The sequence below is a fragment of the Zymoseptoria tritici genome, chromosome 9, assembly GCF_000219625.1.
Source record: "Zymoseptoria tritici IPO323 chromosome 9, whole genome shotgun sequence".
Lineage (NCBI taxonomy): Eukaryota > Fungi > Ascomycota > Dothideomycetes > Mycosphaerellales > Mycosphaerellaceae > Zymoseptoria > Zymoseptoria tritici.
Genome location: NC_018210.1, coordinates 1,075,208 through 1,195,367, shown reverse-complemented (window position 1 = coordinate 1,195,367; position 120,160 = coordinate 1,075,208). Strand labels below are relative to the sequence as shown.

General features: G+C 50.5%; 36 protein-coding genes across 36 annotated transcripts; 17 read left to right on the top strand and 19 right to left on the bottom strand.

The window, feature by feature from the left end:
• Window positions 1-2,996: 2,996 nt before the first annotated feature.
• On the bottom strand, window positions 2,997-3,446 carry MYCGRDRAFT_18969 (uncharacterized protein; the record flags this gene model as incomplete). Its single annotated transcript, XM_003849373.1, has 1 exon — window positions 2,997-3,446. A coding segment is annotated over one exon (450 nt), but the record flags the coding sequence as incomplete, so codon positions are not given.
• Window positions 3,447-25,629: 22,183 nt separating this feature from the next.
• Window positions 25,630-27,362, bottom strand: HAM2402 (histone acetyltransferase, MYST family; the record flags this gene model as incomplete). The annotated part of the gene is made up of 3 exons (XM_003849372.1): window positions 25,630-27,078; window positions 27,155-27,182; window positions 27,240-27,362. The coding sequence occupies 3 exons, from the start codon at window positions 27,326-27,328 to the stop codon at window positions 25,630-25,632; spliced, it is 1,566 nt and encodes a 521-aa protein (XP_003849420.1).
• Window positions 27,363-27,556: 194 nt separating this feature from the next.
• MYCGRDRAFT_75621 (uncharacterized protein) lies at window positions 27,557-28,753 on the top strand (the record flags this gene model as incomplete). The annotated part of the gene is made up of 1 exon (XM_003849633.1): window positions 27,557-28,753. The coding sequence occupies one exon, from the start codon at window positions 27,569-27,571 to the stop codon at window positions 28,751-28,753; it is 1,185 nt and encodes a 394-aa protein (XP_003849681.1).
• A 310-nt stretch (window positions 28,754-29,063) lies between these two features.
• MYCGRDRAFT_101230 (uncharacterized protein) lies at window positions 29,064-30,678 on the bottom strand (the record flags this gene model as incomplete). The annotated part of the gene is made up of 1 exon (XM_003849371.1): window positions 29,064-30,678. The coding sequence occupies one exon, from the start codon at window positions 30,486-30,488 to the stop codon at window positions 29,064-29,066; it is 1,425 nt and encodes a 474-aa protein (XP_003849419.1).
• Window positions 30,679-31,322: 644 nt separating this feature from the next.
• Window positions 31,323-33,183, bottom strand: CYP-1 (putative P450 monooxygenase; the record flags this gene model as incomplete). The annotated part of the gene is made up of 2 exons (XM_003849370.1): window positions 31,323-31,503; window positions 31,562-33,183. 2 exons carry the CDS (start codon window positions 32,950-32,952, stop codon window positions 31,323-31,325), a joined length of 1,572 nt encoding a protein of 523 aa, XP_003849418.1.
• Window positions 33,184-33,681: 498 nt separating this feature from the next.
• Window positions 33,682-34,456, top strand: MYCGRDRAFT_47462 (uncharacterized protein; the record flags this gene model as incomplete). The annotated part of the gene is made up of 2 exons (XM_003849634.1): window positions 33,682-33,973; window positions 34,038-34,456. Coding segments are annotated over 2 exons (711 nt in total), but the record flags the coding sequence as incomplete, so codon positions are not given.
• Window positions 34,457-35,155: 699 nt separating this feature from the next.
• MYCGRDRAFT_23786 (uncharacterized protein) lies at window positions 35,156-36,019 on the top strand (the record flags this gene model as incomplete). The annotated part of the gene is given in 2 exon segments (XM_003849635.1): window positions 35,156-35,802; window positions 35,815-36,019. Coding segments are annotated over 2 exon segments (852 nt in total), but the record flags the coding sequence as incomplete, so codon positions are not given.
• Window positions 36,020-37,335: 1,316 nt separating this feature from the next.
• On the bottom strand, window positions 37,336-40,116 carry MgPP2Ac (MgPP2Ac, protein phosphatase 2A catalytic sub-unit; the record flags this gene model as incomplete). Its single annotated transcript, XM_003849369.1, has 3 exons — window positions 37,336-37,375; window positions 38,876-38,948; window positions 39,005-40,116. 3 exons carry the CDS (start codon window positions 39,867-39,869, stop codon window positions 37,336-37,338), a joined length of 978 nt encoding a protein of 325 aa, XP_003849417.1.
• Window positions 40,117-40,344: 228 nt separating this feature from the next.
• MYCGRDRAFT_75608 (uncharacterized protein) lies at window positions 40,345-43,843 on the bottom strand (the record flags this gene model as incomplete). The annotated part of the gene is made up of 2 exons (XM_003849368.1): window positions 40,345-43,382; window positions 43,435-43,843. 2 exons carry the CDS (start codon window positions 43,841-43,843, stop codon window positions 40,345-40,347), a joined length of 3,447 nt encoding a protein of 1,148 aa, XP_003849416.1.
• A 1,175-nt stretch (window positions 43,844-45,018) lies between these two features.
• MYCGRDRAFT_95765 (uncharacterized protein) lies at window positions 45,019-46,201 on the top strand (the record flags this gene model as incomplete). Its single annotated transcript, XM_003849636.1, has 2 exons — window positions 45,019-45,222; window positions 45,365-46,201. 2 exons carry the CDS (start codon window positions 45,019-45,021, stop codon window positions 46,199-46,201), a joined length of 1,041 nt encoding a protein of 346 aa, XP_003849684.1.
• Window positions 46,202-46,575: 374 nt separating this feature from the next.
• MYCGRDRAFT_75604 (uncharacterized protein) lies at window positions 46,576-48,309 on the top strand (the record flags this gene model as incomplete). The annotated part of the gene is made up of 3 exons (XM_003849637.1): window positions 46,576-46,839; window positions 46,897-47,343; window positions 47,407-48,309. The coding sequence occupies 3 exons, from the start codon at window positions 46,717-46,719 to the stop codon at window positions 48,127-48,129; spliced, it is 1,293 nt and encodes a 430-aa protein (XP_003849685.1).
• A 2,478-nt stretch (window positions 48,310-50,787) lies between these two features.
• IDI1 (IDI1, isopentenyl diphosphate:dimethylallyl diphosphate isomerase) lies at window positions 50,788-51,779 on the bottom strand (the record flags this gene model as incomplete). The annotated part of the gene is made up of 1 exon (XM_003849367.1): window positions 50,788-51,779. One exon carries the CDS (start codon window positions 51,741-51,743, stop codon window positions 50,949-50,951), a length of 795 nt encoding a protein of 264 aa, XP_003849415.1.
• A 255-nt stretch (window positions 51,780-52,034) lies between these two features.
• MYCGRDRAFT_47838 (DNA replication licensing factor MCM6) lies at window positions 52,035-54,999 on the top strand (the record flags this gene model as incomplete). The annotated part of the gene is made up of 3 exons (XM_003849638.1): window positions 52,035-52,300; window positions 52,353-54,822; window positions 54,880-54,999. 3 exons carry the CDS (start codon window positions 52,035-52,037, stop codon window positions 54,997-54,999), a joined length of 2,856 nt encoding a protein of 951 aa, XP_003849686.1.
• A 1,255-nt stretch (window positions 55,000-56,254) lies between these two features.
• On the bottom strand, window positions 56,255-57,223 carry MYCGRDRAFT_95761 (uncharacterized protein; the record flags this gene model as incomplete). Its single annotated transcript, XM_003849366.1, has 1 exon — window positions 56,255-57,223. The coding sequence occupies one exon, from the start codon at window positions 57,221-57,223 to the stop codon at window positions 56,255-56,257; it is 969 nt and encodes a 322-aa protein (XP_003849414.1).
• A 3,013-nt stretch (window positions 57,224-60,236) lies between these two features.
• MYCGRDRAFT_75599 (uncharacterized protein) lies at window positions 60,237-61,666 on the bottom strand (the record flags this gene model as incomplete). The annotated part of the gene is made up of 4 exons (XM_003849365.1): window positions 60,237-60,383; window positions 60,434-60,540; window positions 60,603-61,150; window positions 61,200-61,666. The coding sequence occupies 4 exons, from the start codon at window positions 61,385-61,387 to the stop codon at window positions 60,237-60,239; spliced, it is 990 nt and encodes a 329-aa protein (XP_003849413.1).
• Window positions 61,667-63,191: 1,525 nt separating this feature from the next.
• MYCGRDRAFT_95759 (uncharacterized protein) lies at window positions 63,192-63,815 on the top strand (the record flags this gene model as incomplete). The annotated part of the gene is made up of 1 exon (XM_003849639.1): window positions 63,192-63,815. The coding sequence occupies one exon, from the start codon at window positions 63,192-63,194 to the stop codon at window positions 63,813-63,815; it is 624 nt and encodes a 207-aa protein (XP_003849687.1).
• Window positions 63,816-64,572: 757 nt separating this feature from the next.
• MYCGRDRAFT_95758 (uncharacterized protein) lies at window positions 64,573-65,292 on the top strand (the record flags this gene model as incomplete). Its single annotated transcript, XM_003849640.1, has 1 exon — window positions 64,573-65,292. The coding sequence occupies one exon, from the start codon at window positions 64,573-64,575 to the stop codon at window positions 65,290-65,292; it is 720 nt and encodes a 239-aa protein (XP_003849688.1).
• A 1,202-nt stretch (window positions 65,293-66,494) lies between these two features.
• Window positions 66,495-67,100, bottom strand: MgCUT5 (cutinase; the record flags this gene model as incomplete). Its single annotated transcript, XM_003849364.1, has 1 exon — window positions 66,495-67,100. A coding segment is annotated over one exon (606 nt), but the record flags the coding sequence as incomplete, so codon positions are not given.
• Window positions 67,101-67,473: 373 nt separating this feature from the next.
• MYCGRDRAFT_95756 (uncharacterized protein) lies at window positions 67,474-68,270 on the top strand (the record flags this gene model as incomplete). Its single annotated transcript, XM_003849641.1, has 2 exons — window positions 67,474-67,511; window positions 67,964-68,270. 2 exons carry the CDS (start codon window positions 67,474-67,476, stop codon window positions 68,268-68,270), a joined length of 345 nt encoding a protein of 114 aa, XP_003849689.1.
• Window positions 68,271-72,490: 4,220 nt separating this feature from the next.
• On the top strand, window positions 72,491-73,300 carry MYCGRDRAFT_95755 (uncharacterized protein; the record flags this gene model as incomplete). Its single annotated transcript, XM_003849642.1, has 3 exons — window positions 72,491-72,743; window positions 72,956-73,057; window positions 73,170-73,300. The coding sequence occupies 3 exons, from the start codon at window positions 72,491-72,493 to the stop codon at window positions 73,298-73,300; spliced, it is 486 nt and encodes a 161-aa protein (XP_003849690.1).
• Window positions 73,301-73,881: 581 nt separating this feature from the next.
• MYCGRDRAFT_95754 (uncharacterized protein) lies at window positions 73,882-75,378 on the top strand (the record flags this gene model as incomplete). The annotated part of the gene is made up of 1 exon (XM_003849643.1): window positions 73,882-75,378. One exon carries the CDS (start codon window positions 73,882-73,884, stop codon window positions 75,376-75,378), a length of 1,497 nt encoding a protein of 498 aa, XP_003849691.1.
• Window positions 75,379-75,860: 482 nt separating this feature from the next.
• On the top strand, window positions 75,861-77,366 carry MYCGRDRAFT_95753 (uncharacterized protein; the record flags this gene model as incomplete). Its single annotated transcript, XM_003849644.1, has 1 exon — window positions 75,861-77,366. The coding sequence occupies one exon, from the start codon at window positions 75,861-75,863 to the stop codon at window positions 77,364-77,366; it is 1,506 nt and encodes a 501-aa protein (XP_003849692.1).
• Window positions 77,367-77,944: 578 nt separating this feature from the next.
• Window positions 77,945-80,728, top strand: MYCGRDRAFT_95752 (uncharacterized protein; the record flags this gene model as incomplete). Its single annotated transcript, XM_003849645.1, has 3 exons — window positions 77,945-79,415; window positions 80,098-80,443; window positions 80,593-80,728. The coding sequence occupies 3 exons, from the start codon at window positions 77,945-77,947 to the stop codon at window positions 80,726-80,728; spliced, it is 1,953 nt and encodes a 650-aa protein (XP_003849693.1).
• Window positions 80,729-81,454: 726 nt separating this feature from the next.
• On the bottom strand, window positions 81,455-82,007 carry MYCGRDRAFT_18895 (uncharacterized protein; the record flags this gene model as incomplete). The annotated part of the gene is made up of 2 exons (XM_003849363.1): window positions 81,455-81,538; window positions 81,603-82,007. Coding segments are annotated over 2 exons (489 nt in total), but the record flags the coding sequence as incomplete, so codon positions are not given.
• Window positions 82,008-82,269: 262 nt separating this feature from the next.
• MYCGRDRAFT_75597 (uncharacterized protein) lies at window positions 82,270-84,491 on the top strand (the record flags this gene model as incomplete). The annotated part of the gene is made up of 1 exon (XM_003849646.1): window positions 82,270-84,491. The coding sequence occupies one exon, from the start codon at window positions 82,323-82,325 to the stop codon at window positions 84,489-84,491; it is 2,169 nt and encodes a 722-aa protein (XP_003849694.1).
• Window positions 84,492-84,582: 91 nt separating this feature from the next.
• On the bottom strand, window positions 84,583-85,662 carry MYCGRDRAFT_47736 (uncharacterized protein; the record flags this gene model as incomplete). The annotated part of the gene is made up of 1 exon (XM_003849362.1): window positions 84,583-85,662. One exon carries the CDS (start codon window positions 85,660-85,662, stop codon window positions 84,583-84,585), a length of 1,080 nt encoding a protein of 359 aa, XP_003849410.1.
• Window positions 85,663-86,601: 939 nt separating this feature from the next.
• Window positions 86,602-87,733, bottom strand: MYCGRDRAFT_47934 (uncharacterized protein; the record flags this gene model as incomplete). Its single annotated transcript, XM_003849361.1, has 4 exons — window positions 86,602-87,037; window positions 87,095-87,257; window positions 87,312-87,371; window positions 87,436-87,733. 4 exons carry the CDS (start codon window positions 87,731-87,733, stop codon window positions 86,602-86,604), a joined length of 957 nt encoding a protein of 318 aa, XP_003849409.1.
• Window positions 87,734-89,010: 1,277 nt separating this feature from the next.
• MYCGRDRAFT_105735 (uncharacterized protein) lies at window positions 89,011-90,392 on the top strand (the record flags this gene model as incomplete). The annotated part of the gene is made up of 4 exons (XM_003849647.1): window positions 89,011-89,195; window positions 89,248-89,602; window positions 89,731-90,247; window positions 90,304-90,392. 4 exons carry the CDS (start codon window positions 89,090-89,092, stop codon window positions 90,352-90,354), a joined length of 1,029 nt encoding a protein of 342 aa, XP_003849695.1.
• Window positions 90,393-98,609: 8,217 nt separating this feature from the next.
• MYCGRDRAFT_110767 (uncharacterized protein) lies at window positions 98,610-99,930 on the top strand (the record flags this gene model as incomplete). The annotated part of the gene is made up of 1 exon (XM_003849648.1): window positions 98,610-99,930. The coding sequence occupies one exon, from the start codon at window positions 98,626-98,628 to the stop codon at window positions 99,928-99,930; it is 1,305 nt and encodes a 434-aa protein (XP_003849696.1).
• Window positions 99,931-101,805: 1,875 nt separating this feature from the next.
• On the bottom strand, window positions 101,806-102,380 carry MYCGRDRAFT_82148 (uncharacterized protein; the record flags this gene model as incomplete). Its single annotated transcript, XM_003849360.1, has 2 exons — window positions 101,806-102,311; window positions 102,363-102,380. One exon carries the CDS (start codon window positions 102,230-102,232, stop codon window positions 102,005-102,007), a length of 228 nt encoding a protein of 75 aa, XP_003849408.1.
• Window positions 102,381-102,730: 350 nt separating this feature from the next.
• MYCGRDRAFT_101221 (uncharacterized protein) lies at window positions 102,731-103,762 on the top strand (the record flags this gene model as incomplete). Its single annotated transcript, XM_003849649.1, has 1 exon — window positions 102,731-103,762. One exon carries the CDS (start codon window positions 102,731-102,733, stop codon window positions 103,760-103,762), a length of 1,032 nt encoding a protein of 343 aa, XP_003849697.1.
• Window positions 103,763-104,870: 1,108 nt separating this feature from the next.
• Window positions 104,871-105,377, bottom strand: MYCGRDRAFT_95745 (uncharacterized protein; the record flags this gene model as incomplete). The annotated part of the gene is made up of 1 exon (XM_003849359.1): window positions 104,871-105,377. The coding sequence occupies one exon, from the start codon at window positions 105,375-105,377 to the stop codon at window positions 104,871-104,873; it is 507 nt and encodes a 168-aa protein (XP_003849407.1).
• A 602-nt stretch (window positions 105,378-105,979) lies between these two features.
• On the bottom strand, window positions 105,980-107,996 carry MYCGRDRAFT_95744 (uncharacterized protein; the record flags this gene model as incomplete). The annotated part of the gene is made up of 4 exons (XM_003849358.1): window positions 105,980-106,009; window positions 106,067-106,512; window positions 107,319-107,394; window positions 107,445-107,996. 4 exons carry the CDS (start codon window positions 107,994-107,996, stop codon window positions 105,980-105,982), a joined length of 1,104 nt encoding a protein of 367 aa, XP_003849406.1.
• An 825-nt stretch (window positions 107,997-108,821) lies between these two features.
• Window positions 108,822-109,517, bottom strand: MYCGRDRAFT_95743 (uncharacterized protein; the record flags this gene model as incomplete). The annotated part of the gene is made up of 1 exon (XM_003849357.1): window positions 108,822-109,517. The coding sequence occupies one exon, from the start codon at window positions 109,515-109,517 to the stop codon at window positions 108,822-108,824; it is 696 nt and encodes a 231-aa protein (XP_003849405.1).
• Window positions 109,518-110,105: 588 nt separating this feature from the next.
• Window positions 110,106-112,029, bottom strand: MYCGRDRAFT_95742 (uncharacterized protein; the record flags this gene model as incomplete). The annotated part of the gene is made up of 3 exons (XM_003849356.1): window positions 110,106-110,710; window positions 111,207-111,223; window positions 111,509-112,029. 3 exons carry the CDS (start codon window positions 112,027-112,029, stop codon window positions 110,106-110,108), a joined length of 1,143 nt encoding a protein of 380 aa, XP_003849404.1.
• A 1,725-nt stretch (window positions 112,030-113,754) lies between these two features.
• Window positions 113,755-116,081, bottom strand: BXL (beta-xylosidase/Xylanase; the record flags this gene model as incomplete). Its single annotated transcript, XM_003849355.1, has 5 exons — window positions 113,755-114,641; window positions 114,766-114,845; window positions 114,890-115,549; window positions 115,605-115,707; window positions 115,763-116,081. 5 exons carry the CDS (start codon window positions 116,052-116,054, stop codon window positions 113,755-113,757), a joined length of 2,022 nt encoding a protein of 673 aa, XP_003849403.1.
• Between the last annotated feature and the right edge of the window lie 4,079 nt (window positions 116,082-120,160).

Here is a 120,160-nt window from a genome sequence, read left to right as displayed (position 1 = left end):
CTCGAAAACGTCCCCAAATTAACTAAGAAGTCGAGAAAACACTCGAAAACCACCTCCACGATAGGCGACAACCAGTCTAGTATCGACGCTAACGACCCGAACGCGCGCGTCGACACTCCTACTAATCTAATTACTCTAGAACAGCTACGTCAAGTTACCGCTAAGGACGCAACCGCTCGTACGCAAGATAAAGTTTAGGACAAGTAGTAGGATGCACAACCTTATCTAAGGGAAGAAGACGCAATCGACGCAGTAGCTAAAGCTGTAGTTAACCGCGAGTTGTTAGAGGCCGAAGATCTACTAAGCGATAAGGACGACATGTTCCGACACCGCCACCTTAATTAGCGCGCAGTAAGCAATGCGCAGATACCGGATTAAAGCGCACAAGTCCTAAACGACGGGAACATATAGGAGGATACTATAGCAGCTGGAGCTAAAGTCCCAAATAAGGACAACGCTCCTCCTTAAGAAACAGTTATCCTCGACAAAAAGGAGTTCAAAAATTACGCTGCAACACTTTATTAAGCTAATCTAGTTACCGGACAATCGGATAAGGCCTTTTAGGCCTAGCAAGCTAGGGACCTTAAAGCTATTTAGTTATACGAAATAAAGTTAAGAACGAATAGTTATACAACCGAAGAGGACCTGACAGCATACTAGGACGCAAAGGCAAGAGAAGCGGCTATCCTAAAAGCAGAGAAGAAGGCAGAGAAACAACGCAAAGCTGCTAAAGAGGCCGAGTCCGAAGCCGCTAACGTTAAGAAGGAGTTGTAGGATGGATCCGAAGTCGACCCTATCCCTAAGAAGAAGACTAGAAAGGGTAACTTCAACTAGGGCCCCTTGCGTGGAACCTTTGTAACAGAGACTTTACGTCGTTAGAACCAACCTTAGTAGACCCTAACGAAGAAATCAACTCGCGCTCCTAAGACCCTACGTACAACTAGTAGGCAGTAGAGTGCTAAGAGGCCTACAACTCTTCTAGACAAACAACCCAAAATCACCGATTAGGTCGTTAAGACTTACCAAAATGCATTTAACGACTTCTCTAGAGAATTTGGGCGGTTTACCAACTTCAGCGCAACGAAGGAGTAGGCGTTCCGGTGGAATAAAGGAGAAGACGGAGTACTTTAACGCGACGCTGCGGAAAACAAGTCAAAGCCTAAGAGGTAGTTGAAGTCCATCCTGCTCACCCTCCTTAACTCTATCGACCGCATAAAGGAGTTCAAGGCGCCAATTTCAGCAAAGCTTCACCCGTTAGCTCCCTTTATCATTAACGTCCCGTATATCGATATTCTTACTTAGCTTGAACGCATCTATAACGATATTAAGAGCGGAGTTACTGTCTACTACCCTGGACTTCTTTAGATTCTTAAGGACCTAGAGGCCCTCTATACCTTTAAGGGCGAAGGAAAGGATCGAATTATTAAAAGCATCGACCCTATCGCTGCGTCTACGATGTTAAAAAACTATACTCGCGCCTACGCTACGCCGACCTAGGACGACCAAACCCTGAATAAGCCTAAAGCCGATGCTAGAAACAACCGGATCCTAGATATTAAGACTATGCGCCAAATAGTAAAAGAACATAATTGCAAGTCTAAGGCCTCTAAGGAACGTAAAAAGAGGAGATAGGTCGCTTAGGCTACCCTAGACGCCCTCGACGAAGAGTCTGAAGGAGATAACGATCTAGAAAACTTCCTTACTCCGTATAGTAGCTACTCCGGACTACTAGCTCGCCTACGACGCAATTAGCTTGTTGACGACTCTTCCGACGAAGAGGAGAAGGAGCTCACACCTGTGCCTAAGCCGACCAAGAGAAAGGCACTAGCAAAGAAGTAACCTACTAAGGGCGTTGCCGTTAAGGCCGAGAAGCCCGCGAAACGCAAACGCTAAGATAAGGACGAAGACGAAAACGTAACAGGCGTTAACACTAAGTCTAAGCAATCGAAGACTAGAAAGATTAACTGTAACGCTAGGAAGGTCGCTCCCTTGCCTCTACCTAAAGGACCTTAATCGAGCAACGTTACTACTCCCGACCGGATAATAAGAGACGCCTACGCCGAGGAGGACGCTATAACCGCGATAGCGGGGAACTAACGTAGAGGAGCCGCCGTCTTCAACGCTATGGCCAGCGGATCCGGCGAGTTCGAGCTAGAATCTCTCAAACTTTAACGCCGTCGTCAAGCCGCCGCCCTAGCGCTTATCAACATTCTACCACCGCCAAAGAAGGACCCCGAAATCGAAGATTCGGACGACGACTCTAACAGCGAGGAGAGCGAGGGTTAAGATCGTTCAGTATAACATAAACGGATCTCGGGGGTGTGTCGATCTGTTAGCGTTAATTCATAAAACAGGGTAAGACTAGGGATATTAACTCTAACAGCCTAATTACGTAGTTAGTGTCCTATATAATATTATAGGATATTAGCGATAAGACCCTAACCCCTTTTGGGTATTTGGAATCACGGCGTCTATATAGTCTTTAGGTCGATAACCTTAAGAAACACATGGTTTTTCTCAATCTTGAAGTTCACCCCTGCATTGCACTACTCAATTGACAGGATGCATTCGTTGTCGGAAGTGTCGTCGACAATGAAAGTCGAAACGCATCTAGACCTCGCGATTGTTGGTTGTTTGCAGAGACACGAGCAGTGGGTGGACCCGAGTCATGGATCGAGCGAATGCCGGTTGAGCAGCGGGCAAAAGAGGCACCGCATTATCTCAGCACGAGCTCGCCATGGCATGCGTGTTGATGTTACAGGAGGTAAGATTGCTGTAGACATGCCGTTTGATCAGCAATTGTTCAAAATGAGTCTGCGAGCAGTTACATACCACTCAAGGATCAAGGCAACTCATCAATCATCATCGTCTTCTTCCACCTTGATACCATCCTTCGTCTCCCTCTCCTCCGCCTTCTTAACTCTGCCCTCACTCTCCTCCTCCACCTTCTTAACTCTGCCCTCACTCTCCTCCTCCACCTTCCCACCACCCTTCTCCCACTCCTTCTTCTCCTTCTTCCACACCTCCTTCAACCTAACATACCCCTCATCCTCAATACACTCTCTCCAAACCTCCTTGAAAACCTCACTAGCAGCCGCCTTCTCCTCCCTCCCATCATGCCCAGCACTCTTCTCCTTCCTCACCCGATCAGCCTTGACCTTTCCCTCCGCCTCGAGTTCCTTCTCGGACTTCTCGTACTTCCTCCCGCCCTTGTAGTTCGCGTACCGCCGAGCCCGCGTCATGCCCATTTGGATGAATTTGCGGGCCATGTCGGCTCCGACGAGATCCTCTGAGCGGACATAGTGGTCGAAAGCGGACTTGAGGGTTTGGGATGATTTCTTGGCGATTGGGACTGTTCGGAAACGCCAGTGCGGGAGCAGGATTGATTTGTAGGGTTCGAAGGAGAGGACTCCGACTTCACCGCGGGCTATGGCGTAGGACATGCGGAGGGAGGTGGATGTGAGGGCGGGAGTTGGGAAGAGTGGCGGTGAAGAGGCATTGGATGGGGAGGGGGAGGCTTCTTGTTTTGGGCTGGGCGAATCATTTTTGGAAGGCTCTGGAGACGATGAGGTTGTTCGAGCAGTTGATTGACCCTTAAATCCACGTGTTCGTGGAGGCATTGTAGTTGTTGTTCGATGTGGCAAGTGGTGGGACCAACGTTTCCAGATCCAATGTGCAATTTTGCCCCCGAACATGTGCTAGACAATAGTCATATTTACATTCGCTATGGTCATGCTATGAAGCTGCCGATAAGTTGAACGCACCTTCTGAACCTTGCGAACACGATGGGATAGGTGTCAGAGCGTCATCATCGCCGCCGGAGGCACAATAGCCCCGATTACGTAATTACCATCAACTTTCGTGGTTTGGGCTATATAATGGCCTAAACGTCTCCCCGCATCATCCAATCGCTTCACAGCACCCTACCCCGCCTTGTTACTTTGTACTAACATAATAATAGCTAATTTTGAATTAATCGATCTACCGGATCGATAAATAATTAATATTTAGGATAAAACTAAAGGGCGGAAGGCCTCCTAAACGTACATGTCTCGGAATTAAATTACTATTTTAGAATACTATATTAGAGTATAGCCCTACTCTTTTTACGGGGCGATCTATAGTATTTTGCGGAGTACTTTATAGGGAAATATATAACCCTACCCTTTTAGCTTCGCGATTTGATCTACGAGAAGTATAAGCTAATATTAAATATTCTATTATCGTAGCCGCATTATCTATAGTATCTATCCGATAAAGCCTAACCTTTACCTTTCTATATCGGAGACTTCGCGCTTCCGATTATACCTTCTTATCTTTCTCGTAGACCGTTACGCGTAGAGGATTAAGAATAAAATTATATACTTCTTCCGTATATAAGTACTCTATCTACTACTTATACCCTAGCTATTATACTACCGTACTTCCGTCCGTATAATTCGTCTACTCGTCTATTCGCTCGTCTATTACGACTTTAGAATTATCGTAGTCGTAATTAGTATCCTTACGGGTACGTAGTTGTTCGTAGCGATTTAATCCTCTAATAAGCTTTAGGTATAGACCGAGTCCGTCGCGCGAGGTTATTCGGACGAACGTAGTAAGACTTACTCTATATATATATCCTCGAGAAAAGATAGGTCGCTAGAGAATAGCGTAGCGACTTTACCTTTAACTTTCTCGCTAGTACTATCGGGTCCTAGCGGAAGGCCGTAGGACCTAGAAGGAGTCGGTCTATTATCTCCTCGTTAGTCTTATCTAGGAAGTTATTAATCGCCTCCGGTGCTACTCGCTTTCGTATATTCTACTAAGTAAGTTAAGCTTCCTTCGAGTATAAGTCGATCCTTATCGATGTCTTAGCTTCGTATTCGGAGCCTTAGTAGCGCCGACTCCTCGCTACTATATATAGAGGAGCGTTAGTATAACGTACGTAGTAGGTTTAGGCGTCTTTACTACCGCTGTCGGAGTTATCGGTTCCCTCGTCCTTACCTAGAAGAGGAGCCGGCGCCTATAGTAGAGGGGTAATATTATAGGGGTCTATAGTCCCGCTAGCGCTACGAGGTATAGGGAGGAAGCGAAGAGGTCTATTAGCTAGGAGAGGTAGGCCGGCTAACCCCGCTTCGAGGACGGTAATCTACTACGGTACGCGGTTGTAGTCGCGTATAGAAGGTTCGTTAGGTTAAGAGCCTATCTACTTAGTACTAGGTAAAGGAAGCCTCTATACGTATAGGATACGTAACGTAGGGCTAGACGATCGCGTTGTAGATAGCGATATATCGGAGATAGGTAGGAAAGGTATTACTAACCCGATACTCGCGGTAGACCTATCGAATATATTAGTATAGACACTCTATATACGCGATCTATTATACTTAAGCTAGACATACCTTAAGAAGGACAAGACGCTCCGTATCGGTTAACCCGGATACTTACTTATACGCATCCTAGCTAGACGTAGTATCCGTAGGTACTTTATCCGCGGTATAGACTTAAGGCTGTCTATATACTCTAGCCTCTAACGCGAAGTAATATAGTCTAGTACCCTCGATTTGTACTTGTACGTACCGAGCTCTAGAATCTATAGGTTCGAATATACCCTAAGAAAGCGTGTTCCTTAAACTTTTCTAGCGAAGGTAGAGGAAGATACGCTTCGTTCGTTAAATAGCGTATATCCGTACGTAACTAGTACTAAGCGAGCTCTAGGACTTATAGACAAGCTAGCAATAGTATATATATATATAGTAGTATAGTAGTATTATATATAGGCTAAAATAGTAGTGTTATATATAGGCGAAAACGGTAGTGTTATATATAGGTAAAACTAGTATTATCGTTCGTATATAGGCGAAATTAGTAGTATTATATATAGGTAGGATCTCGTTCGACGCGTTATAGTAGAAAGCGGAGTTAAGAGGTCGGCGTTATAGGGGATTATATAAAGGGTTGTCGCTAATAGTCTTAGGCTACGGTAAAGGTATAGTACGAGAGCGGTATCGTAGAGGAAGCGGAGGAAGAGCGGTCGATATGTTCGCCGGTAGGCGACTTATACGACGTAGTCGGAGGTAGTCTAGGCTTTAAGGAGAGTCGATAGTAAATGCGGTAAAAGTGTCGTAGCGGACGGCGGTAAGGAATCTATTTAGGTTAGCGTAGTCCGCTCGAGACACTTATAATGTTTAATACTAATAGGACTAGAGGCCTATCCGCTTATTATACCTAGTCGCTTAGTCGATAGACGGACACTACTAATTAAAGGCGTATATCGCTATTATCGAGATAGGTTCTAGGTAAGGAATGCTAACGCTATTTCGCGTAATCTAGCTTAGTCTATAATGTAATATATATACCGCAAAGAGTAATAATATAAAGAGACGGAAGGGAGTTATAGTATTAATAAGGGAAGTAGGAGAAACGGTAGTATACTTTAATAAAGGACGGGATTTAGCGCGACGATAAGACCTATAGCTTACCTATATAAAGGACAATCCTTATACTTACCTCGGAATTGTCCCTCCTACGTTTTATACTATAGACATAATAAATTTAAAGTTGTACCGCTTAAAGCATTATATTACTTATAAACATATACGGACTATAGGCGGTAAAGATTCCCGAATTTCTCGGCGTATCTAAAATTTCTTCTATTTTAGGCTAAGGAGTTATATAATCGACTTAATGTCGAAGTAGTAATTAGCGAAAACAACTATCTAGACGGCTCTATATAAGCCTTAAATAACTAAATTAGTTTCTATTATTACAAATTTATATATATATAGTAAGTAGCTATACCGTCTTTAATACTCGGTCTTATAAATCGCTTTATGTCGTACTTAATTGTTCGTAATTAGCAAACTCTCTACCTCGCATTCCGCCCTATATTACCTAGTATACTATAGACTAACGATCTTATCCGGGTAGCGATAAGCGGGAATAGGTCTAGTCTCGGAAGGCTACTTAAAGAAGGCGGAGTATAGGTATACGAGGCGGATCTTACTATCGTCGAGTAGACTATTTATACGACGTAGGATACGCTAGCGACGCTCGTTAGCTAGAAGATCCCGTATCGCCTTAGTCGGCTACGAGATTATAATTATCTCGCTATAGTACTCTATCTAGGTAAGAGTACGGAGGAAGTATTAACGAGCCGTATATAACTCGGGCGACATCGATAGTAGTAGATAGTCGAATAGTATAAGCTTACTCCGCGATAGCGTATTAAAGATACGAGGGTATAAATTAAGCTATTAAACCCTTATCGTATAGCTATAGCCGACGGCTACGTCGAAGGTATACCCTCGATACCTATACTTTACTATAGCCGCTACTACGCTCTTCTAGTGCTAAGTGTTAAAGGGCTAGTATAGAGTACGGCGACCTATTCCGGAGTAGAGGTATATAGTACCGAAGCCGGTAATAGCCGCTTAGATATAGGTCGCGTAAAAGTCGAAGATATAAGAGAGGGTCGACTTACCTAGGGCAAAGATAAGCTAAACCTTAAGAGGGCGGCGGCTATTCGTAGTCGTTATCTGTCCTATAATAATTTAAAGAGAAGTAGAGTAGCCGTAGTCGATCGCTACTCGGCCCTAAACTAAATATACGTAGATACCGTTTCGAAGTATATAGCCCCTACCGAACTTATCTCTATCGTTAAGGAAAGTAAGCATCTCCTAGAGCACCGAGCTTATAGCTTCTCTAAGTAAACGCGTAGACCCGGTATACCGGATCGTAGGAGTGCTAAACGACGGCGGAGCGATTTAATATAGTACTAGCCGCTTTATCGTAATCTCGGCTCGTACCCTTGTCTTAATCCTATTCGTCCGTACGATCCCGAAATAGGTATATAGAGGCTATTATGCTCGGAGCTAGAGCTAATACCGTAAAGTACTCTCGCGGCGAATGTCCTATATTTAACGTAGACAAAGGGCAACCGTCGCATATTAGAACGTATAAAGATAAGTAGGAGGGCGAGTAATAAGTAACGATAAATAGATAAGATAGACGTAATACTATACTATAAATAAAATCTACGCGCTCGTAGCGACATTCTATCCTTATACGACGTCTAACCTAAAATATCGTTCGGCAAATAAGTAGCACTGTTAATAGGTCGACTCTATAGCATCTAGGTTTAGGAAGATCGCGGCGTACTAGCGAGAGCGAACGCCCTTAATGTCGCTCTTTCCTTTATACTCCTTACTCGGTAGACGCCGATCGAATCGATCCGGAACCTAGACTATATCGATGTCCGGTATAAAGCCTAGATACGCTAGACGAAATTCCTAGATCTACTTAGCGGTCGGCGCGCGGTTAGAGGCGAGACTAAGATCGCTATCGCCCGTATAATTAAATAAGGTAAGCTCCTTAGCGGCGGAGGATAGGTATTACTACGTACCGCTGCCCGGAGGCTATACGCTAGGGTTAAGTAAGTCTTTACGCGGGGTAAAGAGTATAATCGGCCCTCCCGCGGCGATAGTATCCTTTATAAGTGCTTACTTAAATAAGCTCCCCTTTAACGCTTCCTCCTACGTATAGTATCCGTAGCGTAGAGTATAGTCCTCGTCTAACAACTCGAGCTAGTCCTACCTACCCTTACCGTTAATAGGAAGTAATAGGTTAACGAGCGAGCCTTTTGCCTTAGTAAATCTTACTATAGCCCTCCGTCTCTTTCCTATCTCCTTAAGAGCTTCGGAATCCGTAGTATCCGGAGTATCGATAGTATATAATCTACGCTCTTTTTTAAGTAACATCCTCTCTTTTATAGCGAAGTAGCTAGTATCGAAGACGCCTCGGTAGTATAAGTAGCGGCTCGGAGCGCTATAGGCGAAGCGCGGATCGTATAGTCGTAAGAACCGAGCCGATGTCTCTAGTTAGCTATCGAAACTAACGTCGCTAAGATCGATAGTAGGCGTATATACCTAGAGGCGCTTATAGTCGACGCGGCGGAAGGCTAGGACCGGCGATCTATAGCTATCGGGATCGCGTAGTCGTTAAGCGGTAGTAATTGTTCTCGAGGCGCTATTAAACGCGACTATAACTACGGAGTAGGGACCCGGGAGGCGCGTATGTCGCTACTATCGGTCGAGGTAGTATAATATCGCTACGTCGTAGAGACGACTACTATTTTTAAAGTCGGTAAAATCTTACGCGAAACCCGCGGTAGTTAATATAAGTAGAGTATCTCTAATAAGTGCTTTAAACTCCTTATCCTCCGACTACTCCTATAAGGTATTAAAGATCTCTCCTTCGACTTTCTTCCTCTTAAAAGTATACTTAAATACGTAGGTCCTAGCGATTCCTATAGCTAAAGCCCGCAAAGCGCCTAAAACTCCTACTTCGAAGTCCTTATATATAAGATAGAATATAGGTACGAAGTCTAGTACCCGCCGTATACCCGAGGCTTCGTTCCTAGTCTTTATACGAATACTATAGTCCTATCGGACAAATGCTCTTATTACTATATATTAATAGCCGACGCCGTATACCGCCTAGTACTTCTTAACATTCTCCTACTAGTACGTACTCGGATAGATCTCGCGGAAGTTATCGTAATCGAACCTACGATAGTCGGGAGTAGGCGTTACTAGACTACTAAGTAGAGGCGTTAGGAGAGGTGTTACTATAGTAGTGCACTTCTTAAGTAGTTATAATAGAGGACGGTAGTAGAAGTAGCACCTTAACTAAGCGAGTCGTTGTTAGACGGAACGAGTAGTATTTATAATATACGGTCTCCTATAGGTCCTATATTTTAACGCGTCCTTATACTATCTTTACGAATGCCGCGTCTAGATCTCGCGAGTAGCTTTACTAAAGGGCGGTAAGCGACGATGAGCGCGGACTTAATTAATATAGCCCGGGAGTAAACCGGAGATAGTAGGTTAAGGTAGAGAAGGGAGCGCGTTACGTAAGCTTAGACATAACCTAGAATTAAAAAGTTGTCTAGAAATAGTAGTAGTTACTCGACCTTATACATTGCAATACCTTACTCTATAGTCCTTTTATCCTAATCCTAATAGCCTTCTTCGTCTAATCTTCCCTATTTTAACCCTCCTCGTTAGACGCCTATCCTAGCTCGCGCTATAGAGATTTATCTTCTACATTACTATCCCCCGGCCTAGCATCTTCGTCGTTATTAGCGTCGTCTATCTTATCTCGGTCGCTAGTACTATCTTTACTACTATCTAAATTAGTCCTACGCGACGGCTAGGTCGGTAGCGACTACGGTACGTCGAATATAGACGCCGCTATAGTCTCGTATATAAATATAGGCCTCGGCGAGAGTTGTATCTAATCTATAGCCGCCTCTACTAAATTCTTAAAGCTACGATCCTAGCGTTCGGCGTTGTCGCCGCCTCGAAAATAGAGCTTAATAACGAAACAGACCTCGACAGACTCTAGATTTAAGAAGCTAAGCTTACTTAGGTTAGCGAGAGGCTAGAGGAAATCGCCGGAATTACGCTTATACTATACCTTATTCTAGCTCTAGTCGAAGTCTATGTCGCGCTCGGTACTAGGTAGGAGTAGACGTAGCTTTAGTCTCTTAATCTCGTTACGGGCTGTCGTACTAGGCATTCTTAGGCAGAATTCTTGCGTGCTAAGACTTCTGTACTTCCTATGCCTACCGTATACTACTATCGTACCCGAGTCGAGCGTAGGTAAGTGCGAGCTATCCGAGCTATAGCGGTGCGGAACATCGACTTCTATTAACTTTAGACTAAACTCGTACTAACCGTAGAATATCGGCTAAATCTTACGCTAAACCTACCTTAAGACTCGATAAGCATTAACAAAGTCCTAGGCATACCTCTAAAAGGCGCTATAATCGATAAGAATAGACTAGTAAGCGGAGTCGTAATACCTAAAGGCGTATTCGAAGATCCTAATACGAAGCTCTATAGGGAGCTTAAGTAGGTATAAAATGTTAACTAAGGGTACGGTTACGTACGGTAGGCCGGGAGCGTTAGTAGAGGCTATCGCGTCCGATCGCGTAATATGCCGTATACTTTAGATTTTAGATTTTAGGAGAGCGAGGTAAAGAAGGCCCTACGGTAGGCGATTACTAGAGCGGGACAGTTATTAATAGGCACATACGGAAACAACCTCCGGTTATCTATACGTATACATTCTCGTACATTCTAGCGCGAGGTTTATCGCGCCTATACCTAGAGAATACAATAAAGGTCTTTAAGGAACATTCCCGAAGTATAGGGAAAGATGTACAAACCGTAAGTAGCTTAGCCTCCTTAACTATTTTTCGGCTCCGAAAAGTAGGGAAACTTTTAAAGTCGGAGGAGTTAAACAGCTTAATAGCATTATCGTCCGCCTATAGAATCTTAGTATCGTAAATAGTAGCTATGCCGTCGCCGCCTAGTAACGATTATACGCCGGATAACGACTCGGAGTCGTTAGCTACTAACGCGTCTTTAAACACGAGTAGACCTATCGATCCGCGGTATAGAGTACTCTTCGGAACTACGACTACGAATCTACCGTCTAACGGGCCTAAGCTATTACCGTTATTTAACCCCGACTTCGGATAGCGCCCTTCTCCTAGCCGCGATCCTATCGTTTTTAGCTATAGTAGTCGGTTAGTAACTAGCTTCTAGTATAGTTATAGAACGCCCGAGGAGAGGCGCTACGGACTAAACATCGATAGCTCGGTGCTCTAAAGTAGATTAAGAGACGGAAGAGGGGAGGTAAGTTTTAGTCGATAATCGTAACGCTCGAACATCTACTAACCGATTCGGTTCTTATAATATAGCATATTACTCCTTTAGGTAGAAGCACTAAGCGATCTAGTAGTACGCCGCTAAACTTTAGTATATACCCGAGATTTAATCCTAACGATCCTTTACTATATAGCATTATATTATGCGTTAGTAGATATCTATTAACTACGAACTTAAACGTATTTAAGAATATACTTCGTTAGAGCCCTTAATAGGTAGCCGAAAGATTAACGAGAGCGCGTAAGTCTAAACGAATACATTATATTAATCGCATCGCGACGTTAGGGAGCTAGAGAGATCGTTCGCGTAGAAATAAGTAGGAGGAGGTTATTAACGCGACTGTCAGAGGCTGGTGCCTGAGGCTGCATCGGCTGTGCCAATGCCTGGGCCAACGCCCAACGGCCAACGCCTAACGGACGAACGCCGGTTTAGAAATCCACTAGGCCGAATCGGGAATAAGCTTCCTTTCGGCCGACTGGAAGGCCACGTATGCGCCAAGCGACGCTACGCGCACACACAGCTTATACTCGACGTTCCGTTGTTCTAGATAGATCTTCTTTTCGGTAGCTTTAGAATTTCATACATTCGGATCTGGACCTTTGTGCGCAACTTCGGTTCAGACCCTTACAGCGACTCGCGACTTTAGATATAGCATCTAGCTCGGCTTAGACGTAGGAGGGGACGAGGGCTATAGTAACTCCGAGCGAAGTAGCTCGATAGGATTTGTTAAGGAGACCGGGGTTAGGTTAGAAACTATCGAGCCTAGGGAAGAACTTACCGACGATCTAGAAGAAGAGGATTCTAATAGTAACAACGATAGGGCAGGCTGTAAAAGGTGCAGTTAAGAATAGAGTAGCAGTATGAATTACTTTAGAACAGACTCGATTCGATACTCTCTCGGAAGGAGGAGATTCTACGTATCCTTATAATACAGGCGTAATCTAGCTTAAACGAGCTTAAAAGGCCTTAGTAGGGGTGCATATGCCGCTAAGGTAGGGGATTAGATGCCGATTGTCAGTATTCGGCGGAGGCAGATATAATATAGCCCCCCTCCTTACGTAGAGCGTCGCGCTCTAAACGGTTTTACCTCGAGTAAATTCTTTTTAGTGTTTGCTAAGTTTAATAGCTTAAGGCCTTAATCGGGGTCTACCGCGGCTTTAAAACCTAGGCTCGGATCCCTCGAATTCTTCTCTTCTTTAACAACCTTGTGCAAACTTAGTAAGTGTAACTTAACCCTATCCGATGGCTAAACAGGTCTAAAAGTGCCCCCCTAAGGGGCATTTGTAGCCTGTATAGTGCTAATATAGCGTTTAGTTCCCTTTTAGCCCTATCTTCTACCGGACGACCTCGAATTTTATCGAAAAACCGCTATTCCTACTAAACGACCCTATCCGCGACCGAACGAGCCTATTATAACGCAACCCGCCTTTATCGCGACCTAACGCAAGCAATTCGCTGCTAACGGCATCTTTAAGGGCAATCCGTGCGTTAATTGCCTTAACAAGCCCTTAAACAAGGCCGATTTGGCCTAGTTCTGCCTCTTTGCGCGCGAATCGCCGGATAAGTAGGCAACTAATAATAAGGACGAATATTACCTAAAGTGTTACAATTGCTCTAACCGCGATTGTTTCTAGGTATATATACATAGGGTTAAAAGGAGGCTTTCGGGGGCTAATATAGTTAAAAGATGCCGGAACTAGTTAAAGGCGACATTATAAGGGCTAATGCGCTCCGTAAGGCCGCTATTGCCGCCGATAGTACCGAAGCGATAGCTGCAGCGGCTTGTTTAGCCTATAAGGCGATCTACGTGCGTATTTAGGGGTATGTATAGTTAGTTTGGGTCTATTTGGCTCTGTTAACCCCCTTTTAGGCGCTTTAACTCCTTTACTAGTATTAACGGCCTCTATCTGCACTAAGGTAAGGACGAATTCGACTAGAAGGGACCGCTTGTACTTAGAAAGCGCGAGAAGTTGCTCGCTAAGGAGGCTATAAAGCGGAAGAGGGAGCTTGTAAGTATTTAGGTCCCTTCTTGCCTAAAAGTGCCCTACTAACCCTAGCAAGGTAAAGAAGTGCCCGACACCCCCTATAAGCGACTTATTCTAGCCTAAGGAAGTACCGAGGACTACCTAAGGCGTCGCGTTTGGGCCCTTTCGGCCGCTCTAGACACTATCTATACCCGTACGGGCGCTAAGAAGGGCTCGAAGGCCTCTATTATAGAGGGAGTGCTCCGTCCGACCGAGTACGACCTCTCTAGGGACCTCGAGCCTAAGGAATAAGCATATAAGCGCTTTTTCGTGTTTCTTTTGTCTCTTTTAGCCTTTTTTAGGCCTATTTTATAGCTAATAGGCGCGGTAACGCCCGGGTTGTTTCTTTTTACTACGACTTAGCGACTTATAGATTAGATAGAATTAAAATAACTTTACTATACTCGATTATCTCTCGTTATGTAATAATGTCGTCCTTAGGGGCCCGTTTAGCCCCTAATTTCCCCCCCTAGGATTTTACTAGGTTCGTAAAATTCTTCTAAAGTAGAGAAAATATTTAGGTAACTAGGAACCGGACTAAGGAGTCTATGTAGTATTAACTAGTGTCTTTTAGGCCTTAATAGTAACTAGTAACGCGTTCGTGTATCTATCGTGCTAGTCTACCGTCCTTAGTACCTCCTATGCTTCTATTAAATGCTCTTATCGCAGCAGGGCTAATATAAGTCGTAGGTTCCTAAGTGTTTTTAGACGCGGGCTAACCCTTCTACGCGATCCTGTATATCTATCTGCCGTGTTATTTCTTACGCTTTAGGATCTTGTCTACTACGTAAACGTCGGGGTCCTTTAATCGGATCTCCTTTAGGCTCTTTTAGGCCCGTTCGGTAATTTTAGTAGGTTTTTCCTCCTCTAGTAGGGAGATATAGAACGTAGGATAGATATTTATCGTTTCCGGCAGTTCTAGCGTATACGCGATATTATTTACGACTCGCTTAATCCTATATAGGCCGACATACTTATAATCGAGCTTTTCCGACGGCCGGATAGACTTTAAATATCGAGTAGAGAGGTATATACAGTTGCTAACCTTATATGTTTTCGTAGTTTTGCGAGCATTGTAGTATTATACGTATCTCTCCTATAACGTAGCTAGTCTTTTATGTAGCGTTTTCTGTAGGCTAATTACTCTGTGCGCTATCTCCGCTGTACTAGGAGCTTTGCCCTCTAATTAGGGCAGGTCGGGCTATCTAGCGGCAATTAGATCGCGAACGTTATATACTTAGAATAGTGTTACCCCTATTATCGTATAAACGCTATCGTTATAAGAGAATTCGGCTACCGACAGCATCTGTGCCTAGTCGTCCTGTTCGTAGTTGTAGTATACTCGTAGGTATTGCTCTAGCGTTTAGTTCTAACGCTCCGTCTAACTATCCGTTTAGGGGTAATATGCGGTACTTAGGCCCCTTCGGACCCTAAGGTAGTAGTAGAGCGTGCTCTAGAACTTAGATATAAGGATTAGTCCTCTGTCGGACGTAATTAACTTAGGGGTTCCGTAAAGGCGGAAGATTTCTCTTAGGAAGACCTCCGCGAGGGTTTCGGTATTAATGTCTTTCCGTACGGGAATATAGTAGGTTATTTTAGACTACCTGTCTATAACGACGAGGATTAAGTCGTATATATGCCCTATAAACGTACTTAGGGGCAGATCGGTAATAAAATCTAATATTAGGTCCTCCTAGGGCCCGTTTAGTAGAGTTTCCGTATAGAGTTCTCTATATAGGCTATATCGCTATAGCTTCGCCCTATCGCATATCTAGCAGCTGTTTACGTAGTCCTTAACATATTTTCTTATGTCTAGCTAGTAGAACGACTGTTGTAACAGCTCTAGGGTCCGTTTAAAACTAAAGTAGCTAGCTAGGGGATCGTTATAGCACTAATAGAGAGCTGCTAGGCGTACTAGGCCCGCAGGTACGTACAGTTTCTGTTCGTAGAAGAGGAATTCGCCTTATATAGCCTACCTTTAGGTCTATTCCGGCGGATCCGGGTTATTTATAGCTAGTTCGACTGTCGATGCTATAGGGTTATGTTTTAGGCTTTCGCGTATTATATTAATTAGCGGGGAGTCTAATAATTCTTTTATTAGAGTACTCGCTATTATATACGTTTTGCTGTAGTAGGTCCTAGCGAGCTGCAGATAGTAGGTTATAACTGCTATTATAGACCGAACAGGGCTAGATTCGGCCGTTATTCCCTCGGACAGACCTAGTTAGTACCGAAGGGTATCTAATACAAGGGCACTATCGCTTTCGTTAATCTACTGTCCTAAGTAGTCCCTATCTTCTAGGTCTAGGCGTTTACTTACTCCGTCCGCGGCGGTATTAAGCAACCCCGGGTTGTACGTTATGTGGAAGTCGACGTTTAACAGCTACTCTGCCTATCTTGCCTATCTTCGGCTTAGTTGCTTAGTTGTTATAAACTATTTTAGGTTGTAATAGTCTATTAAGACCTTAATTTAGTGCGAAGCGCCCTTAACGTAGTATCTCTAGTGCTTAAAGGCCTCGACTATAGCGAGAAGCTCTTAATCGTGTATGTTATAGTTCCTTTCGGCCGCGTTTATCTTGCTAGAGAAGAAGGCTACTAGGTACTAGTGCATTTTGCCCTCCGTTTTATGCGGTTAGGATAGTACTGCCCCGACGGCGAACCCGGAGGTATCTATTGCGACGCGGATAGGCAGTTTTAGGTCGAAATGCCGTAAGATAGGCGCTTTAATAAACCTAGTCTTTAACTGCTAGAATGCTTATACTACGTTAGGAAGGAGTTCGAGGGGAACTAATTCCTCCTTTCTCTGTCGGTGTCCGCCTTTAGCACTATTTAGGCCTCTCTCTATTAAGTAGTTTAGTAGGCTAGCTATGCGGGAGAATTACTTAATAAACTAGCGGTAGTAGTTCGCAAATCCGATAAAGATACGAATATCCCTAACTAAGGCCGGAAGGGGCTAGTTAGCGATAGCTTAGATCCTTTCTACCTCTATTTCGACCCCTTTTAGGGTTACTATAAACCTAAGGTAGCTAACTTGCTGCTTAAAGAACTTATACTTTAACAATTTAGCAAAGAGTCGGTATCTTCTAAGTCTCTCGAGGACTATCCTAACGTGTTTCTTGTAGCTTTCGGCGTCTTGTAAGTATATTAAGATATCGTCGAGGTATACTATAACATAGTAGTCTAGTAGGCCCCGGAGGGCGTAGTTTATATATCCTTAGAACACTACTAGGGCGTTAGTTAGCCTAAATAGGACTATAGTGTACTTAAAGTAGCTATACCTTGTCCGAAAGGCAGTTTTCTACTAGTCGCTCTCCTTAATTCGGATGCGATAGTACGCGTCTCGTATATCTAGCTTTATAAAGAACTTTGCCGGCGCTAACTAGTCTAGCGATTCCTAGACGAGGGGCAGGGCGTGTCTATTCTTAATAGTAACGGCATTAAGGGCCCTATAGTCGACGTATAGATATAGGCTACTGTCCTTTTTCTTTACAAAGAGGATGCCTACCCCCGCTAGGGAGGTCGAGGGGCAGATCTACCCCTTCTCTAGGCTATTAGCAAGGTAGTTGCGCAGAGTCTCTAGTTCTATTATAGAAAGGTTGTATAATAGGCCGTATAGGGCCTCCTTGCCTTCTTCGAGGTCGATACTAAGCTTATTCGGCCCTATCTTAGGGAGAAGGGACTCGTTTCCTTCTACGAAAACGTCTGCGAAATCCGAGAATTCGCTTAGAAATTCCGGTTCTTTTAGCGCGTTATCTGTGTATTAAGCGGCAAGGGCCTAAACGCGCCCCGAAGGGATGCCGGAGGCGTCCTTCTAGAACTCTTCGGGTAAGACGAGCCTAACCGGCCTCTATTATCTACCTTTCGTCCCCTTCTAAGTAATGCTTTTACAGATAAAGTTTACCCTTAGGTTCTATCGTTCTAGCTAGGGTATGCCGAGGACTAGTTAGAACCTATAGATTCTTCCGACTACGAAGGTTTTTATATATCCTCTCGTGTGTCCTTAAGTGTCCGTTACTTTAAACAGGACGCGGCATTCTCCCTAAATAGCTATCCTCTAGCTGTTTAGTGCTACGTATTAGGCCGTTTGCCCTAACTCGGGGCTTAGGCCTAGCTCTTTAGCTGCTATATTATCTATAAAGTTGCTTTGCGCTCTATAATCGAGTAGTGCTCGGAGTATCTTAGTCCTATTAGGACCCTATATCTCTACTTTAAGGCGTATTAGCCCTTCCCCTATAGTTCGGGTAATTCCTCCTAGCTCGGCAGCCTTTCTTTAGGCCTCTAAGTACTAGACTTAACCCGTAGCGGTTAGAGGAGATCTACTACAGGCTCTCCCTTTTCCCGACTAGTCCTTATCGGGGCATTCCTAGCGCCGGTAGCCCTCTTTGCTATATATTTAGTAGGCGGTAGCCGACTTCTCCTTATTAGCCGCCTTCGGGGGGGTTTTAGCCCTTCTTAGCCTACTCGGGGGCTTATTGTTTTTGTTTAGGCGCCTTCTGTTAGTTTCGTCGACGGAAGTCTTCGCTAAGCGCTTTTTGTTAAATTCCTGTATCTGTCGGTACGATATATTAGCTCGTTCCTCCGCATCTACGAGGGTTATAAGGGTAACTTAGCCTTATTCGAGCCTGTTTCTAACCGCCGGGGTAAGAGCTCCCTTAAATTTATAGATTATCCTAGGAATGTCGGTGCAACCGATCTTATCCTACTATTCTTTTAGGTAGTTTATTAGCCCGGTTAGGGTCTTGTCGCCCTATTTAGCCTCTTTAATATTGTCTATAGCTCTTTAGGTATGTTCGTCTTTTATACCTATAGAATCTAGTATTACGAGCTATATGTCGCTCTATATTAGCCGAACGGGTGCCTTATTAAGAAGGTAGCGCTTCTAGTGCTGCTTTTAGGGTCTCGCTATCTATTCTTTAGCGAATTCTATCTTTTCTTCGTCGGTAGCTATACTAGCCCGGTTAATTGCTCGGTTAATATCTTCCTACTACTATTCCTAGTTAGCGCGGTTCTTTCCCTCGAAGATATAGGGATTCCGGGCCTTTAGGAGCGTATTCTTAGGGATAGATAGCCGAACTAGGGCATCGGGTAGGACAGTAGGGATAGATCCGTTCTATACCTAGGCGATACGGTCCCTTATAGCCTTGTTGCGTGCCTAGAGAAGGCTAAGCTAGAGGAGGCGCTCCTATCTAGCGGTAGCGGCCTCTTCCTTACGGATTTGTTTATTAATATTGTCTTCTTCTCCCCCGGGTAGAGTGTTCTCCAGTTCTTCTTCGCCCTCGTTAGCGGCATCCTAGTGTCCGATAGGTTCTTCCGGGGTTTTAGGCCCGCCTTCGGCGTCTTCGTCGTCGCTAACGGCAGTCTAAGTAGAGGTTTCTATAGTCTTCGGGTCGTTAGCGGGTTCGTTCGTATAGCGACGGGTGCTCTTGCTCCCTAATAGGCCGGGACGAGACGAAGCTATCTCGGAAGTAATTCGTTATACTATAGGGAGGATCGAATCGTATATAAAAGGTGCAGTTAAGAATAGAGTAGCAGTATAAATTACTTTAGAACAGACTCGATTCGATACTCTCTCGGAAGGAGGAGATTCTATATATCCTTATAATACAGGCGCAATCTGGCTTAAACGAGCTTAAAAGGCCTTAGTAGGGGTGCATATGCCGCTAAGGTAGGGGATTAGATGCCGATTGTCGGTATTCGGCGGAGGCAGATGTGACACAGGCGGTTACGGCGAAGCGTAGAGTAGAGAGTCTTAGCTAGGTTTTAGAGCGGAAGGACGTACATCTACCGCTAGGTAGAGCGGATTAGATAGAATTATACGAGAGTCGACTACTATACTAAACAGCTTTAAGGAAGAGTCCCGTTAGCGCTCGCTTAAATCGACCGCTCGCGCTATAAGCCTTTTCCGCCGAGTCGACTCTATCTATTTCCCCGGAGGGCCTTCGAGAAAGCCTAGCCCGGCTATAGGGAGACCGTCTAGAACCGCGTAAAGTAAGAATAACGACCTAATACTAGCTATACGCTCTAGACGCGCCCGGAGCGGTAGACGGATAGTAGTTACTTCCGATAGCGAGGAGGATAAGGAAATCGTACTAAACATCCGCTCTATAGTAATAAAATAGCGCTAAGTACCTATCGTACTACTCGACTCCGACGATAAAGTCGAGGAGCTTTCGCTAATAGCGGACCCTCTAGTAGAGGTGCCGAAAGTCTCTAGCCTTAAAGGGAAGCCCTTATCTAACTTTATACCTATATTATCGGTAACGACCGTACGAGACGATAGTACTCCTTCTAACTCCGAAGACGACGGAGATAAAGAAGACGTAGTGCCCGCCCCTCCGCCTATCTTAGTACCGCCTATCTTAGCACCGCCTATCTCGGCACCGCCTATCTCGGTACCGCCTATCTCGGTACCGCCTATCTCGGTACCGCCTATCTCGGTACCGCCTATCTCGGTACCGCCTATCTCGGTACCGCCTATCCCGACGCCGCTTATATCCTCGGCGACTACTCGTAACCGCGATATAACGATCCCTAATTCGGAAGACGATAGAGATAAAGAAGAGATAGTCCCCGCGCCTCCTATCGTCCCGGTACCGCCTATCCTATTACCGCCTATCCTTCCCCTAATATCCTTAGCTCCTACTCGTAACCGTAATATAACGGTTCCTAACTCTAACGATAACTCTAACCTCGAAGTCTAGTACGTAGAAGTGCTACGCGTAAGGACACTATTAATAGTAGCTCGTCTAGATAGGAATGCGAAACAATTACGTACGAATCGCTTAGCGCTACGGCTAGATTATCTTCGAGACAGTACTAGCTTATCTATCGAGGGCTCGGTTAGTAAAGGAGCGAGTAGTATTACGACGGATGTCGATAATCGATCCGTAGAGATAGCCGCGCGAGACTCTAGTAGGCCGGGACGAGACTCCGATAACGGTAGAGATAACGGAGAGGATAGACCGGAAGACTAGGTAGATAAGTAAGAAGAAGAGGCTAGTACAACTAATTTAGAAATTATTAAGAGGATAAGGAGGCTATACTACACTATACGCTAGCTCCGGTTAGACATTCTCGTAGTCTATAAGTCTAATGCGAAGATAGCCGGAAAGACCCGTAGATTAACTATCGGTACTCTAAGGCACGTTATAAGGACCGAGAGCGACAAGCCTAGTCGGTAGGACGAGTTTGTAAAGCTATTAAGTAAATATACCGGCTATGTAGATGTGCTTAGAGGTAGCGGCGTAGGCGAGGAATAGCGTAGGACCAGTACTAGTTTAAGATTCGACTACCGCGTAAAAGCGCTAACTCGTCTTACGACGTAGTTACGACTAGCGTTAAGGGAACTAGAGGACAACGGGGAGTCTAAAGACGATAATAGTAAAGATAGAGATAATAGGCATGTTAAAGGAAATAGAGGTAATAGAGACAATAGAGATAATAAAGTAGAAGAATAATGTAGAGATTAAACATAGTGCTCTTTATAGTATAGTTAGCTTAGTTCCTAGTAGTAGTTTATACGGTTACTAGTTAGTATAGTCTTTAGGGTTAGGGTTGTTAGTTAGTAGTAGTAAGGGTTTACGTATATACCGGTAACTAGCGGAAATAGCTCCGAACTAATAGGATTAATAGATATACTACCGCACCTCCTTTTATCGCGTTGTTATTATATATCGCGTACATTCCTTACTCTTACTATTGCCCTTATTGCCCTTATTTATTAGCCTCTTAATGCACTATTGCTATAGCCTTCTAATAGCTATTAACCTCCGGTAGATTAACCGATAAGCTTATCCTTAATCCCTTTAATGCTAGATACGACAAGCCCTTACTACCTAACTATATTAGCATTAATAGTATAAGATATATACGTTAGCTAGACTTCGTAAGCCTTAAGAGCCTCCGTAAGAGAAGGAGTAAGATATAGAAGTATAGTAAGTAGCTAGTGTATCTAGACACCGGTAAATGCTACTATTACTACTACCTCTATAAGGACGAGAGAAGGAAGTAGGTGCTGCCGGTAGTTAATAGCAACATAGGCCCTTTAACTTATATACTAAAGGTCTATAGCATCGATAAGGACGGTAACGTAGTAAGGAAGGAGGCTTAGAAGGGCATAGTTAGCTCTATAATCTCGGTCGTAACTACTAATAGTATAGATCGCTTTAAGCACCTTCTTATACGCTAGATTATATATTGTTATATTACCTTCTATATACTCGAGAACGAGTACTTCCGAGCTCTTATATCCTTTATAAATAAGGGCCTCGTAGGCTATCTTCCTCGCGCTTCTTCGACGATTTAGAGGTAGGTAATAGCTAAGTATTAGGCTCGGAAGGAGGCGTTAAGGGCGGAGTTAAAGGAGGCACTAAGTAATATATATATCTCGTTCGACGGCTAGACGAGTCCGAATTCGTATACGATATTTAGTATATCTACTTACTTCGTCGATAAGAGCGGTAAAAGGAGGACCGAGAGGCTAGCGTTTAGAAGGCTCCGCGGTAAGTATACTAGTATTAATATCTCTATACTACTATTAGAGGTTATTAAGGAATATAGTATTAAGAAACGTACCGGATACTTTATAGCCGATAATAGCTCTAATAACGACCCTACTATCGACGTAGTCCTAAAGGTACTATATCCCTACCGTATAGCTAAATAGCGTAAGGGTAGACGCCTCCGCTACCTTAGCTATATTAACAACCTTATTACTAAGGCTATATTACTCGGTAAGGGGAGTAGTAAAGCGATAAAGGAATTAGAGTAGTAGGTCGAGAAGGGTGCTCTCGAGGCGGTAGATACGTTCTAGCGTAACCGCGGAGCTATCGGAAAGCTATATAATATTATCCGGTAGATTAGGGCGTCGACGTAGAGGATAGAGGCGTTTATAGAGGTTTATTATACTAGCGCGGCGGTAATATTTAACAATTTAAAGGTAAGTAAATCTAAGTTTTAAGAATCTCGAGATTTAACGCTAGTAGAGCTTAAGTAGTACGGGAATAGCTAAAATTCGTTAGCGGCTACTCTAATTAGCTCCCCTATACGCTAGGGAGCTACCGTTAGAATTTCGGCCGCTACTATAGAGCCGCAACCCCTTACCCCCCGCTAAGAATACTAACTTTAAAATATATACCTTCTTCCTTTAACTAATAACAATACCCTTATAGCTTATTTAAGACAACTCTATACGCTAGAACTCCTTCTACTATATACTCGGCCGAGCGTAGAGTATAAGGGAACGCCTTATAAAGTTCTATAGGCTCTTCCGATCCGACCGCACCGTCCGAGACAACACTCTTACCGCGAACAATTAGTAGTAGATTAAGCGACTTTATAACGCCCTCTACGTCTTCGAACTTATAATAATAACTACTTAGGGCAATAGGAAGCACTTCTTTAAGTAGTATCTAACGCTTTAGTTTACGCTAGACTATACCTCTAAGTTCTTAGCTAAATTTAAGGAGGAAGCCCTAGTTAATAAGTAGTTTAGCTACCTCTTAGCTTATTATAACTACGTATAGCTAAAGGCTAAGAAGTATTAGAAACTCGCTAATAAGATGCTAATAGTATATGCTACCGTCGTCCTTAATCTAATACTAAAAATAGGCTAGTTCGAGGACCTTTAGCTTTATAGTACCGCTAAATAATAGGGCTATATTAAGTAGGTTCGAGAGCTTATTATTAACCTTTAGAATAGTAACTACCGACCTTCTACCCCTTATACCGCTCCTTCTACCGCCCCTTCTACTATACGCGCTCTCGAGAGCGACGACCTTTACGAACACCTCCGAGACTTTAAACGACGTAAACTTAATAGCCCCTTCGTACGCGTCGATCCCCTTAATAACTATATCGCTACCGACTATATATAAGATACGCTAACCGAGCCCCTTAACCTCCTTTAATACTAGTTCGAACGCCGCTATACGGAGCTAGAGCTCGCTCTTATAGCATTTAATATACTAGCTATTCTAATTATAAGTAATAAGGATAAACGAGCCTTCTTAGCTAGTAGGGACTTAATCGGATACCGTCGTTCTTACCTATAAGAGGACATTATTAAGGCCTGTAACTATTTAAGAAGCTAGTATAGACTACTAACACATAGAATAATAGTATTTAATAAGGAGTAAGAGCCGGTAGTATAATACGAATATACGAAGAAGGGTAATATTAGCTTATTAAGAGCGGTTAAAACGCTAGAGTTTAAAGAGATATCGACTATTATAACACTAGTAGATACACTAGCAATATAAGCTTTATTTTACGACCTCCTTCCTAATCTAGTAATAGTTACTACTAGTGCTATTAGTAAGGAATAGTAAACATCTAGTTAGTAGTAGTAAGCGGCTAATTTTACCGGTAACCATACTATAAAGAGCACTAATTAAACACGAGGGAGCGCGCGAATATAACATACGTCCGCGTAGACACACGCGTGTAGCATTGCTTCTGTATGGTCTGTATGGTCTGTTGCTGGTTGGTATTAAAGAAAGTTAACTCGAACACGTCATAGGCTCGGCACTGTCGCAACTGACTAGAACTATTATAAACGCACCGGCTTTGCAGAAGTTATATCAGAAGCCAATCAGCTGTCAATGCGGTTGTATAGTGTAGTGGGCAAGTCACACCCTTGGTGTCATTGACCATCGTTCAGTCTCTAACTCTGCCACAGTGAGCACATGTAAGCTAAAGTCATCCTCCGTTCGACGTTACTCCGCTAACATCTGGAACAGCTGATTTTGAGTACATCTTGATCTTCAGGGAACCCAGGTTCGAGCCCTGGTACGACCTTTTTTGCCACATTGGCGCTCTCCCTCTTTACTGCCTTGCTCTCCTCTTCGTCTGCTCTTACCTCAGGAAATTTCAGCGTGTTCGGTCGACGTTGAGGTCTTATTTTTGCACTTCGAAATTTGGACTTCGCCATGCATATGTGCCAAGGCGAGTGAATTTCTGTGCCTATCAGCTGTCCTTGCACATGATAAAAAGATCAAATTCTTCTCATGCCTTGTCTTGCATGATCGATCGTAGTAGATACTGGTTGGAAGTGAGACTTCAGACATTGATATCGAACAACTCCTGTCGGCCGATATTGAAAGACTCCTTCGGACGATCGTGCATTACCATTTTCGCACGTCTAATAAGATGGCGTTCGGCGTTGCTGCCTTGGCCTATGCGTGCCCTTCTCAATGGGTCTGATTCAAGGAGGTTCAAGTCTTCTTCAATGATCTTCTTGATCGGCCTACAGAGCATCAGCATGCAGGTGCACATAACATACGGAAGCCGTCACAGTTCGCTCATACCAAGGACAGAGAGGCTCTCAGTATCAAGCTTGGATATCTTAAGGGGGGGTCGAAGTCGTAACGAAGTCTGAAGTGGATACTGCTACTTCCGTACGTGTGCTTCACATTGGCAGAGGCAAAGAGGCCATAAGATACACAAGAAACGGCCGATGAAATGTAGTTCCAAGCTCCGAAGAAGCATAGGCGTATACGCAGAGGAGAGTAACGGACTCATTGAAGGTGCTACATACACATGCATTGAGGATAGGGGAACAGTCTTCCGGCGCCAGTTCAGGAGGTGAGGTCGAAGTTGACATTGAAGTCAAGATAAGGTGCGGGAGCGGGATGGCCAGGTGAATGTGAATGTGAGGAATGTCCGGATGCGGCATAAACAAGGCCAAGGCCACCTCGCCCCTGCGGCATGGCACCCATGCGCAAAGCGGTGTCTCACTGGGCAAAGTACCAGGCATCGATATCGCGCATCACGATCACGGTCGCGCATCTCCGCATATCTCAAATCTTAGCTTCATCCATATCACCCGGGTATCAATCCCACCAAACGCCTTTCCCAAGCAACCCATCCCACCTCCCAATTCCACCCTACCAATTCCACGTCCTCGCACTCGCCGCAAAAACAGGCGGTTTCCAAATCAACTTCTCCGGCTCAATCAACCTCTTCCCCTTAATCTTCTCCTTCTCCTTCCTCCTCTCCCTCGCCGCGACCACCGCATCCGTCAACACAATCACATGGTTCTTCTGGCTATACCTCAGCATATTCAAATTCTGCAACGTATGCAGCACATCATTCGTCGTCATCGCCAGCGTGGCGCCCAGCTCTTCCACCGCGATACCACCCGTGCTGCCGGGGTTCTCCGCTTCCCGCTCGAGGAGGACGTCGACGATCATTTCCTGCCAGTAAGCCCTGTACCCGAGCAGACCGAGATCGGACAGGGGTTTCTCTGGGGATCCAAGTTTGCCTTCGATTTTGGAGAGTTCGTAGGAGAATTGGATGAGGAGGGCGCCGTAGCCTTTTCGCTGATGTTGTGGGAGGGTGAGAATACAGGCCACGTTGTAGCCTTCTGCGGACTCCTTTTCTTTGGAGAAGTATCCGATAAGGTGGTGGCCGTGCTCGGAACGGGTGGTCATGCAGTAGAAGAGGAAGGGGTCGACGTCGTAGTAGAGGGTCTTGTGGTCGAGGAAGAGTTTGGACAGTAAGCAGAGGTTGCGACACCATGTCCTTTGCCTCCGACCGTCGATTTCGAAGAAGGAGACGTTGTCGTCGCGGTAGATCTCATTGCCAGGAGGATGGAACAGCTGGCACTTTCCGCGATGGCGTTTGAACTGAAAATTGCTGCCAAAGTAGCAGAGGCAGAACTCGCAAATATAGACCATGTCGCAGTCGGTGAATTCGGCTGGATAGGGGGAGAAGTACCACGGCTCAATCTCATGATTGCCCATTTGAACTCGCTCCAAGTTGCGGACGCGGCTGATTTCGGTTTGATTCTGGGTCATACTACCTCCGGTCCGGAGCTTTTCTATTTCTTCTTCACGGGAGTAGGGGACTGTGTCGGGAATAGCTTTCGCGGACGCCGCGGCTTCTTGCATGTCAACGAGATCGACGGCAGACTCATCATCGGGCTGCGGAGTGCCGGCATCGACATCTTCTACAGCAACCGTAGGGAGAGGATCACGATTCTCCTTTCCGCCTGCCTTTGAAGGATGTCGTGATAGTTTCGCGGGGACGTCTGGCGTAGCGGAGGCTTCTCGCGTGGCTGTCCCGCTTCTCGACCGTTTCTGTCCAGCTTTCGTTTGTGATTTCGAGTCGGTCTTGGATTGTTGTTGGGACTTGGACTGCTGAGCAGTCTTCTGCTTGGTCTTGTTGTCAGGCTTCTCCGGGATGGGCCACTCGACTTCTTGTGTGAGGTCAAGCCGATCTGCAGAGACCCATTCGTCGAGACGTTTGTTGAAGTCTTCGTAGTGGACGTAGAAGGTTGGGAGACCTTTTCTTGTCTGCATGGAAAGGATCTCTGCTTTGCGTGTCTCGTCGCTCTGGTGGAGTGTCAGCATGACTGTTAGAAGCAAGATAATTGTATTCGCTCTCGACAGCGACTTGACATTCGCTGACCTTCTTGACCATGGCCTTGGTCCCGATTCTGTGCGATGTGTTAGTCGCATGCCCCGGCATATTTGCATGTGATCCCAGCACTCACCTTAATGTCGAAAGCGTGGCCATGCCTCGCTCTGGTTTGACATCATCTCCTCCACTTCCGCCATGCTTGTTATCACCGTGAGGCGCCATGATGTCCAGCAAGATGGTCTTCCAAATGTGATGAGTATTCGGATGATTGTGTAATTCTGGCGATGAATCGAAGTGGAATCGAACCTGGTCGTCGCAGTTCGAGATGCGACCGAAAGCGACGGAGCTGTCTCCGGTGTGATCGGCTGTTGAACCTGCAAAAAGTTCCCCCAAAGTCCGACATCTTCTAGACCTCTTCCACTTCGACATCAACTGGACATGACCTCCCTCTAACACAACGACATGGCGGGCCCCGATCTCAGCCAAATCTCGAGCAACTGGAAGATCCTACAGGAAAGACTGAAAGCCGGCAAAAGACAAGACCAAAAAGTCGCATCGATCAAAGCAGCAACAAATGGCGCCGGCATAAAACGAAAGAGACCTTCGACAACAGACACCAAACCTCCTTCCGCGATCAAAAAGTCCCGCTTCACAATCTCCGACGCCAACACCACCTCCCTCCCCCGCAAGAAACGCCCCTCCTCCACCTCTAAAATGGGCGCCCTCACCTCCACCCCAACATCAACCACAACCGCCCAAAAAGCCTCCCGCCTAATCCACGACCACGACATCCCCGCCGCCGACATCTCCGCCGCCTACGGCACCACAACAACCTCCCTCACCCAACCCACCGACCAAATCAACATCGGCCACCACCCGACCCACGTCCCCGGAAAATTCCTCGCCCTCGACTGCGAAATGGTCGGAACCGGTCCCCCGCCCCACGTCGACAACCTCCTCGCCCGAGCTTCCCTCGTCAACTTCCACGGCCAACAAGTCTACGACTCCTACGTCCTCCCCCCAGCGGGGATGAAAGTCCAAGACTACCGCACCCACGTCTCGGGTATACAACCGCACCACATGCGAGCCCCCTTCGCGCGGCCGTTTGAGGTGGTGCAGAGGGACATAGCGGACTTGTTAGAGGGGAAAGTGCTGGTTGGACACGCGGTGCGGAATGACTTGAATGTGTTGATGATTACACATCCGAAGAGGGATATACGGGATACATCGCGGTATGCGAAGTATCGAGTCGAAAGTCGAGGGAAACCGCCCGCGTTGAGAAAGTTGGCAAAGTCGGAATTGGGACTGGTGATACAGACGGGAGAGCATAGTTCGATTGAAGACGCGAGGGCTACGATGGCGTTGTTTCGGAAAGAGAAGGTGGGGTTTGAGGTGGAGAATCGGAAGGTTTTTGGGCAGCCGCGGAAAGTGGGGAAGGGAGGGAAGGCGAGGGAGGAGAGTGTGGAGGATGAGAGTGAGGAGGAGGATGATGTGGTGGAGAGCGATGGGGACTTGGATCTGATTGATGGGGAGGAGGACGATGAGTTTGCGGACGAGCTGCCGGTTACGGAGAGGGTTGGTGCTGGAGGTGGAGCAGGGGGTGGGACGAAGAAGAAGAAGAAAAAGAAGAGGACGAAGAGGAAGTAGAGGGATTTGTATGAGTTTTGACAGCGCGGACAATATTACCAGCAACTTGCTGCCGCACAACACGACCAGTACTTTTGCGTCTGCTTCAAGTGTGGAACGACTCCTGTGCAGGGTCGAGTCGATTCGATTCAGGTCATCTATCTGTAATGGTCCACTCGCCGCCAACATCGCCTACTCAACTTCATCGCCTGAGAAGGGTATCACCGTTCATCTACAATGGGAAACCAGATCTCCAACCAGCAGCACCTCACCAAGATGGGTACCAGCCCACACATCCTCCTCTTTACGGCCCACCCCTTGACCATCCACCTCACAAAGGCACGTCCTCCATCATCTCCACCGCCCCTTCTCTCCCGACAGTCAATATCACATCTCCCAACGTCTTTGTCGCAAACCCAGCTTCACAGTACGCAAAATAGTATTCCCACTTCCTCTTGAACACCTCCACATCTTCCTCATTCATCTTCTTCCCTCCTCTCTCACCCGCCGCGTGTTCCGCTAGCAACGCTGGTCGAATCTTCGTGCTAAACTGCTGCATGAACGATTGCCTCCATAGTCGCAACGTTTTCGCGTAATGCGGGCCGATATTCTCTATACTTTCCGGAATGAGACGTGGTTCAATGCCAGTCTTCGCATTGGAGGAGCCAGTGCGGATCGCATCGAGGAGTTGCGTTATAGTCGGTAAGTGGCCGCCAGGGAAAATGTACCGTCGGATGAAGTCGTCAGATGCGGAGTATGTTTTGTATCGAGATTCGGGCATGGTGATGCATTGGAACACAGCGACGCCGCCTTCGGTCTTGAGCAGCTGGTCGATGCATCGGAAGTAGGTGGTCAGGAACTCTGCGCCCACGGCTTCGAGCATCTCGATCGAGACAACTTTGTCGTACTTTTCGGATTCCGCGGGAACGGGAAGGCTGCGGTAGTCGCAGAGGAGGACGGTAATTTTGTCGGAGAGACCTGCTTCACGAATGCGGGCTTCGGCGAGGTCTTTTTGTTCGGAGCTGAGGGTGAGAGATGTCACACGGCAGCCGGTCTTTTGGGATGCTAGGATCGCGAAGCTGCCCCAGCCTGTGCCGATCTCAAGAACGTGGTCGCTGGACTTGATCTTCGCATTGGTGATGAAGCGAGTGAGCTTGCGGTATTGTGCATCCTCGAGCGTCTCTTGCGTTGACTGTGGATCGGATCGTGGTAGCCAGACGGGACAGCTGTAGGTCATGTCCGGGGAGAGGAATGCGGCGAACATGTCATTCGAGATATCGTAGTGCGCGGAGATGTGCAGGCGGGCATTGGTGAGGGTGTTGGTCTTGCGGATGATCGCAGACAGGCGGCCGGCCAGGTTGGAGGAAAAGGTCGTGCCATTGGAGAGGTGGGCTTTGTTGACGATGAACAGTTTGAAGAAAGCCGTCAAGTCGGGACAGCTCACTTCGCCCAGCATGTAGGACTCGGCGAAACCCATGTCGGCGAGGAGAGCCAGTCGCACCCAGAAGAGGTCGTTCGTGACTTTCAGCTCAGCGTGTGGGATTGTATATACAGTCTTCTCGTCTTCAACCTCGCCGGCACGGCGAGGCGTTCCGCAGATCGTGATGCTGCCATCGGAGTCGGTCACTTGGAGAGAGCCGACCTGGATGTTGCGGAGGAGGGAGAGGATGGCGCCGCGGGAGAGCGAGAGGAGAGGAGGGAACGCGAAGGAACTGGCGTAGCTGACGAGCGCCGCCGCGCTGTCGGTGAGGGTCATGCTGGTGGGGTGTTTCGAGATGAGGTCCAATGTTGATGAGGCGGGGGAATTCCGGACTTGGCCCAATGGCTCGGAAAGTGCGAGATGGTCGAGGACGAGGTCGGGGTGTATTACTACAAGTCAATGTACGCGCGCATAACGACCAGAAAACAAACAATAAAACGAGACTCGCTGGGCGAAGGCTGTCGGTGGTGGGAAAACAAAGAGAGGAAGCGGATGAGTCTGGAAGAGGAGATGGACTATCGTGACGTTAACTTTTTTGGTAGCGCTGAGACGGCACAATTCCACCGGATCGGATGTCGGCGCGAAAAGAAACGCTCACTAAGGTATCATCACTCCATTTGATGGAGGAGGGATGCGATGTGGGCGAAGTGATGGCCCAATGCCAGTGATGCTGGTCCAAATATTGACACGGTAGCGTCATCGATCTGCCGTGAACGGATTGGCCCCGGGTTTTCGAATGTGCCATTACTCCGGCACGGCGGGAGTCGGTGGATATGACCGTTCCGTTGTCCTTTACACACATTGGTGGCTGGGTACCTAGCGACGAAGGAATTTCGTCTGTCGTCTGTTGCAGTTTTTGTCGAGATGATCGCCTCGACGAGCTTGAATAGCTCCACTCAAGCAATCGACAAGAGATCTGATCCGATCTGACGAAGTGGGGCCGACTCCGCCTCGAATGAGGCTCTCAACAAATCATGCGACTTGAATGGATCGTCGTGTCGTGGTATGAATGACGAGATGTGGAACAGTTCACAAACAATTCAGCACCGCATGGACATAACGCGAGCTTCTACAAGTAGCGTATACTTCCTCGACCAGCGAGGGCTTCAATCAATGCCGCTCGAACGTAATCATGCACTCATGCTCCGCAATCTCCGGCACCGTCACATCATAGAACATCTCGAACCTCGACGTGATCGCAGGAGTCTTGTTCTCAAAACCTGGTGCGATCGAAGTCGTGTACTCGCGATACACAGCAGCCACCAAAGCTGTCATTTCAGCCATGGCGAGGCTGGGAGGTGTGTTAGCAAGGCTCATGAAATTTCCGCCTGCCCCAAGACCGAACTTACTGCAGTCCAATGCACATCCTCCCGCCCGACGAAAATGCCCAGAACCAGCGATTCATCTCGGCCACTTCCTCAAGCGAGCTGTTCAACCAGCGATCAGGGTTGAATGTCAATGGATCTTTGAACACCTCCTCGTTGCGATGCAGCGAGTATGGTGACATGCTGATGGTCGTTCCGGCTGGGATATCGTAGCCGTCTACAGTACGATCCACACCCAGCGAGCGAGGTTCTGAAGCAGGCAGTGGAGAATAAAGCCGTAGAGTCTCCTTGATGACCGCGTTCAAGACCGGCAACGTATCGAGGGTCTCTAGCTTGGGCACGCCGTCTTCCAGCTCGTCTTCTGGCAGCGATCGAAGTTCGTCGATCAAGCGACGCTGAAGTGCTTCATGCTGTGGCCTTGAGACTGCCCATACAAGAAACATCAGAGAATCAGCGGTGGTGTCGATGCCAGCGAGTAGATGATCTGCACACTCGGAGGCGATGTCGAGCGAGTCTAAAGCACCTGCACCAGATGCTTTGACCCTCTCGTGTGACTTCCAGAGCTGCGTGATGATCGTTGGGTCCGCAAGAGTGGCCGAAGGCTCCGCGGTAGCTGCTTTCTCAAATCCCCAGTATGCGTCCAGCGCATGTTTCCGGATGCCGCTGTACGTGGCAGGTTTTTGCATAGGTAGCAGCGGCTTCACGAGCCTCTCCATGGACCCGGTCCGTGTATATAGCCACTTAGTCAGAGCGGGCAGGTGGACAGCGAACCAGCTCAAGCGGCGACGAGTAGGATCGAGAATGTCCTGGAGAAGTTTGCGGTCCGCTGTACTCCCTGTCAAAGCTGATGTCCCCCCAAACTTGGAACCATAGAGGAAGTGCGTAATGCTATCAATGGAGTAGTAGTGGAGACTGCTGAAGATCTCATGAGGCTTAGTACCGCCCTCTTCGATCAGAGACATGTACTGCGAGACCTTCTCCCGCACCAAGCTGGCCGTGGGCCCTTTGAGAATGACAGACTTGGAGTAAGCATTGGCGACCAACTTCTTGCGGTCTCCGTGCGCCTTGTTCGAGTAGAAAGTGAAGAGATTCTGCTTTCCATAGGCATCGAACATCCGATAGAAAGAAGTCCGTCCATATCCACTGCCGGCTCCGTAGATGGTTCGCAGAGCTGCCAAGCTGTTGCAATGGATCTCATTCGGTCCTATGCGGATCACAGGTCCGTACTGATTGTGTAGAGCGTCGATAGTCCGGGTTCGAGCGCCTCGCCATTCCTCGAGGGCCAGTCGCCATTTAGTCAGGGCGTATAGTTTGGGTCCCGGGATCTTGCTCAGTCTGTCCAGGTACAGCGGCTGGACGATGAACTGGTAAAAAGCCGCCGCCAGCGATGCCGCAAAAATGATCAGAGTCAGCATGGTACAATAGATTAGCAGTCCTCGAAGGTCAACGGGCAAGCAGCCTCGTGGCTTCTCAAGTGCCAGCTTGGCAAAGTGAGGTCGGTCTGGCCGATGCAATGGCGCTTTTAGTCTTCAGCAGGGCGTGTCCAGTTCGTGCATCGCTTTACCAGATCGAGGCAGAATTGCCTTATCTTCCAGCGGTGAATCTGCGCTTGGAAGAGAAGCTTACATCGGAACAGAATCCGCATAACGGACGACATCCGAGGTACAATGGACCCGTAGCATGGATGTTTGGTGAACGCCTCATCATCGTTGAGGTCGGTATTGGTTCACAGGGGGAGCGGACAAGTGCCCGCCTGGTCAGAGGACATTTACTAGCGCGAACCTCCGCAGAGCCAATGATAGAACTGCGCCCCCTTGCCCGCTCGGCCCACGTCCTCTTCCCCTCTATCAAGATAGAGATGTCGTCGCCTATCGCTGCCTTCATCCCGTATGTCCATCCTTGGTGAGATATGTCGCGCCCGCCGATGGAGAGGCGGCGTCGGCAGTGCCGATTGGACCTCTATCGTGTTCGGACAGGCCGATAGCAAGACAGGCCAGACCACACCTCTTTGGTACGCTGCACATCCGTGACTTCGCGAGTGTCGATGATACTAAATACGATCTGGATATCGACACCATGGTCTCTGAAAACAACTCCAGGCAGACGACGGCAAACATCGAAAACCTCCCGAAGCCCAAGCATGTTCTATCGCCGCTGGAAGCCATGGGGGAGTGGCAGTCGATGCGATCCCGAAATTCGAATCTTACGCCACTCAGCGGCAGTGGACGCTGGAGCATCTCGCGGGTGCTTGCCGTGTGTTTGGTCGCGAAGGCTACGCGAAAGGCATTGCAGGCCACATCAGTGTACGAGATCCGGAGTTTCACGACCGCTTTTGGATCAATCCTCTTGCTGTACATTTCTCGATGATGACTATCAGCGACTTGATCTGTCTGGACATGCAGGGCAATGTTGTAGGTGGCAATCGGGTGAGTACTGGTCTCGCAGGTGTTTCCAGACGAACCGCTTCTGACTCCAACGGGTGCGTCTCCGTCAGCGCCAGCCAACGCAGCTGGTGTAGCGATCCACACAGCTTGCCACTTGGCTCGATCCGATGCTCATGCCGTCTGCCACGCGCACTCCCTGTACGGCAAGGCTTGGGCGGCTTTCGGGCGAAACCTTGATATGATCAGCCAAGATGTCTGCTACTTCTACAAAGCACATTCGGTCTACGACAATAACGGGGGCATTGCCTTCGCAGCAGACGAAGGTAGCAACATCGCTCAGGCACTGGGCAAGAACAAAGCTGCAATTCTGGTCAACCACGGCTTGATTACAGTAGGCCAAACAGTAGACGAAGCGGCATACCTGTATACTCTTTTGGAGAAGAGCTGTCGGATTCAACTCATGGTTGAAGCGACTGGGCTCCCCAAAAGCATAGCCGGACGAAGAGGCGGCGAGTACATTTCGCATGGCGGGTGATCCAGTAGGTGCCTGAAGAATAGTCCTTCTTACAGCATGTTCATCAACCTTTCATCGCAGGAAACACTCTTTGTCGAGTGTCAGCCGAGCTACAAACTTGAGGAATACGTCACCGCAGACTTCAAGATATAGCGACATTCCCAGAGACATAGAAGCATCCATAGGGTGGCGAACTTCGGTTGCAAACATGTCTTACCAGCCAGAACAGCAGTGCTTGTCCTTTCTACAACAACCAGGACCTCTCCTCGCATGCCTTACTCCGCCTCAAGGGACGGATGAATCCCATCGGGGCTCTGCTGACTGCCCATAGGAGAGTATCGGATATGGGGCCAGATCTCTACAGACAACTCTTATCAAGCTCCCCACATCGGGCACTCCGACTGTGTAATCTGCCGCGTTTCCCGGCAGAGCTGCGGCAGAGGTATGCCGGGGAATCGGGCTCACGAAGAACGCCATATATCGATGCTGGTCTACGAAAGAGTCGCAGCCTCATCAGGTTCGTTACTCGTCAAACAGCACCTGCGTCTCTACAATGTTGGCCGGGCTCAATATACTCGTTGACATTGTCCGCGATCATGGACTCCACGCAGTGGTAGGATTTACTCTTGGAATGTTAGTCCTGATCTACTGGGTACGTGCTATGGTCCATTGGTCGCTCAAAGCCATGCTGACAACACATTGTCTTAGTTGGCCACATTTACGGACATCAAACGCATCAACGGCATTCCCGAAATCCCTGGGGCGGTGCCCATCTGCGTGCATCTGCTCAAGCTCGGCGAGGATCATGCGTCCACGTGCGAGAGATGGTGGCGTCAGTACAACCATCCTGTATTCCAAATCAGGTTCGGCAACACTCGAGCCGTGGTGTTCAACTCCTTCGATGCCTGCCGCGACATCCTGGTGAAACACCACAGCGCCGTCATTGATCGTCCAAAGCTATACACTTTTCACGGTGTGATCAATAGCACACAAGGCTTCACGATCGGGAGCAGCCCGTGGGTTGCCAGCAGCAAGAACAAGCGAAAAGCCGCTGGTACCGCTCTGGCCCGTCCGGCCTTGCGTGACTACCATCCAATGTTCGATCTGGAGAGTTTCTGCATCGTCCGCGACATGCACGCCGACAGCGATTGTTCAAACCCACAGAAAGAAGTCAGCATACGGCCTTACATCCAGCGGTACGCTCTCAACACGACCTTGACGCTCTGCTACGGCATTCGGATGAACGACATCTACGATGAATTGCTTCGAGAGATTCTGCACGTTGGCTCAGCGATCTTTCTGCTCCGCAGTGCATCTGAGAATCTGCAGGACTACATCCCGGCACTGTGCTATCTTCCCAACAACGAGTAAACAGCAAGGTCCAAGGAGCTCAGAGATCGTCGCGACGCTTATCTCGACTTGCTGCTGAACGAAGTCTGTGAGATGATCAAGCAGGGCGTGGACAAGCCTTGCATCAGTGCAGCAATCTTGAAGGATGAAGAAACCAAGTTGGCTGGGGTTGAAGTATCTTCAATCTGCCTTTCTCTGGTCAGCGGCGGATTTGAAACCATTCCCGGTACTCTCACTTCTTGTAGCGATTCGCTCTCAACGCCAGCATTCACAGTGGCTAGCGAACGTATCTCGCTTTTAGCACCACTCATCGTGTCCAACAGACACCCATGAGCGCCAAGATTGAATCGTGGAGCATCCATCCTACATCATGATAAGAACTGATAAGCGCCTTGAACCTGGAGGCAAGAACATCGCGGATACTCTCGATCCTCTAAGGGTTTCCGGTCCAATTCTTCATGATGCCGTGCGAAGGTGGCATCGCCGGGCGGGCTAAGATCTCTTGCACACGATGTCAATGGCGCAAGAAGAAGTGCGATCGAGGACTCCCCGAATGTGGCAATTGTACCACGGCAAAACACTCGTGTAGCTTCTTAGACGAGGAACAAGATACGGCATCATATGCCGTTGAGTATGTCTTGAAAGCGCTTTTCCAATTGCTTTGCCATCGCTGACAGCACTTGCAAAGATACGTCAGCAGTCTCGAAAAGCGTGTGAAAGAGCTCGAAGGCCAGCTTGTGCAACATCACTGCCATGGCGAACACTCATCTGCACCGTCATTGCCACGACGGTATATACTTGCTTCACCGGACTGTAGTATGCGAAGCAACCCTGTCGGCGCTCCAGCTCCGAATCCGGAGGTGCTCGAGAACAATTTGAAGTCCGTATCAATGGCAGCCGTGGCGGAGCCATTCTTGGGACCTACTGCTGGTTTGAGCTTCGCTAGGTTGACGCAGGCTGTCCTTCGTCGACCGGCCCTCGACGGGTCGGACTTTGTGTTCAATGCACAGCTCGAGGACATAACATTCCTGAACGACGGGCCGACAACGACGCATCTCGACTTCATGAATATGATGAGTATCGATCCTCAGAGCTTCAATCTGCCATTACTTAACGACGACAATGCCGCAAACCCCTTCTGCGAGCAGTCCTCGCCGCTGGACGATGTTCCGGACGAGGCGGAGATACAACAGCTCGTCATGTTCTATTTCGAGCACTTCCACACTCTCTGCCCCATCATCAACCAACGAGAGTTCATGGCAGATCTGAAGCAGCTTCTTATCGACACAAAGCATGAGCTACAGCTCCCTTCAACATTGTTCCGTACATGGATGGTGTTTGCCATTGGATCGACCGCCTACTCTTCCATCACTCTGTCGGAAGAGGGTAGATCACGACGATACTACGACAAGGCAATGACCTACTTCGATCAATCGATGGACTATGGAGACATCGTACGTACCGCATCGCTTGCGTTCAAATTGTTCTGTATGCTGACCTTAACGAGGTTGCACTAGAGGTAGTCATGCTCCAGGTGTCGTACTCATTCTTTAACCAGCTCGGACCAAGTGAGTACACATGATCGCTCGCCTTTTGTTCATATATTTCCTATCTTAGAAAAGCACCACCCAGTCAGATCCAGGCGACGTTGAGTTTCACATCGCTGCCCGACCAAGGATTGTGGAGTTCGTCATCACCGCAATCGAATGTAAGGTTTCCAGGTTCCAAGGTTGTCAAAGTCGTTCGAAGGATGTAGAGTGTAGTGGTTAGCTCAGATACATGAACTAGGGCCGGACCAATCCGAGCCAATGACAGAGCAGTACTCGGTTCACGTCCACCGCGACCAGGTGCGCGTCCGCCAGCTCGATATCAATCTCGAACATAAACGCACATCTTGACACATATACACAGTATACACAACGAAGCATTCCAATACATTCAACAATGCTCGCCATAGTACCCTCCTCGTCCTCCTCGCAACCCAAGCTTCTCCACCCAAACATCCTCCCATGCAGCATTAAACACTCCGGTCCCATGCGAATCAGCAAACGATACTGGACTCCACGACAACAAGTCCTGTCAAAGCACCTTTCAAAGTCCAACGACGAGACCACCGACGGAAAATTCCCTACAGATCCAGCGACCAGCACGACAAAAGTCCCAACAGTCTACCTCCGCGGCCGCAAACTCCTCGCGAAACGCCTGCCCTTACCAGCAGGCTACACAGGACACTTATTGCAGAAGACAAACACGATCCTGCCGGTAAAACCGAAAATGCGCGTTCCTCGACACAGACAGGACATGGAGGATGATGAAGAGGACGAAGAGGAGGAAGAGGAGCTACCTGCAGAAGTCAAAGTGGTTGAGGAGAAGGGGAGGTTTGAGGAGATTCTGGTCTGGGGACATGAGAGCGTGCCGAGTGAGGATGGGGAGGATGTGTTTGTCAGAGGTTTGGGCGAGTGGGTTGGGTGGGCGAATAGGGTGAGTTCAGACTGCACACAGACCTCGCTCCAAATAACGATATGGACTGACACTTGGTGACTGCAGATACATGCATTTGATATGCCAACGTGAATGATGTGGATGATAAGTCGAGCTTCAGGACTGTGATCAGGAGGGCGCGAATCGAAGGCCTCGAGCAAGAGAACACCCCGAACCATTTCGACTGCGCGCTCCGAGCGGTCTTCGAGCCCATGCCGGTGACCTTCATCTGGCAGCCACACGTCTTCCATCCAGGGCTTGGTATTCGAGAGAAGTACGAAAATAGGACTTCTTTCAGATCTGTATGGTGCTACCTGCTCGGCATGCAATAAAGTTGCCATCTACGCGAGCCATTGCCCGTGCCCGTCCATCATCGCCTGACACCCACGCAAGGACGGATTTTCGATTGATCAAGCAGTTCCGTCGTACTTTTAACCTCCTCTGGTCGTCTCGTTCGGTCCTGGCATTGCGGCATTGGCTCATTACAAGAAGTAGTCCGGTGTGCGACGTGAGACCATCGGCTCTCCGGCACGAGGGCAGGGGTCGAATTGTAGGCTGGAGTGGCTGTGTTAGTGGAGAACTGAGACATTTTGGAGCCTGGAGACTTACAAGGTGTACTTGAGATGCTCATCAATTTCCATGATGGCAGCTTGGTTTCCACAGCGGTAGCAGTAGTTGGGTGCTGGGAGTATAGTCAGAAAATGGCATGGCATCCTCAGCCCACAACACAAGTCTCACCTGAGAATATCGTAACCACGTTCCTATCCTGACTCCAATTGTATCCTTCCATCACCAACTGATGCGCGCGAGCCACCAGCGTCAGACCGTTGTTGTGGTTGAACGCCTCACTGATGTCCTGCCCGAAAGTGTACCCAGCTCCTCTTGGGCTTATTCCCCATCCACATCTGTCATCCGGATCAGACCAGAGAAGATCGCACATCGGTCCCTCATGCGGCACTTCCTGAATACGGTCAAGCGCGCGGATGTTGTCAAGTGTGTCGATACTCGGCGACAGACCTCCGTGCAAGCAGAAGATCTGGTTATCGATGAGCGCGGTCAATGGCAGGTAGTCGAACAAATCGGTGAAGAATTTCCAGACGTTGGCGTTGCCGTATTTGCGGAGACACTCGTCGTAGAAGCCGTACACTTGCGTGATTTGTCTGCTCTCGTGGTTACCGCGCAGAATGGTGATGCGTGATGGGTAGCGGATCTTCAGCGCCACGAGCAAGGTCACCGTCTCGACCGAGAAGTATCCTCGATCGACATAGTCTCCCATGAAAAGATAGTTGGTATCCGGATTCGGCCCTCCAATCTTGAACAGCTCCATCAAATCGTGAAACTGGCCGTGGATGTCACCGCAGACGGTCACCGGGCATTTCACAGGCTGCACGTTCGACTCGTCCTGTAGCACCTCGCGAGCCTTTTCACACAGTCTTCGCACATCCTCCTCGGCGAGCTGCTTGCATGTCATGAGCGATTCGATCCAGCCGTCCAGACAATTTATTGATGGCGGGTCCACGCTTGCGCCCAAGCTGTGTTCCACCTTTCCTGCATCTTCCATGGTCGTGTCGACCGGCTGCGCCTTCAGCGCCGCAGCCTCCATGACTGCGAGATCGATGTGAGGAGGTGATCGGTTTCGTTGGTCGGAAGGCGAGAGTGTCGCGTGTGCGTATGCGGTGGTGAGGAGACTTGGCCGGGCTCAAGAGATGTGTTTCAGTGGTTGGCCTTCGGTATCAACGGCGGGTATCAACAGAAGAGGGATTTACACGTGCTCCAAGTGTAATAGAGGCGATGTTGCAATGCCCTCGGACGTAACGTGGAGTGTGTGTATGGAGGGACAAGGTGTTGTTGGAGGCGCGGTTTGTTGTCTTCGTCACAGCTTGAGATGCTCCTTCCTGCGGGATGTACCGCAAGCAGCATCTCGACAGAAGAAATGCTTGGCACGGGCATATGAAACGAAATGAATACGAGAAACGGTTTGTGAAGCATAGTATTGCAGAATTGCTTCAGTAGGGCATCTACTCAATGCGCCAATTAGCCTATCAAGAATTGACAAGCAGTCTGACTGCTACCGTCTGCTACGCCCTCTCCCTGCCCTTTCCTTTGCCCCGACCAGACGCAACCGGCAGACCTGGAAACGGCTCGCTCTCTTCTAAAGACCGCCGACTCTGCTCCTCGGCCAGACTCAATTGCAAAGCAAAGTCCAGATCACTCATCTCAGCCTCTTTGCTCTTGCCAGCCAATCGCGGCGACGACTTTGCAGATGGAGCCTTCTTGTTCCTGGGCTTAGCATGACGGATGGGAATGTCGTAGCCAGCTCCAGGAGATGCAGCCAAGCTTTGACGGATCGCCTCAGCAATATCAGCATCCAGCTCATCGTCCGTTCTGGGAGCGACCTCGCGAGGAGAGGGAGATGCTGGCGTTGCATCAGCTGTTGACCAGTTGCTTTGACCGATACTGCTGGCCGCAGTGCTAAAGGCGGTGCTAGCATCTGATACCCGTCGTCTGCTCTCTTGCTCCAGCGTTTCTTGACTAAGCATGGCCGCATACGCAAGCATCTCCTCTTCGCTGCCATCAAGGAGCTCTGTACCGAACCTACCCGCGAAGCGCTGAGCGTCCTTCTGTCGCAGCTGCTTCTCGCGGTCCAGCTCGAATTTCTCATTGGCTATGTAATCCTTGAGGTTGGTTCGTGTCGCGCCAGAGAAGCGCTCGCCACCATTGTTGCTGCCTCGCTCAGATCGACGGAGCCGACGCTTGTGCGACTTGTACTGATCGGCGGCAGACGAGCTGTACGACCAGTACCGAAGCTGATTGCCAAGCGAGACCATTCCTCGCAGCACTGTAGGGTCTGGATCCAAGCTCAACGCTCCAGCAGCGTACATGTTGATGCCAACGCCCTGGGCTGATGCCTGGGCTTGGACCAGTCGACGACGAGCGCGGGACGAGAATCGCGAGTTGAGCGTTCTGATCGGCTGCGTGTCTGATGCTAGAGGATCCCACGCCTGGACAAGACCATCGTTGCCGCCGTGAACAAGATACAAAGACGACAGAGCCAAGCAAGAGATCTGCGGAGAATCCGTGTAGACGATCCGAACAGGTTCCAGCATATTCGTCGCCTCGACTGATCGCGACACTGGGCCACGCATGTTCCATAGCAAGACTGTACCAAGCTTCGTGCCGACGGCGCAAAGGCGTGCACGTTGACCTGGTACGTCCGCGGCATTGACTCCAGGCTCCGTGGCCGATATTGGGGTGAGCGAGGGCGAGGATGCTGTGGACATGCCAGAAAAGCCCAGCAGAGGATCTTCGGACATGGTCTGGGTTGCAAATGTGGAGTTATCGACAGCAGTGGTCAGCATCTGGACATTCTTCAGCCCACCGAGAAGAAACTCCGATGTGCGCCACTCTTCGGTCATCTGACGAGGTGTGGCAGATCCGTCGAAGCCATCTTGCGAAAGATTATCCTCGAGGCGGTCGAAGGACAGGCTCGAGGTAGGTGCTAGCGCAGGAGATGTAGTACCACCAAAAAGTGACGGCGGAGTAGATGGTTCAGTGCTGCCGGCAGTCAGTGGAGGGGTGGATGCAGTGTCCGTTGATGCTTTTTGCAGGATTCTGCATCGCGTGTAGCGCTTCACGAGTGGAGTGCTCTCCTCTTCAAGCCCACACTCAAACACAACCACATTCTCGCCTGCGTTATTGCCGTCGTCTCCCGCGAAGTCCACTTCGAGCCTTCTGCGCATATCCCAGCCAACGCATGTTCTTTGGAAGTCTTTAGGTTTCCGAGAAGCGAAGTCCTCAATCTCGTGCGTCTCAGCCTTAGTCTGCTCCTTGCTGAGGCACATGCCATTCCAGGATGATCGCGGAGAATAGCTACCATCGACGCCAGAATCGGCGTATGGGTCCAGCTTTGCAACGCGCCGACTTGGCTCGATCGCATTCCAGTATACGGTCCGGCCAGAGGACCAAGCGGTGCGCTCAATCATCTCGTCGTCCATACGAATACTACGATCAATATGTGGCCGCTTCGGAAATTTGGTCAGGTAGAATGCTTCGCCTAGAGCATTGAGCACCACAGCCCATATGCGATTCTGAGCGTATCGTTTCAGGCTGTATTCGTTATCAACCACAATCGCAATGATGGGCACGCCGGGACTCAAAACCCATCGAGCGGTCATTTCGCCGCGTCCGAAGCGCTGGTCGCGGTGATTGCCTGCATTGATGGACCCAAGGCTGTAGGCAGTAAGTACACCCAAGGATGATCCGCACATGATGCCGATCAAGCCTTCGGACAAGGCAGGTATCGCAGGAGACTTGGCCAGCCAAACAGAGGTGATGGCCTCGTTGGACGACAAGAATTTTGGGATTCCAAGATCCGGCTTCGACATTGCGGAGGAGAATGTCAAGAAACGCCCACGCATCTCTTCGGTAGAACGGTAATATGTCATGCCTCCGGGTGATCCTTCACCAAAGACCATACCGTACGGCTGACTCACGTCCATGACGTTGGGCACACCGATGACTTCTCCCGGCCCGAGTCCGTACTGCGAGTCTCCTGGAAAACGCTCCGCAAACTGGAGAAAAGTATTGGGATCCGAAAGTCCCCATGGGTCGACTTTGGCGGCACTTGGGTCGCTGCTAGTCGCGGTGCCGTAATCATCTGCACCGTGAACGAATCTCGGGAAGCGTTTGTTCAGCCCGCTCCCATAGGTTGCGTGCAAGTGATTAATCGATGTCAGCAGCTGGGAGCTGTACATTGTAATTGGTGCTGAAATAGCAGCATGACCCGAGCGTGGAGTATGGGTAGACGCAGGAGCAGGCACTGGCTTGCCGCGAGACAAAGACCTCAAAAGCCGTGTTCGCATGATGTACTCGCTTCTCCAAGATGCGAGCGCTGTGAGACGCGTGAAGGCGCGTTTCTCTGATCGCACAACGGCTTGGTCATCGTCGGAATCATCCTGCAGCATCGCATTGATAGAGTCTGGGCCAGGAAAGTAGTGCGCGAAAGCTGTTCGCCACGCATGGGGTCCCGTCACTAAGTCGTGAAATCGCTTGGAAACAAGAGACATGGACGCCAGATCGGAAGGAGTCAGATGCGCCAAAGAGTGCGTCAAGATCTCTGCCTTACGTTAGCGACGGTCTATTGTCCGTCCTAGGCACACCGAGCTTACCATTCGGCAAGTCCTGAATTGGCGAGCGTTTGTCGTTTGGACTTCGCGCCTTCTTGACCACTTCAAACACAGGCCCTTCATCTTTCTTTCGAGCAGACGGTGTCGCAGCTTGCTCATACTCTACAATGCGATTGTATGCTGGTGGCGAGGGCGTGTCCCGTATGTTCAATCCTCGGTTCTCAGAAGATGCCGCGGCGCCGATATCTTGCAACGAAGCTGCAAGTGCTGCGTCGAGGGCAAGCTGCTCGGCAGATATTGGCGACTCTGCACCAACATCGTCTGTCGGAGACGGGTTGCCCTCTGGGCTGCCATCGTAGTCGTGGATGCCATGCTGGGAGGTTGATGTCGGGGTTCGGGGCGTGTTTTCGGTGACTGCTGTTGTGGAAAGCGCCTGGGACTCGGATTGCATGTAACGGTTGTTGGAAGTTTGGAAGATTCGTTCACTGAGCCAGATGTTCCTGGATCAGTCAATGCGCGCGAGAGGGCTTGCGAAGGCGTGTAGCGTGGTGTTGATGTGCAGAAGGGGAAGCAATCTGACGCGGAGGAGGATAAAGATCGGAGTATGTCGGAGCCAACGCCGCTTCGAAGATCTTGCTCAGGTAAGCGGATTGGAAAGAGGAACGAACCTCACCTTCATCCGACCTGGCTTCCTTCATCAACATTTTGAGTACACAAACTCTGCCAAACGGTGATTCTGGACTGGAATTGAATGTGGCTACGATTTGTACCCACTCGTCTCACTGTAGAAGCCGCGAACAGATCTTACAACAAGAGATGCCATCGTGAAGGAGAGATGGCAACACAACCACGATGGCTGTCTTTGCAGCCACGCACAACCGGATGAGGCTCGAAATGTGAGACCGCACACATATCCAAGCAGTACAGCCGTAGGGCCTCTGAACAGGGGTAGCATCAAGTCTTACCCACGACATGACCTATGTGTCTTCAGAACGACTTCCACTGTGCGAAAGGTGAGCCTCAAAAGCTCGCTACGACAGGTGAGCGACGTAAAATGGAGACATCGCAATGCTTTCGCAAGTGGCTCTTGCTCGCATTGGGTTTGAGTACAGGCGCAGCACTTCGGCCTCTCGCCGGTCTCGCGTCCGATCATCTTCCTTCGGTCACACTCTGCTCAGAGCTGACAATAGACATCACGTTCCCGCTCGACAGCGCCCAGCTGGCGAGGACGGTGACTTCACATGCCCAATAACAATTGAGACGGTCAACCACCAAATCAAAGCCCAAGGCATATTGTTGCCTACAGGACCTCTCCGCATTGAGTCACTAATTCACGAATCCCCATGTCAGGTGCTGCGAATTAATTCGTGCCACGAGCCATCTATAGCTACGATTGTCGCAAGTATCTCAGCCTCCCTTGAGACATCAACCTTCCACGTTGCGACACCACCGCCACCACCACAGCACCATCGCCGCCCTCAGCGCACGACACCGGATGAGGACATTTTCGCGCATTTTCGGCATCGCGCAAATTACTACCCTTGAACTTTACCGAGCGTGCCGCGGAAAGATATGGCTCGGGGTATTATGAAAGCTCTCAATCTTGATAGTAGCATCATCGAAGCCATGGATCGCCTCAAACAGCAGGAGCGCACAGTGCTAGAGGAGGAAGAACGCGCGGAGGAGTACTTTGTGGCCGCGAAAGAAGCGCTGGAGAAGGCGGAGAGGTGGAAGGAACGGGTTGCCGGACAAGCAGAAAGGAACCTCGAGTTGATATTTCAAAGGCGCAGAAGTCTGGAGCTCGCAACGAGTGCCGAAGATCCTGCGAATGTCGGCAGACTGTTAATTCCGCTTGGCGAGTAGCGAAAGACAGTATGCTAGGAGAACAGGTTGCTAATTTCTTACAGATCTTGAATTTGCCGGGAATCCTGAGATAATCCCGAGAGCCGTATCGCCACTTCCCACGACACAGATATCCTTGAAGGAACGCGCACGTAAAGACAATCGCAAAGGCATGGCCAGGCCGATCAATGTAATGAGTGCACTCAGGGGCGGGCAAACATCCCGAATGTTCGATACACGCGATATGCTTCCTGCGAAGGCTAGGGAACGCAACAAGGCAGACAGCGTTGCAAGCGTTGACACAGAATCGTTGGAGTCTATCGATGGGAACGATGAACGCGAGAAACAGACATCGGTCAACCCTGACGACGGCCAAGCTGAAGCTACGGACATGGTCAGCCCACAGATCTTAAGAGCCAGGTCCGAATCGCTGCTCAGTGAAATTGCGGTCTTCCGGCCCAGCACTCCCACCGAAGTCGAAAAACGGGATAACAAGGATGCCACCATACCAGCACCCAGCGTTGGTGCACCGTCTGTACTCGACGAGAATGAGGCGTTTCCACCGTCGATTGAAGCGGAATCCGCGGATGATAATTCGGACAGCCAAAGTGAAATGGACCCACCTTCAAATAGAAGAGATGCTTCTCTCGAATCAACATGGGCAACATCAGAAGGCGAAGGGCTCTTCGTGAGCGAGGCTAGAAGGCCGAGAGTAGTCTTAGCGGAAGGCACCATTGTTGGCCATGGTAAGGAGACCTCACTGCCGACTCCACGGTCCCAGTCGCCAGTTCTGAAGGTCCAGCCAGGTCCAGTAAAACGACCATCCGGAAAGCCTCATACGCCGGGACGAAAGCGTAAGCGCAATGTCGAAGATACTTCGTCATTACCACCACCACCAACACCAACACCACGACCGAAGAAGAAGAGAAAGGCCAATCAGACAAAGGCTAGCAAATGGCCAAGATGAAGCCGCCACATCGATCGGTTCAGGCAATCGAGCTACTCTGCGAGCTGCGGACATACATGCGTGACTGTCAAGCTCTCGGGAGTTCGTCCACCACCGAAGTCGCGCAGGTCAGATTTCAACACACTCATCGCTTTGAGAGGATAGATCGCCAGGAAAGGGAGTTGTTGTACTTGCGCGAGAGGCCTTTCTGCAGAGTGAAGGTAGTGATAGACACTTATTTAGTAGGATGATTCTGTTTGAGATACACCTTCGACCGCGATTCTGTTGCGTATACCTTGTCACGATCATGCTGTGAAATGCCATGACGATTGGTGTAGTTGACTCAGTCGAATAAAATGTGCATAACTTCTCGAAAACATACACCTCCGACAACCGCCAAACTGAAGACTATACGTCCCTTGAGACTGCTTGCAGGAGCTTGCAGACCCGTTCAAAGGAAATCAAAGTTCAATACAATCCGACTTTCAACCCTCTTCGAACCCGTCCGAACCTTTCAAAGCACTCGACCATACAACATGGCTGCCACACAGCTCGACGACAAGGCGAAGAGCTTGATCGCAAAGTCCTTTCCACAGGCCAATGGCACCGATGAGACCGACCCCGTCAAGCTGTCATCCGCGATCTTCTCTACAGCCGAAGTATGTATGCTCTGACCTTAGTCTGCTCTGCCTCCCAGCATTGACATATGATCATAGTATTCCAGCGCAGAAAAGGCCGAGATCGAACAATGGCTCATCACCTCCTCTCACGTCGCCTCCCCTTCCGAAGACAAGGCAAAGACTGCCGAACGCCTCTCCGCCCTCAACACCCACCTCTCGACCCGCACGACACTCCTCGGTGCAAAGCCCAGCATCGCAGATGTAGCCATCTATGCACGCCTTGCGCCTGTAGTGAAGGACTGGACACCAGAGCAGCAAACCGGCGAAGCTGGCTACCATCACATCGTCAGACACTTGGACTTCGTCCAGAACGCGCCTCTGTTTGGTCTGAAAGTGGAGGACAGCGACAAACTTGCCATTGATCCTACAAACGTTGTGGCAGCGATCAAGCCAATCGATGCAAAGGCCGAGAAGGAGCGCAAGAAGAAGGAGAAGGCAGCAGCAGCAGCAGGCGCAGATAATGTCGCAGCAGTAGGGGGCACAGTCACATCCGCCGCGAGCGACAGCACGAAGTCGGCCGAGAACGCAAAGCCGGCGAAAGAGAAGGTCAAGGAGACAGGAGAGAAGATCGCCGCAGCTGTGGGCGCAGCGGTACCGGGCGAGAAAAAGGAGAAGCCAAAGAAGGAGAAGCAGCCGAAACCACAGAAGAACGCTCCAGCACCAGACAAGCCGTTCTCGCCTGCGCTCATCGATCTTCGAGTCGGACACATTCTCAAGGCTATTCAACATCCGAATGCCGACTCACTATTCGTTAGCACGATCGCTGTAGGCGACCCACCCGGCACAGACAACACCTCCGAGTACGAGGGCAAGGTCGTGCGAACGGTATGCTCGGGCTTGAACGGACTGATACCATTGGAGGAGATGCAAGGGCGCAAGATCGTGGCTGTGTGCAACCTCAAACCCGTCACCATGCGCGGTATCAAGTCAGCTGCCATGGTTCTCGCAGCATCGCCACGTCTCGCGGAAGGCGAGGTTGACAACCACGCCGGGCCCGTTGAGCTCGTGAATCCACCTGAAGGCGCGGAGGCCGGCGAGCCGGTGTACTTCGAGGGATGGGAGGGCGAGCCAGAGGCAGTACTCAACCCGAAGAAGAAGGTCTGGGACGACTGTCAGGTTGGATTCACAACGACTGCGGACAAGGTTGTGGGTTTCGAGCCGAGTAAGGTTGAGAAGCTGAAGGAGAGTGGGAAGACGGAGGTTGCCTTGTTGAAGACGAAGCAGGGTACCTGTACTGTGAAATCATTGACGGGCGCCACTGTGCGATAAGAGCTTGCAGGAGTAGCCTTTGCACAGCACTAGAAGGCGAGAACGTGCTGCTGCGGAGACGGCTTCGAGATCGAGCGATGCGCGGATCTGCTATCAGGACTATGCATGCGAAATTCTGTGCTAGATACGGAGCGACTGCGCCCTTACGGTGTGCACGTAGGAATGCCTGGACATCAAAGAGCCTTGCATGACATGTCCCCACCCGGCACACTTCCCACTCTTTCCCATACTCTCACGCGCTCGACGTCTACCTCCCGACCTTTGTCGGAGACTGAAACGGCAGAGAGGATCGCCTTCTTACAGCCTGGCTCAGCGTTCCATTGTCTCTGCTGACAGTTCTCGTGAGTGTTTTTAGGTTCTTGGGCACTTCAGGTAGTGCTTCGCTCGAAGACATCGGATTCTCCTGAGCCCGAAGAAGCATCTGCGATCCTAAATTCGTGATGTAGTCCCTCGGCCGCCTCTCCGGCGATGTCTCTGGAATGACACTCTCACTGTCGACGACATGAACCTCGCGTCTTTTCCGCGCGAAATAGTCCAGCGCAGCGGTGTCGTGTGCCAGCTGTGTGACCACGCGGCGGCTATTAGTCCTGGGTTGAACAGACCGATGGTTCAGCATACCAGTTGCAGTGCCGAAGTAGTGGCTGTCTTCGGTCGTGACAATGCTGTTTCGACGGGTGTTGGCTGACGTGAATTCTCTCCCAGTCGTGCCGTCTCCAGTGCTGGGAGTGTGGTTTCGGAGAATCGAGCGTGGACGTCTTCCTGAATCCTGCTGATCGGGAGGCGCTCCGAAGCCCCTGAGCAGGTATGGATCGCTGGGAAGGTCTGGCTGTTCTTGCTGTTCGACGAATGGTTCATCAACGATCATGTCGTTCACTTCCATCAGTCTCCGCTTGTTCAGGGGTACTTGAATAGGCCCTGTACCTGGAGTGATGACACGGCGGAAGTCCAGCGTGACACCACCGGGCACGCGCAACGACTTTGCAGACTTCTCGATGCTTCGCATGTTAGGCTCGAGGTGACGGTCGCTACTGCGCGCGCTCTGCGTGCCAGTGTACATGACAGGCGTGCCCGCGGCCCTGGGTATCCTGACAGGCACCGGAAGTCCAGCGGGCCTGAAGTTTGGCTGCATCTCGACCTCGCTTTCGTCAGGTCTACTTTCGGTTTCCTCATTCTGGCAACCTTCTTCGTCTTCAAGTTCACTATCGTCAAGGTCTTGTTCATCGTCACTGTCGTCTGACGAGATGCTGTAGACTCTCTTCGGAGCCGATATTGACGACAATTGATCGAAGACTCGGTCACTGAAAGTGACTTTGCGCTCGTCTGCCGCGTTGTACGGGCCGAAAGGATCATTGTCGTGGTGCTGGTCAGCCACAGCGCATTCGGCCTCTTCATCCAGGTCCTCTTCCATCTTCAGCTCGCAACTGCTGTCTTGAAACTCCACCTCAGGCAACGGTCCAGCCTCCAGTTGGAGAGCCACGAGGACATGTGTCAATGTCTTCCTTACTTTTCGGCTTTTGACTTTGCTCCCGCGGCCTGTCTTGATCTCTGTACTGCTAAAGCCATCGCCAATGATTCGGTCTGTCTTCGAGTCGAAATGAGCCGTCTCTGCTCGTCGCTTCTTTCGCAACTCGACAATCGACTTGTGCGTAAACTTTGGAGTTCTCAAGCGCTTTCGGTGAAGGGTCAGAGGAGCCTCCTGCAACTGCTCCTTATCGTCATCTGGCCGGTGCGTTTGTCCATGAGCTGGACTAGAGGTGTCTGCAATAGGGTCCGGAGCCCGCACCGTCTCAACGTCCGCGCCTTGTTCGACAGTGTTCTGCTGAATTGGACTTGGAGGTGAAGCGACCAGTACCAGCTCATCAACTGGCAGGTGACGTCTCGGCCTGTCCGGCTTCGGTCCTGTATGTTTTGCCACGGTTCCTGGTTGCGAGATCGGGTTCGGCGGAGGGCCGTCCACGTGTTGTGATCGAGTTGGCGACACGTGCAGGGCTGCTGTGGGCCTTTGTGAGATGTCTCGAGATCGCTGAGCAGTGTCATTCCATGCGGCATGTTTCTGGTCTTGCAGAGGAAGTGATTTGCAAGAGGGCTCCCGCGGATGTTTCGTCTCTCGACCTCTTTGTAGTGGCTTCATCTTACTCGGCCGATGGTGCATGTCTTGGCCGTTCGAATATTCTTCAATTGGACTCGCATTGGGGCCATTGTACACAGCCTCGAGCTCCTCTTCGGATAAAGGAGGGTCGTCAGGGCCAGGTTCCGGTACAGACCGCTTTTCACGTGGTCGGCCGCGGCAGACTTCAGGTCGAATATCCTTAGGTACTGGAGTAGGCTCAGAGTGCAGGAAGTGAGTCCCTTGCAATTCGAGCGGTTTGGTTCGCTTTCCGTAGGTGACGAGCGGCGGCTCCGAGCGCGTGCCTGCCGTCGGCGTTCGTTGAGCGAAGCGTCGAATCCGATTTTGCCTTTCTCCTGTCTTGAACATGGTTCTGGCTCATCTTTGGGAAGCGAGTGACGGCCAGGATGAGATTTTCGATGTGTTTGTAAAGTGAAGTGAAGTGAAGATGGGACGAGGTGAGGTCGAGATAAGTTCCAGGCGGCCATTGCGTAGGAGAGGAAGGAGCATACCGGGCGAGCACAATTTTCAACGTCGGGACTTCGCAGATGAAGAGCATAAGATTCCCGTGTTTCTCGTCCAATACTAGGTCTTGGGATATCATGCAACAGAACAGAATGAACTCAAAACCATGTCTGGGTATCTGTGCCATGTCCGTACTCGAGAGCGACTTCTCCAACTCGTTGCCCACTCAATGCAAGAACTGCTACATCTACATGCGACGGATCTCAGTCTCGCCCTTGTATTTGTCCAGTCCTCCATTCAGATTCTGCCACCACTCGAATAGCATGCTCTGGCAAATGAGCTTGAACCACGGAGTGAACTTCAACGAATCATCCTTGAACATATCCTTCAGCTCATCTGCCGACACGTACTTGGTCGCCTGCACCTCGTTCGGATTGATGTTCAAGTCCACATCCGCCTTGATAAACAGAATGTAATCAATCTCGTGCTCGCCCCACTTTCCATCGCTGGGTGCGAGGTAGTGTATCCGTGTGAGGAAGTCGAACTTTTCGATCGGCACCTGCTCCTTCTTGATCCCAAGCTCTTGATCAAGCTTCCGTTGTGCTGCTCGCTTGACACCAGCCACAGCAGCCTCGAGGGTCGCACCAGTCTCGCCGGGAATGCCTAGCGGGTGAGAGCAGCATGTGTTTGTCCACAGGTCGGGAAATGTGATCTTTTCTGAAGCGCGTTGTTGCAGGAGGAGGCGATCTTGCGAGTCGAAGAGGAAGACGGAGAATGCGCGGTGGAGCAAGCCCTTGTTGATGTTCTCCATGAGATGGCATACTTTCTTGCTCGCACTGCCAATTGGTGCGTCGTCCTTATCCAGCACAATGCACACCTCGTCCATTAATCGAATCTGCTCTTCATCGTAGCCAGCGAGATCTTGGTCTTGAGTTGCTGACCGGTTCTGGGTCGCGAGGCTCGTGTTGATCTCGGGAAATAGCTGGAGGATTCTTTCGGTGTATGTCGGTTCGGTCTCTGTCACAGTCATGGTGGAGCTCATTTCGGCGGTGTTCGGACGTGTTGCGATTGTGAAGATGTCGTGCCAGGGTAAGACGAAATCATGCGACTTTCCAATGGTCTCCTCTTTCTTCAAAACCTCCACTGGACCCTTGAGGAATGAGAATCGTTCTAGTCCCAAGCTGGTTAGATGCCACTCTACGCGTAAAGCGGGCAGTCGCGCGCGCGTCTCGTGTTTCTCTTCGTCGTCTTCTGTCGCTCCAATTGATCACTACCAAAATTTCAAGACACCTCACTCCCACAATTTACCATGTCGTCTCCTCCGGATGCAACGATGCGGTCAGACGATACGCCCAGAGAGCCACGAAGCGATGCGACAGCAGGACGAAGACGACAGGCTCGCTCCTCATCCCGTCCCAGAGGCCCGCCCTCAGTGAGCACCCCGGGCATGCACAGCGAGATCGATGGTTTCGCAGATGATGAGGTCGTCGGACGAAGAGGATTGAGGCGAACGATGCTGCCGGGTGCTCAGGATGTTCCACGAGTTGTTGATACCACCGCGGAGACTTTGGGAATTCAGTTTGAGCGCTTCCTGGAAGAGTAATGATCCAGCGAGCCTGGTCGTGAGAGAGCAATGCTGACTGATGTACAGTTTCGTAGAAGATCCCACACCATCAGCTGGACCGACCTCAAGTGCGGTGACCTCGGACAAATACTACATTGCGCAAATCCACGGAATGGCTCAGTTCGGGCTTTCCACGCTCTACCTCGACTTCACACATCTGATGGACCACTCGACAGGCGTACTCGCTCAGGCCATCCAAGACGACTACTACCGCTTCAACCCGTACATGCTTCGCGGGCTGAACAACCTTATCGCAAAATACGAGCCAAACTACTACAGAGCGCACAGACAGCCAGGCTCCACAACAGCGAGGACAGACACATCTCTTGCTACACAGAGCCTGAGCGAGGAGCAGAATATCGAGAATAAGACTCCAAACCAGCAAACGGACAAGATTTTTACGATTGCGGTGTACAACTTGCCATTGGTCTCACGCGTCCGCCAGTTGCGGACAGAGCAGATTGGAAAACTCGTTTCCATCTCCGGAACTGTGACGAGGACATCAGAAGTGCGACCCGAGCTGCACTTGGCGACATTCATCTGCGAGGCCTGCAACAGCGTCATTCCCGATATCGAGCAGATCTTCAAGTACTCGGAACCTACACAATGTCCCAATGTGACTTGCATGAACCGACAAGGCTGGCGGCTTGACATCCGGCAGAGCACATTTATCGATTGGCAGAAGGTCCGGATACAGGAGAACAGCTCGGAGATTCCGACAGGCAGCATGCCGAGGACAATGGATGTGATTCTCCGAGGAGAAATGGTCGACCGAGCAAAGGCCGGCGAGAAGTGCATATTCACAGGCACGCTGATTGTTGTGCCGGACATCAGCCAATTCCGAGTGCCAGGTGTGAGACCGCAAGCCGTGCGCGACACACAGGCACCTCGCGGAGGTGATGTCGGTGGTAATGGAGTGAGCGGACTGAAGGCACTCGGTGTGCGAGACCTCACGTATCGAATGGCATTCCTTGCAAATATGATAACGCCGGACACATCTACGCAAGGCCAGCGAGCGACGCAGAACCTCAAGGGCCAGGCGAGCAGCATCATGCAGTCTTTAATGCAGAGTTCAGATGCAAGCGACGAGACTGGCGAGAAGGCACAACAGGAGTACCTCGACACCCTCACACCAGCCGAGATTGACGAATTGCGACAAATGGTTCAGTCAGACAACATTTACATGCGACTTGTAGACTCCCTTGCACCCATGGTTTACGGCCACACGGTTGTGAAGAAGGGACTACTGCTGCAGCTGATGGGAGGCGTGAGCAAAGTCACCCCAGAAGGCATGGCACTCCGTGGAGACCTCAACATTTGCATTGTTGGGGACCCCAGTACCAGCAAGTCGCAATTCCTCAAGTACATCTGCTCGTTCATTCCTCGCGCGGTCTACACGTCAGGCAAGGCGTCCTCGGCGGCTGGTCTGACGGCGGCTGTGGTCAAGGATGAGGAGACTGGCGAGTTCACTATCGAAGCTGGTGCGCTCATGCTGGCTGACAACGGGATCTGCGCCATCGACGAATTCGACAAGATGGACCTTGCGGATCAGGTCGCCATTCACGAAGCCATGGAACAGCAGACCATCTCCATCGCAAAGGCCGGCATTCAAGCGACTCTAAACGCTCGCACCAGTATTCTTGCGGCAGCCAACCCAGTCGGAGGCCGTTACAACCGCAAGACCACATTGCGAGCAAACATCAACATGAGTGCACCGATTATGTCTCGTTTCGATCTGTTCTTCGTTGTCCTCGATGAATGCAACGAGCAGGTCGACGAGCATCTAGCGAAGCACATTGTCGGACTCCACCAGCTGAAAGACGAGGCCATCGAGCCGGAGTTCAGCACCGAGCAGCTCCAGCGATACATCCGATTTGCGCGTCTCTTCCAACCCACCTTTACCGATGAGGCAAAGACTTTCTTGGTGCAAAAGTACAAGGAGCTCAGGTCTGATGATTCGCAAGGAGGCATCGGCCGGAACTCGTACCGAATCACCGTGCGTCAATTGGAGTCTCTCATTCGACTCAGCGAGGCGATCGCAAAGGCCAATTGTCTGGACACTGTCACACCTGTCATGGTCGATGAGGCTTTCAAGCTTTTGCAGCAGAGTATCATCAGTGTTGAGAAGGACGATGTCGAGTTTGAAGAAGAGGAAGACGCCGCTACTGCTGGAGCTGCCGATCAAGATGGCGACGAGCAGATGGACAATGATGCAGAGCCAGGAGCTGACGAAGACGCACCTGCATCAGTCCGTGCTTCACAGACGCCGGCTCCAGCACCCCGACCAAAGACACAAATCAAGTATGACGACTTCATCAAGATTCACAACATGCTGCTGCGGAGGGTCAATGACGATCAGACCGCAGCGGAAGATGGTGTCGAGGAGGAAGACCTGCTGGTGTGGTACTTGGAGCAAAAAGAGGAGGAGCTTACGAGCCAAGAGGACATGGAGGACCAGCGAAAGCTGGCGAAGAAGGTGCTGAAGAGAATGGTCAAGGTGAGTCGCTTGTCAATCTTTCCTGGGTGTTCGCTATCATGCTGACTTCTATCTTAGGACAATGTGCTACTGCAAATCCGCGGCGAAGGCCTCGCAGACGAAGAGGGCGAGGGCCTGGAGCAGAGCAACAAGGTCGTCTATGTCGTACATCCCAATTGCTCGGTGGATGACGTGTAAGTGCTTCATGATTCGAGATTGGTTACAGGCGTCTACGGTTGGCCCGATGGCATGGGCCAGGAGTTTTGGAATGACAGTGCTGGAGTTATGGAGACACGAATTCAATGTGAGAAGGTTTCGACAGCAAAGTGACATAGTTGATCAACGATTATAGTGAGCACCACACCACCCAGCCACCCTAAAATCTTCTCAAACCCGCGAAATCCGTGTGAATGCTTCCTGAGTCGAGACCGATCACATGGGTCGATGGACGAATCTGAGGGCACAGTTGGGACTTCAGCAAAGACGAGTGAAGTCATGGAGACATGTGGACTGCTTCATGGTTCGGGAGAAGCTTCAAGCGTTGATGGATGACTCTGAAGCCATGGTTGCGAGTCTCAAAAAAGGGGAGTGGATTCAAGCAGCTAATATATCTCCTGGCCCGAGGCTAGTCACAGGCGTCGACGAACGAATGGGCAGCATGGATTGGGAGTCCTGGAACGAAGAGTGGAAATGGAGGAGACACACATACGCTTCATGGTCCAAGGTTAGCTCCAAGCGTTGACGAAACTGAAGGCAGGGCTGGTATTCCCAAGATGGAGAGTGGAGTCCTGGGGACAAGTATATGCTTCACGATTCGAGGCTGATTCGAGGTGTTGGTAGATGCATTCGACGGCATGGTTTGAATTCCCGAAACGGAGATTGGAGTCCTGACAACTAGTATATGCTTCACGATTCGAGGTTGATCAGAGGTGTTGATGGACGGATTTGAATGCATAGTTGAGAGTCCTGGAACAGAGAGCGAAATGGAAGACACGAATACGCTTCATGGTGCAAATTCAGCCTCGAGCGATTGTGGACGATTCTGAAGGCATGGTTGGAAGTCCTGGAACAGAGAGCGGACCACGGAGGCACATATGTGCTTCATGTTTTGACGTCAATCTAAGACGTTGATGAACAAGTTTGAAGACATGGCCGGAGCTTCTGGTACGGAGAGCGGACCATGGAAACGCATATTTGCTTCATGGTTCGAGGTCAATGCCAGACGTAGATGGACGCATTCGACGGCATAGTTGCAAGTCCCGAAATGGAGAGCGTGTTATGGAGACACATATGTGCTTCATGGTTCAAGGTCAATTGGAGGCGTCGATGAACGAGTCCGAAGGCAGGGTTGGTGTTGACGATGCGGAGAGTGGATGGAGAGGCGAGTTCAATGTGAGAAGTTCCAACCGCGAAGTGACATTACTGATCAAAATTTACAGTGGACTACAACTACTCAATCTCTCGGCGTGAACGACGGCGCCTGCAGCTGGCGGAACAGCTCCAAGCGCAAGCGCTTCTCCTCCGTGTCCGGGACGGAGTCGCTCGGGCGAACGAACTCCTCCTCCTCTTCCTCCTCCTCTCTCTCCGCCACCGCTCCGCCCTCCACCTCCGCCTCCGCCTCCATGCCCTCAGCCTCCTCTTCCTCCTCCGGGACAGCCACGCGTGACTTCCCTCCACCTCCCGCCGCCTTTCCCTTCCTTCCCGAGGTGGCCTTCCCTTGCCCCACACCCACCACCCTCTCCACCTCCACCTCTCCGCTCTCGATCTTCTCCACCTCGCCATCCGACACCGCCCTGTGCATGCAACGCACGATGACGTCCGCGCGAGTCACCTTCTGCTGGTGGTTGGTTTGCAGATGCTTCTGCAGACCGGCGGGGCCCTTGTAGAATTGGCCCTTCTGCGGCTCCGTGTTGCCGTTGCAGACTGAGCAGCGGAGCTCGACCCAAGTGCCTTCGTCCGTCTTGACAATGGTGGGACAGGCGGGGAGGTACTCGGGAGCGCGCTTGCTGCGCTTGCTGGCAGGGGCGGCGGCGGCGGCGGCGGGAGCGGGATCTCTCTTCGCTTTGCGCTTCTTGGAGACGGGCGCCGGGGAGGGAGAGGGAGCTTTCGGTGGAGGAGGGGAGTCGTCGGCGCTCTCGAGCTCGTAGCCGGCGATTGGACGGAGGAGCTCCTCGGTCTGGCTTTGGTCGCGGCGGAGGTAGCGGGGAAGGGCGCGGAACTCGGTGATGCTGCTGCGGCGCTCGGTGATGGCTTGGTGGTTCTCTCGAACCTGGGAGAGTTTGGCGGTGGCTTGGGCGAGGGCATCCCGGGCGGCGGAGACTTCTTCTTCGGCCGTGGTGAGTTCGGCGGCGAGTTCTTGCTCAATCTCGTCGATTCGCTTCAAGCCTGCGTCGAGCTTCTGGGCGGAGAGGTCGGACGCCATTGTCTTGGTCGGTCTGCTGGAGTTGGAGAGACGAAAGCAAGAGGAGAGAAGAATCCGAAAAGGAGAGAAGAAGGAGCAAGCAAGAGTCTCTGGTTGTGTATGCTGGAGCTGTGGTGCTGAGAGCGAAGCTGGATGCACAATGTGTGTGTATGTTGGAGCAGCAAGCTGGTGTGCGAGAGCTGTGGTGCTGGAAGCGAAGCTGGATGCACAATGTCTGTGTATGTTGGAGAAGCAAGCTGGTGTGCGAGAGCTGTGGTGCTGGAAGCGAAGCTGGAAGCAGAAAGTGTGTGTATGTGGGAGAGCAAGCTGTGTGTGTTTGTTCGTGGGTGGAGAAAGAAAGAGGGAGTAGGTTGGCGATGCAGCGAAGTTTTGTATTCCTGATGGACAATACTTGACAATGGATACGCATGAACGGCATCGTATTGTGAGATATCCACCGACTTGTAGTTTCTTCTTATTGTGTGGAATCGACTAGTGTTTCAGACATGGCGACAAACGCACAATCGAAGTGAAGTGCCCGAGTTTTTCTTGCTATTGTCGAATTTGTGGTTGAACGATGAACAGCTGGACCAGAGACGCAGTCAGGATACGTAGAAAGACCTGGTGCTGTAGCAGATGACAAATTCTGGTTGAGCGATCGAATGGCCAAACGATATGCAGCGTTTGCAGCGAGGAGTGAATTGCATGTGAATTCCGCGCTAGTGGCTAGCTCCAAGCTTAAGGCCTTTGAAGACGTTTACGCCAATGAAGCAAGCCAAAGTGTCAAGAAGAGCAGCTCCACAGCTTCGGTAGAGATCAAGTACTTGCGAACAAGATCTTAGATCGCCGCCCTTGTATCATGACCGCACACGACTGCTAGAAGCTCCTCTCTCGCAAGCCGCCCCGACCAGAAAGCCATCGTCCTAAGAGCGGCCATTCGATCTTGTCGATGGAATCTGAAACCTATCACTCCATCCAATAAAGTATGTGCTTGTGCTGGACGACAGCGCGTTGCACGTGCCACAGAGGTTGAATTCACTCTTCCAAGCTCGAGGCCAGCAAGACCATCATGTGCAGACAGCTTCCTGCCTTTCATCGCTTCATCTGTCATCAATCGCTGTCATGCGACCAACAACAAAGCTCCGTCCTGCACTGCCGCAATGAGCACTTCGGTGATGAACGAAGACTACGACGTCTGGGATGAAGGACAGGCAAGCACTCTTCTTCATTGCTCACTACAGTCCATGCTGACAATCCCAGGGCGTATGGCACCTCAGCCGCCATCTCCGGCAATCGATCGAAAGACTGAGCGGACAGCCGATGGACCCCATCTTTCAACCCTTCCCCGAGTACCGACCTCCGACCACAGTTCACCCGCTCGTCATCAAGAACTATCTGACACATGGCCTACTCCGCAATCTCCGTGGACAGTACGACGGGCTGTGGCCTGTTGATTCGGTGGAGGAGGAATCGCCTGAGCCTGTCGATGATGAGATTCCGAATTCTTTCTCGGAGCTATTTGAAGATGGTCATGCCGGGTCTGGTCATATAACAGAGCCAACCGCATCGATGGAGGCGTTGGCCATGAAGCGAGTCGGCTGGTTCATCTCCGATCCCGCGCCAGAGACCCCAACGATTCAGCCAGTCTCCAGCAGCCCAAAGCGGTTGATCGTTCGTCTGCCGCTCTTGGTGCGGAAGAGAGAAGCAGCCGAGCAAAGGCGTGCAGCAGTCGCACTCCAGAGGCGTGAAACAGCCGAGAACGCGATCTCACCGACGCCTCCTCTACCAAAACGGAAGCGGCGGGACTCAAGCGAGGAGTGGAAGCCTCCAACGACTCTTTCGAAAGGTGAGGAAGTCGAACGGAAGATGCTCTTGGCCTCTTTCCAGAAGAATGTACCGGGTAAGAAGAGGGACTCGGCGACGACGGTCGGAATACGACAGCTGGCCAAGGGGAAGAGTGGTCCCCTGCGAGACCAGAAGGAACAGAGCGTCAAGAGGAATCTCACAACAGCATCGCTTCCAAGAGAGAAAGCATTGCAGCAGACACATGTTTCAGCAACCGCGAAAACGCCAAAGCTCGAGGCGAACAAAGCACCCGCATCTCTTCCAAGGCAAAAATCAGTCCAGGAGAAACGGTCTTTGGCATCTCCCGAAATGCCAGAGCTGAAGAAAGTCAAGGCCGCTTCAGCACCAGTCCAGAAGCAAGAGCCAAGCAAGAAGAAATTCCCTGCCAAATCCTCCCTCATCGTCGCGGATCCGGCTCCGACCCCCCCTCTGAAGATGCGAGAGCCGAAGGAGAAGAAGAGCGTTCCATCATTGCCACGGAAGCAGGAACCGAGCAAGGCGCAACTCCCATCGGAGTCTTCATCCGCCATCGTCCGTCCAGCCCTCAATCCTTCCGCCTGCCAAAAGCAAGAGCCAAGGGACAAAAATCTCCCAGCGACCGTCCCACCTCCCACCCCAGCCGCAACGACCACCCAGCCCTACAGCCTCATCCCCGTCTGGCCCTACTCCGACGCCCCGGCCCCCGCCACCACCCCTACCCGCCCAACCTTCCAGCGTAACGACCTCTACTTCCAAGAACGGCTCGCACTCGCCTACATGTCGCATCAATCCATCCCCACTCAACGCGGAGTCAAGTACCGCCTCGATCGACTGCCGCGGGGATACTCAGGCTGGGTGAAGACTCGCGAGAACGGACATCGGGATTGGACGAGTCTGGGACATCCAAGTGGGAAGGCGTTTAAGAGTTTTACGGAATTGTGGACGCATTGTTTGGGGTTGATTGAGGGAGGAATGGGGGAGGTGTGTGGGTGTACGCTTTGTGGAGGTGGGGAGTGAGGTGGTGGTGAGATGGAGGGTGGGACTGACGTCGGTGGTGGATGGACGGACTCGGCATTGTTAGCTTGGTTCCGCCGGTCAGTGCAAGGGTCGGCGAAGTAGTGGAGCGCGTTGATCGAGTCCAAAGGTACAAAACCTGCGTATCAATTGCAACTGCATCATGTGTAGTCTATCGTGTAGTATAACAAACTCATCACTTCCTGCCCCAGACGGCATATTGCCATGCGCCCACCAGTGCCAGTAGCACGCCCATGATGTCGAGCAAAGTAAAGGTCTTGCCTTCGGTGTACCAGCCGAGTGAGAGGATGGCGATCATCTTCACGTTGGAGACGATGTTGAACTACGGAGGAGTCAGCTGATATTCTTGGGACAGCGGGATGATTAGCTCACTGTCAATGCCGAGGTCCTGCCAATGATCAGAAATTGCGACAGGTTCAGCAGACTTGCGACGAATCCTCCTGCTACGAGTGATAGCAGTGTGGGTGTCGATATTGTTGCTGTAGATGAAAAAGTCAGCGATGGATGATGATAGGCAAGACAAGACACCACAAGAACTCACAAAAGTCCGGAAACACGTCCACCAACATCGACACCGGGATTAGCAACGCCACGGCAGTAACACTCTGATTCAGCAGCAGCTGCGGTGCGTCGACCTTCAGGTCCGCCATCTTCTTCCCAATCCAAATCTGATAACACGCAGTCGTCGTGAACGCCGCACAGGCAATACCCGTCCCCAACGCATTGCCCTTGAACGACTGCACGCTCACCAGTCCCACACCCACACAAGTCACTAGCACGGCCAGGAATTGCTCTCGCGGGATGGTCTTCTGGAAGACCAGGAAGTTGATGAACACCACGCTCGGTGTGGTGAGGATCTTTGACAACTGGTAAAATCCCACGGGATTGTGCGCGAGACTGAGGTTGTTGAGGACGAGGAAACCCGCGAAAAAGGCGCTCAAAGGCAGGACTTGGAGGGCGGGTAGACGGACGGGTTCGAAGAGGCGCCAGGGTTTGCGTGTGGCGAGGAGGAGCACGAAGAAGGTTGCGGCGAAGTGCCAGATTGCCATGAGGATTTGAGATTTCCGGAGTTGAGGGTCGGAGAGGGTGCTAGTCGCAAGTCAGTCGATATCCGACAGGCGATCGGACATATACTCACTACTTGTTCAGGAAGACGATAAGCACGGTGGAGGAGGCATTGAGGGCGACGCAGAGGAAGTCGATGAACCGCGTCCTCGTGTTCTCGGAGACATCCCATTGTGGGAGGCTCTGTCTTCGTTCCTGGGTTTGGAGTTCCTTTTCTTCGTCATCTTCCGTGCCAAACTGCATCAATCGCGCGCCCTCCATGCTTCGTGTAGTTGGCGCGTCGGCACGTGTATAGGACTTGTGCCGATTAGTGCGAGCTCGGCCGGCGAGGAAATATCAACACGTGAGTCTCTGCTTCCACGGTATGTCAATGCATGGAAATGCGGTGGTGATCCGAACTATGAGGTAGTCCCAGACAGGGAGAAGAAGAGATGCGGTCTTTCAATCTCCTTGGCTCACGCAAGACCCACAGCAAGGTATGTGAAACTCATGGGCGCATGCTGTGCGACCTTACCTGAGATGCCTCGAAATGAAGGCGGCGACAACATCGCCGTCCTTCTTGGAGTATCTGAAGCGACGTGTGGTGAAGGAAGGTTTCGAAATGCAAGCATTGGATGCTAACCTAAGGTGTCGGTGCCATTAGGCTGTTAGGCTGGCTCTTGCTGACTGACAGAGTTGCGGACTCGGTCCGTTGTCTCCCGAGACTCCCGCTCGAGGTCAAGTTCACCTCATCATCTTGCCAGACCTCGACCTTCCCTCTTTTACATCCACTGTCGTCAACATGTCCATCAGCAACGACTCGTCCGTCAAGATCCAATCGCGATGGCCGCATGGGAAAGATTCGCAATATACCGCCCTCGAAGTCCTGACTGAGAGATGTCAATAAGAGGTAGGTCGTCATATTCCGTGATCGCCCGTCGTCGCAAGGTCGCACCGCATGGGCATGGGCCCTCCGAAAATCCATTATTGCATCACAACAACTGCGATTTTCCTTCGTTTCCTTCGGTCACCTTCCAACATCTAGCACAATCATCATCAGAGCCCTCTCAAGCTCTCACTCCCGAGCTGTCGCCGTCAAGCTGTCGCCCACATCGACAAAATGGAACGCAAGAGCGATCTCGACATGACACCGGCCTCTTCGCGACCTGCCACCAGGTGCCGCTTGCTAGAACTCCCGACGGAATTAAGGGAATGGATATACGAGTACGCCTTTCAGTCCTGGTCAGGCAGCAATGTCGTTCCAATTCTCCGAGATCTTCCAAAGGGTAGGCGTACCCAACGTCCTCCAGGTTTGGTACAAGCTTGTCATCAGCTTCGGAATGAGACCGCGGCAGTCTACTACGGACGCTTCGTATTCAAGGCTCCAGACTGTCAGATTGCCACAACGTGGCTAATAACGATTCCACCGAGCCACGCCACGTTTATAAAACATATCCGAATCGTCATCGCTGCAAGCTGCGACTCCTGGAATGATATCATGTCACGGTTCGATGCGGAAGTTCCAGAGTTTGAAAACATGGCTGCATCTTGCTGTGCTCCTGGCATTGAGGTTGACGCTCTCTTCAAGACGTCGCCGCGCTTGCAAGGCCGACGCTGAGCCTCTAAAGTCGGAGCCATGAGTGACGGGTGTTGGAATAGGATCCGGAGTCATGGGGCGGATGCTCTTGTCGGTGAAGTTACGATGGAGGATCGGGCCTTGCACCTCGAATCAGCGATCCGTGTTTGCTACGCTTCAGCAATGCCGGCGATTGCTACAAGACATGAAGAAAGGTCGCGAAGGACGAGACGAGTCTACGTCGCTTCTCAGAAAGAAAAATCAGTCGTGCGGGAGATGTCAGGTCAACGAAAGTTCTTGTCGTCCTTGGCTAAGTAGCGAATTCTTCCTCCGGAGAGCACCCGAGCGGTGTCCGCCGTCCCGGGTTCCCCCAACCGCCGATCTGCCCTCGCCTTGCTACCACGTATCTCATCAGAGCTCTCACCTTACATCTGCCCGACCACACAGCCCAATTCGACAACGTGGAAGTCAACAAGCACTTCTGGCGCAAACACAGACGACGAACCAGACATGGCTACCCCCGCCGCGCATCCGCCCACGAGATGCACCCTACTCGGGCTACCACAAGAGCTGCGCGACCAGGTGTACGGTCATGTTTTCGCCGACATCGGAGTCAAGATTGAACGAGTCAAAGTGGTTGTGCCTCCCAAACTGCGCGCCACGAACGTCCTTCTGGTCTGCCACCAGATCTACCGCGAGACCGTGAGCATCTACCGCGAGGGCTACACCTTCCGCTCCGACGAGACCAGCTACGCCTCCCGAGTCTTGTCTCAACTGCCACCCAAGGACTTCCTGCGCATACGCCGCATCCACGTCGTGTATGATCTGCAGCCAGGACCACAACAAGGACGCTATCCCACGAGCGCACGCGTTATACAAATCAGCACGGCTATGACCATGTTGCATCGAAGAGCTGTGCGGGGGTCTACCCCAGGCGTTACCTCCAAGGCGCCTTTCATCCGTGTCGTGCTCGATTCCGGAATGCTGGTTTGGGAGTCTGGCTTGGAATTTGAGACCAGTGTCAGCGAGTGCGACAAGCAACTTCATGCGCAAGATCGGGCGAATGACGCAGCAAATGGTTCATCTTTCCTCTCGCAGCTTCGGGCGGGCGTCGCAGCAAATAATGCATCTTAGCTCTGAACATTCAGGAATCGCAAAGACACTGCACTTCATGGCGTATCGACAAGAAGAAAAGGAAAGAAGATATCAGGCTCTTAAGACCATGACGAGATGGGCATTGCGCGTGGCAAGGTGTTGGCCTCACTCGCGATGTCTGACATCGACGCGGCCAACGCCTACTTCAAAAGTTTTGATTTGACTGGACGCCATTTGGCGCTTGGCAAGGTGTGACTTTGCATCACGAAATGGATGCTGCTCGACATACAAGAAAGGCGCACAATGCGCAGACGAAGCGCGAAAAAGCATTGCATTTTGGAGACACGGAAAAAGAACTGCGATGGAAGTACGGTGCGATACTGCACCACGCTTCGCATACATTGACGAGGAACCATGGGAATGAAAGTGCTATCGTGCTATCCTTCAGCCTTGCTAAGCTCATGGCGGAGAGTGCGGAGCAGGTTCTGATCGATAGCAGAGTCTCTGGTCTGTCTGTCTATTCGGCTCTTGGAAAACACATGCACGGCCCTTTTGGTCAGCTGGCATCAGATTAGCATGTGCAAGGTAGGCCGAAACATCCAAAAGCGTCATTTCATTCACTTCTCTTTGGTATCTCTGCTTCTGACAGACGAGGTGGTCTCCACTGTTCCATGTCTTTCCACTCGTCCTTTCAAACACCCATTGGCTTCATTGAAAAGACTCTCTTCTGCATCCACCACCACATCACAACTTCGACGACACCGGTCTCCTCGCCATGATAGAAGACCACGCCAACATGACGCCGACCACACCATCCACGAGGTGCCGCCTGCTCGAGCTTCCAAGAGAGTTACGGGACACGATCTACGAGTACGCTTTCATCGATAGCATTGCCAAACTAGGCCAGCGCGCTCCAGATCCGCCTGCTACACCGTGCACCGCCACGAGTGTGTTCTTGACCTGCCATCAAGTGTATGCTGAAAGTGTAGACACATTACGTCGTCATCGCTACCACTTCCACTCCAAAGACATTCGCGATGCGATCAAGGCGCTCTCGCAACTGTCACCCCAAGACTTCATGCGCATCCGCCTGGTCCAATGCGTGCATCACGAGGACGACATGGGAATGATCTGCAGCAGCAGGGATATTGCACGACTCAAGACGAACCTCGCATTTCTTCACCAGCGCGCGAAACCAGGCCAACCAACAGGCGGCCCTGTGATCGAGATCGTGCGAGACTCCGGAGAAGCGCTCTTCAATTCGGAGATTGGGAATATGAGAGAGTACAACGAAGCAAAGCGCCAGAAGCGGGAGATGCGCATTCGTAAGATGGAACTGCAGCAAACTGAGCGCATGCGCAAGAAGACTGAGAAGCTCAGAAAAAAGCTCTCCCCGAACAAGTTCTTCGACTACCATAGCAAGCAGCTCTCACAAATGCCCTATGAGCAGGGAAGCGAGTCGGAAGGAGTGAGATTTGGCCAGCATACCAACCCAGTGCGTCGGAGACCCATCTAGGTGCGTCCGGTGACTTCTGTAGCAGAACCTCTTTGACGTGTTTGCTGCAGAGACGTGGGCTGAAAACGACCCTTCTTCAGCAAACCAGCACGTCTTCAAGAGAGCACCGCCCGACACCAACATACAGCTTCCAATTATCTCAAGTTTCCACTTCATCCCTCACCGATACCAGCACGATGTCCAAGCGCGAACCACCAGCCCGACGAAGCACCAACATCAAGCTCGAGGCCCAACAAAAGTCCCATATCAAACCCGAGCCCACTCAGACACCACCACCAGAATCCCGCCTCCTCGCACTCCCCACCGAACTGCGTCTCAAAGTGTACGAGCATCTCTTCACCAACTCCCTCATCCACGTCTCCGCCCGAAACCGCCTCAGCCACCCCTCAAATCCTCACCCGGACATCCCACGCCTGATCTTCACCCCATTAACAACCGACTCTCCACAAGCTCACCCCAAAAACAAATACATCCACTCCCTCCGCAGCCCCTCTCTCGGCATCCTCTCCACCTGCCACCTCTTCCGCAAAGAAGCCCTCCCCATATTCTACGCCACAGCAACCTTTCAGATCACCGGAACACTCGAAGTCGGTCTCGAATGGCTCGGCTCTCTCACAGTGCAGGAAAAGAAGACGCTCAAGGAATTGCGACTCAAGACGCATGGTATCGCTCTTGGCACGGAGTCTGACTTTCCTTCCGTGCACGAGGTTTGCAGGAGGGAAAAGAGGTGTTTGCAGTGGTTTGATTCGGATCGTAGGTTTCGTGGGGTTGGGATTGGGGTTCTGAAGGTTCGTCAGGGGAAGTTTGGAGGGGAGAGATGAGGTTTGCAGAGAGCTGGATTGGGTGGAAACGGAGTTGGAAATGGTGGAAAGACGACTGACGAAGTAATGCGCTCTGAAACCTTTTTCTCTGATTCTGGTGATGTGGTAAGTCGCTTTTATTTACAGTCCACAAGCAAATGCAATCCCCATTGCCAACACAACAGCCATTGTGCTTCCCGCGCCCATCTTCGATGCACCGCCTGTGTATGCCGGTCCGTTACCCGACTGTGTTGGCGTCGCACCTCCCGCACCCGCACCCGCACCCGCGCCCGCGCCCGCACCAGCACCCTCGCCGCCGCCGCTCGTACCGTTCGTCGCATCCGTGCCGTTCGAAGCACCACCAGCACCAGCATAGTATGCTTCGATCTTTTCGGTAACGAACTTCACCGCATCCATTCCATACTCGTTCACATACCCCAAATGCACGGAAATAGTACTGAAATTTGGTGCACTCGCACAGTACGGGTCCAGCGCATCGCAGTACGCTTGGGACTTATCCGCGATGTCGGCCAGAACCATTGAGGAATTGGCAGCACGCTCGAAGAGACCGGGTTTCGTTGAGTTGCCAACGTGTGCGGCGTTGGAAGTGATGTTGATGGACGGATCTCCCATAGTGATCACCGCCGCAATGCGAGAGAGAACATCATCCGACGCAGGCTCAGTGAGAGTAGCATTGTAAGCGAAACCCTTCACATTCTGGCCGGAAATGTAGTCGGAAACGACCTGAGCGCCTTGAGAGTAGCCCATCAACACGATCGGAGCATTGCCAGGACAGTCCTTTGCGAGGTATGCTTCGACCAGTTCCTTCATGCCTGTGACACCCTCGGACTCGGAGGTGGGATAGCCGGCCAGAGTGGCGGGATAGACGACATATTCGGCGTTGCTGGCGGAGTTGGCGGCGATGACTTTGTCCTTTACCATGCCGATTGTGCCGTAGCCGAGAGGTTCTTGGGAGGCGCGCGCGACGATGATGTGTGCGCCGCCGGCGGAGGGGCAGTCGGAGGTGGTGGAGTTGTCGATTGTGGCGTAGTATTGGGTTAGTGAATTTTGGGCGGAGGTGAGGGTTGCCAGCAGCGAGAGGCTGGCGGAGAGGAGGAGCGTGGTGAACCCGGGCATGGTGGCGGTGGTACGGGTGGTGTTGAGGAGTGTCGCCACGGAGGGGGTATGTGTGTTTCCTGGAAAGATGGTGGAGAGAGGAGGATGAGATCAATGGCAGCGGGAAATGGCCATCATATACTTTCTATTGTCCATTCCTTTGACGCTGCCATGAGTAGTGTTCCGTAGGAGTCGTCGCCAAACAAAGGGAGCATGTCGATCCTTGTCGCAGCGAAGTCAAGTCCGTCCAATCACAGGGGTAAGAATGTCCGAAAACGCCGAGGTCTCATATGCAGACGAGGTGTACGAGATTCGCCCTCGCGCGCTCGATGAGCGATTCAAGAATTAGCCACTTTGTGGGGGCTGGAGAACTCCACTTCTTCAATTCCGTCTCTTCTCATTACTCGCGATGATGCCGCCAAAATACGACACGTTCTTGAGAACGCAATCAACCCTGGAGGGGACACTGCAGGAATTCGATATCGGTGAGCGGTATGCAGCTATTGTCCGATTTCCTTCTTGGGCAGTTGCATCGTGAATCTCGCGGCGAGGCTATGGGCAGCCATGAATCTCATCTGCGGGCAGCCATACACGTCACCTCTGTATATACTCTGTATATACTCGTTATAAACGAAGAGCTAATACACAAGCGTGTAACTGCATAATACGCGTTAATGTCTACCTCTCTTGTCGCGTTGTTGTTGTCGTCCTATACACACTACCTTCACACGCGTATATACTACTTCTACACGCAGATCCTTAGCCTTCGTTATAGCCGAACAGACTTCAACCCAAGAGCTCGATGCTAACGGCTATCCGTTTATCGACGATATACACTCCGATGCCAACGCCGACGCCGCCGCCGCCGCTAATAAAGAGCTCGTTAACAACGAAGAAGAGGACTTCTTCGGCAGCGACGAAGAGATTAAGGAGTTTGAACTACTCCCACCGCCCGAGCGAGTCTTCTCGTCTCTACCGGAACTAAAGGCCTTTATAAAGGTCTGGACTCGAGAGCACGGATACGACCTCGTTATACGCGGATCAAAGAACAACGGGTGCTAGAAGGACGTCCGCTGTAGACACGCTAGAACAACACGCAACTATCGCAAGATCGACGCGAGCAATCGTCGTCGGAAGACTAGTACACGGAAGCACAAATGTCCTATGCGGCTTTAGTATAAGGCGGAAGATCCGAAGAACAAAGACGGAGCATAGTTAATTCGTTACTAACGAGAAGGCCGGCCACGTATCCATAACTATATGGCGTTTAGCACAGAGGCTGGCACCGCCGGTATGCCAGCATATTACCGTCGTTAGGACCAAACCGAAGAAGTAATCGACGAAGTAATTCGTTACAAACGAGCTGGGCTTAATGTAAGCGAATCGCTAGCCCTTCTTCGAGATAAGTTTCCAGACTTGTATCCGAAACGAAAGGATCTGAGCAACATCCGCCAGAAATACCGGGCTCTCGTTCTCTCCGGGAAGACAATCGCAGACGCAACACTCGAGTTGTTACAGTCGAAAGGATATACGTATAAGTACTCGGTTACAGCGAACGGCTGCCTTGAACAACTCTTCTTCGTTCACCCCGAAAACCTCGAAGTCTGGCGACACTTTCCGGAGGTTATTCTTGCGGATAATACATATAAGGTCCATCGTTTAGGACGACTAGTGTTCAACTTCTGCGGCGTTTCCGGAGGTAACAAGACGTTGCCCTTCGGCTTGTGTATTATAGCCGGTAAAGACGAAGCCGCCTTTCAGTGGGCTTTTAAGGCTATGAAAGAGATCCTCGTTAAGAACGAAGTCCGGTTACCTGAACTCTTTGTAGTCGATCGAGACAGGGCATGCTTAAACGCAATGTCTACCGTGTTTCCAAACACTCCTCGACGGCTATGCAAGTAGCATCTTATGAAAGATGTCCTTGCGTATACACGGAGCGAATTTCTATAGGAAGCAGACGAAGAGAATAGGGGCTTCGTTAACAGCGAAGAGGCAGAAGAGTTCTTCGAAACCTTCCGAAAGGCAGCTTTCGCTAACACCGAAGACGAGTTCAAAGTTCACTGCGCTGCGCTGAAAGATATATAGCTCGGTAGCTACGAATACCTACAGAAAGAGTGGTTTCCTTATACCTCGCTCTGGGCGGCCTTTCGTCTAAACCGAATACGAACCTGGCTTATCCGAGCAACATCTCGAGTCGAAGGCGTGCATGCGATATTAAAGCAGTGGCTTGGAACATCGCAGTCCGACACCTTCGGCCTTGTCGAACGCACGATACCCTAGTGTAAAAAGCAAGTACAGAAATACTAGCAAGACCTTTCGGATAAAACGAGCCAGACCTTGCTGCAAACTCCGGTAATCTTCTACAAGCTGCATCGAAAGGTATACCGGTACGCGATTACGCTCCTTATAGGACAGTACTTATTAGCAACGGATAACACAAAGCCGGTTACAGACTACACGGGGGTATTTATAGAAACAACCGACCTGCCTTGCTCGCATTACATCCGCGAGTGTATTGTCTAGAAGAGGCCCGTTTCCCTCGACGTTATCGGCAGGCGCTAGAAGTGCACTCGAAGGGACCTCGTTCAAACCAAAGACAACGAGGCAGAGGAGATCGAGGAGATTAAGTCGTTGCCTTCTCGTCGGCAACGAGGAGCACAACGCATCCAGCTGCACCAGCTTGCTCGTCGTCGTCGAGAACAGCTAATCTCGAGTAACCGTCGGGATGCATTGTATGCAGAAACAGTTAATAAGAATCACTCTGCGTCTTAAACGAACCCTTCAAAAAGGAAGAAGAAGACGACGAAGAAGAAGGGCAAGGCAAAGGCGACCGATTCTAACAAAGAGAATAAGGGAGATAGCTTCTCGTTTTAACCGATAACTACACCGAGCAATCCGCCTATACCGTAGCATCTTATGCAAACAACCTTCGACTCGTTACAGCCGAAGGCTGTACAGCCGAAGGTTGTTGCTGGCCCGTCAAACATAAACCGGACTAAGGAGTCTAATAATCAGCCTTCGTTCATGCCGAACAGCCAGCCCTCGTTTATGCCGAACAGCCAGCCCTCGTTCATGCCGAACAGCCAGCCTTCGTTTATGCCGAACAGCCAGCCTTCGTTCATGCCGAACAGCCAGCCCTTGTTTATGCCGAACAGCCAGCCCTCGTTTATGCCGAACAGCCAGCCTTCGTATACACCGAGCCAGCAGCACTAGCCGCCGTCCTCGTTACAACCGAATGCTCAATTTCAGCCCCAGCAGTAGTATTCGTTACCTCCGAGCTCTTAATTCCAGCCGCAATTCCAGCCGTAGTAGCAGCAGCATCTAAGCGGTTACTATTCGTTTCTACCGAACAGCCAATACCAGCCTTATCAGCCTCCGCAGTTGTATTGCCAGCTACAGCCGCAGTACTCGTTGCAGCCGAACTAGTAGTACTAACTTCCTCCTCTCGTTATTACCGAGCAGGATTATACGGTAACAACGAGGACATCTCTTCGGCCATCCTAGCCAGCCCGGAAGTCTGCATATGCTGCAAGCACTTCGTTTCAAACACCTTCTCAGACTCAGTAGGCGCCTCGATAGCTTACTTAATAGGCTATATATATCACGTTCTCGTTCACAACGTGCTCAGTTCTCGTTCACAACGTGCTCAGTTCTCGTTCACAACGTGCTCAGTTAAGGGGCAAAACGTGTCATATAGGCGTTCTGTCTATTAGATAGGCACCTATTTTATCACGTTCTCGTCCTCAACGAGCTTATTTAGGCGGGTTTTCTATCAGATGGACGCTGTTTTTATCACGTTCTCGCCCTCAACGAGCTGATTTTATCACATTCTCGTCCTCAACGAGCTTATTTGGGCGGCCATCTGACCGACTTTTCGCTCACAACGAGGACCGACTTTTCGCTTACAACGAGGCCACATGCTCGGTTTTCCGGTCAGCAGACAGGACGTGAATGCTGCCTGTCACGCTCGTTAATGACGAATTGGACCCGGCCTGTCTTCTTATACCGCCGTTTCTTCGACTTTAAACCCTCTTCCTTTCTTTAACACTCATACCTATCTAAGTCTCTCGTTAAGAACGAACACCAAGATTACCAAGTCCTCTCCCTCTCCCTCGCCCTCGTTCACAACGATAGCTTCCAACTGTACTACCTGGGCCGGCTTTAACGCCCTACCTGCTAACGCCAACCGTTCGACACAAGAGAACCGCTAGATCGCCGAGATTAATAGGCAGTGGCCTAACCTTTCGAACAACTAGCGTAACCGCGTGCGCTACTACGCTATTCGCTAGGGTCCGGACAGCTGTCCTCAGCCGATTAACTCCTCCGTCGAAGGCTTCCTACGGTACGTTTATAACGAGCTCGTTTAAAACGAGCGGCTACTAACACATAACAGGGCGCACAGCTAGCGTGGAGCTCGCGGCGTGGCCAAGTGCTATAGCTGCTGGACCGCGAATACGGCTATGCCGAGGGGCACCGACATTCCTATCGGCCGTAACGGCGAGGACTTTATGCCGTATAGCTGTCTATAGAAGGATGCGATGGTCGAGTACTAGGCGATTCTGCAGGGTACCTGGACGAGCCGCCAGACCAACGGCCGCATCTCGGTATATATACCTCTTCGTTTAAAACAAAGACCTCTAACAGATATACAGAAGATAACCCGCGAAGTGCGCTCGATACTTCGTACTTTACTCGAGCAGATCTAGGGCGGCGCGGCTATAACGTAGCACCTACTTCTCTCCTAAGTAGCCGTTCAGAACGAGGTGACTAACAACCGCCAGGACCTCGACCAAGACGACTAGCCTACGGGCTCGTAGGGGGATTCCTCCTTCTTCGACACAGACGAGGCGTTTAGGGTGCTTTTTAGGTGTGATTTCTTGCTTTTACTACTACCTTGCGACGGTGTAAGAGACCGAACACTACGAACTTGCATACTTTCGATACAGACGAGAGGCTAAGGCTTCAAAAAGTGATATTACAACGTCCTCTGTAGCCAATCTCGCGGGCAGAGCTAGGGGCGTTCGTGTGTGGAATTACATAAACAAACTCAATACCATTATCGTTAGTAACGAATACTGTGCATTCCTGTATATAACATAGAGTGACGTGTATGGCTGCCCGCAGATGAGATTCATGGCTGCCCATAGCCTCGCCGTGAATCTCGCAGAGATCCACATCAAAACGTGAGCATCATGCATGCAAACACGTGTTGGCGACGCAGTACCCCGGAACACAAGCTGGGCAGTACATGGGTCCCAATGGTTCTAGAGCCGCGCCGAACCATGAACGACAGGGATGAAGAGCCTTTCAATTTTGATAAAGCTGGCGAATCTTCGGTTGAAGGGGTGATTTTTCGAGAGTTGCTGGCATTCAGCCGCCTCGATGCTCCACTACCACGATTGATATTGCCGGACATGTCGTGCGACGAGGACTTCGTCAAAATTGGCTCTTCCAAGAAACTTGGCGGAGACATGGCAGACTCACACGGCTCGAGGCTGTGGGCGAGCTGGAAGACAGGAGGTGAGATCCTGCCAGGTGAGGTTGTGTGCTGCCCATATCCTTGTCAACATTCGTGGATGTTCCCTCTATTCCTGTTCCTGTGCAGGGCTCCTTCCTAAATTGGCCGGGTCAGAACAACCCCGCACCATGTCCGCGATGCTTTAGCCGATGAAGTCTCTCTTTGCTGACAGGCACCTCATCTGCAGGTGCAGGGTTGACATGTTGTTGCGCCGATGTCGGCTCCACAGGACGACGACAAGGCCGACTTCTCGACGCCCGCATCGACCTCCACTGCCAACACGACCGCCCGGCGAAGGCAGAGTATCACTGCCAAGCGACGATCAAGGCGGGTGTGTCAGCATTGCCATACGAGGAAGCTGAGGTGCAACCTGCAGGACTCCAGCAGGGCCGATGATGGATACAGCGATATCTATGGATGTCATCTTCGTGACATTACGGAAGCCTGCAAAGAAGCTCTCGAGAGCACAGACAACGACATTTCCCGCCGCACGCAAGAACTCGTGCAAGTCAAATTGGTCCAATACCTGCCCCTCTCCGCCAACCCCAACATCGGCCGGCCTCCCATCCTGTAGGCAATCAACGCCATCGCCGCCCGCGGATCTCGCCTCAAATCCTCCAATTGCTGCAAGTTCGACGTCTTCACTTGCACGCTGCAAAGTCTACAAGTCCGCTTCAACGGCCCAGGCTTCTTTTCCGAGCTGATGTCCAATATCATTGCCTATGCGAGGGAGAACGAGTTGCTGATCAATTCCACGTCGGACTGGAGCAAGCATGCCTCGACGACTCATGCTCCGGATTCGACGAGCACGAATCGGATAGAAGCTGGGGTGGAATAATCTGGTGCATCAGCGTCCGCGGCTGTTTCTGAGATGGATGAGCCATTTGGATTGTGCGCTTTGTACGGGTCGACCACCTACCGAGAAAGGACTTCTCGTTGGAGTTGCGGCGGCGGTCTGTGTCATCCTGGTGCGCACACAGCGACCTCTCCAAAAAGTTCTTCACGTAACACTGCATATCCTTGGCAGGGGTAGCTGCAAGATAGCTGCACGATGCTAGTCCGCCGCGCGACTGCCCCAGGTTTCATTACAAACAACAACGCCCTCCAACACGAACTTCATCTCCTCCAATTCAATACCACCGCATCATCGTCAAGATGCCGCCAAAGCGACTTGATCAGCTTCCTCCAGAGCTCTTTCATCGAGTGACGGATCAGCTCGAGCTTCCGGACATCAAAAATCTTCGCCTCATCAACCGCGCGCTCGAACACATCGTGACCGACGACAATTTCCGCTCTCTGTTTGTGAGCAAACGCGTCGAACTCACTCGTCGCAATCTGGAGAAGTTCGCCTGGATCACCGAGCACTCACCACTGGGATGTCTCCTGCAAAATCTGACGCTTGTGGGCGTTGTGTATGACCCAGGACACCTTCTCATGCTCAGTGAAGGCAACAAATACCAAGCACTGAGTTATTCGAATGACCAGATGGACCAAATGCAGTCAAGTCTCACGAAGGAGCTCGACTCACTCAACCAGCGGCGGACGGAGCAGGATAAATTCCACCACTCTGGGAAGGATGCGGGACTGCTCTCCACGGCACTGCGTAATCTCGCAAAACAGAACCCGACCGGTCTGCACAGTCTGTCTACCAAGATCAGCATCTATCGCTACGATGGGAGCGCTAGCCTTACGCCTAATGAGGCTCAGTGCTGGATCTGGATACACGAAGCAGCGAAGTGCACCTTTCTGCTCGCCATGAAATGCCTCAGGTACAGCAGAATTTCCGTCCGTTCACTCGACATTTTCCACGCGAAGCCGGCGTCCATGAGATGCGGTCTGCCAAGGGACACACTCACTCAAGTTGGTTGGCCAAGTCCAGAGATGTACCAATGGACGGCGCTCAGACAGCTCTCTATCTGCCTTTCAGACCCGCTCCCCGTCCAGTCGGAACAGGATATGGAGACTGGTGGCTCCTTCAGCATCATGCACCAATCGAGAGTCCCAGACACGGACTTGATGGCCTCGAGCGACTTGCTCGGAGATGAGCTGCACCTTCAATCTCTTGCCACAATGCTGACAGCATGTCCCAACTTGGAGGTCTTGGAGATATCGGGGTTTCGTTTCGACGAAGAAGAGTGGATGCACTACTCCTTGCAACATGTTCGAGACGCCGCGATGGTATTCTTTGCGCGCTTCCTCTCGCTCATGCGCCCGCTGAAGCAACTTCGCCGTCTCCGCCTTGCTGGTTTGCGGTTGACTGAACAAGACCTTGTGGGACTGATCCGAAACCACGGCGCCACTCTCCGCGATCTTGAATTGGAACACATCGTCTTCGTCGAAGGAGGTTTGGACCGACTGTTTTCCTGTCTAGGTGGCAGAGATTATGCAAGCAACGGTCTGACGCTCGATCGGATTCTCCTGAAAGATCTGTGGGTAAACATCTCGCCGATCACTTTCACCCGTAGCGAGGATGAAAAATGCACGCAGATTTCCGGGGAAAATATCACTGATAACACAATCCTGCGGACAGGAGAAGATGCGGCAAGAAAGGTGATTATGTACGACGTCGCCGATGGCTATGGGCCATCCATACGCGGCGGATCACCTTGGGAGGGACGGAGTTTGGGGGAGTTCGGTGTGTGGAGACGTTGAAGGCATCGTTGTTGCCAGGATAGATTGTTTCTGCGAGGCTTCGGAGTGTCGCCGCATCCATGCTACGAAGTTGCAAGGTGGAGTATCTGTTTGCAGTGAGGATGCTGAGGCGAGCCAAGATCAGAGCGTATAGCTCGAGCGCGTATGGCTCTTGCGCTTCTGTATCCCGAACTCGATATACTCTGTCGAACAAGGAGCGTGATGTCGATGGGATGAGACACGTGGATTCCGGGTTCATGGATGGAGACAGAAACAGAGGAGGCTCACAAGAAAGTCGTATCACGGTCAGTCTTCACTCGAGCGTATGGAAATGAGAATCAAACAGATTCTCTGTCCGAAGCTTTCCACACCGGCTGGAATCGATCTTGCCTTAGTCAGCTCAATCCCTGCTCTCCCGTCAGCTTAAATCTCCAAAGACCTGAAGACCTTCCATATTCCGAACAACATTGCTTGTCTGTCTCTAAATCGGTCGTTGCAGCAAAATGACTACAAACTCTCTCGAGGAGCTGCCTCCCGAGATCTGTGCTTTGATCATCGAACATCTGGCTCTTGACGACATCCGACATTTACGCCTTGTCAATCGTGCCCTTGCCCACAATGCGACCCAGGACCGATTTCGTGCTTGCTTCAAGACCAAGAACGTCGAAACTACACGAGAGGGGCTGGAGAAACTCGGCTGGATCATCGCGAACAGTCGGCTCGGGCGTCTTTTAGAACATTTGACATTATTAGGCGTTGCTTACGACCTCGTCCATCCCGCTCGCATCGCCATGCCTGACAAATGGCCACACGAAGCGTCTACACATGATGACAGCAACGCAGAACCTTTGATAGCCGGATCTGACGATGTAGTTGCCAGGACCAAAGCGCGGGAGGATCTCAGATTTTTGACCCAGCGAAAAGCGGAATACATCGAATTTCACAACACTGGCATGGCTCTCTCCTTCCTGACGGAAGCACTTCGCACCTTCAAGATGTACAAGCCTCGTGGCTTGCACAGTCTGTCAGTCTCAGTGACTGTGTACCAAGATGCGCTCTTGACAGAAGCACCTAGTGATGTTGGCTGTTGGATCTGGGTGCACAAAGCAGCACAGCACACGTTCTTCCTCGCCATGAACGCTCTGGCAATGAGCAAAATCGCCGTCACTTCTCTGGATGTATTCGGGACGCATTCGCGCGGCTTCGGTCTACCATGTGATGCGCTCGCTCATACTTGCCGCACGTATCCGGGCTGTTTCAACCTCCCCGGACTGAAGAAGCTCATCATCTGCATATCTGATCAAATTCTGGTCGAGACAGCGGAACGAGTCATCATGCCTGTTGAGACGGGACTTGAGGATTCGCCAGTGTTCACTTCCGCAATGGAGCGGTTGCCGGAACGCATCAGGAATACAGTCAACCGTTCATCGCAGGCGCTCGCGACGATGCTGGAGGCATGTCCCGGCTTGGAGATCTTGGGCATTTCTTTCTACCGACAAACCTACCTGGACGAACAACTGAAACATGTCAGAAATGAGTTCATGCGTCAATACATGTATTTCCTCGCGAACATGCGGCCGGGCAAGCACTTGCGATATGTAAATCTATCGGGCCTTTGGGTGAACGAGACGGATCTGATTCACTTCCTTGAGCATCATAGTGCCTCACTTCAAGGCGTCGAGTTGCGCTACGTTAATGTTGGAGAAGGCAAAGGAGACGCACTCTTGTCTAGTCTTGCGAGCCAAAAGTTCTCGCTGGATGCGCTCAGTCTTGAAGATGTGTGGCTTGGAGAATCCGAGCTCATGGCGTTCGATGGCGAGGAAGATGAGGACGGTACCAGTGTTTTCGGACCCCTCGAGCAGGCCACTGCGATTCGGCGAGCGGACAAAGCTATTCGGCGCCAGATACCGTATCGCCCATTCACCCTTCCAGAATTCTATAATCCTAGCACGTCGGACACGGGAAAATGGCTGGAGATGAATCAGAAGGACTTTGGTGATTGTCTTTGATTACGGCAGTCCGGAACAAAGAGACTATTGCAAAAAGAGACTTACCATGAGCCTCAGCCTGGCCATATCAATGGCTCGCGTAATGTTCAGAGCCGAGTCTGGCGCAAAGAAGGTGACAATTGAAGGAAGGCTGTCCGCAAAGGGCAAACACAGGCGCAAGGCGTTGCGAAGCAGCTCACCGATCGTACGAGGCACGACAATTCGAATAGACTCCGTGGGTCGGAAGCAGGTGAGGCTCACTGAGACGGTGACGATTGCGCGAAGCCGCGTGATTGCACCAAACGCTTCGAATTCACGACAATTCACGAGCACGATACATTCAAGTCACTTTCGTTTGATCCTGGCTCTTGCCTCCACACCGGTACATTTGCTGCAAGCCTTCAAACTTCCTCTTCCTCTTCCACACAACATCACCTCAGGATCACCGGTAATACAAGGACACCATCAACAACAATACGACAGCGACAACAAATCAATCGCATCACTAGAGCTGCAACATCAGCTTCAGCTTTCGATCATACCGCCAGCGCTACTGAGGAAGATTCCGCTCCGAGCATCGTTGGCTCGTGGACAACAAGATGACCTCGCTCGGGGAGCTTCCGCCGGAGTTGTACAATTTGTTCGTCGACCATCTCGACCTGGCCGACATCAAGAATATGCGACTTGTTAGTCGTGACGTTGCCGATAAAGCTACCCAGGATCGGTTTCACTCTTTTTACAAGAGCAAGCATCTCGATATCACAAAGCGTAATCTGGAGGACTTTGTTTGGATAGTGTCGAACAGCGCTCTGGCGAAGAAACTGGAAGATCTGTCGCTCGTGGCCCTTGTCCCCAATACAGTACGCCTGAAGGACATTATCATCACTCGCAAACGACCAACTCCATTGATGATCGAAACGAACTGGGACGAAGATGACGGAGATGAGGAAGAGCTGGAAAATTGCAGCGATGAAGCTTTGTCCAAAGTCATGGACGACTTCATCGTGTTGAGCGAGTGGCAGGATGATGGCGACCGTCTTCGCAAGAACGGGAGGGACGTGTGCCTTCTGAGCAGAGCGCTTAGCGGACTTGCAGCTGACGGCGTTAGCTTGCGAAGCCTGTCCACCTCGGTCGTGACCTACCAATACGACACCACTACTAGGCTTTTTCCGGTAGAAGTGAAGTGCCGCCTATGGGTCCAAGAGGCAGCGGCACATACGTTCAGCATGGCCATGAAGAGCCTGCGCCACAGTGGTTTGCGCGTCGAGTGCCTCCACTTCTTCTGCCTCGACCAAGCTTGCGGCGTCGCTCACGACACGCTGTCACAATTCAACTGGACGCAGCCCAAGGCCTTCCACCTGGCAGCTCTGAGGGTGCTCTCGCTTCGTCTCACGGATCAGGTCATTTTCGAATCCGCGTACGCTACAAGGAATGGGGGAGATCATTCGCGAACGGACTCGAGGCACCTGACCGACGAAACACGTCATCCGCTACCCACGCTGGAGGAGTTGGAAGAGAATGCAAGGCAGTCAACGATCGCCCTCACTCGTATGTTGGAGGCATGCTCGAACCTCGAAGTATTGGAACTCGCAAAGTATAACTTGAGCTACAAGTCCGCGGAGTTGAACATAGCTACAATGCGATCCAGGCCTCGATACATGGACAGTCTCGCGCTGATGCGGCCGATGAAAACCTTGCGCAGCCTGCATCTGGCGGGCTTTTGCACGGATGAGGATCAGCTCGCAGCTTTTCTCAGAGCGCATGGTCCAGTGCTCGAAGATCTCAGGTTGCGTAACATTCGCCTTGTCCAGGGAAGCTGGCGCCGCACACTGTCCGTCCTCACCGAAGCCGCGTTTTCGCTTGATAGTCTCCATTTGGAAGACTTGTCAGATAATGACGGCCACGTCATGTGCTTCAGCAACAACCAAGAGGATTCTGAGTGCACTGAAGTTGAGGACGGTCATATTGAAGGCAACGATATCTACCGATGGGGCGCAGATACATGGCAGCCAATAACCTTCCGCGAGGACCGCGAACTGGACTACGACGATGATGATGTGCAATTGTGGTGTGAGAAAATGACAAGGGAGTACGGTTGAGATGTTGCATACGCCCTCACTGCTGCTTCAGAGCATGCACTTCACGAGGCAGGCATGGCGACTCAGATATGCCGCTACCTTGGGGACCAGGGTACCGTATCGATGTATGGCGCATTGGATCGGCCCAAACGAGGCTGATAGAGGCATGAAGAGCACAGGATCGATTGAACGCGACGTTCCGAGAATGAGTTTCATTGACATGGCGGATAGGACTGTATACGGCAGTCTTGGATAAAGTTCATGAATGCGATACAGTGACAGCTCACAAGGCAGCCACGTACAGCCAGCACATGCAGGCCGCGCGTTTTGGTCGTTCAAGCTCTACATCAGCACAAGCTCACACCACTGCAAGCTGTGGATGTTGTACCTCAGGAACTCTTGTTCATGAGCGCACATGAAGTTCGGACAAAGGAATGGAAGGATACCCAGTGGCATAGGCAACGTAACATAGACTTACCAATGCATATTGCCTGAATTTGCAGTTTCATCCACCCACCGCTGTTCAGGGACAGAAGCAGCTTAAAACCTGTTCTTACATGTGCCAGCGAGTACGTGTACATCTGACATCCACTCACAAGCCAAGCTCTAGACCTCACTGCCGCCTCACCTCACTCTTCCATTCACCAATGCGTTCTCTTACCGCCCATCCTCAGCGCGAGCAATAGCAAACTCCGACCCTTCCACATCCCAACGCAAGACGCCACAGAAATTTCGCCGAAAAAGCATGTCACAAGCCGGTCCAGCACTCTCTCCCTCCGCCATAATCGTAATCTGCATCCTCATCGCAGGTGCCTTGGTTCTCTGCAGCTGGGCTCTGTTCCGCCACTTGTGCTCCGACCGCGACGACGAGAACTTCGGACTGGATCGAGCAGCGCCGGACATGAGGGAGAGATTCAGCCAGGCGCAGTACATGCGGTTGGTCAGGTTGAAGGCAAAGGAGGACTTGATGGGAAGAAGTGGAGCGAGAAGGGAGAAGGGAATGGGAAGTGGAGATTGGGGGTATGTGTGATGGGCTTGGAGTGATGTTATTGTTGATCACGGAGAGAGTGTGATTTAGCTCTGAGAGTTTGTCGCTTGCGGTGCTGGCACGATGCGGCCGTGTGCGAGGTTTCGAAGCCTCTTGGGCTCTCGCGATATCTTGAACGCAGGTCTTGGAGCGCGGCCATGAACCGGTCGACGAGAAAGCTAGTCGAGCGACTGGACAGCTCGCGACCGAGTCACGCCTTGCGGGAACGCCAGCGGAAAGAACCAGACTGTGCAGCCAATTGGGACGCCAACGTCTAAAGGAACCAAGACCGGAATGCGAGCTTCGAGGCGGCGTCTGATGGAGACGGCTAGCTTGGTATCACCAGAGATCGATGTGGCCAGACGCAAATCGAGGTCAAGATCAGTGTGGAGGACTGGTGGTTGAATACGGCGGAATAGGAGATCGTTACGCTCTGGCTTGAAGTCAGTGTGCTGCGAAGCATTGCTTGCGATCTCCATTAGTACCATTGCGGATTATCGAAGTATCATCGACCGACTGCCTCCTCACCGGCCGTCCGTTCCGTTGAGACCGAAAGTACAGCAGAAAGTTCTTTTATACACAGCCGTAGAGGTGAGATCCAGGCAAAAGTTATGGGAGGTCCAATGCTCTCCCGAATATGCGCCTGCTTCATGCATACATGATTCCTTGCTTTGATATTAGACTGCCGTCTGAGAGGCTGCCCATGCGTTCTCGATATCACGCACTTTGTCATTCCTTCCTCCTCTCCATCAAAGCCCTCTTTTTCGTTCTTACAAATGACAATGCTAGAAAGTAAAGATCGCTCATTTCGTGGGTCGTCCGGCGGTCTCGGGATGTCGTGGAGGATGCGCTGAAGCGCTGGTTCGGTAGGGAGGGTCGACAGACTATCGCGGCGAGCGAGCATCGTGCGAGTACAGTGCGTACTTTCCGTAATCACCCACCGCAGCTCTTCAATCTCCCCTTCCTTCCTCCAATTGATGATCGCTCTACTCGACGGTCGCCGAGCCGGCATCGCTTGCGCTTGCGGATCCGGTGACAGATATACTTGGGTCGACCGCGATCATCTCCGCAAGGATATCCAAGATGGGCTGTTTGAGACATTTCTGTTAGCTGATCCCGGTTCCAACAACTCTTTGCAGAGCTCGAACTCACCTTCGGCACAGTCTTGTCGTAGATGCTGATCAGCTCCCTCGGTTGCGGGTAGACCTTCAACGCCTTGTAGAAGCACAGCGCTGCATCGACCGGATCGCTTCCATCCGTGCACATCGACTCTCCTCTCGCGACCTCCTGCATGAAGTATGCCTCCGTATCCTCAGGATCGCGCGGGAAACCCTCCTCGTTCGCGGCCGCGACCACTGATGCGATCTTCTCCTTTTGCGATCGCTCTGCCGCGGCGGATGCGGCTTCGTCGAGCTTCGAGACCTTCTTGTGCTGCTTCTTGAGGTATTTGCGGAACTCGGGATCGCTGCGGCGTTTGTTGTCGAAGTAGATGGCGTAGCCTACAGCTGCTGTTGCGAGGACCGCGGTGATTCCGAGGGTGATGGTTGAAGTGCTGATGCCGTTGGAGGGCGTTGAGGAGGCCATCTTTGTGACGATCGAGGAATTGCTTCGATGGTGGTAACTGTTGTATTGAGCGACTCGCGATGAACGGATGCAAGACGGACGACGGGTTGGAAGCGGGTGATTGCGTAGAAGTCGCAGTTGAACGGAGCATTGTGATTTTTTGTTGGACTTCTAGTTCTCTCATTACGTCACGTGGACAGCTCTGTACGTAGCTTCGACCTCCGAATGCCCAACCCTGTCCGACAAGACGGCACCAGCAACAGCAACACCTATTGATTCTTCCAGTCGACGGCTGGGAAGACGTCTACAATGTCGGAGAGCAAGGGACTATCTCTCCGGCGTAAGAAGACGACAGCGGCGCGACCAACAATCTCCGCGCCAAAGCAGATCCCTACTGCCCAAAGCGAGACCTCCTCCCTCCGACCGGACGCGATTCGATCGAACTCGACATGGACAGCTGCTAGCGGTGAATCTGATGCGACATCACGTTCGCGAGAAAGACCGAAGCTCGGCGGTGACAACACCAGCGACCTCGTGAAGAGGAGATACTCCACGCGATTCACCGGCGGACTACCACAAGATGGCGTGCCTCCGCCCATTCCTGCGATGCCATCGCTGCCAGCGCAGTACGTTGGACGACCAGGCACCTCTTCCGCTCCACGTCCGCCGCCGTCTCGTGACGGAGGACGGAGTCCGGAACGAAGAGGGAAGCTAAAGGTGGACTTGCGTGCGTTGAAGGATCCCAATCTCCAGGCCGAGAAGTACGTTCAGAGCATACTTGCAGACGCCTCAGAGGCCGATATCATCGCGTACCAGAGAGACCTGCAAAGCTTGAAAGCGCATACAGATGCCGACCTGCAGCACAATGTCTACCAAAACCGCACACAATTCATCAAGATCTCAAAAGAGGCGGACAAGCTGAAGTCGGAGATGCGAACACTTCGTACGATGATGGGCGAGCTGACCAGCGCGCTGGGTCATGCTACGAGCGCTGGAGGTGCCGATCTCAGCTCTGCCAGTTCTTTGAGCCTTGCCGACAGGAAGCGCGCGAATAGGAGCAGCGTTGCCAACCTGGAGGCGATGTGGACTACACACTTGCAAACACTGTGGAAGAGGGTGGAGGGCTCGCAGAAGTACCTTCCTGCCCTTCCTGGACGACACATTCTTATGGAAAGTCAACGATGGGTGGAGCTCAATGCTGCGACGTGGAAGCCTCGGCGTCGAGTTGCCTTGGTCCTGTTGAACGATCATCTGCTGGTTGCCTCAGAGAAGAAGCGTGCTACCGACGCAGTACCTTCTGGAAAGGGCAATCGGCAAAGTATGCATCCATCACAACAATCGCAATCGACGACAATGCTTATAGCAGATCGTTGTTGGCCATTACATGAAGTGTCTCTCGCAGACATCAGCACGCGGGCCTCGACTACCATCGGACACAACAACACGAAGGAGAACAAAGCTATCGCAAATGCCATCAATGTCCGAGCAGGCAACGAGAGCTTCACATACGCTATAGCCGACGCTGCAGAGAAAGCCGGCTTGATCGTCGCATTCCGCAAAGCACAAGAAGATCAACGCAAGCTGTTGGCAGCCGAGCACGCCCGACGGGAGAAGAATCTCGAAGACTTCGCCATCTTGTCTGGCCGCGATCCGCGCCTGCTCAAACGTGCCGCGGCAGCTGTGGAAGACGCGGCCAACGAAGCTCCCAACTCGGAGAGATTATCTGGCCTCAGTCGCAGCACCTCTGTGCTCGTCGATGCAGACGGTCGACCTCAAAGCATCCGCTGGGTTGAGTCACAAATCGACGGTCTCGACATTGACATTGCTTTGCAACACTTCGACGACGCTGTTGACCGTACCGAAAAGCTTCGCCGCATGGCCCGTAGTATCAAGGGCAACGCCACGGCGCAGGAGATCATTCAGACTAAGATCAACGAGCGGGCTGGTCGCCTCGCCCATTCGATCGCCCGACAGATGGCACAAACCTCCGGCGCCGCCAACATGACCAAAGAGAAAGTCGCATGGCTGCTTCGTCTTGGCTTTGAGGATCTCGCTAGAACGACATACCTGAATGCTCGCACTGAGACAATTCGTTTACGAACTCGAGAACTGCCGTTCGTCGGCGCTCTCCCACCTCACATCCATGCATTGGCGTACACGACCTTCACGCTGCTACTGCATACCTTCAGAACGTTCAGCTCGTCATTCCCAGCTGCGAGTGGCAGTGCGGTAGTCAGATGGGCGAAGGGTCGGGTTGATGAGTTCTGCGAGAGGGTGAGGAGGCAGCTGAGTAGTGTGGAGAAAGGAGGAGAGGTATGGGAGGAATGTGCGAAGATTGTGATCGAGGAGGCGGACGTACTAGTCGATGTTGGTGTTGACTTTGGTGGCATGGTTGTGAGAGGACTGCAGCAGGAGGGCGGCGAAGCTGGGACGACAGCCACGAGGACTGATGCACCTGTGCCTGGGTTGGGCATTTGAGCTTGTGGACTGAATTGACGCGGTCAGGCCTCGTTCCATCAATCAATGTCTATCATGTCCATCTGCCTGCATAGTCCTGACTTCCGACCTGTCACTTTTTCCCAGATCCATCGACAATCACGGACGACCTCTCCACATTGTCGGGCTCACTCTGAGGCCTCACAATGCGCTGTCCGTCATATGCTGGCCAGCTCTCCTCCCAAAATTTATGCAATGTCAACCCCTTACCCGTCAAGATTCCAGCGATATTGAACGGATCTATCACCGTCCTGAGCAAAGGTCTCTTGTCCGCCTTGCTGAAGCCTGGACCGACTCTTTCCGTCTTCCCATCCGTCTGATCCAAGAACACCAGACTATCGCGCGGGAGATAGTTGCCGGGATGGAAGACGCAGAGGAGGATCACGAACAGCGTGATATTGCTGACTTCGAACGTCCAGAGGAACCACTCATTGCGAGATACGGGACCGCAGTAAGGATCCTCTCGATCCGGAGCGCAGGCGGACGCTTCGAAGCCTTCGATCGTGCGCACAATGCAGCGGAGCAAGACCATTGCGCTGGTGATGTAGAGGAGGTAGCAGACTTTTCTCACATTCATCGGGAAGTTTTTTGCTTTGCGACACCTGATCTCCACGGTCGCGACCAGGGAGAAGAAGAACACCTCCACGAAACACTGCAGAATCAATGCAGACTTGACTAGATCCAGTCCGATTTTCTTCTGTGCCGGATCGCGCCCAGTACCAGCACTATTCCCCGCTCCAGAGCCAGTAAGAGTTTCCACCACCGTGCTGAGTAGGATAAACGTACTCAATACCCGACCAGGATGAATCGGCGTATGATACGGCAGATATCCCAAAAGTCGGCCGAGAATGAAGTACTCAGCAGCGGAGTAGAGCGGCGGACCCATGAGTACGAGTACATATTGGGCGATGAAGAGGCCGATGGTTTGGACTTGGCGAACGGAGATGCTCCGGCAGATGAAGCCTGCGATCCAAACCAGACTGGCCCAGGTCATCACGCCGCCGAAGGCGCGCCAGTAGAAGCGGATGAAGGACTGGTAGATTTGCGTGAGGGCGATGAGGGTTAGAAGGACGGCGAAGGCGATAGGGGCGGCTTTGTTTGGGTCGTAGGGGTAAAGTGACCAACTGTCGGCGGATGTGATGTTGTTGGACATTTTCCTGGTATGGTGGACGGTTCGTGGGTGCGATTGCTGCTGTAATTGTATTTGGAGGTGGTCCCGGTCGCTTGTGGTGAACATGGAAGCAATGGTGGTCGATGCATACAAAACAAGCCATGCTGACGGCCGCGTCGTAATTGATATTGTATGTCGTTGCAGAGATGTCAGGCCAGTCCGTTGCACAAACAAGGCTCAGCTCCAGGTGGCAGTGTCAGAGTATCTCGCATTCGCGAAGCTATGTAGCCAAGCCAGATGCGATTCGCTCGCTCGTCGTCGAAGGATTACCAACTCAGAAGCTGAAAGTCTGGCATGGCGATCCTTCAGGTTGACGGGGTCACCGGCCCGTGGTTCGTAGCTGCAGCACCTCCGGCTGTACCCAATGGGTCGATTGCTACGATCAGCTGCGCAGTCCGCTTTCGCCTTTCGGCACGGGCTGCCGTGATGCAATGCTTCAAGCAGTCAGCGGGCTGGCCTCTGAGTACACAAGCCTCGTACAGATGCAGATCAGTGCAGAGGCCGCTGGCTTCGATGTCGAATTAAAGCACACAAACTTTCCACACGCCAGCGTCCGAGTGCTGCCTGGTGCACTATCAGCGAGCTCTGTCTCTAGTCTCAAGCATCGCCTGGAGATCGCGATCTTATCGTGTCGTTATCCGAACGGGAAATCGGCCGTGGATTCGTCGCTTTGATAGCTTTCGTGCATTCCCATGAGCCGTCCCTCACGTGCCTGACGGCGGTGTGAGCATCGATGTCCCGGGAGGTTGATACGCAATCCAAGTCTGAGGTGGTCGAAAGGCCTCACTAAGGATCGAAGCGGCATCTTTGAAGAGCTCTTTGCCTTTCGCCAAAACCCTGCAAAAGAATCAGCTGGAGATAACTCTGCGACCGCTCGGTCTAGATTGTCGATACCCTAGAGCATGTAGTCAGAAACCAGTATCAACAAACGTCCGCTCCTCCCTGTGACATACCATTGAGCTCGAAAAGGGAATGCGTCGAACCTTCGTACATCTTCACCTCGGCATTAACTTTCGCGGCCTTCAAGACTTGCGCATATTTCATGCCCTCCGCCGCAAGCAGGTCGAACTGCGCCACGGCGATCCAGGCCCTCGGAGCTCTTTTGAGAATCTTGCTTTGCGCGAGATGCGGTGAAATCTGCCAGTCTTCCCGCCGATGGTTGCCTTGAAGGTACATTGCCCGAAAGTACAGCAGCCTTGATGGAGTCATCCAGGGTGCGTTGAGGTTGCTGGTCCAGCCTTGACCGGGCAGTGCAGTGTTGTCGATCACGGGGAGGATCAGAAGTTGGAGACATGGCTTCAGAGAAGGGAAGAGGCATGCTGCTTCTAGAACGGCTGCGGCAGCTAGGTTCGCACCTCTGACAGGCGATACGGATTAGCAGGGCATCAGCACAGGAAGCTTGATGACGACCCACGTAGAATGTCCACCAACAGCGACTCGATCAGCATCAATTCCGAATTGAGGAACAGCATGTTTGAACAGCCACTGGAAAGCTTCGATCGCGTCTTCGGCCAATGCGGGATAAGGATTTTCTGGCGCTAGGCGGTAGTCAACGGTCACGACTACACATTGTGATGCTTTTCCTAGGATCAGCCTTGGTTCGCATTTCGAGCAGAAGAAAAATTCCATACTTTGGCAGATCTGAGTACAGAAGTCATTTTCGCTGGAGAGGTCGCCTGTAGCCCAGTTACCTGAGTAGAAAGAGGTCAGTCGAGATACTCGTTCCATTACGATGCGCCGGGCAATTATTTGTACCTCCATGGAGCCATAGAAGGGCGGGAAGCTTAGTATCCTTGTAAGACGGCTTCAGCATCGGAACGAACACACGGACGCTGCAATGCTCCAACTTAATATCGACCATACGGCCAACCTTGACAGGTGTGGAGCCTCCATATGGGATGGAAGACAGCGTACGAGCCGAACCGTCCCATGCCAGCATCTCATCCGGAACGACATATTGCATATATCGCTCGTGGAATGCAACATATTCAGGGTCCAAGAGTGGTCGAAGGGCCGGATCGATGGGTTGATAGAGAAGAAGCTGATGATCCATCGGCTCGAGTCGGCCATGGAGAAATCCGTGCGAGGAGAATGTTGAAGACAGCACCACCCACCAGATGATCGCGTTTTCGATGCATATTTAGTCCGTCCTCGCGTGGGAATGATGAGGTGCCTGGCCCGCACGATCGCCAACAGGGAATGTTCGATGCATGAAGCCCGAGACGGAATCTAAGCCAACCACACACGATTGACTTCGATGCAGATTTCGCTCGCCTGATTGAGAACAGAGTCACCAATACTCAGAGATCTCACCAATCGATGAACGCTTTGTGCACATGCCGGAGATTGACATGCCTGCCACGCGAGAAGGAGTGCTCGTGTGTTGCGGTGAGTCTCCACTCTCCATCGTATTACAAGCATTCGCTTGAGCATTGAGGACACGGGTAGACGCCGGTATGACGGACTTGGCCTCCGACCATTGCTGTGCTGCCGGCATCACGGGCAGCGAAGAAACTTCTGTGTCACGGTGCACAGACGGCTGATGGTCTCGTGCAGTTCAATGAACAAGCAGAGGCCGAAGGTGTCGAATGAGAGGCATGAGTCCACCGACATCAGGAATATTCTGATTGCTCACGAATGGCTCAGCCTGTGCCGCGTGGAGCAGCTCTTGTGATGGCGATGCCAATAGCCGAGATCGATCGTGTCGCGTGGAGAAGCCGGCATAGGTCGTGCTCGAGCACGCTGGTGACTGCAGCCGGCTTGATTCCCTCACGTCATTGGCCCTGTATGATGAGGCCCTGCAATGAAATCCTCGTCGAAGTAAAGGCGATGCGACCTAGGCTGAGACGAATCGACAAGAATGCCTATGCTTTGCACCTTCCGGCTTCGTGCTACGATCTTGCGCCACGAAGCCTGTAGTATGGAGTGGTGTAGGTGTCGAGTTTTCCGGCGTGTCTAAATGTATGCCAGAGCGGCCGAGAGCGATCGAAGGCTTCAATTCAGATTGGATCAAAGTAGCCTTGATGTGTGTTGACAGGGAGCTCGACAAAGTGAACTCAGGAGAAAAGCCCGAAAGTCCGGTGCCTGCCTGAGGCAACTCTCATGTGCCGGGCGAAGTTCGGCAGGCATCGGAGCGGCTCATGTGAGGTTCTCCACCAAAATGCAGACTCACCTTCACACAACGTCATCCTCCCTGGTAGATCTGACGACAATGATGTCTTTTCGGGAAGACGCTTCGAAGGGCGATTAGAAATCAATGGAACGAGCCCAAGAGGTCCAGTTTAGCTATCGGTAAGCAGGTGGTATCGCCTCCTTCTCTCTCATATACATTGCTGTCCACGAAACAAATCGTTGGCATTCATCCTTCCCATACCCGTATTCTACCAAACAGCATCTACCAATAGCCATCATGCCGAACCAGACCTGGAGAGTAACAGCCACGACCGGCTTCGACGACTTGAAGATCAGCGACGAGCAGATCCCAGAAGTCGGGGACAAGGACGTTCTTGTTCGCCGTAAGAATATTCAGACCGTTATCTGAACTGTGTATTGACCACTTCTCGACAGTACATGGCTCCTCGCTCAATTACCGCGACCTGATCATCGCCAAGGGTAAATACCCATTTGGACAGCGTGACAACGTTGTCCCTGGCTCCGACGGAGCTGGCGTGGTCGAAGCCGTCGGAAAGAATGTCAAGCGCTTCAAGAAGGGCGACAAAGTTGCGACTCTCTTCAATCAGGGACATATCGCCGGCTCGCTCGACCCAATCTCCGTGGCCAGCGGCCTGGGTGGAATGGTCGACGGCTGTCTCCGACAATACGGCGCTTTCGATGAGGAAGGGCTTGTGCACCTGCCCAAGAACCTGAACTTCGTCGAGGGAGCTTCATTGACCTGCGCTGGACTGACAGCCTGGAACGCCTTGTAAGAAAACCAAAGAGCAGACAGGCTGTGGCCGTCCGAGATTGTCTCCCGGGCTGTGCCACCAGGTCTCAGTCTGTTCAGATACCCTCTATATGAACCACTGCTGACCCTTCCGCCCGTCTGTTTAGGTACGGCTTGAAGCCATTGATGCCCGGTGACTGGGTCTTGACACAAGGAACTGGTGGCGTGTCAATCTTTGCCGTCCAGTTTGCCAAAGCTGCCGGTGCCAAGGTCATCGCTACGACGTCGAGTGCTGAGAAGGGCGAGAAGTTGAAGGCTCTCGGCGCGGATCATGTTCTGAACTACAAGGAGGACAGCTCATGGGGAGAGACCGCCAAGAAGCTGACCGAAGGAGCGGGTGTGCAGCACGTCGTGGAGGTCGGCGGGCCAAATACGATGAAGCAGAGTCTACAGGCGATCGCCATTGATGGAGTGATCAGTGTCATTGGATTCATCGGAGGTGCGAAAGGAGAAGACCAACCGACCATGTTGGATGCGCTTACGAACATCTGCACGATTCGCGGCGTGCTGGTCGGGTCGAGAAAGCAGTTCGAAGCGATGAACAGAGCGATCGAGGCGAATGGTATCAAGCCGGTCATCGACGAGAAAGTGTTCAAGCTGGAGGATTTGAAGGAGGCGTATCAGGTGAGCTTGCGGACGGACGAGTATGCATGTGATAATCTTACTGACTTGGCCTCCAGTACATGTGGGACCAAAAGCACTTCGCAAAGGTCGGCATTCAAATCGATTAGATTTGGAATGTTTTTAGCAATCACGTTTTCGAGGAGAGCACAGTATTCCGCCATTCTGAGAGAAGCATGTGAATGCTTTCGAGCGGAAATGTTGCAAGTCGTTGCAGGTCTATAGAGCCAGGTGTGAGCTGACATGTGTGCATGTGAGGTGAGTCCGACGAGCCTTCTTTCCCATCACCACTGCAAGAAGCAAGACCGACCTTGGCGCAAGCCTTTTGTTTGCAATTCCGAACGTCTGCATTTTCCTCCTCAACGCTGAAACTTCACTTGCCAATTGAGCCTCCATAACAACAAGCTCTCTGTCCGCCGTGCGCAAGAGAGCAAGTGGTCGCTTCGACTTGACTCCAACACGACCATCGCATCGGCGTAAGCTGTGGCAGCTACTTGTTGTCCGTACGTTTCTCCTCGCTTTGGAAAGCTCGCAAGCTGACGCATCAAATCAGAGCAACACGACTACGGAAGCGAGCAATACTGCCGCCTCGTCTCACATTCGCCCCATCGATCCGATCCGCCCATCGCAAGTTCTACACGTCCAGTCAAGATGGGCAGCGTCGTGTCGTACTGCGTCACCGTCATGCCTGGGCCGAGGCTTCGCACGGAAGACATCACAGAAAGCGTGCCAAACACACCGCAAGCTCCTGAAGACGAGGCCTTTCGCTTCGTTGATCTGCCCGCCGAGGTTCGAAATCTGGTGTACTGTCAGATAACGCGCGGAGCCTGCATTCCGAACGTCATGCTTCCGAGAGTCATTGTTCGAGCAGAATTCGTAGGGGCTCCAACTTTGCCCATGATGTTGGTCAGCAAAGACTTCAAGCGGGAGTACGAGCAAGAAGTGTGGCGCTCACTCCAGTTACACTTGAAGAGCTCGGATGACGTTTTCTGCGCATTGCGCTCAGAAGATGAATCTGTTCCGTCGTGTGCTAATCAGATGGTGACGAGTATTGGACTGTACTTCTCGAAGGTCAAGACATGCTGGCTCAGACTGGAGGGAGCAGGCGTCTTCGAATACCGCCCACACGAATCCTTTCCGACCGACGGCGTCCTCCTTGAACCGCTGCAAGACTTCTTTGACACGATATTCCCCCACATGACGTCCCTCAGACAATTCGCTACGATATCGACACCGTCGCGACAAGCTATCGAGGAGGCGCTCGGCGACGGCCTGGAATTCACCAATACAACTCCAGGTCAAGTCCACCGGGTCTATCTTCGAGCACTTGCCAATGATGTCAAACAGCGCTTGGGTGTGCAAGCTGTCTTGGTTCTCGCTCTTCCCGGCTTCTGTTCTTGGGATGGCGGCATTGCCGACGATTCAACATTAGATGCCATAGACTACCACCCTCTCAACGAGGTCTATTATTTCGCCATAGTCGACAAAGACCGACAAAGAATAGAACTCCACCACCTCGGACCGAACTATGGCAACTTCCAGGCGGTCGTTGCTGCTCTGGGACTCGAGACAGAAGAGGACCGGGAGTATGTCAGACGTATGCAGGAAACGCATCCGGAGTGGGTCAACGCGTCGGGTACGCTGCCTCTGGAGAAGGGATGTGCAGCTTCGATGAGTTGGGAAGTGGGATATTCTGATCTGTGTACGTGGTGAGCGATTTCAAGTTGATGGTCAGCGGTGCACTCGGATGTACGTTCTGTTGCTGCGTGGAGCAGTTTGAAGTACGCAACAACTGCTGGGCCTGTATGGTGTTCCTTGTATGCAAGGTAGTAGGTCCATACAATAATGGGGAACAAACGATGGAAGTGTATAATGGACAGAGGCAGTCCTCCCCTGCCATTACCGCGGGGGTCCAGCCCGAAGTGAATCTCCCGTTCAATGCGTCATGGTCTGGCTGCAAGCTCCAACACCACCGCTCATTTGTTGTGATTGGACTCAAGCTGAGTAGAAGAAGACCTCTGATTAGCAGGTATATATTGTTATGCAGAGAGAATCTCAAGTGTAAGATTCTTACTTCAGCTATCTGTGTGTATAAATGCCTTGGCACTAGTTACGTACACTTTACTAATAGTTAGTCTAATAATCCACAACACTCCCCTATTAGCAGCTGCATTATCACGAGCTGTCTGTTACCTAAATATAGCAGGTATTTACCTACTACGTAGCTAATGCTCGGCTTTAGCTTGTTAAAAAGCATCTTCTTCTAGCTTTTTTATTCCTCTACTTTATAATCTACACCTCTTATCTATTTAGCTAATTTATTAGCTAATCTATTATCTATCCCTTATAGCTATTAATAACACAATCTACATTACTAGCTATAGCTTCTAGAAGAAGAGCAGCTTTCTCTGTCCCTAGGAAAACCTTCTAGCAAGTTATCGATAAAGCAAGAGCTATTAGTAGTAGAGATCTCCTATAGATCTACAAAGATAGTTCTATAGCATATTAGACTATACATTAACTTATTAGAGGAGAGATAAATCAACACTACAACAGAGTAAATGTTAGGGCTTAGGGTCCCTTCTCTTTTGTAGCTTACTTTAATAACTTTATAGCTAAGCTTAATAAGGATCTCCTTACTACAGACCTTATTAATATAGTAATAGAGGAGCTATACAACCTAAGGGAGTAGGCCTTCCTAGTAGAAAACTACCCTAGTCTAATAACTCCTAATCCTTAGGGATTTGTGTTATACTATAACTAGACTCCCCTTAGCTAAATATTAAGCTCTAATAAGGCAGAGATAAAGTAGTAGTTAGTAGCACAGCATCCTGTATATGTTCTCCTTAAAATCCCTTCTTCCCTAATAGAAACTAACATTCTCCTAGGCTTTAAGTTAAGATTCTAGGGGAATTAGCTTAGTCTTTTAGTAGTAGTCTAGGGGGGCAGGCTACAGGTTCTAGGACATGCTCTAATGCTTTTAGGTTTTTATAGAAAAGTTTTCCTTTAGCTAGGTGTTTTTCTTATAGTTTCTTAGATACTTTTGTAGAGGTGTGTAGTTGCCTCCTTTCCTTTGTACAGATAAGAATAAAATAAGTGTTCTAAGTGTTATACTTCTTAGTTTTGTAACAAATAAAATAGTATAATTCTAGGGAGGGAATCCTTCTTAGGTAGGAATACAGGTATTAAGGCATAAATTTAAGAGCAATTTCCCTCTTCTTATTAAGGGCTAGTTAGTCTAGTAGTATAATTTCTAACCACAAATCAGAAGGTCACAGGTTCAATTCCTATATTAGCCTCTCTTATATGTCTATGTTAGCTGCCTAGCATAGACACATAAGTATCTTTTTGCTAGATTTATAGATCTATATATTAGAGGATAGTGTTTAGGGATTTTGGTTTTGTTAGACAGTCTGCAAGCTGCATGTCTGTCCTTACAAACTCTACCTTAATACTCCCCTTGTTATGTTGCTCTCTATAGTAATAGTTCCTAAGAGAGACATGTCTTAATCTTTTGGAGTTAGCATAGTTTTCCACAAGGCTAATAGCTAATTAATTGTCTACTTTAATAAGGATAGTAGAAATACTTTTAGCCTAGGTAAAGGGCTAGAGCTTATTAATAAGATTCCTTACCTAATTTACTTCTCTTGTTGCCTTAGTAAGAGAGAGGTACTCTGCCTTAGTACTAGATAGCACTACTTCTTTCTGCAGTTAAGATCTCTAGACAACTAGGCCTCCTGCAATTTTAAAGAGTATTCCTAAGGTAGACCTAGATATACTAGGATTACTAGCAAAGTTAGAGTCTAAGAATGCTTTAATCTAAATTTGCTCCTTAGTTTTCCTGTATATAAGGCACTTGTTAATTGTGCCTACAACATATCTCTAGATGTGTTTAGCTACCTAAACATACAAAGGTCCTAGGTTCTAAAGGAACCTTGCATAATAGTTAACAGCAAAACTAATATCTAGTCTAGTATAGTTTAACAGATATTACAGTTCCCTAATAATCTTGTTAAAGAGATTATAGTCCTCCTTTGTTCCCTTATCCTAGAGGGGTTTAAGGAGGGTGTTAAGGGGGTACTTAACACTCTTTGCATTGCTAAGACTATATCCTTAAAGTTTGTCTCTAGAATAGTGTTCCTAAGAGACAGACATAGAGCCATCTTTCCCTTCCTTTAGGTAAAGTCTAAGAAAGACATTAGTATTAATAACCTTAATTGTGTACTTCTGCTCTAATCCCTTAATTAGCTTGTTAATCTTATAGTCTAACTGTCTAAAGATCTAGAAGTTATCTACATAAAGGAGAACAAGGATGCCTTTCCCTTAAAAGAGGCAAGTATTACTAACAGTTCTTGTTAGACCAAGCTTTTAGAGAGTGTCTATAGCATCGTAGTACTAGAGAGCAGCTGCCTACTTAAGCCTATACAGTCCTTTCTTAACATATATAATGTACTTGTAGGCATCTTTCTTAAAGAAATAAGCTCCCTCTAGTAGCTTAATAAAGATCTGCTTATCTAGGTTTGGATTTAGGAATGCAGTCTTAATATTAACTTATCTCCTCTTCTAGCTAAAGTTAACTAAGAGGGACAGAAGTATTCTCCCTATTGCAGCTCTTAGGGTAGGAGCAAAGGTATTAACATAGTTAAGTCCCTTCCTTTGTGTAAATCCCCTAGCTATCTATCTAGCCTTGTACTTCTCTACAGTTCTATCTAGGAGCACCTTAATCTTAAAGACCTATTTCCCTATAAGAGGGACTCTCCCCTTAGGGAGGGTGCTAATAAGTTTCTATTTAAGGCATCCTGTAGACTTAAGTAACTTAGCTTCCTTAATAATAGCTTTCTCCTATTCCTTATAGTTAGATCTAGAGAGAGCTTCCTTAACTATCTTAGGATTAGATAGATTAGGATTTGTTGCTTTAAGTCCTATCTTCTAGATCTTGCTATAGTCTTTTCTTACAACTAATCTTCTACTTCTTAAGAGTCTAAATGTGCCTAAGCTTTTAGGACTTGCTTTATTGCCTAATTTCTTAGGTCTCTTAGGGCTTCTCCCTACTTTCCTCTTTCCTATAACATAAATGTCTAAGAAGGGAGTTATAGTATAATCTTAGAGATCTTCCCTTTTAGGGCAATTCTCTGCTAATGCTTAATATTGTAGCTATGTTAATAAGGCATTAGCCTGCTCCTAGAATCCCTTAGGACTTCCTGTTTCCTTAGAAACATACTCCCCCTAAGCTAGCTAGGAGGCTTCTTTATACTTAGTAGCCTCTAGCTAATTAGGCTTAGACTGCTTATGTTAGTTATCCTAGGACTGTATGTCCTAACCTAATATTTGCTCCCCCTAAGATGTTAAAAGGGAGGCTTAGTTTCTCTCTCTCTGCATAGTATTAAACATGTTCTCTACTTCTTAAAGATAAGAAGTAGTAAGAGGTTAGGCATCTTGCCCTTAGGCATCCTAGCCCTAATCTTAATCCTTAGTGTAGATAGCATAGACTTCCTGTTCTGTAGTAATAGGTTGCATTAGTTGCAGGAAACTCTCCCCCTAGAAGTCTAGGGCAGCGGGTATTATGCTATATACCTTATCCTTATTATGTGTTACATAAGGAGAGGTTACAATCTTGTACTAAAACCTGGCAAGGATAGATAGTTTAAACTTCTAAACTATATAGTTAGTTAAAGTATTCTCCTAGAATCCTAGATTCTAGTATTTCTCTGCTCTAGGATAGAACTTCTATAAATTAGGTCTCCCCTAATTATGCAGATATGCTCTGCATCTAAATCTCCTAACCTTTGTTAGATTAATATATAGAGTTCTAGTATTAAGATCTTAATCAAATTCCTAAAGAGGAATCTTGTTAGTTAATAGGCATACTAGCCTATTAGTAAGGAAGATTGTATATGCAACTACAAAACTCTAGAGAGGGAGAGGTAGGCTAGAGTTAATTATTATTGCTCTTGCCTTGTTAAGGATAACCTTATTAGATAATTCTGCAATTCTATTCTGCTTAGGAGTATAGGGAGCTAAGAAATCCTATCTTAGTCCCTTATTCTCTACAAATGTAATTAGATTATTATTGTTAAACTCTCCTCCTCTATCTAAGAACTAGATCTTAACTATCTTTTTGTACTAGTTAAATGTCTTAGTAGTCTATTTCTTAATAATTTGTGCAGCTTGTGATTTAAGCTTGCAGAAGATAGCCTATCTCCTTCTTAACTTTGCATTAGTAATTATAAGGATGTACTTGCATCTAAAGATGTCTAGTAGAAAGATTAGTCCTATAATATTAATATAGATCTTATCTAATAAGGATTAAGGTGTTAGTCTTAGAGTTCTTAACACTACTCTCTATAACCTTGCAAGCTTATATAGCTTACAGTACTTAAGTGTAGATGTGTTAATCTGCTTAAGTCCTTAGACTTAAGCCTTTGTTGTACTAAGAATCTTGTTCCCTATATAGCCTAGTCTCTAGTGCTATCTTGTTATATTAGCCTTAAGCATAGCAAAGGCTAGACAGGACATATTCCTGTTAGTTATAGAAGCAACTTTAGTACTCCCCTTAGGGAGAGAGACAGTTGCATTCTAGAGGATTAGAACATTATAAGTAGACTAAACCTTGCCTATCTTCTTGTTATTCCTTAGAATATATAAAGATAGCCTGTCTAGGTAGACCTTACACTTTAGCTAGAGAGTCTCTACTAAGATAAGGTTGTAATTAGAGTTAGGAGAGTACAACACATCTTGTAAGGTAATGTTTAACTTATTCCCCTTATACTTTATTATAATCCTTACACTTCCTAAGTGTGTAACTATACTTTGTCTAATAGCTTAAGAGAACCTAATTAGGGTTTCTAGGGGTTTAAGGTCTAAGAACTAGGACTTGTTGTTAAAGAAGTAGTATAATGTACTAGAATCCTAGACAATAGTGTTACTCCTTTGTATTCTAGCGGCAGCAATTGCTACTCCTGCAAATAAGCTGTCTAAATTAGAGCCTAAGCTTATATTAGAAGAGGAGATAGGCTTAATTGCTACAGTACCCTTTCCTCCCTTCTTATTATGTCTCTTGCTCTTGTCTTAGGACTTCTTCTTATCCTTATTAGATCCTCCTTTTCCTCTATATACCTAGGACTTTAGGGCCTTGTTAGGGTGCTTCTTAAAGCAATCTGCATTTGTATAGATATAATAGGTACACTTAGTATACTAATTATTATCTACTATAGCACCCCTAAATCCTCCTGCTGTCCTCTATGTCTATAGAGGAGGTTCCTTAATTAATAAGGTAATTAGCTCTTTAAGAGTTGTGTTCTTAATGTAATAGGATTGTCTCTAGCTTCTTAGGTATTCTAGATAGTAGAGGCCCTAGATAAAGAACAGCCTAATCTACTTATTACTAAAGGTAAGCTTTAAGACTAGAATGCTCTTAGACCTAGAGTATTGTTCTGTTACAGAGATATACTTGTGATGCTACTTCTAGAAGTCCTTACAGTACTTCTAAGTATTTGTTCCTTAGATCTTAATGTTACTAATTCTAAGAATCCTTAGGCTGTTATAAATGTTTATAGTTATAACAGGCCTGTAGGTAGCTGCAACAGTATTATATAGTTCCTTAGCTGTCTTCTCTATATCCCCAAAGTTAGGCCTTAGAGATTAGTTAATCCTTTTGCTAACAATCCCGTATATAATTAGGTTATACTTGTGCTAGACTTAGAGAGGAGTTAGTCTTAGTCTACTAGTTAGAATAGGTTCTGTTACTAGAGTGTCCCCTCCTTCTTTTTAGGAAGGAGTTAGAGCCTAGGAGGATAAAGCAGTACTCTCCTTAGTTAATAGAGAGGGATATCTAACTTTAATTCCTAGCTTTAGTTAGGCAGGGCACTAAAGAATGTTATAAAAGACATAGCCTAACACCTCCTTGTCTATAAGGGCTGCTTTAAGCATCCTTAACTAGTCTAAGAAGTTGCTTCCCTTTCTTAGGACTTTATTCTCCTTCGCAGTCTTAAACTTATTAGCCTACATTGCGGCTGTTGTTGTAACTAGCTCTTTCTTAGCTCGCTAGTTAACTGTCTAAACAGTGTACAATAAGGTTCTAGTAGCTGCGCTTAGAACAGACAATTCTTCCTTAAGTATGCAGTAGTTACGCCGGGCTTATAACCTGTTGTAATTAGACTTAAGCTAAGTAGAAGAAGACCTCTAATTAGCAGGTATATATTGTCATGCAGAGAGAATCTTAAGTATAAGATTCTCACTTTAGCTATCTGTGTGTGTAAATGCCTTGGCACTAGTCACGTGCACTTCACTGATGGTCAGTCTGATGATCCACAACATCATTGACCTCTTTCACAACCCACCTCACCTCACATCACAGCCGCCTTGCATCTACATTTCCCACCATGGTCCTCGAAGAAGCCACCACACCTGAAGCTCCTTTCAGCGACTCTTCAACTCCCGACGACGACAATGACCTCTACTCCGGCGACCGCTCCCCCACCTACCTCGAGACCCGCTCGCCGACACGATGGCCCATCACCCGTCCAGGCCTCGAACCAATCTACATCAATCTAGATCAACTCCCGAAAGCATTCCTCATCTCAGGCGAGAACTCAGCATATAATAAAATCATCGGCGATGGGACGCAAAAGTACTGCGATGAGACAATTAAGCTACTCAACCGGCCTCTGCGGGAGGACGAAGCAACTGCTGCTGCCTACCATCTTGCGAAGACAATGCGGATCGCATCATACGGACCGCCTTTGGGAATACTAGCTGCGGCATTCATATGGAGGCGTGGAAAGGCGAAATTCCGCTTTCCTGGCTGGACACCGGGCGAGAAGTTCAACCCGGATCGCTTTGCGGGTGGACTTCTCAAGGGCAAGCCGGCACGATTCGCGTGGCATTTCCTGCGGATTAATGCGTACGGCGTGGTTGGGTCATTTGCAGGACAGGTCTTCTTCGGAAGCTATGCGATTACAGTGGGCAACGTTGGACGATTCCAAGATCCGCGCTTGAAGGACGTCACAGAGGCATTGAAAGCACGGCTAGAAGCGAATCGTGCAGCGGGCAAGCTGCCTGGAGGAAGAGAGGTAGATCAGACGGCAGGGAAGAGGGATGGTGAGACGTTTGACATGGCGAGGCAGAGGCAAAGAGTGCAAGAGCAGACAAGGAGGACAGCGGGACAGCAACAAGCACAGCGACAAAAGCCAGTTGCCGATGATATGAGCCCTACGGGTGGATCGTTCTCCGATGATTTCATGAATGAGGGCGCGGCGAGCGATGGCGGCATGTTGAGCGATTCGCAGATTCAGTCACTGCAGTCGCAGCAACAGAAGAGGGAGGAGAGATCGGAGGCACAGACCGAAGCCGCACGAGCACGTCCAGTACAGCCGAACACGACAACACCCTCAACGCCATCACGGTCCGAACCTCCGACAAAGCAGTCGGGAAGTGCATGGGAGAGACTACGGCAACAGGCTGCTCCAGCTGGAGGACAGCAAGGTCAATCATCACCATCGAGACCAGGTCAAAGCATCGACAATCGATCTGGTGGCGGCGATGCTTTCAGCTTCTCTTCGCAGGAGGAGGATCGGCAGCTGGCGAAATCGGAGGCGCAGAGGGAGTTTGATGCTCGATTAGAAAGAGAGCGGGCCGGGCGAAACTTCGACGAGAGAGGTGGTGGAGGTGGAGGTAAGAGGTGGTAATGGTAGAGAGACGGGAGGCATGCAGCATTGATAATCAGAAGAGCACGATGCACACGAGCAGTGGAAGAATTAGGTCACAAGCTTCGCATATCCACATTTGAGTGAGACTGGTTGAGCGATGTCGCGGCATTGGTTTCCGTCCAAATCCGCACCTAGACCTGCCACGACCAAGCGAATGGAGCTCAGAAGTCAGGACGCCAGAACCCGCCTTGACCCTTCGTGGCGGTGAGGTGAGATTATGGGATTTCCCGACGCAACAAACACCCACGTCCTTGCCCTAATCAGTCGTCCACACTGGTCATCCTCGCACAAAGTGTCGCCCGAACCCTATACCTCCGTAATCCCGCTCAAACTGCACCGGCTTGGAATGTGCAGTCTGCGCCAGGGAACGGGAATGTAGGTCGAGGAGGATGTGTTTCCTTAAGAGGAATGAAAGCAACGACAAAATTCTCGTCCCTCGAGCTCACACCACCCCGAGCGAGCTACTGGAGTCCGAGTTGTGTGGTGCGATTTGAGCGGAGCCATGGAGGTAATCTCGAGGCGAGCAATTGATGAGCAATACTTTCCCGGCGGCGACGGCGGCGACTCGGCATCATTCTTATCTGAACCAAACACCGATGCCTGCCCGGACCAAGGAAAGACATGGTACGCGGAACGCGATCTCTAATTCTCGTTTGCACGGGACGGTCTGTGCGAGATTCGTGAATGCGCCGTGTCGTCTGAGCAGCGAAGATCATGGCATGTCCCCAGCAATTTCCCTCGCACACAACAATTACTTTTCGTCCCTGGGATGGTCTAAAGAGCCTCCGACTCGAGCTGCTTATTACGCGACACTTTCCTGCAATGAGTTCTTTTCCGCAGGGGACTGCGGATGGCCCCCGGATGGCATGATTTCACATTCACGTGCTGTAGGTGTTTGATTCGAGGAGACACGACATAAAGGCTGCCTTCGCGCCCTCTGACTTCTTACTCTCTTTCAACAACCAACGACAACAACAAGTACGGCACAACAAGTACATCACGAGCCACAACACGGAAATCAACGACCATGCAGTTCTTCCAGCTCTCCGTCGTTCTCGTCCTCATCGCCTCGGTCATGGCAGACGCAAGTCTTCCCGCTCCAGCATGCGAGTATTCTTCTATGTACTTACAGTCTACAGACATGCAGTCCATGCTCGCCACGGGATAAGAAGTGTCAGCTCCATGCTCCGTTTGGGAAATGCGGACGCGCTAAATGCAGGCAACGTACGTATCTCGTGATAAGAGCTGAAGGCCACAACCTTTGCACTCTGCTAACGCCTTTCCTCGACCCTCGGAATGCCCCCGAGCAGGCCACAAGTGCACCCCCGACCTGGAAGGCTACGGCGAGGCCTACTGCGGTTAGGCTGGAGGAAGGAGGAAATGGGGTTTTCAAGGTGCTGTTGCTGTTGCTGTCGTTTTTCGGAGGAATGGATGGACGCGGAGGAAACATTGTGTGTGAAGAAGGGGATTTGGCCGTCAATCGTTTGCTTGAGCAATACGTCAATCAATGAAGCTCTCCCTCTCGCGCGTCACTTGTCTCCAGGATTTCCGACACGGCGGAAGAAGAGAAATCATCCAACGAGATCGATAGCAGTTCTGCGAGATCGAGAGAAGCATGTGTTGAAAGGCCGCAGCTTTGGCCAACGATACTTGAGAGCTCCTTTCGATGGCTGCACAGATCGGCGCGTACGCTACCTATGGCCCACAATGAACCGACACCGCTTCTGTACCGTGTTGTCGAGAAGGTGGAGTACGACGATCTGCAAAACGTGGCTGCCGATCGCGACGACACGACCGAGCGTTTGGTCTTTGTTGCTGAATTGGCCGGATCTGAATACGCCAGCACGATTGGCAGAGTAACGAAGCCATTCAATCCATTGCGGCGCAATGTGTGATGAAGCTATGAGCAGACGCCATTCCCAATTGTCCCAAGCTCCCTCAACTCAAGCCTGACCTCGACCTGCCCTGAATCTGCCCTCTCGACCTGAACCCGATGCATTACGTTCTGCCACGTATGATTCCCACAACTCCGTCGGCCCATCTTTCTATCTCGTCATGACTTCTGGCTCTTCCCACCCACACCCAAGCTACTCAAGCTTCCAATGCTGGTGCTCCCGGAAACTGCTGCGGCGTTGTCCTTGATCGTCGCTGACTTTGTGGCTGTTGTTCCTTGTTGTTGCTCGTCGGAGTTGACTTCGAGGAAATGGTAGAGGACGATGAGAAGCATGGCCGCCGCGCCGAGGAAGACGGCCAGAGAGTAGAGTGAGGCGTCGGTGATCATGTTTGCGAGTGCTTATGGTGTGGAGAGGGCGAAGCTGGTTGTTGCAGCTTTGAGTGTAGATTGGAGCGCTTTGTTCGATCTCTTGCTAGTCAGCTTTGGCCATTGATATGACCTTGATATTTCCACTTACTGGTCTCGGTAAGTCCAAGTTGAAGTCAATGATCGAAGTGCAATGAACGTTGTTGTAGGGAGCTCTGCCTCACGCTGATCTGGCCTCTTGGCGAATGCTGTCCGGGGTTCGAGAGGGCACGGCTCGAAGCGCTCCCCACCAAAGTTTCGCGACGTCACGGAACAAAACTCATTCACTTCACACACTTGCGACTATTCTCCTCGCGTGCCATTTGACACCCCCCCACTCCATCCTCTCTACCCACAGGAAGGACTATATGGAGAGCTTTCCCTCGCCAGCGATCGCATACTAAGTCCTCCTCCGTCCGAATCGGCAACGAAGCCAGACGAACCTTCATTTCCAGAGATTCATAAAGCCGACCACCCAGCATGCCTCCCAAGAAAGGCGCCACCAATGAGCCGAAGAAGGCGAAGCCGTCTGTGGCGGACAAGACGTTCGGCATGAAGAACAAGAAGGGAGGTGCCGCACAGAAACAGATTCAGCAAATCGCCGCCAGCACAGCATCCGCAAAAGGTCCCGAAGCCAAGAAGAAGGAGGCCGAGAAGCTCGCACGAGAGAAGGAAAAGGCCGCTGCTGAAGCCGCTGCGAAGGAGGTCGCTGATTTGTTCAAGCCGGTTCAGACACAAAAGATTCCATTCGGCGTCGATCCTAAGACGATTCTCTGCCAATTCTACAAAAAGGGCCATTGCGACAAGGGCAGGAAGTGTAAGTTCAGCCATGACCTCAATGTGGAGCGGAAACAAGAGAAGAAGAATCTGTACACGGACATGCGAGAGGGAGACGAAGAGGGCGAGGAGGACGGCAAGAAGAAGGACGACATGGCAGACTGGGACGAAGAGAAGCTACGACAAGTCGTGATGAGCAAGCACGGGAACCCGAAGACGACAACAGACAAGGTGTGCAAATTCTTCATCGAGGCTGTGGAGAATGGAAAGTACGGCTGGTTCTGGATATGTCCGAATGGTGGCGATAAGTGCATGTACAAGCACTCTCTCCCACCTGGGTTCGTGCTGAAGACGAAGGAGCAACGTGCGGCGGAGAAAGCGTTGATGGATAAGTCGCCGCTGAACACACTCACGTTGGAGGATTTCCTGGAAAGCGAGAGACATAAGTTGAGCGGGACGCTGACGCCTGTCACGCCGGAGACGTTCGCGAAGTGGAAGAAGGAGCGACTGGATAAGAAGGCTGCGGAGGCTCAGGCACAGGCCATGAAGGAGGCTACGGGTAGGGCGTTGTTCGAGAAGGGCGACTGGCAAGGAAGCGACTCCGAGGCGGAGAGTGATGATGACGATGACGATGATGGAGGCTTCAATCTGGATGCGCTACGACGGGAGACCGAGGCTGCACGCGAGGAGAAGGAAGCAGAACGACTGGCTGCATTGGGCGGTGGAGGGTCATGAGCAGAAAGCCTTATTCGAAGACGATACCATGCCATTGCATTACACTGTCTTACGGTCAAACCCGATTGCCTGCATATCTTGCTATGCATGTACAAGGTCCTTGTGTTCCAGCTCCTCCTTGCTGTACGTGCGCTTGGCCCAGCTTTTTCTGTGGAGCTCAATGTTGATCCGCTCCGAACACGCAGACATTCTGTCTGCCGTCACTGCCTGTCGCAGGCCGATCACGCCGGCCGAGTCTCGAATCGTGCTCCTCGCTTCGCTACAGACACCCGTTAGCTGCTGCGCCCCACACATACGCCGAAAGTAACGTACTTCTTGCATCGTGATCGTGTCCGCGTGGTACGTACCCTCATCGTCAAAATCACAACCGGTCTTCGGCGACACGCACCCGAGCGGCCAGGTCCTTGCCGAACGTGACACGAATGTGCTCGGTGACGTTACGTCGAACATTTTCAAGGATGGTGCCAGTAACCCGGCTCATCAGAGGACCTCTGCCATAGCTTCGTTGCTGCCAGAACAAGCTCATGCGAACTTCGATATCGGTGAATTGTGCCCGTTGCTCCAGCGAAAGAGATCCCAGCCAATGGTACCATGGATTCCTCGTCACAAAGGTCCGTGTGGCGAAGTACGATTTGCCATATTGCGCACGGCTCGCTTTGCTTACTCGAAGCAGCTTTAAATGGGTCTTGTACTCGGTAATGCCGGCAGATGTGATCAGGGTCTGCTCGGGCGAAGCGCGCGCAGTAAAGGTGTGGTCGTAGATTTTGTCGTAAAGTTCTTGCGGCACTTTTTGAAGAAATTCCTGGACCATGGCGGAGTCCAGCGACGATGTGGCCCTCGGCACTGCGACTCTGCAGCGTGGCAGCAAAACCGGCCAGGCGAAGGGGTTCGATTCGTGACTTGCCATGTTTGGTGAGGATCTCGACTTGAGTGGAAGTGGACGAAGAGTCTGCTCGGGAGGAAGTTCGATCAAACGCGCGCGTGGAGCAGGGATTGATATGGCGCTAACTAAAAACAGGATGTTTCACATGAAAGATGCTGAGAGTAGAGATGGAGTTAGCAGAGGCCCTCGACGACGCTGGATTCATTCGCATTCTCACTCTCCGGATCATGATCCATCTGGCCTCGATGGAACAAATGAAGGCGCCAGAGTGTGACAGATCTCAACATGCAGCCGGCCAGCCAGATCCTCACCAAACTGGGCCCGAAGAGTACTGATGACATAGCCGTGATAGTGATCGTGCATGCTTTTTCGAATTGCATCACTGAGTTTCGCATATTCTGGAGACTCGTTCAAGCGGATTTCGATATTCAGGAGACTGACTCGATGCTCTGCCGCCAGGGACTTCAACCATTCAATCCAGGAGGAGTGGTCGGTGACAAATGTCCGTGACCTGAAGTAGGAGCGGGCGTATTGTGCACGACTTGCTCGATCGACTCGGAGCAATTCGAGGTGGATGTTGTAGTGGGCCAAACCGGCAGTCGTGATTAGAGACTGTTCAGCAGCGGTGGTTGCGGAAAAGGTCCGTCGGTATATATCGTCGAACATCTCTTGAGGCAGGTCTTCGAGGATAGCGTGCAAGGCGGTCGAGTCGCCATAGTCCAAGGTTGCCATGTTTGGAGATTTTCTGAGGACGGCAACAGAAGCAAGGGTGCTCATATCTGTGTGGACGAAAATGGAGCATGGCATGTGGATCGATGCATCGTTCGACACTTATAGCATTTTTTTCCAGTTGGAGCTAGTGCAGGCAACAAGTCCTGGCGTCGAAGTGGTATGCCGCTCAGGGGCTGATCGGGAACGACACAACCTGAATTCTGGACGTCACCACACAAAATTTACGACACGCGGTCATTCTGCATCTAGCAAAGCACTTGGATCCGATTTCACGGGCAGGTATGCTAGTGCTAACTGATCGGGGCCTGAAATCATGGCAGAGCGCCTTGTCTTGGCCAATGCAGTTCATGCCAATCGCGTGCAAGGCCAGTAGACATCCACGATCAGTGGTCAGCAGCTGTTATGCCAAACGTACGTGGATGACAACAGCGCCTACTACCTTCATCGTTGTATGCGCTGCCCTCAAGCTATTCCAGCGATACGTCTTGTCCAATTCCCTGAGTTGTCCCGCGGCGGCGCGGCCCCCCAAAGATGCTTTCAAACGTGCCGGTGGGTGGTCCCAGGATGCCGAGATGACTCTGCGCTTCGTGTGGCTAGTCCGGTCATTCCCATACTCCAGTCTTGCGGTTGCGCTGAAGAAAGTAGTGTCAGCCACGTGAGACCTGGGTCATGGTATGCGGCATACTTACAGAGAGGACGCGCACTTTGTTCTCCAAGGACTGCCCGAGTTCTCTTCCAACACGAGCCGTCTCGTAAACTCTCTGGATGTAATTTGGACTACGATCGCCCCAACAGCCTCGAAACTCGACATCAACGAGCGCTTCGCGATGTCTTGGGCAGATGCTCCTCAGCCAGAAACGTCCATGTCGGGCGGCGAATGTGCGTGAGCTGAAGTAGGACTGAGCATACTTTGCGCGAGTAGTATTGCTGATACGCATAAGTTTGAGATGTGCGATATACTCGGCCCTACCGACACGGGAGTCGAGATCTTGCTTGGTCGAAGTGGCCGCGGTGAAGGTGAATTCGTAAACCCAGTCGCGGAGCTCTTGAGGGAGCACTGCGAGGAAGTCCTCCGGGCAGGGGCTGCCAGTAGCCTCAGAGCCGACAACGGTTTGTGGTTCCGCCATGGTCAAAGCTGGATGGTTCAGTCAATTGTTGAATCGAAGTCGAAGCGTGTCTGAAAGATGAGGGAAGGAAAAGCCAGCAGGGTCCGAGCGTTTTCACGTGCAAAGCAGGTTGGCCTGAGTCTGTTGCCGATCATTGCTTGTGTGCCTGCTGCCAGTCAACTCCCAGAGTCAATCGAACGAGCCATATCTTGTCGAGTAGTTTGGTTTGTCGCGTTAGACGTCTGAAAGTGCTGACGTCGTGATGGTCAGGGGTGTACCGGACATCGAGCGGTCTTGTTGAGCGTACTCCTAATGGGATACTGCAGTCTCAGAGGCGTATCGCGAGGGCTTTCAGCCGACCGACTACTGGTACGACAACGTAAGGCTTTGAACCAGCGGGTCGCGCCAGCAGGCAGTAAGTTCCCATCTTCAAAAGCGGTCTCGATTCCCAAAGTGGCGGGAGACTTCTGCAACAGTTCATGGTGGTCCAATCGGGCCAGCAGGGCGACCTCAAGCAGAACACACCGTTGAACACGTCAGAGAATGGAGAAGCGGAGCGTCTAAAGAGGCAGCGACAAAGAACCTCTTTGATGGTGTGCGTATGCAAAGGCAGCAGAGTTACTAAAGCAGGACATACACAATGAGAGTCTTCCGACAAAGAGAAACTGCATCATTTTCTTCCCGCATTGTACTTGCCTCCCTCTGAATATTGCCTCTCATCTGGCAAGCTATCTGTACATTCTCACGTTTACGGCATAACCTACACGAGTACATCCGGTCAAGTCTTACCACCCGTCAAGATTCTTTGCGTCAATCAGCACTCATATTTTCACACCGTCCGAGTCGTAGATCTCAAGATCTCCGTGATCGCTCACACCACGAACATAAACGTCGGGTATTTTCTCCGACGCCTGGGCAGTGTTAGCATTCAACTTCACAACATCTTCCGTTGCCGGCTTACCTCATGAGTATAGATCACTCGTATCGGACGAGTGAGTCCCATATCCGCGCTGCAATTCTCAAAGAACTCCGGATAGAACGGGCTCTCAGTCTCTATGCAGATCATCACAACCTCGACGAGAGCTCTCTCGTTCTTCGACAGACACTGCAGCCAGTCAGCAATGAGGTCGCGAATTTTCTTGTCGTAGTAGTCGCATGGGAAGTAGAACTTGGAGCCTCCACCGTAGTAGGTCTCTGCGTACTTCTTCCGACTGGCTCGGTCGACGCGCAAGAGCTTGAGGTCGTTGAGTTTTTGCGAGGTGATGTCGCGTGCACCTGTCTTTACGGTGAAGGTGAGGTCGTACACCATCTTGTAGAGCTCCTGCGGAAGACTCTCGAGAGCCTCTCGCAGCGACTCTGCAGTTGGTACTGATGGTACAACGGCAAATGGTGGAGCTGCAGGCTTCAGGGCGGACGCGATGCTGACTAGGGGGTCCGCGGTCTGGTAAGCGGCCTGTTCGTCTGGCGGCGATATGCTCGACAGCTTCAAAGGGCTTTCGGTCAGCTTGGCCATGATGACTGCAGACTGTTGACTGCACTGGGAAGAGCTGTCGTTTGGCTGTAAGAAGGAAAGGAAAAGGAAGACGAGATGGAAATGTCCTCAGTAGGACGGATCGCCTTACGAGCGTGATTCTCCAAGTCACAGTTGATCTTCACCGGCGTGTTTTGTGTTGTGGGAGTTGTTGTGGCGTGACGCGAAAGTGAAAGCTTGCACCAAGGCGCTCCTTCCTAAATGGGAAGTCTGTTCCACTTGGCGGCAGGGGTACTGCACTCGAACGAAACATCTCGGGGTTCTTTTTGTTATAGAGCTGTAGGCCTGGATCGTCTAGCAGACTGCTGTCGAGTGTAAAATTGAAGTGGGTATACTTTACGTAGGAACAAGCTCGTCATTTTCCACAGTTGGCGAAGAAATGTTATACTGCACGCAGGGAGGTGTTATTTGCTTCTTTGTGAAACATCATTTGATATAATGTAGAAGTAAGGAACAAACACCAAGTAACTTTTGAACTGACCTTAATTGTCCGCATGCCATACGATCTCGCAATTCCCTCTGCTCGAATGAATTTTGCCCGTGAACCCGAGCGTCGACCCAGTATGATGCCATGTCCAAGTCAATTCCAGATCCGATATTCTTGCAAAGACATGTGGTGCAGTGGAATTCAATCGGATGCTCCGCAAAACCTTTGGCCAAAACAATCCCTTTGTGAAGACTCGATCACTCTGGGAGTAGCCTTTGTAGAGCTTTCCTTCCCGCCTTAATGGAGCTTCATTTTCCGCTTGTCTGAAAGCACTTCATTTCGTCGCCTTCGTCTTGATCGTGATCCATATCACCTCGCACTCAGTCATCCAAAAACACAGCCCTCACACAACCCTGCCATCCTCCATCCTTCACGCAGAAGCCTCTGTGCAAAAGCACCTTCATGATCTCTTTCTCACGAGTCTTCCGATGAGTCTCAGTCGAGGCCCGCCAGGCAAAGATGCTCGCTTCGTACTCGCAATGACACTCGAAGTTGTCGATCAGTGGCTTGTGGAAGTCGGGAAATTCCATGATCCAAAGTGGGAACTTCGGATCGGGCTTCGACATGCTGACGTTGTACTCCGTTTTAAGACCACCTGCGAAGAAATCTGGTAGGAGGCGATGGCGAGTGGCGCGGTTGACTTGAAGGATCTGCAGATCTTGTTGTGTGATCTGGTCTTTACCCCTGCAAATCGAGTCGACAGTGAAAGTCAGGTTGTAGATGTCGTCGTACAGTTCTTGTGGAAGTGACTCGAGGTGGGCGCGCAGCGCGATGGTGCTGGGATCGGCGGAAGTGGGAGGAATCGAAGCTTTGGTCGTTTTGGTACGGTGTACGCCTCGGCGCGTGTCCTTCTCAGGGTGGCGGCACCTTTCCTCTTCATGGAAGCATGAAATGGCCGTCTCAAGGTAACTCGAACCGTCGCTCAGGTCAGTAACCGTCTGCCTTGTTGCGTAAAGCATGTACGAATAGTCTTCATGGTGGGGTCCTGCGGACACGGTGCTGAAGTTGTGCGCCATGGCGCGTCGTTTTGTGTGGATGTAAGCCGGCGTGCCAGGTGCGGTCAGCGAGATGGATTGGAAGCTGGTGATGTATTGGAAGAGTCGGTGTTGGAATTCAAGAAGGGTTCTTGTGGTCATGCACGCACGTGAAAAGGACGGGATTGGCCGTTGAATATTAGCATTCTAGCGTGACTTCCTGTACATGCACAAGCAGTACGATGTCAAAGCTTGTGCTGTCATGAGACCCAGCTTCTCTATAGGTGAGAAGAAGTACTCCATCGTGTCAAAAAGCAATTTATACACGGAATGTAGACAACGTTGGGCCAGCTGATTGTGAAAAGGGGCTCAAAAACTCGGCTGAGGAAAGAAAGCCATTCCACAACACATTGCTGAATTTACTCTCAACGTTGTCTAAAGGCGAGTTAGGGCAGTTTCATTGTGCTCGACTGCGCTATGTGTCAGAAACCTCGCCCTTTGTGCTAGCCAATGTCTCGAGAAAGCACAGATTTGACCACACCTTGCTGCGTGGCAATCTTCCAGCATAGTAGTTGTGACTCTGCCCTGAGTCCATCGAGTCTCCTTGATCTATCGCTAGCCCAAGGTCATTCAGTCCGCGCTGTGCGCCAAACCGTCCTCCGAGAAGAATACCTTTATACGTCCCTGCCACCCCGTGTCTTTTGCGCAGAACCCGTGCTTCAGCAATTCTTCGAGCATGCGGTATTCGAGGAATGCACGATATCCCTCACCGTGGCTCGGATGTGACCAGGCGAACGTGCACTTGAAATTGTGAATCAGGTGCTTGAGATGTTCCGGGAAACCTCTCATCCACGAAGGGAACGCTTGGGCCGATAGGCTCATCAACTTCTCCAACTTGATTCCGCCAGCAAAAAAGAGCGGTGCAAGCCGTTTTCTGGTCGTATGGTCGACTTGAAGCATGCTAAGCTCTGCTTTCGTCACCTGATTCTCTCTGCGGCAGTACGAGTCCACGGTGAAGGTGAGCTCGTAGATGCGGTCGTATAGCTCTTGTGGAAGTGACTGCAGGTTTGTGCAGAGCGCAATGGTACTCAAGTCGCCGAGCATAGCGATGTCTTTGGCGGTGTCATGGGTGGAGCTTGAGGCTGAGGTTTGCGAGACAGTCTTCGGGGTCTGCGCATCCACAGGAGGCACAGCAGGACCCACAGAGAAGTCTGATCCATGTCTTGAAAATGTGACTACATGGAGTGTAGCGGTGGCCGAAATGTTTGCTGGTGCAATATATCTGACGAAATCGATCCGACCAGTGGCTGTCATGGTGAGGTTGTAGTTGTGTGGCTGTAACGGCGGCAATTGAGTCGTTGTTGAAGTGAGTTCCAGGTCCGAGCATGAACAGGACAAGAGAGGCGCAAGGCCGTGGGGCAAACGAGCAAAGTGAGCAACGACGTGCATGTGCGCTAGCTTCTTGTCACATGCGTTACATGCGTCACACATCGCTCGTGCATTTGAATCCGCCCTCTATGCGCAGTGCTGATACGAAACGTCGCTTTAAAGATCTAGCTGCTTAACAAAGAGTCTGATGATTGGAAATGGCTGCAAGAACGCACGCGACTTTCGAAAGCTATCACTTCGTATGTATCTTCATCCCTGAATCAGATGTACCGGTGACACGCTGCACTTAACAATCACCGTTGCAAGCACTAGGTATCTTGTATGAGCTGTGTATGATCATACAAGCCATGAAGGTAGTTCTGTGATTGGTGTCACAGCACTCGCAATCAATTCTGCCAACTTGTTACGTGGCGCTTGCCACATTCTCAGGAACGTCGTTGCCGCCATGTCATTCCGTCAGCAAGTCCACCTCTCCACGTAGCGCGAGACCATCGTCCGTGAAGGTAACGCAAACTCGGCCATTCCATTCCCAGTCTCCTGCACAAAACACACTCCTCAGTAGACGTCTCATAAGAACATCTTCGAGCTTTCTGCGCGTCCTTTGTCGGTGAGCGATATTACTAACCCGCACAGGCTGTGCATACCGACAGTCGAAGTTGTCAATCAGCGGCTTGAAAGCCGCTGGGAAAGACTCTAGCCAGCACTGCAGTCCGAAGCTTGGTCCTTGCCATTCCAATCTCAGTCCACCCGCGAAGAATAGCGGTGCGAGTCGAGATCGGGACGCGTGGTCGATCTGAAGTATGTTCATATCTTGCTGTGTAATGTCCTTCTCCTCTCGGCAGATCCAGTCGACAGTGAAGGTGAGGTCTTGAATCTGGTCTCGAAGCTCTTGTGGAAGCATCTTCAAGCCCGTACGGATTTCCAAAGCGCTCAATCTATGTGGCGAAGAGGCATATCTGATAATCCGTCTCTGGCCGTCCCTCGGTTCGCATATCCCATTGACATTGCTGCGCGTTTGTTGCGTTCCATTGGCGAAGACTGTGAACCTGCGCTCCAACGAGGAAGAGACATTGCTATCAGCGCCGGCGTTTGCGAAGTGGGTGACGCGGAATCGATCTGGTCCGTTAGGAAATTTGAAGAACCAGGTGCGGAAATTGTCTTCCATGATGGAGAGTTGTGTAATTGTTTCTGTTAAGGTATCGAATTGAAGGGAAGTGGAAGAGCTCAGGCCTACAAGTCATATGCGCTAGCAATCGCGCTAGCGTGTTGCGAATTAGACAATTAGTATAAGGTAGTGCCACGGCGGTTTCTCGGGTGACACTACTTCCTTTAGGACAAGGACTGCGTGACACGTCTCGAGTATAAGAGCGTATACAGAACGTTGACTATTTTATTCCTTCGCTGCTTTTCTACCGAACAGTTCATTGACCGTACTTGGTAGAAGTAGCTTAAGTAGTCGCTCGCAATGACACAATTCTCCATCCCATCCGACCCACGCCCTCCAGCGCACAAATCATTTGACGGAACGAATTGCCTCATCATCCCACGTCCTCGTGCTCCTCGGTCGCGCTCTCAGCCACTGATGCGCTGCGGTATCAGCCGCCGTCACTGAGCCCTCGTTGAGGAATTGATCCGCCTTTGCTGTTGTGACGTCGTGCCCGCATGTACGCTCATAACCCCTTGATTACGGCTTCGATCTCATCCGGATACACAGCTGCGACTCGACCCTGCCATCCCCCTTCCCTGACACAAAAGCCATGCGCCAAGAGAGTGCATATGGCATGGGTTTCAGCCTGAGCACGGCAGTGAGGGTATCCGTCGCTTTCTGCGCGAGCGCGATGTATAGTGTACTGCGAGAATTGACACTCGAAATTGTCAATCAGGGGTTGAAAGACCTTGGGGAAGGATGCGATCCAATATGGTAGCTCCGGGTTGTCAGGCGATTGTGCGTCAAATCTGATCCCTCCAGCGAAGAATTGTAGCATGGCTTGGTGTCGCGATGCACGGTCAACTTGGAGAATGCTCATCTCCTTCTTCGTCACCATGTTCTTCTTCCGACAAATCCGATTGGCGGTGAACGTGAAGTCGTAGACGTGGTCTTGAAGTTCTTGTGGAAGGGTGTCCAGCCCTGCGCGTAGTTCTGACACGCTCGGCCAAGTCGAGTACGCAGCTTTGTCGGTCACGTCTAATGCTTTCTGATCCGTTGTCGAAGGGCGCTCAGACTTGGAACAGGAGACGATGACTGTGAATGTCTGTGCGCGCTGAAAATTCCTCTTGGTGTAGATGTGCTTTGGCTCTGTAAGTCGAGTAACGTTTTGCTCTGATGCGATCCACTGGTTGTGACACGGAAAAAGGGAGACTGGTCGCCCCAGCGAGGTGCTGTAGTTGTCCTCCATGACGACAGGGAATCTGAGACTTTCGCGCAGGATGGTGTGACAGAAGGTCGAAAGTTCTGCCTGGAAGTTGAGTATGAGATTAGTCGTTGAGTACGGGAGCACGGGAGGTGGGAGCACGTGAAATGCCAAGAACTGTCATTCACGGCAGCAGCACATCATGCTAGCGCGAATCGAGCCGCACGGGCGGATTTGCAGTCGCCGGACGAGCACTGCTGCGTCGAAGAATGAGTGTCGTGTACTCCGAGCGACCACCGTCACCGTCACGGCCTCAACGAGTCGACTTGGCTGTCGGCTTTGTTGACGAGATGCCCTCGATGCTCTAGCACAAAGGCTGTGGGATCCGGCATTGTTCTCATCTGTTCCCACGCCAGCGCGGCTTGATGCGCTTCCGGATTTCGTTGGACTCCATGAATCTCGTCTGAAAGGTTTAACAAATCGTCATTCCTGTCTCAACATCTGTCTCCCCTCATTTCACATCCGTCCAAGATCCCCTTTCACGGCACCGTATCCGCCGTACGAACACCATCCACCGTCGGCACGACCTTGTTCATCAGCCCATTGCTCGCAAACGTCACCTTATCAATTGTCGTCTCACGATGTTGACCATCTCCATTCGGCCTCCCGAAACGGTGGTAAGCCATGTACCAACGATCCGTCCCCGGCACATTGATAATACTATCATGTCCCGTCGCCAAAATCCCCTGGCTCACATCCTTCTCCAACACGATACCACGGTACGTGAATGGTCCCGTAGCACTGAGAGCCGTAGCATACCCAACACGGTAGTTTTCGCTACCAGTATCGTCGATCGAGTAGGTCATGTGGTAATACGGCTCGCGGTACACCATGAACGAACCCTCGCGGAAGTCGGTCAAACCGGAGATGGCGCGCAGAGTATTGGCCTTGATGGAGACCATGTCGTCGCCCAGCTCGGCCATGACGGGGTTGCCGTTGCCCCAGTAGAGGTAGTATTTACCCGTGTTGGGGTCGTAGAAAGCGGCGGGGTCGATAGCTTGGCCGGAAGTGACGGACTCGTCGTTGAGGATCATCGCTTTGGGCTGTGCGGTGAAGGGACCCTCTGGACTACTTGCGACGGCTGCACCGATGGTTTTGCGGTTGTACGTGGGGTTGTTACCAGAAAAGTAGAAATAGTATTTTCCATTCCGAGAGATGGCGGTTGGTGCCCAGGCGTTTCCGTCAGCCCAGGGGACGTTGCCGGATGTGCCGTTCAGGGTGAGGAATGGCTTGTCAGAGCGGGTCCAGGAGACAAGATTGCTGGATTTCCAAACGTAGAACTCCTGGCCGCCCCAGCCGGCGTACCCGTCGGAGGTGGCGTAGATGTAGTAGTTCTTGTTGAAGACACAGATGTTTGGGTCAGCGTCTAAATAAAGTAAACACCGAGGTCAGCAAGCTTTCTAACGTCCTAGGTGCTGATAGCGGAACGGAAACGTGTGTGTTGGGATCATGTGAGGGGACTCTTCTGTGCTGCTGATTGCTGTACTTACAGAGACCCGGGATCAAGTTGGGAGCTGATTTCCCCGCTCCGTTAGTGCCATGTCCAGCTCCTGATGCGCCAATACTACGACTACTCAGCTATATAACAGCCGGGCAGAACGACGATCATCTTACCTGTTGCCTCTGATGCGATCAAGCTCAGCAGCGGTGATGGGAAGAACTGTCCCGTGTCGAGGACTCTTTGGAAGTGTGAATTTTGCAGAGACTGTCCACGCAGGGTTTGCGATATCCGCAGTCTCGAGAGGGATGTAGCCACGGCCACCGTACTCATCGACCCAGAGGTAGAACTTGTTGCCGTTGACGTCGTTTGGGTTGGACTTGAACACAGTTGGTCCCTCGACGGCGCTGGTGCCAGCTTTCTTGCCGATACAAGAGGTGACTTGGGTGTACCCGCTGGCTTGGTTGAGCAATCTGGTCGATCGCTCTTCAATGATGTCCGAACAGCCGGTTGTGCCCGCACCTTCGTCCTTGGTGAAGCGGTAGTACGTGCCGTTGACGAGCAGGACTGTGGTGTCGATGCGGGAGGTTCCGACGTCTTGCCAGACTTGCGGTGCGCTGAAGGTGTAAAAGTCCGAGGTCGTGACGTACATCATCTTCTGGTATGTGTTTGCCGTGTGGTTCGGATCGCTGTCGGCGTAAATGGTGGATGCCCAGTAAACGACGTATTTGTTAATCGAAGAGTCCCATTGTGCTTCAGGTGCCCAAGTATTGCCGGCGTTGGAGGTTGACACCTTGACGTGGCGCTGAGTGCCCCAGTTGACCAAGTCGGTGGATCTGCAACTTATCAGTGTTTGTGCACTGCGAAAATGGAAAGTGGTAGTAAACTCACTCCCAGATCTCGAGATACTGAGATCCATGGCGTTGTGCATCGCCAAAAGAAGTTCCGCTTCCGATGGACAGATCCGTGGCGAGAATGTAGAATCTGCTGCCGTCTGGAAGTGTGTCAACTCGGAATCCATGATGTCGTATGCAATCGGAATGTTGTACCTTGAGATCGCATAATGAACGGGTCTCTGACGCCCGTAGTACCCATGGTTGAAGTAAGAGCCGGCTTGCCACCGTTCAGCTCGGTCCAGCTCAAGGCGTCGTTGCCATTACTGGCAGCAAAGTATATCTTTTCTCCGTCACGCGAATTGCCAGTGAAGTATGCCATCATGTAGCCCTCGTAGGCAGCGGCACGAGTTTCCAACTCAGCGTCAGGTTGAGCCACGGGACTGCCATTGACCGAAGCGGCCAGCGCAGTCAATCCTGTAAGGATGGATGCGAAGGAAGCCCTCATGGTGAGAGACCGGGACCAGGGAATAAAGACTTGCTAATGTTTCTGTTGATATCGTCCAGAACTCGTAAAGCAGGATTTGGTCTACTTTATATATCGCTGATCGGTGTGGAGAATCAAGCGAGTCAAGCGAATAGATCAACATTCCTCCGCGATTCCCGTCTCTCACTCTGTGCTATAAATGTTCCGCCTTGGATGTTTCGTGTAAGAAATGCCGGGGAGGATTCTCCGACGATCGCTGGGGTATCCTGGAGAAACGCCCACAGTCCGGGGGTGGGTCTTCGTGACGCCGATCTTCCACCTTCCCAAACGAGGCATCAAGCCGGCTAAATATACCATAGTGTGGTCGAAGGATTGGTGGAAGTTTTACCCATGCTTTCCACAGCGTGCAGATCTTCGCCCGTCAATCCTCCGAACGCACGATGAGAGCCCCGTTGTTATTCATAGCCTCACTCATTTTTATTCATAGCCTTAGCTAGTCACGTGCACGGGACTCGAATCTACGCGTGTCGCGTTTCTTACCTGTTTTTATAGTAATCTTAGATGCGTTTAGATTGCTCTCCTATGCCCTCGTCGTCGCCGTAGTATACTATACCTCCTATTCTTTCCGCTATATCCGGCTCTACCGCTATAGCCGCTACCGCCGCCGCCGCGCCGCCTTCTACCTACGAACGCGCGTTTCTTAATAAGGGTAATAAGGACGAGGATTTAGATAAGGATAATAGTAATATACTATAGTATTGTTACATCTGCCTCCGCCGAATACCGACAATCGGCATCTAATCCCCTGCCTTAGTAGCATATACACCCCTACTAGGGCCTTTTAAGCTCGTTTAAGCTAGATTGCGCCTATATTATAAGGATACGTAGAATCTCCTCCTTCCGAGAGAGTATCGAATCGAGTCTGTTCTAAAGTGATTTATACTGCTACTCTATTCTTAACTGCACCTTTTATACACAATTCGATTTACCCTATAGCATAACGAATTACTTCCGAGATAGCTTCGTCTCGTCCCGGCCTATTAGGGAGCAAGAGCACCCGTCGCTGTGCGAACGAACCTGCTAACGACCTAGAGACTATAGAAACCTCTACTTAGACTACCGTTAGCGACGACGAAGACGCCGAAGGCGGGCCTAAAAACCTGGAAGAACCTATCGGGCACTAGGATGCCGCTAACGAGGGCGAAGAAGAACCGGAGAACCCTCTATAGGAAGAAGACACTCTACCTAAGGGAGAAGAAGATAACATTAATAAACAAATCCGTAAGGAAGAGGCCGCTACTGCTAGATAGGAGCGCCTCCTCTAGCTTAGCCTTCTCTAGGCACGCAACAAGGCTATAAGGGACCGTATCGCCTAGGTACAGAACGGATCTATCCCTACTATCCTACCTAATACCCTAGTTCGGCTATCTATCCCTAAGAACGCGCTCCTAAAGGCCCGGAATCCCTACATCTTCGAGGGAAAGAACTACGCCGACTAGGAATAGTAGCAGGAAGATATTAACTAAGCAATTAACTAGGCTAGCATAGCTACCGATAAAGAAAAGATAGAATTCGCTAAAGAATAGATAGCGAGACCCTAAAAGCAGCACTAGAAGCGCTACCTTCTCGATAAGGCACCTATTCGGCTAATATAGAGCGATATATAGCTCGTAATACTAGATTCTATAGGTACAAAAGACGAACGTACCTAAAGAGCTATAGACAACATTAAAGAGGCTAAATAAGGCGACAGGACCCTAACCAGGCTAATAAACTACCTAAAAAAATAATAGGATAAGATCGGTTGTACTAACATTCCTAAGATAATCTATAAATTTAAGGGAGCTCTTACCCCGGCGGTTAGAAACAGGCTCGAATAGGGCTAAGTTACCCTTACGACCTTCGTAGATGTAGAGGAACGAGCTAATATATCGTACTAATAGATATAGGAATTTAATAAAAAGCGCTTAGCGAAGACTTCCGTTAACAAGACTAACGGAAGGCGCCTAAACAAAAACAACAAGCCCCTAAGTAGGCTAAGAAGGGCTAAAACCCCCCCGAAGGCGGCTAATAAGGAGAAGTCGGCTACCGCCTGCTAGATATATAATAAAGAGGGCTACCGGCGCTAGGAATGCCCTAATAAGGACTAGTCGGGAAAAGGGAGAGCCTGTAGTAGATCTCCTCTAACCGCTGCGGGTTAAGTCTAGTACTTAGAGGCCTAAAGAAAGGCTGCCGAGCTAGGAGGAATTCCCCGAACTACAGGGGAAGGGCTAATACGCCTTAAAGTAGAAATGCAGGGTCCTAATAGGACTAAGACACTCCGAGCACTGCTTAATTGTAGAGCGCAAAGCAACTTTATAGATAATATAGTAGCTAAAGAGCTAGGCCTAAGCCCCGAGTTAGGGCAAACAGCCTAATACGTAGTACTAAACGGCTAGAGGATAGCTGTTTAGGGAGAATGCCGCGTCCTGTTTAAAGTAACGGATACTTAAGGATATATAAGAGGATATATAGAAACCTTCGTAGTCGGAAGAATCTACGGGTTCTAACTAGTCCTCGGTATGCCCTAGCTAGAACGATAGAACCCGAGGGTAAACTTTATCCGCAAAAGCGTTACCTAGAAGGGAACGAAAGGTAGATAATAGAGGCCGGTTAGGCTCGTCTTACCTGAAGAGTTCTAGAAGGACGCCTCCGGCATCCCTTCGGGGCGCGTTTAGGCCCTTGCCGCTTAACGTATAGACGATGCGCTAAAAGAACCGGAACTTCTAAGCGAATTCTCGGATTTCGCGGACGTTTTCGCAGAAGGAAACAAGTCCCTTCTCCCCGAGACGGGGCTAAATAAGCTTAGTATCGACCTCGAAGAAGGTAAGGAGGCCCTATACGGCCTATTATACAACCTCTCTATAACAGAACTAGAGACTCTGCGCAACTACCTCGCCGACAGCCTAGAGAAGGGGTAGATCCGCCCCTCGACCTCCCTAGCGGGGGTAGGCATCCTCTTTATAAAGAAAAAGGACGGTAGCCTACGTCTATGCGTCGACTATAGGGCCCTTAATGCCGTTACTATTAAGAATAGACACGCCCTGCCCCTCGTCTAAGAATCTCTAGACTAGTTAGCGCCGGCAAAGTTCTTTATAAAGCTAGATATACGAGACGCGTACTATCGCATCCGAATTAAGGAGAGCGACTAGTAGAAAACTGCCTTTCGGACGAGGTATAGCCACTTTAAGTACACTATAGTCCTATTTAGGCTAACTAACGCCCTAGCAGTGTTCTAAGGATATATAAACTACGCCCTCCGGGGCCTGCTAGACTACTATGTTATAGTATACCTCGACGATATCTTAATATACTTACAAGACGCCGAAAGCTATAAGAAACACGTTAGGATAGTCCTCGAGAGACTTAGAAGACACCGACTCTTTACCAAACTGTCGAAGTGCGAGTTCTTTAAGCGGCAAGTCGGCTACCTTAGGTTCGTAGTAACCCTAAAAGGAGTCGAAATAGAGGCAGAAAGGATCTAAGCTATCGCTAACTAGCCCCTTCCGGCCTTAGTTAGGGACATTTGTATCTTTATCGGATTTGCGAACTACTACCGCTAGTTTATTAAGGAATTCTCCCGTATAGCTAGCCTACTAAACCGCTTAATAGAGAGAGGCCTAAATAGTGCTAAAGGCGGATACCGACAGAGAAAGGAGGAATTAGTTCCCCTCGAACTCCTACCTAACGTAGTGTAAGCATTCTAGTAGTTAAAGACCAGGTTTATTAAAGCGCCTATCTTACGGCATTTCGACCTAAAACTGCCTATCCGCGTCGTAATAGATGCCTCTAGGTTCGCTGTCGGGGCAGTACTATCCTAACTACATAAAACGGAGGGCAAAATGCACTAGCACCTAGTAGCCTTCTTCTCTAGCAAGATAAACGCGGCCGAAAGGAACTATAACACACACAATTAAGAGCTTCTCGCTATAGTCGAGGCCTTTAAGCACTAGAGACACTATATTAAGGGCGCTTCGTACCAAATTAAGGTCTTAACAGACTATTATAACCTAAAATAGTTTATAACAACTAAGCAACTAAGCCGAAGATAGGCAAGATAGGCAGAGCAGCTATTAAACGTCGACTTC